Source organism: Sabethes cyaneus, chromosome 3 (genome assembly GCF_943734655.1).
Source record: "Sabethes cyaneus chromosome 3, idSabCyanKW18_F2, whole genome shotgun sequence".
Classification (NCBI taxonomy): Eukaryota; Metazoa; Arthropoda; class Insecta; order Diptera; family Culicidae; genus Sabethes; species Sabethes cyaneus.
In genome coordinates this window covers 51351541-51453014 of record NC_071355.1, presented here as the reverse complement: position 1 = coordinate 51453014, position 101474 = coordinate 51351541, and the positions used below count along the sequence as shown (strand labels likewise).

The window sequence follows — 101474 nt, the reverse complement described above, 5'->3', positions numbered from 1 at the left end:
GACCGTACACAGCGTTTTGAAGGTGTCATTCAATATTCCGGATTTTTACCAGAAAACTCAGTGGAACTGCCGGTAGCTAAGGAGGCCTTAGTTTTTATGGTAACCGGAGTTACTGAAAACTGGAAAATACCTATCGGCTATTTTTTGACAGATTCACTAGATACTGATCAAAAAGCTTCCCTCATAGAGAATATATTGATCCATCTACACAGTATCAATGTGAATGTAATTGCTTTTACATTCGATGGCACGAGTACTAACTTTAGTACTGCGAACAAGTTGGGTGCGTACCTGAAGAACGGACCCAATTTGAAGACACATTTTCCGCATCCAACCAGTAACGAGCCTGTATTCATCATCCTAGATCCGTCGCACATGCTAAAGCTTGTTCGAAACACATTAGCAGCCAAAGCGGTGTTCAGAACCGCCACGGGGCATATCAAATGGGAATACATACGAAATTTGAATGAAACCCAAAATCTTTGTGGAATTCGATTCGCTGGCCGACTGTCTGATAGACACATTAATTTTTCGAACGAAAAAATGCGTGTGGATCTGGCTGCTCAGACACTCAGCAGAAGCGTCGCAGAGAGTATAAAAAAACTGAGTGAGACCAGTGACACTTGCAAACGTTTCGCAGGCTGTGAAGAAACGATTGATTTTATTACAACTGTTAACGACGTATTCGACGTGATGAACAGCAAGCACCACGACAGTGAGGGCTATAAGAAACCGATGTCAGTGCACAATATTCGCCAATATACTGCTTTATTCAATAAAGCTGAAGAACTATTCAAGAGCCTGGAAATCAAGTGTCAAAAGGGGGGAGCAGTAATCTGGTCTCCTCTAATCACGTCTATCAACAAAACTGGTTTTCTGGGTTTCGTCATTAATATGCGAAGTTTTTTGAAATTATTTGAAAAATACGTAGAGGATCTAAGAGAAATGGACATGTTTTATGGATACCGAATCAGTCAGGATCACCTTGAAACATTTTTTTCGGCTATTCGATCTAGAGGAGGGTTTAATAACAATCCAACTACTGTGCAGTTTAAGGCTGCATATAAGCGGTTATTGGTCAACAACGCTGTACGGTCATCTGCCGCTGCCAATTGCACTGATTTTGATGAAATTAAGATGGTCCACGTTAGCGACAAAGCACAGTATTATTTGGATGCGATAAACAGCCGAAAACAGGCCAAAATGTCTATTTCGATTGAAACGGATCTTCCCGATGTGATCAGCAAGCCAACAAATCTCGATAACGCTATATTTTCTTGCGCAATTGCCAATTCTGCGCACACTGTACATAAAAACTTGATAAAAAAAATCAAATGTGATGAATGCTCGTACGAATTGGCTAAGACCACAGAAACCGCGAATATGGACATTTTAACCATCTGTAAAATAGCTGAGAAGGCATTCAAATCTTTGGTCGGAGATTACAATAATTATAATGTTCCGAAATATTACGGAAACCTGGTTAATTACGTGCTTCGGGAAGTATTATACTTACCAAATGTTTTTTCAGACCTATCACGTCATATTCTAGAGCAAGACGTGATGAGAAACCATCGAAATCTGTTGATAAAACTTACAATTGAAATGTACTTAAAACTTCGTTTGGAAAACTACTCGAAAAGTTTTGCTGGCTTTCGAGAAACACTCCGTAAAAAACTCACAAAGTTGATTTTGTTCAAAGGAGATTGATTGTTGGATATTGAAAACCATGTTGAGCATACTGTAAAATCTTTTTAAAATATAACCGAACTAGAAAACTACCAACTATTGCGTTTATTTTGTTATTGTTGTATAAACTAACTCAATTATTGACGAACTAAATTTAAATTTCGCCTCATAATTAGGAACAGGTATATAACATGATTACTTTTGCTTCATTAGCTCCCAAACCGACATCGGTTACGTAATATTTGAATGATCGCTAATCGGTTTGCGCATAAACTTGAATTTTTTCTTGCATTCTGCCCGGATTGAAAATTGAAAAAATACACGCGACTTTGGATTCTACATACGTTATATACCGGAAACTCAATGTTGGACGTAGTTCATTGTATATCATATCATAAATGCTACCCTCTAATACATAGGTTTAAGTTCTAGATCTATTAAACAATTGGAAATTACAAAATAAATAATTATTTCATAAAAATAACTAACGCGATAAATTAGTGCGGTATCTCGTGCGGCACGTATGAACGTAGCTTAAAACTTGTTATCAGAACCAATACCACTACCATCAGGAGTAGCTTCAGCTGACAGCTAGCATAACAGGGATGTGATTTAGTTGCGTGTTATAAAAACTACGCAAAATAAAATTACAAATAATTGTCAAAATTTTCGCACGTATATCGCCTCCACTTTGGTACATATATGTTCTTATATGGCGTGAAATATAATTTTTTCGTTCAGATATGATTTCGTATATCTCAGTTGCAATCGAGATATACAAACCAAATGGTTTACTGGGCAGATAAAGAACAGATATATAACAATGAGCAATTTTGACAACGAAGTTCCCGATTCACAGACTTGATACAGATTGTTAGCATCATGTTTACCACAATGAGTCCTATAGAAAAACAGCGACACTGGCATTCTATATATATTGATTCAACTCGAACATCCCTACAGTTACATTTTTTACTTGCACCGCTTCGGGACGAATGTATGAAACGAATTGTCATTTGACATACGCTCTTATAAAATCAGCCGAAGTAACCAAAGTAAAAAGAAATGCACCACAGTCATTTCCGTCATTTTGTGTGAACTTGTGGTTTTTATTCGGATAGCTTTATTTTACTTTTTCCTCGAATTTTTCTAACTCACAATGATACGAACAACGAACCAAAACACAACACTGTTTACGTAAAAGCCTATAATGCAGCATAATATGCTTATGTTCAATTTGACGTTAGTAACATTCGATTGACGATTTTGACGCATATAACATAACGGTTTTCAATCTGACACAACATTTTGACGTAAGGTAACGCACCAGTTTATAGCGTGCGTTACGCCAAGTGGAGAGTAACACACTAGCTGTCATTATGTCTTATGATCGGGTGTATGTGTTTTTTACTGAACCGAAGCGTTGTATACTTTATTTTTGCTCAAAACACAGTTATTTTTAAAAATACTTAGAATCCTTACTACAATAATGCAAAACCATAGTAAAAAGTACCGTTAGGCAGTATCCACTAAAATAAAAATTGCCGGATTTTTAAATAGGATTTAAAATGGTGAGTAAATAGTTTCAATGTTGATTTTCTCAGTTCGATGCAAATGTTAGATAAGGCCATTTGAAAAATTTCCCGAGAATTGACGGCTTGCCGCTGGGATTTTGCTTGCAAAATGTCTGCAAGTTTCTTGCATTTCGCGTTTTTGATGCAATTTGCAATATTTGAAGCTTTATATTGCGACATTTGCCCCTATTTAGACTATCCCGATTTACACGATTATCACAGTCGAATCTCGCACACGATTTCGCTCAAAGAAAATGAAGTGAAAAAGAAGGGGAAGAAGGAAAAAAATTAACTGCAAAATGCGGTACGTTGCATTAAATGATTATCACAGTAGTTTAAATAGTCATAAAAGGGGCAATACTGCAGAGTTTACATTTTTACGGTTTTATACCCAACACTTAAGCGCTGCGAAGTAGTTTTTGTCTGGACGAAGGAATTAACGGTAGTGCCTCGTCTGTTGTTTGTGGTCGAAGGGTCGAATTCTAATCACAGACAAACAGAAGACACAGAGTCGAAGAAAGTAATAGCCATTTTGAGTGTAAAATCTGCCGGTGGCGCCTTTCAGAAATAGTTTGCCAAAAGGCATCAAGTCTTAGTTAGCAACTTATGGTTAGAGTAGTGATCTATCAAAGGATTACTCGTTGGTTACATAAATACCTTTTATACAAGACTTAAATACTTCTCAATAATTAGCTGTTAAGACACCCATTCACCTTTTCGCATGCGTAATGGCGGCTAGTGGGTTGCTTTTAGCAACTTTATTCTCGTCAAGTTAACATTTCCACACTTGATAATTGTTGTAGAACTATCATGCGCACGTGAGCGGAGTTGACAAAAGCAAATAAACATTTTTGAAAAGTGTACCCACTACTGAGCCGCCATTACGCACGCGAAAAATTGGATACACGCCCCAGGTAACCAATAAGCATTTCCAATGCAATTTAAAAGCAAGCCAAAAAGCATTTAAGTTGCCTTAAATGCTACTTATCCAGCTTTTTACGCGCTATAATGGCGGACGCTATAAATTGTGTTCGTAATATGTGAACAATCTTTTTGACAACTCTGCATACATCAAAACTGGGCACTCTTCTCCTGTACGGCAGTGTTGCTCTTTCTTTCGTTTACGCAAAAGAAGGAAGGCAATAGTTTTGTTTACATTTCGCACAGTTTTGCTTTCCTTCTTTGACGTAAACGAAAGAAAGAGAACGGTAGTGTTGCAAGAGAAGAGTGCCAGATTTGATGTATGCAGAGTTGTCAAAAAGATTGTTCGCATATTACGAACACAATTTATAGCGGCCACCATTATAGCGCGTAAAAAGCTGGATATGCTATTTTGGCAAAATATGCGGCTACTTTACTGCTAGCCCTCTTATAGTGCTGACAATGCTTAGTTGCAGCTAGTTACCAACAAGAAGAATTTAAATGGAATTGTGGATGCCAATTTACAACAGTTATGCAGTCAAAAAGCTGATAAACAACAACCTGCAGTATAAAACACCAGGGATGCTAATAAACGACTGATTTACTGCTTATTTTAATGCTTATTGGTTACCTGGGGCACGCATATGTTGGGTTGGAAATGAACAAAATGGTGGTGGGTCATTCAGATCGTGTGCCGAGCCCCAACGTCTTGTTTTGCCAGCTTGGTTCGTGGAACTTGCACAGAGCCGAGCGTGTTGGCCGAACATGAGTTCACCAACACCAACCAAGTCTGCGACAGTGCGATCACTTCAAGAGCAACATTTCAAATAGGCCGAAGTCAAAACTGACAGTTTCGAGAAAATCGATGATGAAACTTGCGCATCATTTTTTAACTCCTCATTTGATATAAATAGTTATGTTTAGAATTGAATGACGCATTTTGATGCAAAAACATAACAGTTTAATGTGTAATGCAACAACTAGCAGGAAACACATTGATTTACTTTGTAATTTGCAAAAATATGCGTTGGGCCGTTTTCGGAAATCTTTCGGCAATACGACTTTTTCATAAGGCTGATTTGATTATCCATTGTAGTTGAGGCCTTTGACATGAGGCTTTTATTTACTGTCAGTGGTGATATGATTTTGGTGTTGGGCCGATTTTCAGTCAGCGTTTTGCATTTGGCCCTTGTTTATCGAGTTGCTTTAAAGCACAGTGGCTATAAAAGGTTAAAAATTCTTGACCAGGACAGAGGACAGGACGCCGGCCAGCTTCATTATTTGTACTAGAGAAGTTGCGGTTTAATTTCATCATCAAATCTGCCACCTCCGTTGAGCAGGTTTTTGTGAAGCGAAACCTGTTACCCGTGAAATGCAGAAAAATTTGCCGATTTACGTTAAAGATGCGTTTAGACCGGACAATTTCTTGTCAACATGTGGAATGCAACATGCGGAATGCGACATGTTGCTAGTTGTTGCTAAGCGTTGCTTCTGTCGCCATCTAAATACTTGTGATATGTTGCTATAGTTGCATGGAAACATCAGGTAACAGTTTGGAAAAAGTTGCGTGCCACATGTTGCCAATCTAAATATACCTTTAGGATTTAAAACTTGCTGTCTCCAAAACCATTAAAGGCCAACGTGAAAGGTCAATTCTTGATAAGATTTATTTATCAGGATCAAGTTGGAATCGTTTCGCGTTCCAGTAACACCGTAAAAACATGTATGGTGGTTGCAAGCCATGTATTTTTACCCTATTTTTCGCGGAGGACTCAAATGTTGGTCTCGTTGCCATCGAAAAACTGGATTTTACAACTTTTAGTAAATATAATTTTCATGTTCTTCAAGAAAAAATGTTTATTTTGGCATTCTTATTGAGAAATTGACAATTTTCTAAATCATTGTTCTTTCATCAACGCCAATCAAAAGCTTTCGACACATATTTTTCATCGCCGTCATTCGATCGGATTTTCCAGAGCCTCAATATGCTGCAAAAGCGAATCATCTATCTGTACATTTTTAATCAGTTCACCGGGTCTATCAGGAACTTCAAATCCGACCCGGTCAGCGTATTATCATACAATAACAATTTCCTTTCCAGTTAGTTTACGACTATTAGCAGCAATCTTCTAGCTCAAATTAAGATTCCACGTCATGAACGACATCCACCGATGTTTGATGTGTCCTCTTTATAATCATCTCGAAAATTTTCTGGATCTTTAATTTCTAGCAAAGGTGATAGTGTGTGGATATTTTTCTGTATACGTGAAAACTATTTTGCAGAATAAGCCTTCAGTTACCGCTTCCGTTTCATACTCAGCGACAGTCGCTATGGTAGTTTAAAGCAATGCAGCGGTTCATTCATTTGCATTTCTAACTCACCGCGTTCAAGTGCATTCCGCCTTGGCAGTTCAGCGATAGTAAATGTTGGTCGCGCAACTAATGAACTTACTCCGGTCGGTCCCTCCACAGGTGATACATATATCAAGCGAAATAGCTTTTTTTTGTGTGAGCCGGAAAGGCCGGAAAGTAGCGTAAATGTTTGTTGCCGTGCAGGCTTAAGTACCAAAACGTGTCGTCTTTGTGAATGGCCGTGTTATTTATGCAGGTGAAAAGTATTTAAACAACGTATTGTTTTTATTGCCCGTTCGAATATGGGTCTTTCTCGCAATTGTACGGAAGGGATCATCTTCGTGGCAGCAACTGCAGAACTGGCTGTTTCTAAAATATTTAATTTGCATTGTAACATTTAATTACTATTGGAAACACAAACGTTTGTGTATTTAATACTTACGAAACGTACTAAACCGGAGATGGCCAGTGATTACTTGCCACTTGCCACTTGCGATGCGTAGAAATCTCACAACAAAAATAGGGCCGAAAGCAAAACAAAACACAAACTGCGTATCAAGAGCAACATTTCAATAGGACCCAAGTGCAAAATATAAAAAAACTGGTTTTTTGGTTATATTTAAAGCTTTTTTAAGTATCTATAGTAAATACAAAACATCATAGTGATTTAAAAACTATATAGGTCTTAAAAAGCAAATTTGAAAAAGCCTTATGTGAAAACTGGCAACAAAGTTTTCATTTTGTGCTTCGGCTTCGGCAAGTGGCAAGTGGCAAGTAATCACTGGCCATCTCCGGTTTAGTACGTTTCGTAAGTATTAAATACACAAACGTTTGTGTTTCCAATAGTAATTAAATGTTACAATGCAAATTAAATATTTTAGAAACAGCCAGTTCTGCAGTTGCTGCCACGAAGATGATCCCTTCCGTACAATTGCGAGAAAGACCCATATTCGAACGGGCAATAAAAACAATACGTTGTTTAAATACTTTTCACCTGCATAAATAACACGGCCATTCACAAAGACGACACGTTTTGGTACTTAAGCCTGCACGGCAACAAACATTTACGCTACTTTCCGGCCTTTCCGGCTCACACAAAAAAAAGCTATTTCGCTTGATATATGTATCACCTGTGGAGGGACCGACCGGAGTAAGTTCATTAGTTGCGCGACCAACATTTACTATCGCTGAACTGCCAAGGCGGAATGCACTTGAACGCGGTGAGTTAGAAATGCAAATGAATGAACCGCTGCATTGCTTTAAACTACCATAGCGACTGTCGCTGAGTATGAAACGGAAGCGGTAACTGAAGGCTTATTCTGCAAAATAGTTTTCACGTATACAGAAAAATATCCACACACTATCACCTTTGCTAGAAATTAAAGATCCAGAAAATTTTCGAGATGATTATAAAGAGGACACATCAAACATCGGTGGATGTCGTTCATGACGTGGAATCTTAATTTGAGCTAGAAGATTGCTGCTAATAGTCGTAAACTAACTGGAAAGGAAATTGTTATTGTATGATAATACGCTGACCGGGTCGGATTTTAAGTTCCTGATAGACCCGGTGAACTGATTAAAAATGTACGGATAGATGATTCGCTTTTGCAGCATATTGAGGCTCTGGAAAATCCGATCGAATGACGGCGATGAAAAATATGTGTCGAAAGCTTTTGATTGGCGTTGATGAAAGAACAATGATTTAGAAAATTGTCAATTTCTCAATAAGAATGCCAAAATAAACATTTTTTCTTGAAGAACATGAAAATTATATTTACTAAAAGTTGTAAAATCCAGTTTTTCGATGGCAACGAGACCAACATTTGAGTCCTCCGCGAAAAATAGGGTAAAAATACATGGCTTGCAACCACCATACATGTTTTTACGGTGTTACTGGAACGCGAAACGATTCCAACTTGATCCTGATAAATAAATCTTATCAAGAATTGACCTTTCACGTTGGCCTTTAATGGTTTTGGAGACAGCAAGTTTTAAATCCTAAAGGTATATTTAGATTGGCAACATGTGGCACGCAACTTTTTCCAAACTGTTACCTGATGTTTCCATGCAACTATAGCAACATATCACAAGTATTTAGATGGCGACAGAAGCAACGCTTAGCAACAACTAGCAACATGTCGCATTCCGCATGTTGCATTCCACATGTTGACAAGAAATTGTCCGGTCTAAACGCATCTTTAACGTAAATCGGCAAATTTTTCTGCATTTCACGGGTAACAGGTTTCGCTTCACAAAAACCTGCTCAACGGAGGTGGCAGATTTGATGATGAAATTAAACCGCAACTTCTCTAGTACAAATAATGAAGCTGGCCGGCGTCCTGTCCTCTGTCCTGGTCAAGAATTTTTAACCTTTTATAGCCACTGTGCTTTAAAGCAACTCGATAAACAAGGGCCAAATGCAAAACGCTGACTGAAAATCGGCCCAACACCAAAATCATATCACCACTGACAGTAAATAAAAGCCTCATGTCAAAGGCCTCAACTACAATGGATAATCAAATCAGCCTTATGAAAAAGTCGTATTGCCGAAAGATTTCCGAAAACGGCCCAACGCATATTTTTGCAAATTACAAAGTAAATCAATGTGTTTCCTGCTAGTTGTTGCATTACACATTAAACTGTTATGTTTTTGCATCAAAATGCGTCATTCAATTCTAAACATAACTATTTATATCAAATGAGGAGTTAAAAAATGATGCGCAAGTTTCATCATCGATTTTCTCGAAACTGTCAGTTTTGACTTCGGCCTATTTGAAATGTTGCTCTTGGTATAGGCTTTTTCATACAGAAGGGCCGAAGCACAAAATGAAAACTTTGTTGCCAGTTTTCACATAAGGCTTTTTCAAATTTGCTTTTTAAGACCTATATAGTTTTTAAATCACTATGATGTTTTGTATTTACTATAGATACTTAAAAAAGCTTTAAATATAACCAAAAAACCAGTTTTTTTATATTTTGCACTTGGGTCCTATTGAAATGTTGCTCTTGACTTGCACTTTGGTCAAGACTTTGGTTGATTGATTTTCAGGTTTTTGTTAAGTACTTTTCTGGTGGTGTGTAAACGATAAAACTTTCCAAACCCTTGAATATTGCTTCATTGGCCTTGCCAGCGTTGAAAGAGATTTCGTAGGCTGCTCGCACTTACAGGAAATCTCGTGCCGAACTGTCAACGCGTGAGTGTTGACAAAAGCAAAAATACTTCCCTTTCTTTTTTTCTCACGCAAAACCCTGAACAATATCAGCAACGCTGGCAAGGCCAATTGACGCATAATCAGAAAACTGTCAAAATCTTGCCGAACATGCAGTAAGGGTCGAAAAGTATAAACAACGGACGGCTGTGCTAAGCTCAGCTCAGTGCTGGAATGCCTTGCTAGGTGCGAAGTTTCGAAGAACAGCTTAAATGGGGCTTACTGTTTAAATTATTTAAGTAAAGTAATTTACCTATTTCAAATCAGAGAGGTACCTGATTGATGTTATATTTAAAACTTATTAATCATGTTAGTAATTTGCAGATTAACCTATCAAAATGGATAATTTCGTTCCAGTTCCAACGAAAGCATCGTTGTTGAAAAAATGCAGCGAAGAAAATGAATTTAAATTGGTTGTTTTTGAACCCGTTAAGGCAAAAAAGAATAAACTTGAAAAACCAAAATCTTTTCCGCTGCCATCTGAAGTTCAAGACAAAGAAAGTGGTACAGAAAGTGAACCAGATATTGCCGACATTTTCTCCGATGCATACAGACGAAAGCGCAAACCCCGGGAAGACCCTCGCACGTTCGACATTAGTCGAGCTCGCAAGGAGGTCATCAATTTCGGCATATCCGGTTTAGATAAGGAAACCAAGCACGAAGCCAGAGTAGCGCTGGCAATCAAACTCGGAGCGAAACCTCCGAAAAACGTGTACCGAAACTACAAGGAGATTCTCGCAGATCGCAAACGCGAAAAAGAGGACAGCGAACGCGCTAGTCGCCGCCGGAAAGGACAAAGTTTTGGAGCGGCCAAATCATTTCAGCAGCATCAACTGCGGGCCCGCCAGAAGGCAGCGCATCCCGGGTCGGTTACTAGGCACTACGGTGTTGTGGATCCGAAAATACGCGATAAGAAGAGGAGGAAAAAGTAACCACTGCAGATTTGAAGGATCGTTTTGTTAAACCCAATGAGATGTTTATATCAATAAAACAAAAAACCAATTGATGATTTATGTTCTATTTTATTTATTCGGATACTCCTAACACCATATCTTACTTTACGATACAGTTATAATTGATCGATTCTATAATAGTTATAGGTATATACAATGTTAAAAACCTCTGTGCTTATTTAGGTAAGTTATTATTTCCTCTGAAAGCATTATTCGAATTCGATTGCCAATCGACCTAACAAAATGCAGTAATAAAAACAGTTCAGGATATCACATGAAAATAATATAAAAAATAATATATTTCGTTATTTTGAAATAATACATTCACAAAGCAATAAATTTGCAGTAATGGTTATTTGAGTAAATTATATTTTATTGCCCAAAAATTTCATGGGCAAACGGAATATCAGATTTCAAATTTTCGTATATTTCTAATTTTACCTCAAACGTAATCTATTACTAAATTTTGACTTTTTTTTCATGCAGTCTTAAGGTTTTTCTTCTCTGTAGAATTGTGTGCTCGCAGATAGTTTTAACAATTGGAAAATTTTGACTGTGAGATTCAACTGATGGTTTGTTGCGATATCACTACTGTAACTTGTATTTATTATCATCGGTGAAATTATTACCAATCAACAACCAAGACATCCCAACTGCCCAATATTTTTCATTCTAATCTTAATGCTGTTTTTCGGGATGGCAGGATAGCATTTTTGAACGCGTCTTGGAATTGCGAATCATCACGGACAAAAAGTAAAATGCTAGATGTTCAGCAATTTACAATTTCAGTTGCTAAATTTTTGTGCTGCAATATAGCAGACATTTACTCCAATCTGCCATAAGAAATTGTACAGGCATTTGGTATTTAGACTTAAGCAAGCAGCGAATCATTCCCAAAATATAATTTCAATCTAATTTTGTTTACTGGTTGCTCTTGGTTACTAAATTTTAGTTCATAAACAAAATAGACTAAATCCGAATGCTGGCTATTCACGTATATTTCACGTGATTGCTAACTGTAATAAATGTGATGAAATACAATTGTAATACAAGTATTTTTATACTGCATCAAAGCCAATCAGTTTCTCACTGCATTATATGTTGGGCGGATAGAAGTGCGTACTTAATCGAAACGTATTTTACGCACTATTTCTGCAGCTTCCGGAAAACACTATTCCGACCATGAAAATTATATCAAAGCAGATCCTATCGTGCAAACGTATAGCATTTTTTAGGTCATCGAACCGTATCGGAGCGAACTTTCGCCCACTGCCGACGGTGACATGTCGTCTCCGTCTTCGCTAGCGTTACTAGAGCCCGACCGAAACCGGGGGAACCTCATAGACTCCCGCAAACTGTCGATCAGTCGCTGCTGGAATGTTTTATACTCCATGTCGTCATCCAGTGAACTAGTATCACCGAAGTTAAAATCGGCTACTTCAACGATAAATCTTTCCCGATTCTGAATGTAGTAGGCAACACCGAATACCACTAATATCACGGCAAGAAGGCAGAATCCAATCGGAACCACAATTACCGACAGCTGGGATTTTGGTTGATCTGTGGGTTATATTTTACATTAATTCGTTACCTCTACAAGAATTTCTATGACCCTTTCGTAGGTACTTACTTTCATAGAACTGCAATCCCACTTGAGTAATTCTTTCGGACACGTGATTTTTCAAAAAAACTACCAGTGAACGCTGTTCATCACTGAAAAAGTACCGCCCAAAGCTAAACTTGCAACGTTCCTGGTTGCTAACCCAAGTTCCGTGGCAAGTTTCATTCTTCGTAACGTTATGCTGACCTGTAAAAAGGTACACCGTATGGTTAACTACATTTCATTTCCGGTTTAGAATATTAGCTGTACCGCTATGGACATTGAAGCAAAACTGGAAGGGAGGTGATCCGGAACATTGGAACAGTAGGTCAACCATATCTCCCCTTTTAACCCACTGGGGTCCGGTCACGTTGAACTTCACAATTGGATCTATTGGAGATAAATATAAAATTGATTTGATCCGCTGAAAGTTGCTCGGTTCGTCACTTACTTTGTACAACTATCGTCCGAACGAAGTGTCCGTAGGTTTTTTTCGGATCAGGAGGAATTCTCGAACTGTTACCGCACACAAACGGCTGCCGGGAATCATCAATGTTGAACGTGGGATCTGCTTTTTTGATAATACGGCTTGGTGTGTCGTCGTCGCCTGACTCCAGCAAGTGGACGGGAATTTTTTCTCCATTCAATATGTCTGCAACGAGAAATAAAAGCAGGCTCGATCAAGTATTGAATTTATTTGAATGAGCCACCGTTTGTTTATATTTTAGAATTCAGTTTATCAGCAAATTTATATTATGCAAACTCAATTGACCCAGTAGGGAGCATATGTTGGAGATGTTAAAGAAAAACTGATCATCGATGAGAATACGGTCGATTTGGTCAAATAATCTCCTGGCTTTGTGGATATTTATGGAGGAGAAAAGTGCATTTGATCATTAGACCCAGGTCGGATGATCCCCAGGTGGCTTTGTAGAGGGAAAAAGTGCTTCAGATCACCAGGCCTCGAGAAGCTGCAAAGTTAACGCATCACTGGCAGTTATCGTTCGTGTCGATGTGCAGGCTATAGGGCCCGATCACCGGTCTAAACATCGCTTTCCTGCCAATCTGGGTGATCTCCTGCAGGGCTATAGTGCAGAACTGTTGGAGTTCTAGCTATTCCAGCAGCGCCTTGTTACCACCCTCGAAATTCTGCGATATGCAGTCCCAGGTACCATGGATGCTTGGCTAAGTGTCTTTATATATTTATTTTACCAGCCAAGAGCCGGGGTGGCTTTTGCCGTATCAAGAATTTCTCTCCATTGTTGTACTCCGTCCTGGAGTGAGCTACACGTCGCTAATTCGTTGCACGTCTCGACACACGCAAGTCGGCTTTAACTTAGTCGAACCATCTAGCACGTTGGGCACTCTATTTCTGGTGCCGGTGGGGTTCTTGAAAAGATCTGATGTCGCTGCACAGTCGTCCGGCATCCTTGCGACGCGGCCAGCCCACCGTAGACTCCCAACTTTCGTCAGATGTACGATGGAAATCTCTCCAAGCAGTGCCTGTAGTTAGTGATTTATACGCCACCGCCACTCTCTGCTTTCCGTTTGTACTCCGCCAAGAATAGTCAGTAACACCTTTCATTCAAATACGACAAGTGCACGTATGTCTTCCGTGAGAATTACTGTCTCAAGTCCGTAGAGGACCACTTGTCTGACCAGCGTTTTGTACAACAGCTTTGTGCGGCGTCGTGTGCTCATTGATCGAAGCGTCTTGCGGAGGGAAAAATGAGCCTTTCTAGCTTGAATGCGTCGTTGGATCTCCTTACTCGTATTATTGTCGGCGGCGACCAGAGATCCCAAATATTCGAACTCAACAACCACTTCCAGTTCATCGCCGTCAATAGTCACTGTTCGTGGGGGGCAAACGTTGCTTTCCTTGGAGGCTCTTCCTACTATGTATTTGGTTTCCGACGCATTGATTTATAACGTTATCCTCCTACCCTCCGTTTTTAGTTTGGCGTAGATTGCCTCCACCGTCCCATGGTTTCTAGTAATGATGTCGAGGTCGTCTGCGAAGGCTAGGAGTTGGCTACTCTTGCTGAAGATCATTCCTCTCGATTCGATGCCCGCTTGCCGGATCACACCTTTAATAGCGATATTTGAAATCCACGAAAATATGATGCGTGGGCGCGTTGTACTGTCGACATTTCTGAAGGATTTGTAGGAGAGTAAAAATTTGATCCGTGGTAGCACGAGCCCCCATAAAGCCCACTTGATACTGCCCTACGAATTCCCTTGCTATTGGGGATAGACGACGTAACAAAATCTGAGAGAGCACCTTGAGGCGGTGTGAGCGTATCTTTTTTTAGTCGCCTTTTTTCATGCCGAATTTCCGTAGTTAGAATAGTATAAGTAGGTTGCCTTACTAGGGCCAAGCAACCGAGTCTCGTGTTAGGGTTGCCAACTTAGATGTAGTGCCGAGATAACAAATTTCTTAATTCAACCGCCCGCTCCGGATTAAACGATATTGTGAGCCGCTCGTAACCTGGAATATAATCGTGCACTTGGCTGAAGAATCATTTAGCAGCCGCTTTTGACATGACCACAGACGCACAAAGCTGACAAAGTTTTTTTTTTTTTGCTATATTGATCATCCGCACGAGTGCCTCCTTTCCTGTCGGTATACGACTTTAGCTTCCACAGGGGTTGGTTGTCTGATTTCTGTTAAAGTTGCTCGTATTCTGGCTGGTATTACGAGGAGGTAGCAATAGGAGTTACTGGATAAGACGCTAAGGACCACTATGAGGTCTATTTTATACTATTATATTTTGGAATTTTTTTGCGGCCCTTATGCTCAACAACAAACGAACTCAGAGAGAAATGAGAATATGTATACGCTAGCTCTCTCTCTCCTCTTTTTGTTAGTATTTTTTGTTTTGTTCACGCTTACCCAGTTTTGCTAAAGCTTTCCAGCTTTGCAGCTTTACAAAAGTACTCTTTAGCAGCTCATGTCACTGATAACCGCCGAAGGTTCAGTCGTATCTTTCTTGTTGGTTTCGATTTAAATACATTGGAAAACCGAGCGCGAATTTTGCTTATTACGAGATAGTGGTCCGACTCAACGTTTGGTCCCGGAAGGACCACACGTCTGTGACATCCAGAAAGTGCCGACCATCAACCAGAACGTGATCGATCTGAAAGCAGGCCTCTTCATCAGGATGTCAAAATGGAATTCAGAACGAACTGCTCCGTATCGCAGATTGCACAGCTTTTTCTGCCCTTCATTGAAGATATTTGGAACTGAAGTTAGTGCAGAATAGTTCGGTTAGTCAAGAATGGCTTATTGGGTGCTGTTCGATGCACAGAGAGAAATGTTTGTAGTATTGAGTCCCCGCTTTCAGTGAATCAATAAATCGTTCAGCCCGCCTGTTGCGTGCACTAAAAGACTCAGCTTCCACAGCAGTAGCCGAACTTTAGCAGCTTCCTTAAACTGCCATTCATACTTCTTGAAAATATCTTCCTACCTTGCGGACTAGTCATTGATAAAGATTGCTGGAAATTTTTAAAATTATTGTACAGCCGAAGGTTCTCAAAATTTTAGGAAATTATGTACAAAGACACAGTTTACGGACTTATTAATGAAAATAACATTTGAAAAATGTTTTTCAATATGTAAAAAATCCCATTCAAGTCACCCACTTTCCCAGAAACATTAAAGCGAATGACGAAAGTTCATAGCTCTTGAACCAAACGTGGTGGAACAAACATTTTGACGTTGGACTACGTCTTTGATTTCTATATTGGGGAGCAGTTTAGAAAAACGAGAACGGAACATGTAACGAAAAGTGGTTATAGTTTGCACACTTATAACTCAGTAATCCCTACATAGGTTGTAGAGATATTGGTATCAATCGATTAGAAATTTTTCTACGAATCCATTGCAATACAGTAGATAACATGGTCCCTTAATAAACTTTTAAATAATAATTTTCAAAATATAATTCATTTGGTCGATTACCGTTACCGCAGAAACCATGGCTACTACGATTTGCGCAAGTTTATATTATGGCCGAATAACCCAAGTTTCTGTACATTGTACAGACGATCCGTTCTATTATAATTGTATTTAACATATAATCGGCTTGATGAGGACTTGCAAGCCATCAGAATTTCTCAGAGATGAATGTCTGAACCCTCTTAAGGCGAGCTTTGCGCAGCGAGCAACCTTCATAAACTAGGCGAAAGCATATTATATAGTATAATTTAAACGATAAGCTTGATAAGCAAATAAAATAGTTAAAACAAAATGCTTACTTCGCGTATCGGCCATTCCGAGTAATATGGGACTAACACTAGCAAGTGTTTCATTGACAGATGGGAGTACCTCTCGCCGACGCCGACTAGAATCAACTTTTGATGCCACTGTGGGTTTGACCGAGCTTACTGCTAGTCCGGAAGTAGTATATGACACTGTTGTAGAATCATTGGAAGGTGCTGAAAATATGAAACGCTAGACTAAATCATGAACGAGAATTGCATTTCGGCATACCATGTGTTGTAGTACTGGTAGTGCTGGTAGTAACAGGAGTGGTTGTTGTAGTAGTAGCAGGAGTAGTAGTTGTAGTTGTAGTGGTGGTTGTTGTTGTGGTAGTAGTAGTTGTCGTAGTAGTAGTAGTAGTAGTCGGTTCAGGCAACTTTAAGATAAACAATATTAATCAAATTAACTAAACTTCGATGGTTAGCAATACCTTTTCAAACGATGCTACCACTAACGCTTCGATAGTATATTCATCATTTTCTTTTGTAAAATTACTTAACCTGTTTAATTCATCCGATGTACCCAAATACTGACAATTAACGAACCAATATGTTCTAATGTAGGCTGCTTTTTCCAACACCCTTGAATCGCTCTCAGTGAAAATGATTGTCTGATTCAATGCCAAGGCACTAGATACGTAATCCGAATCAACGACAGATTGATTCTGAACTAACTGCATTTGTCCATTTAGTAGTCCTGAGAAATGAAAATATTAATACCTATACGATAATAAAAAATTATAAAACAACTGTGCATTACTCACCGGTCAAGTTAAATCCAACCGATTCACGTTTCACTTCCAAGTAAGTAACATAGTAGTATTTTCGAATAATAACCTGAGTACTGTAGGTTCCTGCTGGTACATTATTGCCGTAGCTGATAGTCCAGTTAAAATACGGTTGTTTGCTTTCACCCTGAAATGGATGTAATGCTTTCATATCTTTCTTGCAAATTGATAACATGAAAAATTCGCATTCATACAACGCATACATGTAGATAAAAATTATTAATCCCGAGACTACATCGCCCTACTAAACTTACTGACGCCGTATGGGGTGGATTCATATTATCTGACCAAAGGACCTCATACTGGTCTGCTAGTGGTTTTCCATCCGTTAGTAATGTGGCATGAAATTCAACTGTTCCTCCTAGTACTACGGAACCAGATGTTTTTAGATCGATTGTATATTGGTATGCTGAAACTGCTGACAAAGAAACATTAAATAAATCATTTTACTGAAATGCATCGCTTCTGACTCACCAGCACCGGTAAGTATTTGCAGCGATAGCAAACCGCTAACCAGCAGTTGGATGCAGCAGAAACTGCGTCTCTCCATTCTTCTGATTACGTGATTAGAATATTTTTATTTTTTGATTACACTAGATACTCCACCAAATTGGTTCTTGCAAAAATTTTAGATTATCATACCCGTATGGATTAGAACTCAAATAAAATTCATAGTTGCAATATAAACCAAGACTCAATTTCTAGTTCGCACAAAACTAAATCAAACGGGGTTTTTCTTATCACTCACTGCACAATTGTGCTCATTATTTAGTGGGCTGCTGTTGTCGCAGATTTTATGCAAATTTTCTAGCGATGATTACGGATTTTAACTTTTACGACGTTTATATTTAGAATACCAATAAGTACGTATAATGTATTCAATCCGACGTAATATCGCAGTTCACACCAACAAAAGCTGTCGCACTCTAAGCTGGACTTTTAAACTCATTTTAACAATAAGTAGCAAAATACATCAAAAATACACATCTTTTAGACTTTTTTCCTAAATCACAAATTGCACAGCACTGCGAAGCAAATGCAGGACACCCGAGACGAAACACCTACAAAATCGAAACACAGAAATTAATCGCACTTTGCTTTATTTAGCATTCGAACAACGCGCTCCTTACACTCTTGCCAAATCGGCTTTGTGTTTAATAACACGTTTATAATATCTGCTATATTAAAAAAAGGCTATTTTGTTTTCTTCACTCCTATATTTTTGCCCTTTCGAGATTAATAAAAGAAGATATGCTCGATATGCTCTGGCCCATTTTCACACTCACGTCGAACCTCGTAAAGAACTGTCAGTTGTTTAGCGCATCACAAGTGAAGTGCCCCAGGCAAAACGAGCAAAACGAGTAAAAGGGTAAAATGGGTAAAATGCAAAACGTACAAAACGAACTCTCCACCAAGCTCTCCACTCAAAATAATTTTCACGTCGAAATTAGGGGAAAAAGTTATGGGAATATTTTCCATCCAGCTTTTCCCGTACTATTGACGTGAATTCTACTTAGTTTGCATTAGTACCGTCATCCAGGGGCAAATTGATCACCGGGGTGAAATTGATCAAACGTACGACTCAAACAAACTTAACTTTTGGGTGTTATTATTAAATAAAATTTAAAACTTATCATTTATTAGGTTGAACAATCATTTAAAGGTCTCTTTTATTAAGAATTCTTATTGAATTACTCATTTAATCACTTTTCAATTAAAATTCATATTCGCGGCATTTTGTTTCGATTTTTTTGCGTTGTAAACAAACATATTTTTCATACATCAAAATGATATTAATGAACGGTAAACATATCAACACGGGGCGAATCACTTCAAATTTAATAAATATATTAAATATATTTATGCATATTTACATACTTTTACCCGGATGCTAAATATATTTACCGGTATTGATGAATATTTTACGAAAGTTTCCACCTTTTTCATACGATCTTGAGCTGTCAAGTCCCATTATGTGGCAAGAGTTGTTATGATGAGGTGGACACATATAAAATAGTAAATACAGTGGACCCCCGTTCGTTTGAACGATTCCTCATGCAAACTAACGGGGTTAGTTTTTAATTTGAACAACTGGTAACCCTAAATATGCTGGAACTTTTGTGAACTGGCTGCCCTGCTCTTTGTTATTGTTTTGGTGGTTTGATCAGAAGGCAGTTGCAAGCAGCGAATATTCATTCTCCGATCGAATTTCTACCATAATCGTTGGGAAAACGCAATGTGAAACAGATTAAGCACGCTAGATCAGCACAAACAAATCGTGTTTATGAGCATTGTCTGCATAAGCAAATGATGCCATAATGAGTATGACGTTTGAACCATTTTTAATTTGCACGTCGTGCAAACCAACGGGGTTCAAATTAAAAAGTGTTCAGATTAAAAACGGTCAAACGAACGGGGGTCCACGGTATATTTATCAATATCTATTTATCACATATTGAATATTTATGCAGGAATTGATTTACCCCGTGCACACCCCGTCGATAGACAAATTATTGTTAATCAAAATATCTATCCTACCAAGAAAAGAATTATCATTTAGTTCATTGTGCAATTACCAGCCAAAATTATATATTTTAGCCGAGGTTTGTTCCACGCTTGACAATCTCAAACTTGACTGAAGTTTTTGGAGCGTCTTAGTAGAATACGAAACCTGATATTAAAGAAAAGAAAAAACTTATTCCAAATAAATTCTATACTATTAAATAATATTTGTTCACAGTAGATACACATTTCGCATACACTGAAACAAGAATCATGGTAATTGTTACCATATTAGAGGATAAAATTAAGAGGACACACCAGTGAATTTTTGCAGAAAAGATTTCTGTTTAGCTTAAGCAGTGTTCTGGCCAAATTTGCTATGCGTTACTTTCGGCGCCACCCCGATACATAACAAAAATAACAGAATCGTAGTCAAAATTACTAGACATGACCATGAAAGGTGGTAAAATTATCTGAGAACATATTACTTGTACAAGAATCATGGTAAATTTGAATAGCTTTTTCATGGTACTTACAAAAAGTATGCGCACAGATAAACAGACGAGACACTCGCGATAATTCCATCGTCCAATCAAAAACCACTCATTTTTCAAAAAAGCATGTTCCGCAACATGGCCACACCGCGGCGCGCGAGTGTTGCTTTGAGTTTTCAGTATAAAACCATTCAAATGTACAAAACCCTACTGCATAAAACCCTGCAAATGCAAGCTACTCCGCAATATGCATAATAGAGGGTGCTAGTGTGCAAACAAAATGTGCAGGACGATGGTTTTTAAAGGATTTTCTTCTATGTGTCAAGTCAGTTCGTCAGTGGTATGCGTTTTCTGCAAAATTGTAGGATATACCATGGTTTTTGTTTCAGAGTACGACTTGCAGCCTTCAGTGTCTGTTTTTGAACTTCGAAAATAGACACTGATGAAGTCTGCAATAAGTAATAAGTATCTGTCGCGAATAAAAATATTAATAGTGGAATTTAATTGGACAACAAAATTTCTTTTCTTTAATTTCAAATCTCAAACTTGTAAATCTACATCGGCTAAAAACTCGGCGCCTATCATATTTCAGATTATCTCAGAGGCGTTCGTCGATGGCTTCCGACCGACAGGATGCAAATTCAAGTTCGGATGAATGAAAAGTATAATGGCAGGTTGATGAATTTTGACTCAACCGATAATTTTCTATACTAGATCCACAGACGTTCGTCAGTGCTAGATTTCTCATTAAATTTTAATAATACGAATACAATTATATCGAAAATAATGAAAGTTTATAAAATAAATATTTGCTTAAATTTTTTTTTCGCTTGTGTAAACGTCGAACCATCAGTTCAAGGACTTGCCAATGTATGTGGGTAGAATTACAATAGATCCAAATTTGATTATTCAATGAATTTCACACTAATGTTGTTACAGAAGGGCCAAAAGGGATTGGGCGGACCCACAAGCAGAGGCACTTGTGCGCATTCCGGGGTTATAAGAATCGCCTTCCAGCATTAGGATCCTTCCATATTTGCCATATGTGCCATATTTGCTTCAGACCTTAAGGATTCAGGTTGGTAATCCACTCCATCATCCAGCCTTCCACATTTATGATATCAATAATAATACTGTTAATAATATTATATTAAGATGAAATGCGGTATATATGGTAAAAATAGAACAATCTCACCAGCAGTCCTTCGTATGGAATAGAGTAGCGTCCTTTGAGGTTCCATAAGTGCTTCTAATAGTTAATTTAATTTTTCATTCTGGTATCCATGTGCAGTATTAAGACTCGTTTTGGCCAAAGTTGTTACTATATAGCAGGAGATGCTTCATAAGCTAAAACGAAAAAATAATTAAAATAACTTATTAGGCTTACCTATTAGCTAGGCCGTGTGGCTCCGTCGTCTGCCCAAAACCGCGGTTTTGAGACCAGGCAGCCGGGAACCACCCAGCATCGCACCGCTTGGCTACTCAAAAGAGCATTACCAGATATGACCACGTGGAGGCGCTAGGTAGGGGCTTGGGATGGCTAGAGCTCTATATTGGACGCTCTTCATTTGCCATACCCACAAAATCGCTACGCTATGCCTTAATTATTAAATTTAAAAGCAGATGAAAGTCTTTTTGTAGTCTCATCATTCTTCGGAAGCTACACCAACAATTCGTCTTAATAGAGGAGAAAATCCAAAATTTGCAATTTTGATTGTCATGTCGTATCGAACTACTCCAACAGTTGTTACGATTCCATTAGTTGCTGCTCCAACAGCATTTTTCTCGATTCTGACTACACTAACAGTCATACCAGAAGTCGAACCAACGGCTCTAGTAGCTGCTCCAACAGCATTTGCCTCGATTCTGATTGCTACAACAGTCACAGCGTGCCGTCGCATTTGGATTCTTCATAAAAAAGTAGTCGATATTGGTGATTTTGATTCCGAATTCATGTCTTCCTCATTTGTCGATTGCTTTGAAAAAAATGGTGAAAAAATGGCAGACCTTTTCTTGGTTTCCATACGCCCTGTTTAAAATGTATAAACGCTGATTTTCATTAGAAAATTTGTTAGCAATAATTGAATTACTGACGGTGACAAACAACCTATTTTTGAATCATTTTTTGGGTTCAAACTACTTTAAACCTGAATCTGCCAAGTAACGATTAGCATTCGCCTCGAATCTGCATTCCGACCGGACCGTTCCGATCAGAAACCATATTCTGAATTCCAATCGATGTGGCTTTATACTGTTTGATTCTGATCGGAGGGAAATTGCTGATCGAAACAGGTCCGATCTATGCAATGCAGAACAGACACGATTACATTTATTGCACAATGTTTCAATGAAGATAGCTGCTTTGAAATGACATCAACTTGCTTTTGGCCCTAATATTACCTAGTTGTTGAACCTAGGAGTTGCTTTATTTAACTTAACTGTCAATATAGTGCGAATTATAATCTAAATGAATCCATTGCTTTAACTAATACAATTCAATTTGTTCAATTTTCAGAGGTTTTTTCAAATCGCTAGCGCATGCCGTAACGTTTTTGTAGGTACCTACCCGAAATTATAGTTTGTTGATGATTTCTAATTTATTTTTAGGTCTACGAAACAAGTTTTAGTTTTTCAATTTGATTACATAAAGACGCGTATAAACCGAAATGTAAGCTAATCTCGCCAGGTTATTCAACAGCTGCTGCTGTGGGACGATATCATGGCAAACCTGCCTTAACCAGTTCGATGGCTTACCTACTGCGTCAACTGTAACACATCGTATGTACTGCATTAGGAAAATCATGCTAACTTTGTATTGGCTGCTTTACCGTTTACTAGCTGATAACACAACAACGAGACAGGGATTCTAAATAATCACATCGTGTAGTCGCTTGTTCGAAGTGACCGCGCATGAACGTACGAAAGTAAACGCGTTTACCGATCTGTTAGCATGTCTCAAAAGTTTTTTGTATCTACGCGTAAAATTATCGGCGCTGGTGTCAATTACAAGTATGTGTGTGGTTTAAACTTAGTGTCTGATTCGTGCTACTATGTGAATGACCAAATAACTAAATTGAAAACTCTTCACTTTTCTAGGGAAATACTACGGATAACGAATGCTTCTAGACCAGAGAATCCTGTTATATTTTTCAAACCTATATCAACTCTTATCTCAAGCGACGAAGGCATTATCAAGGTCAATAATCGAATATGATAGTAGATTTCTAGAAAGCGTTTATACCGCTTTCTCTCGCTTACACTCTCTACATAACAATGATCATCTATACTGGCTATATTTCAATTCTCCTATACAGGTTCCCAAAGTATTCGGTAAAGTGAATTATGAAGCTGAACTAGGAGTCATCATCGGAAAGTCCTGTAAGGATGTAAACCCGGATCAGGCGATGGGCTGCGTAGCCGGTTACTGCCTAGCGTTAGATATGACTGGTATGGATTTTATAGTTGACGCCCGACCGAAAGGATTACCCTGGTGTTTGGGTAAAGCGTTCGATACGTCTACACCGGTGAGTCGATTCATCACGCCGGAAGAGCTCGGTGACCCAAACGACATACGCGTCTGGTGTAAGGTTAACGAGCAGATGAAACAGGATGATTCAACTAGGAATCTGATTTTTACGGTGAGTTTGGTAAACCAGTTTATCGATCAAAAAATTATATCTTTACGATCACGAAGCTTAATCAAGTATCTAAGTTTGCAATAACTCTATAGCCATTTTGGGTCTATTACCACTTTAGGTTTGGAAATTCATAGCGCAACAATTGGTATGGCCATTTCTATTTGGGCATGGTTAAATTGTTCAGTAAATCCACAGAGAACAGACTACCAGGTAATCGACAAAAAGTGTGTAAAAGGTTTTTATGTAATCTACGAGTAATCCTTCAATAGAGCACCCCTCGAGCAGTAAGTGGCAAACTAAATCTTGATGTCGCTGCCATCGCTGCTATGTAACTCCAGCACAAAGTAATATTGATAAAGGTACATGGATACTTTTTGATGCGTTTGGCAAACTATTTCTGGAGGGCGCCACCGACAGCTTTTACACACAAAAATTCGATTACTTCCTTCGAGCCTGTTAATCTGTTCTCTGTGGTAAATCAGGATTTCTTTTTCAAATTAAAATTTCGCTGTAAAGTAGCGTACCAGAACAAGCCACGCGTATGCTTGGTACGCTACTTTACAGCGAAATTTTGCTTTTTTGATTACTGCACCTCATCCAAGCAGAATTTTAACAAAGTGGTGTATGGGGCATTTGTAGAATTTGTTATTGTCAATTGCAAGGAAAATTGTACCATCCAAAGTGCGATATCGCTCATAAAAGTGCTATTTTGCATTAAATCGCTTCGGTATCTTCGGCGCATTTATTGCTTGGAAGATAACGAAAAAGTGTGCCGAAGATACCGAAACGATTTAATGCAAAATAGCACTTTTATGAGCGATATCGCACTTTGGATGGTATTACCATTTTCCTTGCAATTGACAATATTATTGCGAAGATTCCACCTTTTTAGACTCCCACGCGAAAATTATTAGCGTAGTTATTTCCTGCGTGTTTCACACATGCTTGCAATCTAGCAATTTGAATCATCAGTTTTTTGTTATTGCCTCCTCACTGCACCACTCGTTGCTTGACAAGCATATTTTCAATGTATTTGATAAGTACAGGATAATTATCATTAAAATATGAATGTGCAAAGGACTCGTAAAATTGCTGCAACGCAAGGCACAATAATTGCAAAATTGTTCAAGGCGCTATAAGGCTGCTACCAGTTAGTAGCAAAAAGATTTTTTTGCTGCCAACGGCATTGCAGCCCTATAATGTACAAAAGATAAAACTTAATTTTCTTCAGTAGTATTGAAGATAATTACTAGCTCTACAACTCCCCCATTCACCACTTATCAAATTCTGCTTGGCTGAGGTGCAGTAATCTAAAGTGCAATATCGAAGCGAAAAGGAGCATGTCAAACCTGTGAGAAAACAAGACACTCACTGCCGGCGGTTAACCGCCCGAATGTCGCTGGCTAAGCTGAGTCACCAAGTCACCATGAACTTCTGGGTTCTGGGATAAGGCCCAAACACAATGCATACGGATTTTACTACGTTGCGGCAATTTGACAGTTTTTCTATGGGTTTTCTATCAAATTTCTAAACGTTGTAAAATCCGTATGCATTGTGTCTGGGTCTTAATACTGTTAGCGAACAGGAGGGAATCATCAATAATACGAAAACACTTGAGAAATCCGCGGAAACGTATTTATTACATCGGAGTAAAACAGATAACGTGTCTATTAATCAAGATATACATTTGCAATGTAGAGAAAAAAATTACTTTCATATTGTCCCTTACAAAAAGGGTGTATTCGCGCATCACGTAGCGTAAGTGCTGCCAACACTCCTCCTCGCGAATTCACACTTCAGCTCCAACGTCCACTAACCAGCAGCCAGTCCAATCTCGGCCGCAAACTTCTTCACCTTCGTCGTACCCAAAGGTTTAGTGAAGATATCCGCTATCATCTCGTCTGATGGGCAGTACCGTAGCTCCACTGTTCCTTTAGATACAAGCTCACGAGTGTAATGGTATCTTGTGTCAATGTGCTTGGATCTTTTCTTCTGCTGATCCAGTGCAACAAAGTCCAGACAGCTTTTGTTGTCTTCATACAGTATTGTAGTACCAATCTGCCTTTCGTCCAATTCTTCCAGCAAACTTCGTAACCATACCAACTCCTGTGCTGCCTCGGATAATGCGACATACTCGGCCTCCATTGTTGAAGTTGTAACACAAGTTTGTTTTCTACTGGCCCAGGTAACTGTAGCTCCTCCTATACGAAACACAAAACCACTGCATGACTTTCTGTCGCTGGTATCTCCTGCCCAATCCGCGTCGCAGTAACCAACAAGCTTGAAATCAGATTTCGCGTTTCCTAAACAGAGTCTGTATTCTGCCGTATACAATAAGTAGCGCACAATCCGTTTGGCTTCTATCCAATCGGCGTTCGACGGGCAACTGATTTTTCGACTTAGGATTCCCACGCAAGCTGCTATATCCGGTCGACTGTTTGATGCTAAGTAGAGCAGAGATCCAATTAGACTGTGATAATCGTTGTTATCCTTTAGCTGGTTGTCACATTTTAACTTGAAGTATCCAGGGTCCATTGGATATTTGGATTTCTTTGATTGCTCCAAACCAAAACGCTTAACAATCTTTCGTATAAAGCATTCTTGATTAAGACTGTAGAAACCATCTTTGTCCTTTTGAATACGAATTCCCAGAAAACAATTCACATATCCCAGTTTGGAAATCTTGAGCTTCGCTTGTAAAGCGTTTTCAACGTTCTTTATCGCCTCCTCCTGCTCGCATACAACAAGGATATCATCGACGTATAGTAGCAGATACATCCACAGTTTCCCGTCAACATGTTTTCTGTACAGACACGAATCAGCCTTGCATTGACTGAAGCCAAGCTCCAGTAGAATATCGGTAATCGTTTGATGCCAAACTCTAGCTGCTTGCTTCAAGCCGTAAAGACTTTTCTTTAATCTGCAAACCTGGTTTGACTTATCCTGCACAACGAATCCTGACGGCTGTCGCATGTAGATTTCCACGTTCAGTGTACCGTACAAGTAAGCTGTCTTGACATCCAGATGCTTCACTGCCATTTCCCGCTTTCCTGCGACCGTTAACAGTACACGCAAGGTTGACTGCATAGCGACTGGCGCGAAAATCTGATTATAGTCAGTGCCAAAGCGTTGACTGAATCCTTGAGCAACAAGCCTTGCTTTAAACCTTTCAACGTTGCCATCCGCGTTCAACTTCTTTCGATAGACCCACTTACAGCCGATGACATTTCGATTAACCGGTCGATCAACTAGCTCCCAAGTGTTGCTTGAGATCAATGACTCGTATTCATCCTTCATAGCCTTTAACCATTCATCCTTTTCGTCACTTTCGATAGCTTCTTTGAAAGTTGCTGGTTCTTCGTGCTCCATTGCTATTAATCCCATCACGTAATCGCTAAACCTTGCAGGCAAAACACCTCTTGTCACTCGCGGTTCGCCTTGCGGTTGTGCATCGCTACCACTATCACTTTCGTACTGTTCTGGCTCTTCTTCGCCGTAGTATAAATCTTCAGCGGTATCGTACCCCTGCATATCATCTTCTTGATCAAGTTCGTCACGGCACTTTCTTAGCGGTTCCAAATTAATTTCAGACTCTGCCTTTTCATTTTTATCGTTTAGCACTGTTTCATCACAAATTTTGTTCATTTGCAAGTCTTCTACAAATTTTACGTCACGACTGATTGTTATGCGATCACTGTTCTTGTCAAGAAAACGATATGCCTTTTGTTGGTTTGAGTAACCCACGAACACTAATTTACGAGCTTTCACTTCGAATTTCTTCCTTTTCTCTGCAGGAATCTGCACCCACGCTTCACATCCGAAAATTCTAAAATGTTTGTAGGAAGGTTTCTTGCCGTACCACTTTTCAAACGGGCTCATTCCAATTGACTTGGATGGCAAACGATTTTGAATGTAGGTCGCTGTCAACACTGCTTCACCCCAGTATCGTTGGTCAAGGCCTGCTTCCAATAACATACACATCGTCATCTCCTTCAAATAACGGTTCTTCCTCTCCGCTAAACCGTTCTGTTGAGGGGAATACGGGACAGTAAACTGGCTCAAAATTCCTTCGCTCCTGAGGTAATTTTGCAAATCCTTCCCTGTATATTCGCCTCCGTTATCTGACTGAATAATCCGTGGGGTCTTACCAAGCTGCGTTTTGCAAAACTGCACAAAACCTTTAATTTTCTCCGCCGCCTCTGACTTCGATTTCAGCAAGTAGAGGAACGTCATCCGAGTGTAATCGTCAATGAGAGTGAGAAAATATTTATTTCCGCTTGGTGTATCCGTCATCGGCCCACAAAGGTCGGTATGCACAAGATCGAGTTTTTCTTTTGATCCGCGATCAACCTGCTTTTGGAATGGAACACGAGACATTTTGCCTTCTAAGCAACAACGACAGACTGTTTTTATTCCGCAATCTACCAACTTCATTCCATCAGCGTACCCCTTTGCCGAAATTGCTCGAATCATATCCGCATCACGATGACCGAGTCTACGATGCCATGTGTGCTGGCAATTGGCTGAGTGAGATGACTGTACACTTATCATTGCTTGCTCCGGAGTGCACAATTCATACAAACTACCACGGCGTATCGCTACCGCCGAAACCGTTCCATGTTGATTACGAATTTCACAACGATCGCCGGAAAATACAACACTAAAACCTTTAGATGCAAGGGTACTCACCGAAATCAAACCACTTGTCAACTTTGGCACGAAAAGCACGTCGCGTAGTTCAATATCAACGGCATTACCATCACCGTTTACGCCAACAATCGATCCTTGACCAGATCCAACAGCTTGTGCCTTTTCACCATCGGCCAACAAAACATTTATTCCTTCTGTTGTATTAAACACTTCGAAAAATTTTCTGTCACCTGTCATGTGACGAGATGCACCGCTGTCGATAAACCAACACGAATGTTCTCCGCAATTTACCATCCACGCAAGTGGAGCATCATTAACACTGACTTGTTTTACTTTACATTCTTCTTCCTTTTTCGGTTTGTTCGACGCTTCGTTTTTCTTATAAGAATCCGAACCAAACTGATTTTTTCAACTACGACAATTACGCTTCAGATGACCGGGCTTCTTACAGTGGAAACAGTGACGAGTTTCTTTGTTGTTGCTGCCGGTACCAACATGATTTTTGCGAAAATCTGTTCGTAGCGCTTTTTCACCATTGTCGGTGACAATTCCATGCCTCTCTCTTCGTTTTTCTGCTTCGGCAAGCAACTTCGATTTTACCAGGTCCAAGGTCAATTCCTCTCGCGATCGTTGCTCCAGCGCAGTCGTTAACGGGTCGTATGATTCAGGAAGAGAACACAACAGCATAGCCACCTGCAGCTTCGCTGGAATTGCTTCACCGGCATCTGCAATACGCTGCAACAAATCTGTGAACGTTTGTAAATGTTGCTCCATATTACCGTTTTCTGCCAATTCCAGGCGAGTCAGCTTCTTCAGAAGGTACACTTCCGAGCATTTGTCGTGGTAGTCTTTTAATGCTTTCCAAGCATCTTTCGCGTTTGCACAATTTCGAATCAGGCTTGTCTGGCTGTCTTCAATGCACAAACCGATTGTCGCTCTAGCCTTCATATCCGCTTTTGTCCACGCTGTAGGGAACGAGCCGAGCTAGATGAATCAGCGTAAAACAAATCTAATGAAACTGAATTATTTACTTGAGTGTAACTGAAACCCCTTGCATAGGAAGAATACCGTCACACGAATGATAAGAGACAAGGAGAGAAATGAATCGTTCAATATGAGACTTACGCATACTGTGGCATGATATAGCATGCTCCAAGCAAGAGTTAGTTTTTGGACGAACGTAGACTTTGACGGACGTTGTTCCGTAAGGACTCGGTTGAAAAGGTTGAAAATAACCGACGGACACGACATTGGCGTAGTGCTCCCGAATAGTGAGTATAGTAAATTGATTATATATTGTGGCGTCTGGCAAGCGCCTATTCGAGAAAATTTAAAAGATGCTTGTGCGCATCTGGCTGTTTGCGTAACTGCCTCTGTGAGGGCTATTTTTTGTACATACTTGTGTGTATGATTTGCGTGCCTCTGGGAAGGCAGAATAGTTTACTAAAATACGCTGGTATGCGTTGTTTGTTCGCCTCTGGGAAGGCAGTGTAAATACGTTTGTATGCGATAGCTCCCCTGAGAGGGACTTTTAGCAGCTCGCTTGTGTGCGTCTAACTTTACTGGCGTCTGGCAAACGTCCATTTGAAAAAGTTGAAAAGATGCTTGTGCGCATCTGGTTTTTTTAGCTGCCTCTGTGAGGGCTACTTTCTGCATATGCTTTGTGTGTGATTCGCGTGCTGAAACACGCTGGTATGCGTTGTTTGATCGCCTCTGGGAAGGCAGTGCAAATTCGTTTGTATGCGATAGCTCCCCTGTGAGGGACTTTTAGCAGCTCGCTTGTGTGCGTCTAACTTTACTGGCGTCTGGCAAACGTTCATCTGAGAAAGTTGAAAAGATGCTTGTGCGCATCTGGTTATTTTTAGCTGCCTCTGTGAGGGCTACATTTTGCATATGCTTCGTGTGTGATTCGCGTGCTGAAACACGCTGGTATGCGTTGTTTGATCGCCTCTGGGAAGGCAGTGCAAATTCGTTTGTATGCGATAGCTCCCCTGTGAGGGACTTTTAGCAGCTCGCTTGTGTGCGTCTAACTTTACTGGCGTCTGGCAATCGTCCATTTGAAAGCGTTGAAAAAGATGCTTGTGCGCATCTGGTTATTTTTAGCTGCCTCTGTGAGGACTACATTTTGCATATGCTTTGTGTGTGATTCGCGTGCTGAAACACGCTGGTATGCGTTGTTTGATCGCCTCTGGGAAGGCAGTGCAAATTCGTTTGTATGCGATAGCTCCCCTGTGAGGGACTTTTAGCAGCTCGCTTGTGTGCGTCTAACTTTACTGGCGTCTGGCAAACGTCCATTTGAAAGCGTTGAAAAAGATGCTTGTGCGCATCTGGTTATTTTTAGCTGCCTCTGTGAGGACTACATTTTGCATATGCTTTGTGTGTGATTCGCGTGCTGAAACACGCTGGTATGCGTTGTTTGATCGCCTCTGGGAAGGCAGTGCAAATTCGTTTGTATGCGATAGCTCCCCTGTGAGGGACTTTTAGCAACTCGCTTGTGTGCGTCTGACTTTATTGTAATACGCTGGTGTGCGCGTATTACTGGCGTCTGGATAACGTCCATTTGAGAAAGTTGAAAAGATGCTTGTGCGCATCTGGTTTTTTTTAGCTGCCTCTGTGAGGGCTACATTTTGCATATGTTTTATGTGTGATTCGCGTGCTGAAACACACTGGTATGCGTTGTTTGTTCGCCTCTGGGAAGGCAGTGCAAATTCGTTTGTATGCGATAGCTCCCCTGTGAGGGACTTTTAGCAGCTCGCTTGTGTGCGTCTAACTTTACTGGCGTCTGGCAATCGTCCATTTGAAAGCGTTGAAAAAGATGCTTGTGCGCATCTGGTTATTTTTAGCTGCCTCTGTGAGGACTACATTTTGCATATGCTTTGTGTGTGATTCGCGTGCTGAAACACGCTGGTATGCGTTGTTTGATCGCCTCTGGGAAGGCAGTGCAAATTCGTTTGTATGCGATAGCTCCCCTGTGAGGGACTTTTAGCAGCTCGCTTGTGTGCGTCTAACTTTACTGGCGTCTGGCAAACGTTCATCTGAGAAAGTTGAAAAGATGCTTGTGCGCATCTGATGGTTATGTTTTAGCTGTCTCTGTGAGGGCCACTTTTTGCATATGCTTCGTGTGTGATTCGCGTGCCTCTGGGAAGGTAGAATAGTTTACTGAAACACGCTGATATGCGTAGTTTGATCTGGCCTGCAGAAAATCGCTTGTGTGCGAAGGTTCCCCTAAGAGGTGATGATGAAAATGATGATTATGATGATGGAAATAATTATGGTAATGACGAAACTGATTCTGGTGATATTGAAAGTAAGAATTGCAATGAGGAAAATAATTATAGTAATGACGAAAGTGATGATGAAAATGAGGAAAATGATTATGGTAATGACGAATCTGACGTATGTGATGGCTGTAATGACGAATATTAAGATAAAAATGAAGTAAATGATGGCAATGACGAATCTGATGAAAGTGATGATTGTAAAGACGAAACTAATTAAGGTGATGATGAAAGCGATGATGCTAATAACGAAAATGATGATGGTAATGCCAAAATAGCAATGGTAATGACGAAAATGATGAAGGTAATAACGAAAATGATTATGGTAATGACGATAATGATAGTATTGATGATAGAAAATGATGACGATAATGATAAAAATGATAGTGATAATGACGTAAATGATGATGTCAAAAAATATGCAGACGATATTGACGGTTATTTTAATGATGTTAGTTTTGTTGAAATGGATGATTATCATTTTGATGATGCTGATAGTTTTGATGTCGTGGATAATGTTGAGGAGTTAGATAATGATAACTATTTGATGACGATGTTAATTTTAATTATTTCGATGGCGTAAATGATGATGATTTTGAACGTTTTGATGATGTTGATGATTTTAATTATGTTAACGATTATAATTATGATGATGGAAATGGTAATTATAATGGTAATGACGAAATTGATAGTGGTTATGATGAAAAGGATGCTGATGTCAAAAATGATGATGGTCATGAGATTTTTTTGGTTAATTAATCAGAAGAGTAGAGGAGGGGGTGAATGTAGGGAACGAGCCGAGCTAGATGAATCAGCGTAAAACAAATCTAATGAAACTGAATTATTTACTTGAGTGTAACTGAAACCCCTTGCATAGGAAGAATACCGTCACACGAATGATAAGAGACAAGGAGAGAAATGAATCGTTCAATATGAGACTTACGCATACTGTGGCATGATATAGCATGCTCCAAGCAAGAGTTAGTTTTTGGACGAACGTAGACTTTGACGGACGTTGTTCCGTAAGGACTCGGTTGAAAAGGTTGAAAATAACCGACGGACACGACACACGCTTCTGTTATAGGCTCCGGAACCGGCTCCGAAATGACATGCCACAGCTCATCGCGAATGAGCAGCATTTCGATTTTGAACTTCCAGGACTGATAATTCTGGTTGTTCAACTTCGGGAGTGGAAATCGTGGTTGGTCGGCCATTTTAACAAAATCTTCACTCACGGGATACAGCACAGCAAATCAAAATAAAATCACTGTCCGGCGTCACAAATTTCTTCGCGGTCTTACACGCTGGGCCCATAACCTGTTAGCGAACAGGAGGGAATCATCAATAATACGAAAACACTTGAGAAATCCGCGGAAACGTATTTATTACATCGGAGTAAAACAGATAACGTGTCTATTAATCAAGATATACATTTGCAATGTAGAGAAAAAAATTACTTTCATATTGTCCCTTACAAAAAGGGTGTATTCGCGCATCACGTAGCGTAAGTGCTGCCAACAAATACTAGTGTTGTTGTCCGCGGTTACCAGCGATCCTAAATACACGTACTCATCTGCCACTTCTAATTCGTCGCCGTCAACAATTACCGTCCGTGGGAGGCACGGGTTTGCTTTGAGTCTCTTTCTTTCTCGTATTTGATCTTCGAAGCACTTATATTTGGCACAATCCTCCTAGACTCCGCTTTCGTCGGATCATCCCCTCAAGAGCGATGTTTAAAAGCATGCAAGATAAGCCGTCACCTTATCTCAAACCTTGCCGTGTCTCAAAGGGACTCGAAAGTATCCCCGAGATGCGCACGAAACAAGTTGCGTTAGTTTGTACGGAAAACCATGTTCGTGCAGTATCTGCCATTGGTCTCGATCGACTGTATCGTATGCTGCCTTGAAATCAATAAAGATGTGATGCGATGGCAAGTAGTACTCACGATATTTCTACAGATCTGTCGGATTTGTAAACATCTTGTCCGCAGTTGCGCGGGCCCCCATGAGACCCCCTGATAATCCCTTCTAAACCCTATGCTATCGGTGCCAACCTGTGTAATAGGATCATAATATATTTTTTTTAAAGTGCACCCCCTAGGCCCCCTCCAGAGAAATTTCCAGGCTACGCCAAAAGCGCTAAATTTTGAACCAAAACAGAGATAGGTACTGAACAGGGCAGCGTAATCACCTGCGTAAAATCTTCCGAGGGCCGTCAAGGGACGGATGTTAAGTTTGTCGCCAAAGTTTGTCAAGTATGGGCGCACGCCGCGACAGACAACTGAGCAATACTAAGGCACATCCTCCTCCCAAAGTACTGCTAGACGACAATTGCAGTGAGTTTCGGGTTGAAACCAAAGAGCATTTTAGTGGGTAAGAGACGTAAGTAAGGGTTTGACTTACGTATTGATAAGCATGCAGACTTACCAGCTTAATCTAGGAGCTGCCTAACCTACTGATTTAAGACAATTAAACTTTCGCCGGGACTTGCGAAGGCACGGCCAAGAAATATGTCTATTGAATAACTCGTTATTCAACCACTATATAGCCAATTACCGGGTAGCAGGAGCTTGATAAACTGTTATTCAACAAAAATTTTTGTTGGGCGGGACGCTTGATGGGAGCATGATCCTCGTTGGCTATGAGGCCGGTTAGGCACTTGCAGGTTATTCACAATCACGTGTTCCAATACACTTTCGCTGCATCTTCTTTTCATATTGGCTCACATTCGGGATTTTAACGGTTCTACGTGGTGGAATTTCACTGCACTGCACGACCTACCGATCCTAGCTCGATTTAATACAGTCACCCCTATTCTGCCCGGAATTGCATGGATAGGACACATTCGATAGCCTTAACCCGGCTTCGAAATCTTGGCGGGAACAGAAGAAGGTGATAGGTTGTGCCTTCCGATCGCACACAACGACCAATCGACGGTTCGTTTTGCTTCACAGGACTGGATGATCTCACAGGTATCGCTCGGAATGGAGGATCGAAGCCTGATTGTTTAGAACACATTCAACGGGCTTGATTTCTACACGAATCTTTGGCGAGAATAGAATAAATGTGGCGCAGTTTTTCGCTTGACCGCCCGCAACAGTTAACGGACGCACTGATAATTCGTTTCTAAACCTGACATCGCGGCCACATGGCTACCGCTTCGGAATTATTGACACAAGTTTAACCGATTTCGGCATGTCGTTCTAGCAACCCCTTTTCGCCGGCTTAGGAGGAACTCCTATGCGTTATACGTAACTTCTTTGCACTCGATCGGTCCGTGCAATGGAGCCATTGATAAACGCGGCGTCTCAAGTAGAGGATTTTATTTTAAACTTTAAAAATTTGCAAACTTCGATAAAACAAAAAATAATTTTTCGTAATAATATTATATTTACATTTAATATGGGACAAATTACTGGCCAGGCATTGAGCTTTTCCTCACACAAAAAGCACACGCACGTAATATTTGAGCTTAAAATGTTATTTGGGTAATTTGTTTTCATATGGTATATTTTAGAAAGTAACCAATATTTATGAACAAATTTAGTCACACAAGTTCTTTCATTTTCAGATACCAGAATTAATTTCCTTTACGTCCAAGTACATGTCACTGGAAAAGAATGATTTGATTCTGACGGGCACACCGGCCGGGGCAGGCCCTGTAACAGATGGTGATATCGTGGAATGTGGGCTTGGTGATATTGTACAGATGAAGTTCCATATCAAAAATGAATAAATCCCATTTTTTACCTGTTGTCTATATTGTAAAGTTTGTAAATTCGTTTTAAATAAATCAAAAGCTTGTGCTTATCAATCACAGTACTACCAGCAAATCAATGTTACATTTTAGGGCAACGTACCAACCTTTCAAGCATTCAAGTTAACTTATCACTCTTTTCTTCAGCATCCAGCAGCATTTTTTTCTCTGTATCCATTTCACCGGAACGAGATTCGACGTGGTTTGTGCAGGAGTTTGCACAAACTGCTTGGCAAGACTTTTGAGCTGGACGTTTACTGATGTATGCGAGAAAACCAAAACGGTCTTCCACGGGGGGATAATACTGACGGTAGCAAAGATACGCTTCAACGATTCCTATTAAGGAACCGATAGTAACATCCTGCCAGTGATGATGATAATCGCAAGTACGACTTATCGCAATCATCGTAGCAGCAAACAGTGGAGCTCCTGCCACCAACAGCCTCCACGATTGGCCGCGGCCTCTTTCGGTAAAAACATGCAGTTTGGCAGATAGATAACAAGAAAGAAAACCCAGGGCAGCAAAGGCAACTACAAGTAAATATTTTTATAAAGAGATTTTTTCTTACAACTTTCTATACTACTTACAAGAAGCATGACCGCTGGGAAAACTTTTGCGCCCATCCATTACAGCCCTGCTATCACCAGTACATTGCAGCTCATCATTAGCTATGCCATCTGGGAAGCAACGCCAGAAAAAATCTGGCCTAGGACGACCAACTGCTGCCTTAATGGAATGTGTCACCACTCCGTTCAGGACACAAGCCAGAGTTAGGCCTAACCAAGCCGCTTTCAGCTCTGCAAAGTCTCCGGTACGGAAGTAATATATAAAAAATACAACTGCCACTAAACCAAACGTCGACGGATAGAGGGTAGTTAGAGGAACGTAACTATCGGTGCGTGGATTTTTGTACAACCACATTTCATCCGGCTGAATCTGGCGAATATAGGGTTCCTTGAATTCGAAATATCTATCGGAAAAAAAGATCATCAAATACTTAATAGGTAACTAATACACTTCAAACAGCAAACAAGTGCTCAAGAACAAGCAATATGCGCTGTGTCATGATGATTGAAAATCGCAAATACTAAACTCGTTTTTGTTTGTTTCGCGATACACGTAGGTACCCATATTCTTGGGCAAATCAAAAAGTTCTGGCATGTATGCATCTATTTCACACGCAGACTGAGCGTTAAACCAACAACGTGTCTAATCTATAGCTTAATCTGTTGTAAGCAAAACGAATGAGCAACTGTTCACAGGCGCAAATCTTTAAATCATGTTTATGATTGATTACTTACATGTATATAGCAAATAATGCCAGCCGAATAACAATTTCCTGAAACAGATTCAAATCCGGACTAGACCTGGATGAGGCCATCAAGGGTCCGTTATTCTTCATCCTATTTCACCAACTTCACTTATAATATGAAAGACCACGTAAATTGATTGACTAACGAAATGAAACGAGCTTCAATGGATTGAAACCGCTATGAATAATTCAAGGTGAAAGTCAACTTTTTTGGCAGATAAACGAAACGGTAGATGATTTTTTGTCTGAAATCCACCTCACCTCACCTAAAGGGTGATGGTAGGGCTCTTCTGAAGCGTGAACTGCGCTCTCTGTTGCACTGGTATGATCCAACTGGCGGACATCGTGAACCATTCATACCTCAGACATCGTCAGTCGTATATATCACCTGAATTACCAACACTTATAAAAGCTTGACTTAGATTATTTCATCGAGTGTATAGATGCTGATGATGCTGTGAAAACTAAATAGAACTTGTTTTGCGAGGCTGATACTGAATGACAGTGTATACGAATGACTACCATGACTATACACCTATTACTTGTTCTGTCATCATTCATTGTTGTATGAATTTTCAATAGATTGAGTGCGAGACAAGATAAAATGATTTTTTAGATAAAATTTACATATTATTTTTCATTTTGTTAAGTTCTTCAAACTTTAATAGTATGCTTCTTAGCTCAATCTGTACATTCGCACATTCTACTACAAATTCCACCGATCGGGTAAACTTTTTGCGCGCATCCTGTAATGTAGGTGGAATCAAAACACCAAACCACCTAATAGGATCAATATATCCATTGTCCTTGTCCACTGGATGCTGTTCTAACTTTAGTTTTGTGATTCCTTCGTCATCCTTGCTTTCCGTCACCGTGTTCAGAGCGTTGAATTCTTTGTAATCTTCAGTGGGTAGTTGCACCGACGAGACCGAGTTTGGTCCTTTGTGGTACCGCGTTTGAGCTAGATTTAGCCGACCTTCGTTTGTTATCGCCTCGATGGTTGTTTTCAACTTTACCTCTTGCTCCACCAGCTCCAGCGAACGGATAAGTAACTCGTCCATTAACAAGCAAACTTCTTCACGAGTTTCCGGCATCGTGGAATTTGAAAACATTTTCACAAACTATTTTAGTGGCAATTTCTGTTGATTGAAAAGTACTAGAAGTATTCACATCACATGTAAACAGTAACCACTCGCACCATGTGACACAAACCATTACACGCAATACCCATACCAGGCGTATGAAACTGAAGGGTAAAGAAGTAGCTAACATCTTTTTACGCTTCCTACACGTCCGACACAAAAAGAAAAAAAGCAAAAAAGTAACTTTGTTCGGGAGCTTACCAATACTGATTCATCCGAGGCTGAAGTTAGAGCGGGCTACTCACAAATACATTTTGTCCGAAGCAAAGTTTGTTGTGGGCTAGATGAGATGTTGGCTACACGAAAAATGTATGGGAATGACATTTGTGACAGCGGGGTGACCCATACCAACAAGCATATCGCTATAAAAAAGTGTTACGATTTTGACAGCTCAGTAGTTTTATAGCATCTTTTTATGGCTGGTTGGCCAACCCATTTGCCAAGTTTGCCAGCATGTCATCGGTATGTCAATGTCAAAGAAAATTGTGAAAAGCTGTAAACGTTGAAATTGGAAGCTGCAGCAAATCATTCACGAGATTCGTGAAAAACCAAGTGTTTTTCTCCAATAACTATTAACATTGTTGCTTTCCCAACATGTCCAAGGCCGAAGGCAAAGAAGTGACTATAAGGCAGCTCTACACTGAGCTGAACAAGCAAGGTTCAAATGGGGAATATGAGAAGGCATTGAAATCAGCCAACAAAAGTAAGTCCTTTTTGTAGTTTTGGTATATACTTTACCATTTATAATGCTTACCGATGTATTAAGTGAGTGGAATAGGTCGTTGCTGAATAATTTGATTTTATGCGTACATAATCTATGCGTTCGTTTATCCAATAACCTACAGTTTAAAAGCAATTCCTGTTAATTGCATATTGAGGTTACTTTTGTTATTGTGGCTTGGGAAGAAAAAATGATTCCATTCTGGTTTAGTGAAGGGAATGGCTATACTCATATCATATCGCAGAGCCTTCGTTAAGGTTCAGACACAATGCATATAGATTTTAATATGTTGCGGAAATCTCAGTATCTGACAGTTTTTCATGAATTTTCGTAGTCGCGTAGGTTTCGTGGTAGACTACGCCTTTCACCTGCTGATAGCCCTTGATGATGAGTCGGCCTTTGTGTCTCTCCAACGATCCCTGTGCCTTCGTTTTGATCTTGTAGAACCATTTCGGCTTGAGCGATTTCCTTCCTGGGGGCAAGTCCGTGAGCTCCCTGCATGTCGATTCCTCCGAGCTCGTGGATCAGATACGATTGAATGTAACTTTTGGCGGCTTCGTTATCCACTATTATTCGCAATTCCGTTTCACAGAATGAACCATGGTTTTAATAATTGTTTTAGTTTGTGTTTACGATCTTTTAATTATTTTTGTACCGTGTTTAATTTTACGTGTTCAGTGTCACAATAAGAGGTTCAAATTAGTTTTAGAACTGTAATCTGACGATGCAGTCAAAAATGGTAAAATAAAATATGTTTCCTTACAAAGCTAAAAAATTGCTAACAGAAAAAGGGTGGTTCGACAATTCTTTAACAATTCCAAACACTTTTTCAGTCCTGTCGTTGGATCCGAACGAGCAGAAGGCACTTCAGTGTAAGCTGGTTTGCCTTATTCAGGTGTCCAAGTTCGAGGAAGTCCTCAAGTTTCTCGACCGTACCCAACCGACGTATGATTGTACTTTCGAAAGAGCTTATTGCCAGTATCGTTTAAATCAACCGGACGCTGCATACAAGACAATCCAGGACAGTGGTATCAAGCCGTTGCCACCCAATCTAAAGGAACTTATGGCACAGATTTTATATCGGTGAGTTCTTAGTACTATTATAACAAACACTTATTTACTATTTCACATTGTTATTTTAGTTTGGAACGTTTCGAAGAATGTTTTGAGTTGTACAAAGATATCATCAAAAACACGCACGACGATTACGATGATGAACGTACAACTAATTTGAGTGCCGTCGTAGCTAACCTTTGTGTAGAAGGTACCGAAAAGGATTTGCCCAATCTTCGTGAGGACACCTACGAGCTAACGTATAATGCTGGGTGTGCACTTGCTGGGAAACAGCAGTTTCCGGATGCGGAAAAGAAACTGCGCGCTAGTGAGAAACTCTGCCGTGAATTTCTGGAGGAAGATGGAGCAACCGAGGAGGATATAATGGACGAAGCCGCAATTATTAAGGTTCAACTGGCTTACTGTCTGCAAATGCAGGGTAAATCCAAGGAAGCTTCCGCTATTTATATAGATGCCCTGAAAAATAAGGTAAACGATCATGCGCTTACTGCGGTTGCCAGTAACAATTTGGTGGTTATCAATAAGGATCAAAACGTATTTGATTCGAAAAAGAAAATGAAATTAGCGACATCTGATCAAGCTGAACATAAACTAACTACCAAGCAAAAGAAAATAATTGCATTTAACAATTCTTTGTTGGCGTTTTTCACTAACCAAGCGGATTGCCATATGTTGGCCAGTCGATTAGGAAATTCCTATCCAGATATGGAATTCCAGTCCTTGTTGATTCGCGTTAGTCAATTGGCCAGGGATAAGAAATATAAAGATGGCATTGAATTGTTGGAAAATTATTTGAAAAAGCAACCCAAACAGGAATTGGAGCTAAAGTTTGCCATTATTCAACTACATTTATTGGCAGGTAATAAGAAAGCAGCGATAGATCTCCTTGGAGGGCTTGGTGAGGCTAAGTATTGCCCGGGTGTTGTTTCTGCTTTGGTTACCCTATACCTTGGATTAGACAACAAAACTGCAGCTTCTAGCATTTTAAAGAACGCCGTTGAATGGTATAAAAAGAACAAGTCATCTGCTGGCGGAGATCTTACCGATATGTGGCGCCAAGCAGCTAGCTTTCATTTACGCGGTGGGGAATCTGAAACGGCTGCGAAAAGTTTGGAGGAACTTCTTAAAACAAATCCGGCCGATATGAAAATTCTTGCCCAGCTTGTAATTGCCTACGCTCAATTTGACCCGAAAAAAGCTCAGGAAGCCAGCAAAAAATTACCGGCTTTGGACACTCTTACTACTGCATCCGAAATCGACGCACTGGAGGCAACCAATTGGATGATGATTGCCAAAGCTGTTAAGAAAAAAATACCAACATCCTCAGGCAAAACAGATCAATCACCAAGCACCCCCGGTAGCGAAGTGGCAAAGAAAAAGAAAACAATTCGTAAGCGTAAAGGAAAGCTGCCGAAGAACTACGATCCAAGTTCAGCTCCGGATCCAGAGCGTTGGTTGCCACGTTACGAACGTACTGGCTACCGTAAGAAGCGCGATCGCCGTGTCAAGGAAGTGATGAAGGGAAGTCAAGGAACTGCCTATGGACAGGCAGATCAATAGTAAGATAGTTCAATTTGTTTTTTAGCATCTATAACTAAATGCAAATTTTAATTTTAGTGATATGAGCAAGGCGTACAATCAGACTAAACAGTCGCCAGCTACAACGACATCGCATGAGAATGCACCTTCTGGTCCTGCTCCAAGACAGCTACCTCGGAAGAGCCAGCACAAAAAGAAGAAGGGTAAACACTAAGCTCGAGTTTGGAGACGTTCTATATACCCTGCATGTGTTATACAAAATTGTCTAAAATATGTGGTTTTTTTCATAAATTTCATTTAAAATCAATGACGTTTCGAACTGTACTTATTATTTTTTGAAGACTTTTGAATGCGGGGCTCCCGTAATAAGCATAGCTGTACTGTTCATCTTGAAATGTGGCCTTTCTAGATAGGACTGTCTGAAGCCAGTTTGTTGGTGGTTCGGGAGAAGACGGCCTGTGTGTTACTTCTATTTTGTATCCAGGTATTTCGGGCCTGCTGCACAGATCACGTTTTCGTGTTATAGAACCTATAACACCAACAATTTATACCAACAACAAGCGATCGACCAGTGTTCTGCCCATAAATGGAAGACAGTCACATCTGCAAAAACGTGCAACTGCGAAAAACGCTGTTGAAACCACGACAATTTTTCTTTAATATTGAATCGATTTTGGGAACAAATCGTCCAAATCGTCATAAAATCACTTGAATGTACATAACAGAATACTTTTACAAGCAATTTGTTCACAAGTGACCTAAAATTTGCTCCAAAACTTGGAAAAACTGCCGAAGTTACTGATATGCGTTTATTTGAGCTTGAATAAGCAAGAATAAACGCATAACAGTCACAGGCACAGCAAGCCTTGATCCTTGCATTGTCGGTGACTCGGCAGTATTTTCAAGACCACGTGTCGTTGTTGTTTTATTGTATTGTAATTTGTTATCTTGAGATCTCAGAAGCTGGTCGCTTTCCTGTATGTCCGGAACACTCCCAGAACGTGTTCGAGTATGACCAATGTGATCCTGGACACTATATGTGACAACAAATGAACTATTTCAAACTAGTTTTGCAATTTCGAGTAACGACTTAGAGATGTCACATGTTGTATTTTAGTTAAATTCAGAAACTGATCCCCGTAGAGGTATTTGGAACATTCACGGACATGTTTAGATGTGGCCAATGACGTCTTGAACACTTTATACGACTACCAATAGTCTAGATTTGCATATCCGTGTATTTATAGGTGTCACATGATGGGTTTGTTGTGATTCATGGTGCTTCTATGTTCAAGTCCCATATATTCCGGAACTTGTTCCTACTGTAACTTCGGAATCGTACATCCGATCCAAATTCTCCTCAATAGTGTTCTTCTAGGCCATAAAATCTTCCGTTTGGTAGTTGCTGCAGGCGAATCGGTCCAGGCAGTTCCCAAAAACAGATGCTTATTGATATATTTTTACTACTGTGACTGTTATGCGTTTATTTGTAATATGGGACTGACACAGTTTGATATTTTTTTCAACATCTTGGGAACAAACATAACTTTTTTGTTTGAAATATTGAAAGAACAGTTAATTTAAAGATGATTCCCAGGTTTATGTCAAAAGTGGTGAAAATTCAGATGGGACTGTTATGCATTTATGGGCAGTGTTGTCCTTGCAAGTGTGGATTTCTAAGTAGTGGAGTTCACCATATAGTCCTTTTAGATATCATTATCGAAAGTTCGACATCATAGCAGGTACGTATGTTCAGGGACGGTCCAAAACGCACGAGCTATGGGTGTAGTTTCTACAATGATAGCCGAGATGTGGAAACGAGTCCGGACCAGTCCAGTGTTATTAGGCCATCTTCGTTGAACGAAGATGCAGATTGTCCATAAAAGCTGTGAATAGTCTCATCGCACCCACTATTCGTCGACTTCAAAGCTGCATATGATGCCATCAACATTAAAGAGCTTTTATGAAATCACTCTTAAATGAGTTTACCCGTAAATTGGTTGAATTTAGCTAAAACTTGGCTAAAACCTGAGAGAGATTCGCGAAGAGGAAAAAATCTAACGTCAAATGCAGTCAGAACGATTTGTCAAATGCAGCCAGTTATTATCGTTAGTCATAAATAGAAAAGTAATGATGATTCACATAAGTTTTCTGCTGATATTTTTTTGAAAAACTCATTTGGGATTGAATTAATTATTTTTCTTTATTGTAAATTAAATTAATAATTAATTAAATTAATTTTTTGCAAAAACTGAAATACCCGGGGACTAATGAGCACTAAAATATGTCCTTATAAAACGCACATTTTACTCGTCCTATGAGAGCTGCACGCACAAGTTGGATTTATTTGCCCGAAATTGAAAGCAAACGTAATAGGAAGAAGCAAAAGCATGAGAAAAAGAAGACCGTCTTCGCGACTCTCTCTCAGGTTAAAACTACTCAAAATACCCTTAGAATGTACAAACTCAGAATTTGAGTAGTTTTTCATCCAAAAAATTAGTGGGGAACTTGAAAGTGCGTGACAAATAACAGAAAATAATTCAATTACAGTCCCCAGGTAACCGCTAAGCACTGAATTAAGCTTGAAAGCTGCTTTATATTTGCAAGTTACATGCTGCCAGATATAATTCAGCATTGTCAAAGCATAGCAGCTTTAAAATGGCATTCTCAATGCTGAATTAATATTTACTTGAAGCACTATGAAAAGCTGATTAGATGCTCTAAGCAAGCTTTATTGCCGTTACCGGCATCAAAAGAGATTTTGAACACTGCTCACACTTGCAGGAAATCTCCTTGCCAACGTACGCGTGATAACAGAAAAAATGCTTCCCTCTCTTTTTGTCTTACGCAAAATCCTGCACCGTCGATTGAATAAACATCAACACGAATCTATAGGGCATATGCATACGGATAATATGCAAGAAATATTTCTATACATGTATGCCATCACATAAAAAGAAAATAAAAGGTAGGTAATTCTCCCAAAGTGCAACTTATGTGAAAAACAAAATATCTTCCTCCATTCCGCCTCGATAAGCACATCAAACATCCGAGTTAAGAATTTCGGTAATTTAAGTAGAGCTATTGGCAGCTGACTCGCAACTACCGTTTACAGATCAACTGGTAAAGGCGTTGCCCTACTCCTCTATTCCTATTCCTATCGACAGATTGGCTGGCGGTTCAATTCTAACCGAAAAAGAAAATAACAAAAAGCAGTCTTTGAAACGTCAACAAAGTACGCCATATAAGCATAACAGAGAGGGAAGATAAAAAAGGATTGTAAAATATATTTTTCGCATTTTTTTTTATGTTTGACGTTTTACCGTTACGCAACAGGCGTTACGTTTTATGACTTTTGTAAAGCTCCAAGCACTAATGTAGCCGGATATTTCGCCAAAACCGGCTTTCTAGCAGCTTTTTATAGGCATATTGAACTATGCTGCACGATATGGTGTGCACCATAGGCTAATAAAAAGCTAGATTTCTGCTTCTTTAAGTGCTCACTGGTTACTTGGGTCAACTTTCGTTCGTTGGGCTATCTTTAAGTGGGCTACGTTTTAATCGGGCTCCCGTTAATTGGGCTATAGCCCATCTAAAACGAAGTCAAACGTCATTTCTGACAGCGTATTTGTTCTTCTGAGGGGCTCTTGAATATAGTTCATTCAAGTGTGGAAAATATTTTATATAGAAAATATTAAAATTAATTAAATGGAATACAATTGCATCACATCGTTTTCCGATCAATTATGAACTTGACTCTCCCATTTTTTGAATCACGGTGAAACAGTTAAAAATGCCAATATATATTAACATTATCGCTTGAAATTCTACTCTTTACTTGTTAAATAATCTAGAAATAAATTTCAACAACGAAAAGATTAGTTTCCACTTTGATTCCGTATTTAATATAAGTGCATATTTGTATAAACCTTTCTGCGACGATTTCGACAAAAACAATCGATACATCCCTCGGTTTTGACGTCTCAGCCCAATTAACGAAAGTCTTTCACTAAATGGGCTAAGAGCTTAGTGCAATTAGCGAAAGTTGACTGTAGTAGCAAGTAGCGAAAACTGGTTGAGTCAAAAAATGGTTACTCAAAATTTGAGTTTGTACACTCTAAGGGCATTTTTTTCAAGGAATTGGAGAGCCTTTTACGTAAACGACTGCTGTAAGCATAACGTAAATTCCGTTGAAAAGCAAGTTTAATCTTGATCTTCTGTTTTTATACGACAGACTTCGCAACCAGTGGGCACAGGTCAATTGCGATTTGCGGGGCTACGATCCTATTGACTCTAGCAGCCTCACCCATCAAAGATTCGAATATACGACGACTGACTGTTAGACCATTGTCGTCCCTACAGACGGTAGATAATCTACAGACGCGCAAAGAGAAAAATTACCAATTCGGCAACACTTTTTTTGTTTATTTTATTTAAACAGTTTTGGCAACCAGTAAGAATTGGATCAATCTTCCTATAATCAGCAGTAAGTTGCGTGAATCGTGAGATACGTTTCGTGGAACGTGCGAGTTACCACGCATATTTTGCAAATTGAACAAGCCAATTGAATTTTTTATAGCATTATATGATATATTAAGGGTGACTAATCCATATGTTGTTAGTAAATCAATAGTTTAAGTTTGAACATTTCAGGTAGATTACAAAACTTAGTCTTCCCTGCCTATACAAAACACAAGTTTGTTTACTTTGCTCATTTGGTGCCTCGATTTGACGGTTCGATTGGTGTTTTATGCCACGCTCTTTGCGCGTCTGTATAGATTATCTACCGTCTGTAGCAAGCCCATGGCAGACAACCATGTTCTCGCCGGCAACATCTCGTGTGTGCGAAAATGAGATTGCAATTCAGCAATGCGTTTTACTCAACTGCCAGCAGTCTGATTTGGGCCCGCTGTCAAATTTTGAGCCCCGGACATGTTGTCGCTGACGTTTACTGCAGCTCGATATAGAGATGTCGATGGGGTGGTCTGTAGTCGTCCCTGGAGGCAAAAACATCCCATCAAGAAGACTGGCCACTCTGCCAAAAGTAGAGCGACAGTAACAGCAACGCTATCAACCGAGTTAAAGTTAAACTTTCACATAGTAGTCTGTGTATATTAGAATGTGGATGTACACAAACACGTATGCAATGCATTGGCACACTCGCATACGTCTTTTCCCACCAATACATGTACACACCAGCTTCAACTTTTGTCGGGAGGGATGCGCTGTTGCTTCTGTTGCTCGTCATTTGTATGGGCGCGAGGAAGAGATGCCAGTCTTCTTGATGGAATGTTTTTGTTTTTACACAGAAACCAGGGTATTGAGTGATAATCACATAATTTAACATCCTTTTACTTCTCCGTGTATACGGCCAACTTTTGCTCGAATCAATGACCTGCCGCGATGGACAGCAAAATAGACTGGTCCTCTGAGTACGCGTAAAGATTTCGCTCCTTCGTCGTCGTTCGTCGATCGTGCAGTTCGTTGACGTCATTCGTACCGTGCGGTTGTTCATTCGGTTTTGTACGTGCCTTCTGCTAGCATTAATTTGCACTGTACGTACCACTAAACTGCACTGTTTTCTTTCGTGTACGCTATTACCAGTCAGTTATTAATATTATTGGTGTTTCGAAACTATAATTCTTGCTTTTCGTAAACGTTTCGATCAATCAAAGTGAAAATTTTCAATCTATTGAATTTTTTACACAAGAAATTTTTGAACTTTTGTACCGAGGAGCAGAAAGAAGAAGGAGTTCTACACCTTGTGAAATGCAATTTCGATCGGATTTCTCTGGGTGATAATGTATGCGTGGAATCGTTCACTTTGATGTGTTCAGCTTTACTGTCAAAAAAGTTGTCAAAGTTTTTCATCTGATGATGCTTTGCTAACGTTTTTAAAAGCAGTATTTTGTGATCAATTATAAAAAGATATATAAGAAAGAGTTCTGCATTGATCGATCTTTATAATACAATATTACTTCCGCGGTATCGAAATAATCTTAACCATATTTTGGTGCAAATGTGTGAGTGTCATTCAAACGAAATGAAATAAAGAAAAACGGTGCACTTCACGCTAGTATTGGTGTAATTCTCATGTCTGACAGCCAACCAAAAGTGAGGCATATTTCAAAAGTCATCGGCAGAAGAGCCTAATTTTTTCTAAATTTCCATCGCAGTTGTTTCCATTGTTAGGAATATCTTATCGTAGTTCAAGTGTCAGGTGAATTATCGGCCGTCACTTAGTGCATGTCCTTAGTGTCGATTGAAAAACGTGAATAGGCTGTCTCGAGACGAAAGTCACAATAAGCCAGCAAAATAGACGACAACAGCAGCAGTTGTAGCAGCAGCACAGAGATGATGAAAATGGAGACCGATAAAATAATGGACGAGTCTAACAACAGCAGCCCACAGGTAAGCGGTAATAAGTGTGCGCACTTCAGAAGAAACGATATTAGAATCCGGTTCTTCTGCTCTCCGTAGGAGGCCTACTTTTCTAGTTGAAGCTGTGCTACAGACTCCGAACAGGTTTCCTTCCTATGCGGGACGATACCTAGCTAGGGCCAGAGTTAGGTCTGCTCCGATGACGTCGGTTTGCTCTTGCAGTGATTAGTTGCTTTGAGAGTATTTTTTACCTAACCAACTGTACTCGTTTAGCATTCAAATTGCAAATCTTTTTTGTTACTTTCTGGAAACAAAATACGCACAGACTTTTGCGTTTATCAACGATTGTATTGCGAAAAACTTTTACCTACTATTGGAGTGTTCCGATTTAAAAATGATGATATACTAAATTGCCTGTCTAGTCAACAATTATGAATATCCAAAAGAAGAAATATGTTAGTATTTAGACACACGATGCAATGTGGTGCTTCTACTCACTTGGTTACAAAATTCTACACTACCCAGTTTCACAGAGCTTCAAATTGCATAAACGCAGATTATTTTTCTCTAAAAATATTTACATATTGTGCGCAGTTCTATTTTCGATGTTTCAAATATCAATCATAATTATGTTAGGAAAACGAACGTTTACAAAATTGCCTTTGTGAACAAAGTCTACGCCCATAATGCATCATTGTTGTGTGGGAGTAGAATATAGGAAAATTCATAATGATGCACCTAATTCAGTAAAAAATATTTTTATATTTTATAACCTGACCTGAGGTTACCTCAGGTTATAACCTGAGGTTACTTGCAAATAACTGCAATTTTGATATTCATATTTATATAGGCTGTTCTTAATAGTGTAAAAGAAAAAATACTCCTGTAAAAAGGCGAAGAGGTTAATGAAAGTGGTTGACAGTAGTAATTTTCCTGGCTTATTTTGCCTTAGAAAAACTATAAAGTTTGCATTATGATGACAAAATGTAATCAGATCTAGATTCTGGACAGATACCACCGTAGATTTGTCCCTTTTGTCTACGAATTCTCGGAAAGCCGCTATCCATCAATGTCGAAACTGGGCAAGCACCTAGAAACAGTAAGTTTTAGTGCACTCCGTGTCATAAGTAGTACATAAGTTTCCAGTCATTTTTTTCTGAAGTCTCCATCTTCTATCTCGACACCACCCCACAACATGAACACGTTGCTACTATATTTCCATACCACATGACTCCGCATGACTCACATAAGGAAAAAATATACTACAAACGTCTGCGAATTTACGACTCTGATGAACGACTACGTCTCCTAAGGGTTTCAATTAGATTTACACACAGATGTGAGTAATACATTGGACGCTCTTAAGACGGACGGCACAAGTAGTCGGTTGCAGATTTTGACATTCTCCAGTCCATTGTCTAGGATTTCCATCGACTTTGGTTGTATCGCAAATTCCTTCAGTGAACGGATCATAATTTCCGAAACACCGACAATGATGAGATTCAACGAGACTGTGCCAGCCGATTCCGGTCAACCCGACGCTACTCTGCCATCTTCAGACTGACATTAAAGAACGTGACAGTGGGATGCAATGTTGTTGGTATTAGGAATGCCACGACCTCCTACCATAGTCGCGCTATCGCCACCAACGTTTTTCAGTCGTCCAGGTTCTACGTGTGGGTCTAGGTAACTTCATATTGGTCCATGTATGTCAGTCCGGCAGAACAAAGAGATGAAATCAGAAATCTCTACTGCCGATGATTGCCAACATGGCTTTCATCTATCGCCACGACAGTTGCCAGTTGCCGTAGAATATCCAGTTGCCAGGCCACCATGCACGAACGATGTACCGCAGGCAGCGATTAATAAACACCTGCCATTTTTGCGCTGCGACGTACAGAAATACGGATTTAATGTTTGAGTTGATAATTCGGGTAGGCTTTGATATGTAGAGTGATCCGGTTTGAGCGCTAAATGTTTCGCAGACCTGCAAAGGCACCCCTGTCATTTCTGATCCGTGTGGCTATACCATCGGGCGTTGCCTGGCTAACGAGATATTGAAAGACTTCCGCCTGGTTGACCCGCTATCTACTTTTGGTTGGTGGGATTGTCTGTGTTCACTGCCAGAGTCTTAGCCTTTGCTACATTGACTGTGATAGCTGCTTTGGGAGCTCTCGGATAGGTCATCTCTAGCATATCTGGGTACGTCGTTGTGCGAGCAAGACCATGTCGTCGGCTAGGTCAACGTCATTTAGTTGTTCCGAATGTTTTTGTGGTTGAGTATGTCAAACGCTTTTCAACGAAGTCAATGGTCGCCAGCAGAAGAGAGTCCTGGAATTCGTTGATTTGCTCCAATATAATGCGGAGCATTGTGATACGGTCTACACATCAAGACATCCAACTTGCTGCCGCCGGAGAGTAGCGTCGGTCTTCTCCGGGATCGGGTTGAGTTACAGTTTTTTGTAAGCCATTTGTATTGACCTGGTTTTGTTTAACAGACTTCGCAACCAGCTGTTAGAGTACAGGACAGTTGCGGGGCTAGTGCTACGATCCTATTGCCTCGAACAGCCGCTCCCAGCTGAGATTCGAAAACGACGACTGGCTTGTTACACCAGCGTCGTACCTTGAGGTCATCTGGGGGGCCACGGTGTTGAAAAAGCTACTGTCACAGTCTTGAGGATTTTTTCTTGTTGGTATACACACAGTTTACGAATTGCTTATACTCATTGCAGAAATTGAGCTGGATGGTGGTAAGACTTTAGAGTCTTACAGTGTAATGTGATGCCACGCCAATTACCGCATTCAATTGGGTTTCCCGGTTGTGGGGAACGGAGCTTCTAAAATATTCTTCACGGCAAGTATACATCTGCTAATATTCCTCCACTGACTCGTACCGTGTTTATAGTACTACGGTACATGATGATCCATCATGAGTCTATTGAACGAAGCGAATCCGAACGGACTTCAGATTTACTACGAGAACGTTCGTGGACGTCGGATTAAAATTGATGACTTATTTCTGACGGCCACCGAATATGACAACGACGTTGTTGACATCAGCGCTTGAAAAGGAATCGCAAGTTGACTGTGACTGCTCGAATGCGTGCGAATTCTGCATTCAACTTGCACTTCAAACACGATCATTCAACCGCTTCTTTTATTTCAGTCAATCTGCCATTTATGAAGTCTGCAGCCTACAATCCATGTGGCCTCTAAAGAGAAGTCAACAGACGTTCACCCGCTTTGCGTTCATATTGACGAGTGTAAACTGTAAACTGACTGGACGCATAAGGCGACATATTTTTCCGTTGCTCTTTTTGTCTCCAAATCGGCTACTCATAATATAAGTTTGTCGTCCGGCGTCAGTCCGACGCAATCAAAATGTTCGTTTGTGTCGGATGGCGTGCGGCCTACTTCTTTAATGCACATGTAGTGGGTGTTTTGTTATAGTATTCAATCATACGACAATGCGATGACTGCCAGTCAGTTGCCTGTTTTGCAGTCATTCACTGTTCCAAACGGTAAAGGAAACTTGATCGAAACAAAAGTAGCATAGCATAGCATAGTTTGACCGCCCGTGTGTTGCCCGCGATTGATCTAGATCAGCTGAAATTGCACAAAGAACCATCAAAATGATGCTCGGGAATAGCAAGTCATTCTCAGTGTACAACTTCTGGTGATCCAAGTCTCTAGTGATCAATAGCAAAGCTGGCCACGTCCATGCAGGTCAATTAGGGAAGGGAAGGAATATTAGTCGGGCACTTGTTGCTACTAGAGACCGAGGAATCCTCTGCATCATCCTCAAGTGTCACAGGAAGGAGTTTGTGTTAGTGAAAAGGATTTGATCTGGATCCACCGAGGTAGGTGGTGCGATCATTATTTTTCAAACATGCGTACGGCACTTTCAATTCATTCGATTGATTCAAAATTGTGCACATGAAATTGCCTGATACTGAAACACCTTTGATATATACGAAGCATCCGGCTGGTCAAAGGGCAAACTTTGGTCAGTTCTTCGAAAACCACTATCCGTCGAACCAACGCGATATAACCTACAAAAGCCGTCGGGCCACCGGCACTCGATAACTATATTATAGAAATTAATTTCTATTCTACACCGCGTACCTAACGACAGACGTATCAGTTCATGAAAAATCCGAAAATCACGCGTAATAATTCAGCGATTTAGCTGTAAACTTAAGGTATCGGCAGTTCTTACTAATCTATTAAACCGATCAAACCATCAGGCACATTGCCATTCTATCCCGATACATGCCACGAATCCACGAAAACTCGCGCGGTTAAGGCACTTGTCTATTGTAACAAAAAAAAAATTGTGTCGTTTTCCACAGTTGAGTAAGGACTGGATATACTAATACGCGGTACTCAATGTCAATTAAAAGTAATTATTTTACCGATCCAGTTCAATTTTGGTACAGACGATGGCAACGAATAATATTTAATTAAAGTGCAAAAACTGACAGCAATTCCGCAGAAACTACAAAACGCGACCGAAACTACACAACTGCCATCCCTGGTTTGTCAAATTATATTCAACGATTGGACACGACACATACAAACAAGATCACATAGGAGAAGCGAGTTGAACGAGAACCCTCGTTGGCCACAGAGGGTGCACATACGCACAACTACTTCATCTGTAATAAGCGAATAATGAACTGTATGGCAATGGCGAAAACTATGTTTCTAAATATTCCCGATAGCATAACGAATTGTAAATTATATTTAAATGATTATGTACTGTAATTGTAAATGTATTATTTTGGTTCAATTGGCTAGATATCCATCCAAATAACACTGCATGTGTGCATGTAGCTTCATGCAAACGGTAAATTACAGCCATTGCTGTACAGTAATAGTTACACTATTGAGTACCCCCCGAATATAAAAAGAGTATACTTAGCGTTGGCGTTCGAAGCATTTAATATTTCTTCATATCCGGCCAGGGCAGTATTCGAAGCACAAACTTCTACCCCCTGGATTAAATGGCACTAGAATTAATATTTTACACACTTCTTGCACTATTAAAACGGTTAAAAACAACTATTTTTCAATAAATTTACACTACCGCTCAAATGTGCCGCCTAACGTACAAACAGTGATGCTAGAGCGGAAACTTGATCGCAACGAAAGTGCAAAAAAAAAAAGATCAGAACGCATTCGTTTTGCTGTACAATCGGAGGTATGACTGCACCAACCGCTAGTGGTATTATGCATAGCGTTCGTATTCCACCACTAAGCGGACGGAATGAATCTGAATGCGCGGTGGTGTGACTGCGGTAAAAAAGGATCAAGTCCTGATTGACGTATTGCCGAGACCTGGTTGGACATCCGCGCAAGCTACTGGTAATTAATTCACCGCCTACCATTGCGAACGAGATCATTTTCATAGCAGCAAGATAAGTGGATCCCAACATTGATTAACAGTGTTGATCCTATGTCGACTTGTGATACATTTAAGCAGCTTTAGATTAAGATTTCAGCACCAGCTGCGTTAACTTAGGCGTTGTTTACTGAAAATACGCCATAGTTTTTATCTGTCAACTAAGTCTACGTGCTTCATACGTGCAATTACTAGCCAAAAGTATCGCTATTTAGATTTCATTACGAAATAATTTCGTTACTAAATGTTGTTCGGTGGTCTGGGATTGATTTGATATAAAGCCAAATCATTGCAGATGTGTTGGCTTTTGTTTCATATTCCTTATGGTCCTCTTTTGATGGCAGTAAAGTATTATCCATTTACGTAACTTGTAAATCTATTATTGCACCGCGCACGGGAATAAGATGGCAAATCAATGACGCTTTGACACGGCCTTATAAATAATGGAGCCCTGATCGTAATAAACTATCATTTGCAAAGTCACGCTCCTCCTTCTGCCGGTGATGTTGCTGTGAAATCGAAAATAAAATATGGCGCTTTCACTTGACGGACAGAGAATCTATGAATGAAGCAAATACACGTGTTCGTCTCCAAACGCAGCGTGGCGGCTGGCCGCGGCTGAACCAGTGGCTCTGTGGCTGGTTTTACACTCCAATGCGCTGTTGTTGGCTGTAATAACCCCAGAGGAAGCGAACATGTAACAATGTGCCTACATGTAGCTTACCCAATAACAAACGGTTTCCACGGCACCACCGCCGGGGAGGCCTTCGGTTGGCAGCGATAGACTGTGACGTCTGATTGTTATTAGCGTTATTTTAGCTCTTTAGTCGAACTGGCTCCGTACACAGTGGCATGGGCATGGGCAGTGTGTTTTTGAGCATTTTGATTCACAATCAAATTAAGTTAATGGCGATGTTTTTTTAGGATGCATCATTCGCACACGTTGAGAAATAACATGTTTGTCTAGGATAGCAGTGCCAATCGTATGTTGGGTGAATTAAGTCGCTTGTATTATTGTAATTACTGCTTACGTAAGCCATTACTGACGATCCAACGAAACTGCTTTTCACAGAATCTATGGACTCTAAAGAATCGGTAAAAGTTTATTTCTGTGCTATCGAATGAAAATAAAACTATTGCCAGAAAAACGCTCATAATCAGGGATGGAAGATCAGTGATTTTTATAAAATCTGTGAGTTATCGCCACACGCACAGATCACGATCCGTACAGATCATGACAAACAGTGAATCTTTAGCGTTGATCACAAGATTTTGTTCTCCAAACAGTCTCAGCAGTCGATCACAGTGTTACATCTTACCTAGCTGCGCGAAAAAAGGTCACACATGTTGTTTGTATTGTTATTCATACGATGCACACAACCAATCGTCTGTATCTCTTATATTTCTCAACACAATCATATACAATGAACATGATCTGACATGAGGTTTGTCATAATCTGCACGGATCGCGACAAAGTGTTTGTCGCTTACAAGTACTGATGTCAATGAATCTGAATCTGATCGCTTCTATGATCTTGATCGCTAGAAGTGATTTTTTCCATCACTGCACATAATACAACACTCTACATTACGACATCCTATTCGTTATAGCCACTAATCTCAGATAAAAACTTCAAGTTCGTTTTGTTTGAAATTGCTCAAATTGCATCAAGCTACATCAGTTGTTACTTTAGTTGATGAGTCATCAATCATATGTCACTTTCCGACTAATCCTGCTAGTAACTTTCACGTTAGTCTAATGACGAGGCAGTTCTTCGCAATGCGCCACTTTATGGCAATCTAACTGAAAGAGACGGAACAGAAGTTAACCTAGGAGCGCCCACATACAACCGATAACAGCGTCCGGGCCAAGAGAACCGCCGAGAAATGGGTCAGCTGAAGAATAATAGAGCCGGGGGAAAGAACTGACTCCCGGAAGAACTCTACAAAAATGGTAAAGAACCACTAGCAAGGGCACTTTATTGGATAATTTCAGTGTCATATGCTGATCAACGCTACCTACAAGGTATTTTCCCGGATTTTGCTACGTCGTCTATCCCCAATAACAAGAGATTTCGTAGGTCAATATCAGACGGGTTTTATGGGGGCCCGTGCTACCATGAATCTAAATTTTACTCGACAACAAATCCGTCAGAAACGTCGGCAGTACGATGTGCCCAGGCTCACGCATCATATTTTCGAGCGAATTTCAGGGTAGCATAAGATACAGTTGAGCGCGAACAGCTAGGACAAATAATGCACGAGGACGGTTTTCTGGACAAATTGACGCGGCTATCAACACAGGAACCGAGCAGATATCAACACGTGGGACACGATCTTCAACCAATCTAGTCAATTCAATTGATTTGCTCAGTGCTTGGACGTTGTCGGCAGAACATCTTTAGCGGTGGCTGAGTAGTACAGGTATCTACCCGTGGACAATGTTTAGGAGGACCTGTCAGTCTTCAGATATTTTGAGAGACGCATGTTAAAAACAATCTTCGGTGTCGTAAAGAAGAACGGAGTAGCTTTTGTAATCAAAATTATTTATCGAATTCTCGCGTAACTTTTCGAAAGGACCTAAGTAACATTGAGACTCTCTTTGGTGTCCCTCTCTTCCGATTATTACGGCGACATAAACGCATTTCAACAAACGTTTTCTTGATGATTAGGTAGCTAGTGACACTAGCGACCGATTTATGCAAAGCTGATGTTTTAAAGTGCATTTGCATCGCCGTGGCAACCGAAAGAGAAGAGGCACAAAAAGAATTTCTCATTGTTACTTAGGTCCTTTTGAAAAACTACGCGTGAATTGTTTATATATGGAATATATCATCTATAAAGTGAAAGAAGAAGCAAGAAAAAGTTACTCATTTTCTTAAGCTAGAGTGACGTGATGATTCGTTTGACGGGTCTGTTCGCCGATAGGTGGACTTATCAAAGTTTATGCATAACTGTTGAATGGAATATTCGACTAAGGAATGTACAACGTTCGCCTAATGACGACTCGCAAACTAGTCACTGGATAATATTACCTTTCAAATGCAACCAGCAGCAGCACTGGAATCGGCTAAGTGCTTTGAACACACATACAAGTTGAAATTGCATAAAATTTTGCTCGATGTGATTTCGTTCCACGAGCCTCAATTAAACAGCTAATTATTAAACCCAAATTATGGCCTTTCCTCGTCAAGAAAGGCACATAAAAAGAATAGCACACCGACCGGTAAGCTTTCCTATGCATACATAAACCGCATGAGGAATGGCCACACTGATTGGCAGTTTGGGAATCAAACTCATAGAAAGGCTTGACACCCATTCGGTGGAAGTTGTTTTTAGGGAAGTGAAGATGAATGCCTTCCCGGTAATTGGCGATCGTAAATGCATGCAAAAGGAAGCAAAACAAATAGAGAAAGTTGTTACTAACATCTACATTACATAAATCGACGTATGTTGAAGCACTATCTCATTATTACTCCGCTTTTGTGACGCGGCCTCGTTTATTTTGTTTCGGTTTTGTTTATTTTATGATACCTACCTACTTTTGATGTCTTAAAACATAGTTGTTTTCGATTGTTGAAATAATTAGCGATCCGAGCGACGACAAACTCGTTGACCTGAAGCGAATCAGGTGAAAAGATTCCAATTATTTCAATATTTTAGCGCATTTCAATCACGGACCGACGGTAACCATAAACAGTGTCGAAACGCAAGCGAAACTGAAAATGAAAGTGATGATATGATTTCCAACAATAACACTCTTTACCTGGACTGCAAGTCAGTTACATCCAGCTGCTGTGTCCGGCTGCTGCTGCTGCTGCTGTAATTGAATCATTAATTCAAAAGAGGAAAAGTGGCGTTAAGCATTGTTTCGGTTATGGTTTTTACTGTGGGTCAATCCGTATTTTACAATTTGTACATGTACATTTGGCGGTGGTTTTGGCATTCGTTTTGCAATTTGGATGCGTATTTAAACGTCATGGCGAGTAAATAATCTTTAAAGATTATACATTCAGAACTATTGCTGATTCGCATTCCATTAAAACAATTACCTCCCATCATTGAGAAAATAGATACCGCTAACGTGACAACTCACTACTTCTTCAATACTTTTAATGGTGTACTTTTTCTCGAAACGCATCTTCATGATCCAAATACTCTGAAACGTATTCGATCGACAACGTCCAACCAGGCTGAGCATCACTTGCTTTTTACCAAGGGACAAAATTCATAGGATTCAATATGTTTTTTTGTTGTTGTAATACCGAACAATTTACATTTAATAATTAGCAATATGATGGTATGATTCGGTACGTAGACTACCTTCAAGGATAGTTTCTAGGTTAGATTTAGATTATTGTTTCCTTAAGTTATAAAATATTTATTTTTAAGCTAGAAGCTGTTAAGTTTGATAGCTTTTCTTTCTCATTCCGCTTCTCACACACTCAGCAAATGTGAATGATTTGTGACATTGCCTCTGTAGTGGTTTAGCTGGTATCATCATAATAAACCAATTATTGGCTATTTTTTATTTGTTTCGCGGTGCTCGAATAAGTTGCTACTCGCACTTTCATGCTTTACTAGCACCGAGAAGGTGCTTTTTTTCTTCAAACCCGTCAAGAATAGCACTTCTAAAATCAACCTGGCAAAAGCGAAAGAACAATTCTACTTTTTGCACGGTTCGCATCCGTAAATACATTTCTATGCGATGGAGCTTTCCAATTAAGTTCGCATCAGTCGAAATCGTTTTGTATTGTAGTACGAAGCAGACCAGAAGCAACAAATTGGAATCATTGGATTGGAAATATGTGTACACACCCTCTGTGTGCTTTAAGGAAGCTTCGTGCCCGTAGCCGATAAATTATTATCTTCCTGCCGCTCTGCGGCTACTTCCAAGAGCGCCCGTTCCATTTGGGAGGAGTTTAAAATGTTTTAGAAAGTCAAAGCAATTAACGTGTCTATGAACTTTCAATACACGTAATGGTAACTGTAGAACGTGCTGCTGCCGGGGGTGTCGACGGCGGTGAGCGCTCCGCTCAATCACAAGGTGCTTTTATTGCATACGATTTTTTCTAACACATTGCTGATTTACATTGATTACTGGCGCAGGAAAAGAGGAACTGCTAATTGCGCTAATTACCGGCGACATTATAGATGATGCATGGTTTCATATTACAGGGTGCAAGTCGAGATGATAACGGTTCGTTGGACAGATGATTATTACTTTAATTATTGTGAGTGAAACCCCTACGACGCATCTGTCATTCCGACAAAAAAAGTATGATTAATCGATTATTGATTTTTATTACAAAATTCATAGTTACTGATAAACATCCTATAGACCTTGCGGAGTTAAAGATTTTCGTCTCAAGAAGTCTATTTTTTCGAATAATAAGTTTTCTCTTATAAGGAAAAAAACGCACGCTAAAATTTATATGTTTGCTTTTGAATAATGAGTGATAAAACCTCAAAAAATTGCGCAGCAATAAAGCTCACGAACGACATGAAATATAATGACTTTTTCCTAGATGAATCTTATCCTGTTCAATTATACCGCCGTACCTAAAAAAAAGATAACATATTTAACAAAACCCTCTGTGAAAGCGGCAGGCACCATCATCAGTTTACATATCAATTATTTTTTTAACTTCCGATTTCCGTCCTCTTCAACGTGTCCTCATCATCGTCGTCTTTGCGAACCAGGAGGAGGATCATTGAGTCAGTGGCAGCGCTCAGTAAGCATCAAAGACTGTCGTCGTCGTCGTCGTCGTCGCACGAAAGCAATAATCAACGTTGGTTCGCGCGGTGTAGGCCCTAAGGTTATGTAAATAGCGACACACCACCACCACAAGCGCTTCGGCATAATAAACCTACGATGATCCGCCGTATTTTGCAACCAAATAGAAACACGGAAATGTCACACTGCACCGACACGGCGGCGGCCCGTCTTTGCGCCGCGTATCACATCGGCAGCTGCAGCTGGGATGGGATTCCGCTGGACGATAAGATGCTGCTGCATCAGCTTATGACATATTAAGTAACGTCACTAATTAAAAAAAACTATCATAACAATCGCAGACGACGCAATTAAGGCAAATTTTATGCGGTCATAGACAATCCGTCGTTAAAAATGGGTAACGAACTTTGCACGATATGAGAAGCGAGAATGAATTTAGAGGATGTAATTTTTTTTCGAATAATTTTTATAACGATAAGATGGAAAAACTGCTGATGAAAGTAGCGAAAAATTAAAGGTATTGATATGGTTCCAAGAGTAGAGCAAGACGAAATGAAGAAGTGGCGAGGATCATATGAGGCCCACTTACGATGAAAAACAAATATCCCGTATTCGAAACTAAAGATGATCTGTTCTTATTCAACATTTGATCCTATTAACTCTAACAGCTGAGATTCGAACACCGACGACTGGTCTAGTTCGACCAGTGTCGTGCCTCTGGACAACTGGGAAGTGGCACAGTTTTGTTACAAGTTTATTATGTTTGTCAAACTATTTTCTCTAAACCTACAGAATTCGCCTGCTTCTACGAAGTCCTTGAATCATGAGGACTGACAATAGCCAAGAACTAGAATCTGCTTGTTGTCTAGCTTATTTGTAATAAACTTGCCGCGTGCAAACCCAACTTTTTTCCTAGGTCTTCATAATTCGCCGTTATTATGTAATTCTTGAACTCTATATGAACTAGTAAAGTGGTAATAGGCAGGGATGGCACGATCACTTTGACTCAATTCACATTCATTTGATAGTACCGTCTCAGCCAAGCAAAATTTGATAAAGTTTTATATGGGACATTTGTAGAATTAGTTATTATCTACAATTTTAGACTATTCTCATGTTTTTAGTCTTGACCTTGAACTGCGGTCATACATGTACATTAATTTTTTTTTGAAACGGAGGTTCTACCATTGATGAAGGGACAGCAGGGGAAAGAAATGAAAATTGTTTTGGTGAAGGAGGGGAAAGAGCGGAAAGTGAGGGGGGGTTATTGGTAGCTACGTTTAACAAGTAGTCGTTATGACTCCTACCTTTTGTCCAATGCTGGAAGGTGTATGAGTCGAACCAAGCTACAATCTAGGATTATAACCGGATTTGAAGCCACAACACCCGCCAGGGCATGTGGCTCGCTGGTACCCGTATACCTTTGAATCGCAGAGGCACTGGACAAAAGGAGACTGCAAAACCCCCTTCTTAAAGTAGCGACTGGTTCGGTTATTTTTAGACACAAATTGTGCCTCTTCCCCCGTCTACTGTAGATAACGACCGACCGAGAAGTTTAAACCTAACTTGTTTTTACTGGCAGGACGACGACACTATGCAGGCCCTTACGACTTGCAAGGTACTGCGCGTGACGCTGTTCGTCTGTCAGCGTGTTAGCCGCGATTGTCAGGGTAGGTTTTCGGAGGAAACTATATTTAAAAAAAAATATTAATATTGATGCCTGGCCTGACCGCATTTCAAGGTCAAAGACTAAAAACACAAGTTTGGTCTATTTCATAGGAATGGAGCCTTTCTCCGAAAACCAGCGCTGAGAATCGCGCTCCCACTCCTCTGGCATTTGTTCTTCCACCCAGATCCTGACAATGATCCAGTGGATTGCTTCATGCAGCCGCTCGCTCCCCGCCTTTAGAAGTTCTGGCGGGATACCGTCCTTTTTCAGTTCACTGATTACCTTCTTAACCTCCTCCTGTGTTGGTGGCTCCACAGCTCGACCATCGCTCACAATTCTTATTCTGTTCCTGCTGATTTCCGTGTTCATCTCTTCATTAAACATCGTCTAGAGATGCTCCATCCACCTGGCTGCTACCGCCATTTTGTCAATTAGCAGGTTACCAGCACTATCATTGCACATCATATGCATGGGCAAATTCCTGTACCTCATCGTTTTGTAGAAACCCCGGGTGTCGTTGCTGACGAAGCTCTCCTCTGCGCCGGTGTTGGTGACTTTCTTTTTTCCGCAGCTCATGTCTCTCTATACCTTTCTCTGTTCTGACGTGTGGTCTCAGTGAGTATTCGACTCTTGGTCTGGTTCTTCTCTGTTCTCGTCTGTCTTCTCTCTGGTATTCGCCATCGAACCAGTTGTTACCACATTTCTCACATATGTTTAAATGGCACCATAAAGGTTCCTCCTCAGCCCAGAGGCCACAGGCAGAGGCACCAAGAACGCTTCTAGCATATTGAGTAAACACCATACTAAATTAATTATATTGCCGATATGTTGGCAGTTCTTGGAAAAAAAACATCAACGCATAAACCATCTGACTCCTTTTAAGTCTGCTGTTGAAGTACAGGAATCCTTCGAATAGGCCCTTGAGTGATGCTCTTTGCTCATCGCAATTTCTCAGGTTTCTTCAAATAGCTATAGCTGATTTTTGGTAAGCGATAAGCCTTCGATAAACCCCAACAATATGCCAAAAATCAGCTTCAGTGTTATTTCAACAACTAAGAAATAACGCTGGGCGCACGCGCAGCACCATTTATTGAGTTATTAGAGGGATTGCTTTATAACGGTTATGGTTTGTACTATACAGGCGTGTTCGGCCTGCTGGGAATTCAAACACACAGACACCACAATAGTGTCGCAGGTCCAAAATAACCGCAGCAACCGTATCATTTCCCGCAGCTATGAGGTACCCTGGGGCAAGTAGGAATACGGGGTAAGTGGGAGCGAAGCTTATAACCCGCTTCAACCTCATTTTTTCCAACTGAACCTTTCTAGAAATGGAAGATACGACTCCAACGCATATAATAAGTTATAGATTATTTGTAATTGGCACTACAAACATCAAAATGAAACTTTAATTTTGAGCGTCATTTTCAATTTGCGTTGTAAATTGGGCGCATCTGTCTATAAATGATATTTTGGTCGCAGGTGTTCGTATAAGTACATCTGACAGTAGTGAACATAATTAGTGTATTAACAAGTTACACACGAAAACTAGTTGTATAATTTAAAAAACGTCATTAAATATATGGATCGAAATGAAGGCAGGACTTCAGAATACTCGGGACAAGTGGGACCTATTAAAAATAGAATGTTTCAGCACAAAACTTCCTATCTTAATTCATTTTATTGATGTACTACCGAACATTTTCAGTTCAATAACATAATAGTTATATTGGTAAAGCTTTAACATAAAACCCGAAAAGGTTAAACCAAGTCGACTAAAAAGAAGTCCATTAACATGGGTTATGTGGGACCATGCAAGTTGATCACATACTAGCAACACATAAACGATGTTAATACAATTGTTGTTACGATGTTAATACAAAAGTTGATACAATTAAGCTAATCCGCAAATGGAAGTGAAACAATAAACAGCTATGGTGGTTATAGCGTAACTATTTCTTATGATAGTTTCACTCGTACTTGTATCGTATTGGGCATGGTAGAAAAAACCGGTCATAATCGTATTTTCGAGCTATTAAGGGGACACGAACGACCAAGAATTTTGAAAACATCATTATTTTTTTATTTCAGAATTTGATAATTAAAAAAAAAAAATTAAAAAAAAAATGATCCGACCCGGTAAATGAGGCAAGTGGGACCTATCGCCACAATTTTGAAAATTCTACTTAGATTCATTTCAGGTGAATCGTTGGTCCTGTTTTGTAATTTAACCTTCGAAGTGATACCACTGCAGAATTTCTGTGCTGCATGAATTTTAAAATAATCATAGGTGTAGATTACACAGTCGAATAAACCCTAACTATGCAATTTTTAGGTCCCACTTGCCCCGGGTACCTTAACTCAAATTTAAGAGCGTTTTATTAAGAGTCAAATGCATTTGTGTTCAGTAAATTTTATCCAACCAATTAGTATGAAAATCTTGTCTTGAATAAATATAGTTTCAATGTAATTCATGATTCTTGTTCACGCTACCTCTTAATAATCTGAAAATACACACCCGTAATCTATATATGACGCTCCTTCCAGGTAACTCTACCCATTTCATACTCAAGTCTCCCAAGTAATAATGAAGGTTTTATTTGACTCTTATGATGGTTTTTATTGACCGAATTAAAACTCGAAATGTTGCTTGGATCTGCAAGCATTTTACTTAATGTTAGATAGAAAAATACTGAATTTGTGGCGGATTAATGTCAGTTTTGGAAGCAAATTTGGAAACATGTACACGAATTTGGAAACAGAAAATTAGCAAATTTGGAAACAGAAAATTAGCAAATTGTGACAATGAATCTAGTTTTGAAACTAGACCCGGAATAAACTGCACAAATTTCAATAAATTTCATAGCCTTGGGCTTCTAATACACGCAATCAGAGATAAATTTGAAGTTTTCTTAGTCAAAACATTTGATAAACAAATAAACTTTTTTCTCTCAAGTTACTTTAGTTTCTCTTTTATGTTATGTCACGGTATTATGATTTGTTATCATTTCTATTTAAAATTTTCAAATAAACAGAGACCTAGACCCACAGATTACGTATAAACCCTCTATTTCGAAGCTATCCGTGTATATATCACAGTTATGTTGGCAATCGGCAACCGTAAACACTTTCACTGGCTCCACACGACGCATACCGGCGTAGGGGGCGGTAGGTCGTGGCCATTTCAAAGTCTTGATGTTCAAAATCGACTGACCTTATGCGCTAGATATTGAATCAGAAATTTAACATAGTAAACACGAGTAGTAGTAGTACACGTGCCAACAACGAAAACCTACCTTACGCAGCATTTCGTTGCTGGTTGGTTTTATTTTGTTGTGCCTCTTTTTTATTACTGTTTTTTTTTCGTGTGTTAAAGGTATGCTCATGCAACAACATGCTACCTACCAGTGTAGTGCGTTGTTTTTGTAGCCAATTGTATTTCACTTCTAGAGCGCGACCAGTTACGACCTGAAAAAAAGTCCATGCACTACGAGCTTGACTGATGTCGTTGTACTGGATGTAAGTTAATAAAAAAATCTAATGTTAACTGTGTTCAGTTCTACAAGAGATTTGCCAACCATTTTTGACAAACTTACTGCTTTGATATAATACTTGATTAATTAATGTGAAAGGTTTTCTTAAAGGATTTGAAACCTAATGCAAATGCATTAAAAATACTGTTTTATTTTAGATGAAATTTATGTATCGCACCGTCGAAAGCCGCGGCCAGATCTCGTTCAGTTAATGTGGGTTTAAGCGAAGAAGGTTTTATTTTTTCCTGTTCTCTCTCTTTCTGTCTACTCTATCCAGGCACCATATCCAGCTACGTAACTTAATTGGAGCACAGCTTTCGTTTGCGTTGTTCCCAAAATATCAATCAGATCAACTGTTACGGTAGAAACAGGTCGGAGAAAAATTAAGTTCAACACGAGCACGTGCATTTGAAGTTGATGGATTTGAAATATTTTCAATTTAGCCAATCAACTTCACTTTTGGCAAACAACTATATGAATGATGAACCTGCTAGACCGATAGTAAAATGGTAAAGTCAATATTTTTGCCTCAACGAAATCAGTTGCCGTAATGTTGCGTGCTTATGATTGAGGTGATTTGTTAGATTTGAGTTTAAACTAGTCTAACTAGTGAATTACTCTTCATGTCGTAGAAAAAACTGAAACACACGCAGCTTCATCGTTTAGCTGCAAAGTTATTCGAAAATCGAAAGGATGCACTGAAAGGGTAATTGAACGTTAGCGTGGTGGTCCTTTGTTATGTTCAGTGTGGTGTGATAATTGGCGAAATTGTACATATTTCAAGGTTCATGCTATGAAATAATATAACGAGAAAAAAAAACAATTTTTCATCATGCTGCTTTTGGCTTTATAACATAGTTGGTATACATACACCAAATCATAATGTTTTTTGTAACGCATGGATTTGACATTGCAAAGAATTTAACCGACCGCTGCTATTTCTCTACTCCTGGTAGCGTCACGGATGGCATTGGTTAATGTCATGACACGTAGTCTGGTGTCATTGGATTGTGTTGGCGATGATTTATGATCGCGAATAAAGCTATGTTGCAGTGGAAAGCAGTCCTATATCAAATTCCGGATTTTCGCCATATATAATTAGAATTACTCAACGATTTTTGTTTTGAAATTGTGTCATCTTGTTGAGTTCAATGCCATCTAAAACAAGTTTAAATCCAACAAAAAGGGCAATCAATGTAGATTTTTCCTGCTAAACATCATCCAGCGTTACAAGTGAAACATGTCGATGTATGTAGTGAGAGTTTTCTTTTGACATATTTTCCATTGCAAGTTCTGTAAACTTACGCAAACAATACGGCAGTCAATTGTTCACATATCAGACATTAGAATAAGTTCCCTGAGTTGTACACTTTCTTTTGTGGCGTCCCATTTGCATATAAATGCACAATCTTTCCCTGAGTCATGTCATACTTAACCACGGCGGCATGCATAAACCTGTGCAACTACCCCGACAACAATATGTTTGTTTTCCCATATTCATAGTGACACATTCTGGTATGGGGAAACACTTCCGACTGAGCTGGTGCTGGTGGTCGTGAGTTTAGAGCTGCTACCTTATTATTACAGGTTGTGGGCGACCAGCGCCTTGTGAGCTCGGCTTATCAACGTCGCCTGCCACTTGTATCTCACGCTTCAACACGCCTCACGTGTCGGTATGTCTAAACAGGCAAAGGGCAACGGAGTGTGGGGTATATATGTTTGCCGCACCATAATAGTATGATAGATTGGTGAGCTACCGTGCAAGAGCAAAATGCTTTACTCACTTTCTCGAATGCCGACAAATAGCAGTGAGCTTTATGCTGATGTTTGATTGATACGATGTCGCTCAGCTTGATATCTTACATTAGTAAAATTACTTGTTGTTATTGAGGAGTATTACATTGAGTTTTGACTACGACATTAGTACCTAAACATAATGAATTAACAAACGATCCCGGAAATGCTTACTCATTAAGGTAAGGAAACCAACCTTATCTATTAATCAAACGTCTTACATATGACATGTCATTAACTAAAGTGAGCTTGTTTCGTTACCGAACAACTTTCGGTCACCGTTAGGAACGAAATTTTGTTATTCTGCTCCAAGCGACAATGCTTTGCAATTGCCTTCAACTCTCGAGCAGTACTGAAACCGACTGCCACAGAATAATAAATCAACCGAAATGGTTGTTATTTCCGTTTAAAAAGAAAGAGTGTTTCTAACCGAACCAGCAGCAACCATCAACCGCGGCGGCGGCGGCGGTGGCGGCGTGTTCAGGTAATCCAGGTGCCGTATTATGGAGATTAGTCCGGATAGAGAAGCGATTGTATGCAGCGCTGAACGACTTGCTGTAGTAAAGCTCGTTCAATAATCGATTGGAAGGTCAACTGCTTTACGAGTGCTACATAGCTTTTTTACGACAACGACTCATTGCGGTATCACCTGGTTCAGCAAGCGGTTATATTACACCGTGTAGCTCTATCGGAAGGAACAGTTAATCATCAAGAAGCTAGTGGAAACTCATTGCGCTTGAATAGCGAGAAAACGATGATGATTGGTTGATTAGTGTAAGGCATAAAGAGTTCTATTCAATTTTTACGCCATTAGCGTGGGAAGTGTGTTAAAAATATCAGCAACTATTTTGAAGCTTAGAGTACTTACCACTCTATGGTAAAGTTTTCATGGTTATTCTTCATTCTTTTATAAATAAGCCGTATTTTGACATTGTCACATAAATACTATTCGCAAACGAACATGCAGCTTTTTAGCGTAGAGCATCTGTCCTTCCTCTATTGAAGCTTCCTTTGGAATGGTAACTGAGAAAATCAGATTGGTTGGACTCATTGTTATGCTCTTTGTTGCGCGCATGGCCAATAGTTTGTCTTACTATATGCGATAAAGAATTGTTTAGCTTTTGTTTTGCTCTATTCTGCACAAACTGTGTTCCGTAAAACGTGATTGGAGCACCAAGATCGGAATAACTCTACAAGATACCTGTGGTTAATCAAACCGTTTGTCTGTACCTTGGACCCAGACCACTTTGAGAAGCTTTTAGATTTTTCAACGAATTGCTCTACTTATTTTGTGACTAGATGTGTTCACCGAAGATTTGATGTTCCTGAAGTAAGTTGGTGAAAATATCCTGAAAACTAACTTTTTGTCAAACTTCTGTTGTCTGTACCTTGGAGCCGTATGAATATTTCGTATTTCCAAATATTTTTATGGATGGAAATAACTTTTTTTTCGAAACAAAAAAGCCGTGGTCTTAAACCGTTATTAGACAGTACCCTTCTTTATCGACAGACTTCGCAGTCGGCTGTTTAGAGTACAGGAAAATTACGGGGCCATGGTAACGATCCTACTGGCTCTATCTAGCAAGCACCGACTACCCGAGATACGAACATACGGCGACTGGCTTGTTAGCATCATATAACATCTCACTTTGGCGGATTTTTTCTTAATTTTGAAGTTAGACAAATTTTTCAAAAATATCCAAATTTTTTTTTACAAAACTCAAGCAAAATCAAATTCTACGCATAATTTCGAACAAATTTACACATGAACTTTTATCTTGAACCCCATTTTTCTCAGATTTTCGAAAAAACTCGATTACAACGGATATGATCACTTGAGAGGAGAGGAGAAACCTTTAAAATTGAATTTTGTATAAAAACTCAAGATAGAATATTTTAAGACCTTCATTAAATTAATTGTTTGGACCAATACTAACAACCTGTGAAGAGAAATCTGAGGTGCATGAAAATTATACACCCCCCCCCTCCGGCGGTACAGCGTTTAAGTTCACCAGACGTTATGAGCAACTGCTTACTCTTCTCCAGAAATGTGGTTTAATGGCGCCTGCCTAAATTGGATAAACTTGAACCTAACTAACCGTTGGAGTATGTTCGACTGCACAACACAAATTCTGGATTGCTTGCAACGAATTCAGGAGTACCTCACGGGCTAGGCGGTGCTTGCTAAATAGAGTCAGTAGAATCGTTGCACTGGCCCCGCAATTTTCCTGTACTCTAACAGCCGGCTGCGCAGTCTGTCGATAAAGAAGGGTAATGTCTAAAGACGGTTAAACCCAAGGCTTTTTTTTGTATAATTTGTATAATTTATTCGTATAATTCATCGGACAATTTGGGTCTAAATGAATACTTAAAAGTTGCTTAATTGTTAATATTTACATTGTCAAGTGCAAGAATTCGTTGGCGGTAAATGCGTGATGGTTCGTCAAAATTAAAAAGGTCAGCAAAGCAGTTGAATTGTCTGGTCATGGAAGCGATTGTCTGGTCATGGAAGCGATTTTTTCAGGGGAGTCATTTGGGGACGCCGTTGTTCATTGTCGTCACGAATGAACCACCATATATGCCTAATTGATATATTGGTGATAAGTTTTGTTGATGGCGTAATTTATGTAATTCGATATTCATATTCGATATTCGCGCCAGCACGTAATTCACCCGTGAATTACGCTGGTCAACGCCGCCTTCAAGGTGTAGTAGCAAGAGAATCCGTAGGGCAGTAGAACTTTATCGGGGCCCGTGGTACTATGGATCAAACTTTTACTTCGACTAATCCTCCGGAAATGCCGGGACTACATGGCCACGCATCATATTTTCGTAGATTTCAGGGCAGCATACGATGCAGTTGAACGCGAACAGCTATGGCAGATAATGCACGAGTATGGGTTTCCGGACAAAATGACGCAACTGATCCAAGCCACCCTGGAGCGAGTGATGAGCTACGTACGCTCTTCGGAGGCACTCTCGAGCAGCGCTGCCACAAGTACAGATATTTGTGCATACATAAATTGTGGACCCATCAATTATTTTAGTTCCTGTGAGTTCTGGTGCTACTAATGTTCCTGAATTCTAAAATGATCCATAAACTATTTATGTTTTATTGAAAGATTATACCGAGAAAATAAAATACTCCAAAGAAAACGGCAGGGACCCAAGTTTATGCATGCACAAAAATCTTTACTTGTGGCAACTCTGCTCTTGAGTCCTTTCGAATTGCGCAGAGAATTGCCGCAAGGGGATGGACTGTCTGTCCTGTATGTTTATTGTTATTCAATATCACTATTGAAGGTGTGATGCGGCGAGGGGGCATCGAAACAAGAGGAACGATCTTCAGTAAGGGTAGCCAACTCTTAGTCTTCGCAGAGGACCTTGGCATTATTAATTACTAGAAACCTTGGAACGGCGGAGGCTATCTACGCCAGACTAAAAACGGAGGCTAATAAGACTGGGTTACGAATCAATGCGTCGAAAACTAAATATATGGTAGGAAGAGACCCCAGAGAAAGCAACGTTTGCCTCCCACGGACAGCGACTATTGATGGCGATGAACTGGACGTGGTTGATGAGTTCGTATATCTGGGGGATCTCTTGTCACTGCCGACAATAATACTAGTAACGAAATTTATCGACGCATTCAAGCTGGAAGCGTTTCCCTCCACAAAACGCTTTGATGAAGGAGCATACACCGCCGCACAAAGCTGACGACTGACTTGAGATAGTAACTTTGCTTACAGAAGACATACATGCACTTGCCGTATTTAAACGCAAGGTGTTGCAGACTATTTTTGGCGGAGTACAAACGGATAGCGGAGAATGGCGTAGGCGTATGAATCACGAGTCACAGGCAGTGTTGCCACATGTACAGATTTATCTGCAAAAGTACATTTTTTCGAATTTTTTGGTACAGATTCTCTACGGTACAGATTACAGATTTTTGCCAAAAAGTACAGATAGGTACAGATTTTTCTGAGTGTCAAAAATTCTTACTTTTTTCTCAGTACTGTTTCTTGAAATCAAAAGAGAAGCAGTTCTTAATATGAATGAAAACAAAACAAAAAGTATGTATGCCTATGTTTAGCAGATAAATCTGCAAACATCATCAAAAAAAAATGATTTGAGACTTTGCCTATACAATAGATTACGGTGGGCCGGCTAAGTTGCCAGGATGCCGGAAGACTGTTCAGTAAAATCCGTTCTCTTCAAGAAGGAATAGGGGGGCCCAACGTGCTACATGGCTCGACCAGGTTGAAGCCGACTTATCATTCTACAAGGTATACATTGATCGTATTAAACGGATACAGAAAAAGTTTGTGGGATGTGTTTTCTAAAATCTCGCCTGAAGGGACGAAAAGCCTAATTACCGGTCGCTTTACTTTGAAGCCAAGCAATAAGAGACAATGTTTTTTTCAAAGACGTTGTTTTGCGAAAGTACAATTCTCGATACTTGTGTAGTCAAGTGACGAAATGTGGAACTGGAACGAATTAAAGAAAGGCTAGGCCCTTTCATCCCAAGTAAATCGCAGAATTAAGCTCGAAACGTAAAGCTGAACCGAGTGTTACGGTGAATAAACCCTAAGTTATTTTAAAGGACTGGCTGCTACTACTTTCTCAGCACAGTGGCAGCATTTTGGGCGGGAAATCATTTTACATTTAAGGGTAAATTTTATTAACAAACGAAACGGGAACCCATGGGAAACCTAACTCATCTTTTCTATGTGAGTTGTTTGATGCAAATACAAATTGAACGATAGCAATCGTCGTTGAATTTTTGACGTGGCTGTGATAATTTTTTTTTTTTTTGAAACTTCGAATTTTATTGGAAACCAACAAACTCATTATGTTTTTGTGTTGTCTTAATAATGGAGTCAGATATTTGAATAATTTTTCATAACAACAGCAGTTCAAATAGACGAAGTGTTCAAAATGACAGAACGTGGTCCAATTCGCAGATTTCCTAACTCGGTAAAAAGGGACGAACTACGAACCTATTAAGAGTTGCTTTGCTGACCCTCACGACCCCTTCACGGCTTTTCCCGTCCTGGAGATGTTATAAAACACCTACATTTAATTACTTTTTTCCACCATTGATTTAGATTATTTTTCATCTCTCTTTCATGTGTATTTACATCTCATCCCGAACGAATATATATCATTAAAATTAATAGTCAAAACACGATTCGTTATTTTAAGCACAAAGAACAAAGAAAACTACTGGGCTTGAAGTTTTTTTTTTTTTTTTCAAATATTCTTTTATCTAAATTTTGCAAATTCCTAAATTGATATCAAGAAGCAATTTATTTTGTCATTCGTGTTTTTTTTTGCGTTGAAAGACAATAAAAAGTTTGTAAGCAATAGCGCATTCATGTCGTGATCATGATCGTACCAACGACAGCGCGTAGGAACCAGGGTCGGTACATTACCACCCAGCCGCCGCCCAGTCAAGGTTTTGTGCAGCCAGCGAGGAAAAAGTGCCGTTGCTCCCACGACGCAGCAGTATGTATATGTACTGTACGGTACACACAGCACAGCATGATGCACTGTGGAGCGCGCGGGTTGAAGGCACTTCTGTTTATTTACATTTCAAACAATAATATTTACTCCACGTCGGGCCTGCAGCGGCGGAGACGAGAGGGTTGGCGTTAACTACTGTGCTGGTAATTTTATTTGAATGACGTGAGCAGAATGCACAATCATAATTCTTCGCGTATACTTCTTGCCGGCGCTGATGAAGAGCTCTGTGACAAAGAAACCAGACCAGATTTGAAAGATGGGTTGTAAAATTCCAGGATCACAATCTTATCAGTCCTCTAAGTCGTCAGTCACAATGGTTGCTCGACATTTCTGGATGTTTATTTGCGCCGGATCCGGTTATTTGTGATTAGATTTCTTATATATTCTTACCAGGTTGAAATTGTGAATTTAAATGATATATATGGAGATGTTGTAATTCAATTGATTGTGAACTATCTTTGTTGTGATTAATAATTATTATTTAAAAATTCCTAATCCTGGTTTGCTGAGAAAGTTTGTTTACATTTTCATTAAATTTTTTTCGTCTACGAGGCTCGGTTCCAGAGTTGTGAATTTTTAACATAAGCGATATCATAGCAAATTCGAAATTTTTTCCTAAAGTTCCTAAAGTAAACAGGAAACTTCAAATGTTTAAATAATTATGTTTTCATTCTAGGTCGATTGAATTACACTTACAGAAGATTTCGATATCAATATATAACCATATGCCACATGGACAATGTATTTGTTTTTTGAGTAAACAGCAATTACTTTTGGATAAAGTAGAAAGTATTTATATCGATCTCTATGCAGTCATAATACTTTTTACACTTACTTCAAAATTGCAAATCATGTTAATGTGTTATTATAAATTGGATAATTCAAGTTCGACTAGCTTACAAATTATCATGATTCATGTAGGCACAAAATTAAACCTAAAACCGTAAGAAAAATGTCTACAGAATACCGTCAGCATTCACCATTAGTGAAAGGCCACGCTACGACTATCGTCTTAAATAGACCAGCTGGTGCGGACATAATGTAGGTATGCATCGATAGGGCACGACTGCACCTGAATCTACGACCCAGCCGGCGGGTAATTGGCTGACATAAATCTAAACAAGTTTTATTACTGGACACGTTTCCGCAGATTCTTGGTTTCGCTTGTAGGGAGAGCAGTGAATATCGCAGTCGTTCGTTGCAGACAGTATGACCTCTTTCACGGATAGTTAACCTTCAATGAACGGCAAGTAGGTCGTTGCTGTGGCATAGACTCTCGCCACAGTCCAAGTCCAGTCCAGTCCGGATGTTCTTAGGCTGTGCGAATCGAAAACTTCCTCTCTGCGCCTAGGATCTGCAGATGAGAGCTCGAGCGAGCACAAATGAACTATCGTGTGCATCGTTTCAGTGGCATTGGCCCTACTTTCCTCCGTTTTTACAGTTGCCCATGCTTTCGCATTGTTTGCGATTCCAAAATTATTCCGTCTTTTTGCTGTCTGTTTTATTTACGTTGCCTCCGTTTGACTCACACGAGAGTCACTGAGTTCAGTAATATTTTCTGTATACAGATGCAATGTTTAACCTACTTTTGGTTTTGTCAATTTTTGTTGCGCTTTCAAAAGGCCTTGTGTGTGTCAAGACAAGAAGAGATGCGGAGAGGTCTTGAAGGTTCATTGTCAAATCAGAACAAAAGATTTAACCCAGAACAATGACGGTATGAATATGTTGATTGTATTGACTCTAAACTAAATAAAAAAGCACCTAACGACATGTTTAGTGCATCACATCGATTCGTAATGACGCTTGTAATTTTCCGTTGCGCTATGCAAATCATCTTTCAATCTTCCATTAATGAAAGAACGTTTTATGTGGTGCTACAACAAGAAAAAGAGCGCAAAACCCACAATTCAAATCTACTTCGTTCAACAGTGCCAACATAAATCAGCACCACCCACAACCGAGAATGGTGCATCGAAACATCAAATAAATGAATCATTCAGCTTTACACTGCAACGTCAGAAGCCAAGTATGGTTTTGAGTAATAATGGAATAATGGCACAGCACAAATGGATTGGGAAAATTGCATTCGGAAAATGGAAAGTTGAAAACATTTTTGAAGGCCATTGGGGCTATTTCTTTTTTTTTTTTGCTTGAATGCTCTGATGAATTGAGTTCTGATCTAACGTACGACTTATTGAGTAAAATATCTTTTCCACCATCGTCGGTTTGCTCGTTTGTCTATTTACAGTTTGCTTGAAATAGAAATTTACCGTAGCGAGTGTCTGACGGAGTTACCTTCAACCTATTTATATGTATGTTTAAGTGCTTTTTTGTAGATTTATACTGGAATTTTACATTAAAAAATGATTGTTACGTATTTTTATGGCTTAATTTGCCGTTATCCTACTGAAAAAATGAAATAAAACAAGACTTTTTGCAAGAGAACAAGAGAGTTATATATTTCAAATAAAATATTTGAACTTGTGAATTTCATTAGCTTTCTCCGACTGATCAAGCCTCACGTAATACAACAACACAATCACGTATTGGCTTTCAATCTTATGCACACATTACCGCTGTCGTACATGATGATGATGATGATGGAATCAAGAGCCATCGGATCTGAATGGGCCTATTTCATCCAAGCTCGTGCAATTCTCGTCCTCTGCTCATAGTGCCCGTAAATGGAGGCCCATGTCCGTGGGCTCGTGTCACAGTTCCGACTCGCAGCTGGTGGCGGCTCAATAATTTCTCTTGCGTTTCGTTTTCGCATGACCTACTTCGACGTATAAGGCACAACCGTGATGAAGTGTCTTCCTCTTCCGATGTCGGACAACTCTGGACTTCGCAACGTCTATCACTTCATGCTGAAATGTTTGAAGCACATCGACTGAAACTGGGCGGCACCGAGGTTCTACCGCAGGCTACAGAGACAGACAGGAATAAGGCTAGCGGCAACATAAAAAAGAGTATTCGTCAAAAGAAGGAAGCTGTAAAGATAATTTTACTTATCCTATTTGCATCATTGGAATGAAATGAATTTAAGGAAATGCTTGGCTTCCCTATTCAGGACATACAGCAAACACAGTTTTAAAGAACTCTCCAATGATGGAGATTTATACTTAGTTATTTATAATGTCAAATCGAGAGATATCGTTTTCTTCTTTGTGGAAATCCCCAATATTTCATCAAATATGAGTCATATGTTATACAAAAATTATAGTGCAGGGTGAGTAATAGTACCTGTCAGTAAAGTAAGTGGTCACAAAAATCAGACGCTTGCTTAAAATTTGAATTTTGGGTGCATTTCGTGTAAAGCATATACATAACATTTGTCTTAAATTAGTCCAATTCAAATCTTTCTCCCTTTGCTTTAATTACCAGTTGCAATCGTTGTTGAAAAGCGTTACAACCGGTACGCATGATATTCTGAGGCATTTCATCCCAAATCTTCTCCTAACGTTTCTTGAAAGTATCCACAGTCAATCTTTTGGTGCTCCCTAGTGTGCATAGCATGTAACCCCATGCATAGAAGTCGAGAGGATTTAAATCAGCACAGAGGAATCCACTCTTTCTAAAAAATAAGCTGTGAAAAATTGTTCTCACAACAAGGCTGTATACGTTTCGCTTGGCGAGATGGTGAAGAATCTTTTTGCAAGCAGTACGATATATTCTTGTAGTATTTTTTGACGATGGGATGCAAATCGTTCTTCAAAACATTATCGATGGAATATATAGTGTTGATTTTAACACCAGGTTCAATGAAAAGTAATGGAAATTTCAAATTTTTGGAGAAACATCACCATACTATCACCCTGGAAACAATCTGGAACCTTTGAACAGCCAGTGTATCCCGAGCAATATCAGAAAGATGTGCTGCCTATATCTGATCATTTTGTTGGTAATGGTAGCCCTGTAGCAGGAACATTTTTTTGTGTATGGAATCAATCGAAGATCATCTTTCAAACTATTCTTCATGGTTGACTGCGAAACTCCCAGTTCGTTGTCCATCTTATTTTCTTATTTACTTATTTATTTAACACATCCATCTGACAATGTCTAAATAAATTTAGAGCACATAAAAGTTCCACAAATAAAAAATCATATCAGCTCAGTCCTCTATAATCGGTGCGTGAGTTTCCCAATTGGCTCTCCAAATTCGAAAAGTTCTTCAACCCGAGTGAATATCCGGAAACATGCAGCTATTGGTTCGTGATATTTAAATATAGTCCGATGAAACTCGATATGGCACAACGCTGTAGTTTTCTTAAGTAACGTCGGTGAATCGATGTCGTTGCTGAACTATGTTGTGCCGTTTCAGAGTGTCCTAGCCCAGTAAACAGCAACGTACTCCATACGATGAGGGATTGTGAGAGTTTCACCAAGGCAAATCCCTAAGAGCCATACGTGGATGAACCTTCTCTGGATGCGTTCGTTTCTTAAGATCCAGGAGAGCTGCTGGGGTAGCCAAATCACACATGAATTTTCAAGTGCAGGACGTACTAATTTGTAATACACAGATTTTAAGCAAGGGGTCCTAGATTTTAAAGGGGTCCCAGAAATCTCGTCCAATTTTAGCAATGAATCCAAGCTGCTGGGATGTTTTGAAAATAACATTAGAACGGTGAGCGTTGAACGTAAGTTTGGAGTCGAGTAAAACACCGAGATCGTTAACCTGATTAACTCTCCGAAGAGTATATCCGCCTGTCTAGTAAATCTTGGAACTGATTACAATCGTCGACAGAGTGCTCGTTAAGATACAGTTGGAAATCACCAGTGTAAGCCATTATACGTCCGGTTTCAAGTAGTATGGCTACGTCTTTGAAAAATAGAGAAAAAAGTAAAGGTTTCATATTGCTTCCTTGGAGAACACGGAATTTATCAGTAAACACAGACGAAACGGCAGATTCCTGCTTGACTTGCAAGACTCTGTCGCATAATGGATGGATGGATGGATGTTCTTTCTTCGAGCTCTGCGATGTAAGACGAAGTGCGATTGAGTAAATTAGTTGCGACCGATCGTCCAGATATAAATCCGTGCCTGTAGAAGGATATATATAGTTCTTAGTACGGTTGAGGGTTGCGTTGCTGCTTGCTGGTGATAATTTCCGAAAGCTTAGAGGCAGCTGATAGGCTCTATAACTTTTAACCTTCCGGCGATCACCATTCTTATGAACGGGAAACGTGTAGGATTGTTTCCAGGTATGTATCAGCAAATTTACCTTGAGTAAAGGACTTGTTAAAAATACGACAAAAGGGCAAGGGTTCTTCACTTGCCTCATTCAATCCTATAAGTTTGTGAACTTAAGGAAAAATGAAGCTTAAATATGCAAAAACTCCGGGAAGGTCCAAAAGATTTGCGACATTTTGCAAAAGCGCTGAATGCTTTGATAACCTTCGATATTCTGAAAAGCAACAAACAAAAGTTAAGTATCTGAAGTAACAATACTAGTTTTATCACGCACTTAAGACGGTTCTGGTGCCCAAAATTGGTCATAAAAACCGCAATAAGAGCGCAATAAAACTAAATTGTTAGTTGGGATGAAAAAAAAATTTTTTTTTTCGTTTTATTATGAAAGTGTTTAAAAAAACTATTTTAACTACTTAATGTTTCTTTTATGTCAAACCATTCCCGAGATAGTGCTAATTATGGCGTCTAGATATTAACTGAATCGAGTTTTATACATAAGTGGAATAATGTAAATTATATTGTCATTTGTTATGCACGAAGCAGTTCGCTTGATTGCTTAAGCTGATTTTACGAAAAAATACCGTTCATTTATTTGAACGAGTCTAGTTGCAAACTTTCACCTTTATTTACGAGTTAACAAGTTATTCTTGAACTTGTAGCTGAATAAGATCGTGTACTTTTTTGTATAATATAAAATATATACAATAAACATTAATGGTTAAATTACAAGACATTGATTTCTGTATTGAGAAAAAATCGGTTGTTGGGAGCATAGTTCATTCCAGTTCACCTATTTTACAATTTGCAGTTCTAGTACACATAGAATTCTTGATAAAGTCATGCGAAATGAAGAAGAGAATGAACCGCAGCGTAATTCTGTCATGACTAACAGTTGTTTATTTTTTCTTTCCATTACACAGTTCACTACATCCATACTGTATGACCCGGCGCGGAAGAAAGAACCGTCTCAGTCCTTCCAGACTGAACGGGATGCTTGTCTTTCCTACTTCACCAAGTGGAATGAAGCCGACCAAGTGGATTTTGTAGAACAGCTCCTGTCCCGCATGTGCCATTACCAACACGGACACATCAATGCCTACCTGAAACCAATGCTGCAGCGGGATTTCATCACTTTATTACCGAGTAAGTACAATCAATACTTATATAGTCAGTCAATCAACCAACCAACCAGCCAGTGCGCGGGTCTCCTCATCAACTATCGGCACTCTCGTCTTTGTTTTTATACGACTTTTCGGTCAATTACAACCTTGGTGGCGTTGCCATTATTCCGTCTGCGAAAGAAGGGTACGCTTTTAGTCGACAATGAACGTAATCGATTTCGAATTATTGCCAATTTGCTGCGGTTTTTTTCAGAAAAGCATTGCAATCATCGCACCGTGAAATATGGTGTAAGATTGCCGAGAAGTAGTGCTTTTATTATAATATGTGCTGTTTAATTTTCTTTTATTTTTACTGAGAATGTCAGTATCACATTTAAAAAGTAAATTCTTAGTTACACGTCTCCTAATAATACTATCCAACGTTTTACAACATGTCTGAGCTAATCAGTTTCTCGAAAAATATTTAATAGATGAAATAAAAATAAGATGTATCAAGTATCTCAGTCAAATTCCATTTTAAATTTTCCGACAGTTTCGGTACGGAGTGATCCCCAGCTGCGTTCAAATAAATACATTACACTCTCTGTCGAACCGCCCTTAGTAACACAGTTATATAACAGCGTTTTTACTGGTCTTTAGTAGCACATCATCGTAAAAGATGTTTTTTTGTGCTATCAACATGGCCGGTTCACATATTTTACATGTACCATGTTCAATGGCCCGCTTGCACGCGCTATTACTGAACAAGCGTTGCAAATGTTCAGTATATACAAGTGTAACTAGATATTAATGCTGATCGTTACATGTGATAACTGTGATTGATTAAAGTTGCATAATGAAACTCTAGTTTTGAACATTTATTTCGTCGCAAAATATACAGTATTTACTTGTTTACTACTGACCTATGTTCGTCGTTTTATTGGGTCCTAAGAGTAAACTCTGTTTTTCTGAACGGAACCAGGCTCCCTTCATGTTCTTTGTTTTTCTGGGTCGAATTTTTCACTTTTGAATCAAGTGAACCATTAATTTTGGGCTGAAATTGATGAAGCATGCTCTCCATAGGTATCACACAGTATTTGATGCCTCAATGAAAACAAAATGGAACTGAACTTGAAAATGAAATAAATGAAACTCTGTTGGTAAAAGTGGTTAGGTTCGCAACAAAAAAGAACCGTTTTTTGAGCTAAGATTGAATAGCTAACAAATACAAATCTCGCTTGTTCTCGTCATGAAGAAAAAAAATTTGAAAAATGTTTTTCAAAAAATGATAATGATAATTCAAATGATTCAAATGATAAAAAACTCTTTATAGAAGTTAGAAAAAACTATACTTTAAATCATGATTTTTTTTGTTATTAGCCGGTTTTTAATCTTTCAATGACAGCAGACCCATGAAATAAAGGGGCTGGTACCGAATGGCAGAAACACAAATGGCCGAATTCCAACAACAGTCACAGAAGGCCGAACTTTCCCGGAATGCCTAAATAACTATTCAAAAAAAAAAACATGAAATAGCAAATAGTTAACAAATAACTTTAATCAAACAAAAAATAAAATAAGCAACACAATACTGTAAAACAAAAAACCACACTTCGAGAACACTTTTGTTTAGCACTAGATACTAGTGCAACTACGTCAACAAAATTTGTATTGCTTATTTTGTGAGACCTTACACATTTTGAATAATTTTTTTCATCTATTTCTCTCCGCGAATTTGAAACATACCCCTGAAAAACCTTTTTCCCCTCTATGACCTTTTGTTCCACTCGCAGCTTTGTGATGATCTGCGTCATTGATAGGAGTGTAGGAAAGTGTAGGAAAAAAGCATTTCGTAAAATTCTGTACCTTAGTTTCAGAAAAACAAGACATACTCTGCACCTTATTTTTTTATTTTGGACGATATAGAGTATAGATGATTGATAGTTGTTTCTTCTCCTAAGCGTAAATGATTTACGTTTATTATAGGGTGCGAGACCTATTGATCGTGTCAGTAGCAAATGTTTCCTAGATGATTCAGGGCGAGAGGGCCGCAGGCCGCGAGTGTGCGCTGGCCAGTGCGGTGGGCAGCCCTCCCGCAGTAACCACTACTCTTTAGGGGCATGCATTTTCCTAGGTTTACTGACTAGTAGGGATTATCCCTTAGTTAAGTCCGAACGAGCGGCAGCAAGTAAGTACAGCATATACCCAACATTTGTGCAGACTGAAGGCCGTGATTATTTTCGGCCGAATATGTTGTTCGGCCATTCGTGTTTCAGCCTTTTGTGATTCGGCTATTCGTGACTCGGCCATTTGTGATTCGGTCGTTCGTGATTCGGCCAATAGATATATTATGTCATTTGTTGTTTCGGTCATTTGTGTTTCGGCCATTCGTGATTCAGCCATTTGTTTTTCGGCCATTCGTAGGTAATCCAATATTGTCGCCAAAAATTCATTTTGGGTCGAATTTTCTTCAATTTTTTGGGAATAACCTACGACATACGACTTCACCTTTGTTATCTCTGTACCAGTCTAACACCGGCCGCGCGTAATGTCAGGATGCCTAATCCAGCCAAAATAGGATTTCGCTGCTGTGAGACCGCAGGAAAGACAGCAGGTGCTTTTGTATGTAATACTCGTCATTCATCACGACGCATCTCGGTTTCGTCAGCCATTCTCGTTGCTGCTTCCTGGCAAGGGTTTTGGCCACCGTGTTCTGTTTGTCGTCACGTTTCATCGTTTTCTGGATCAACGAGGGGCCCTATTCTCACAGTCACCTCACCTAAATTTTTGAGATAGGAGCACAATTTGCGATTCTGAGAGTCATCTAGGTGACTCAGCTCACCTGGGTGACTGTACAAATCAGATGAGATCTGTAAGGCGAGGTTAGGGTAACTGTGAGAATAGGGCGCGTGTGAGAAGTGAGGTGAGGTGAGGTGACTATGAGAATAAGAGCCCGAGATGGAAACATCCGCCTTCTGCCTGATCGCAAATGGAAAATTATAACCGAACGCTTGAACAGACTCAACACCGTCCTGGCTGTCACCAGGCCAGCTGTCTGTGTGTGTGGTTCACTGCTGAGTCGTCTGGGTCTCCTTGATATCCATCCATCTGTAGGAGGCACTCAAACTTTTCAAGACGGAGCAGATGATTTTTTGGCGAATCTGCACTTGCTCCGATGCCATCTCAAAAGTCACTTAACAGATTGTGCTGAAATTCTCCCAACGTAAACAATACAGTCTTAGCTAGAGTCAACTCCGTTAAATTTCATCATTTCATGTGTTTCATACGTTTTGAGTACAGTCTTTATTTACTAGGGATGTTTAATCGGTTTTGCTGGTATTGCCGTACAATTTTTCATTCCCGAATTACTGGTTTTTCCATGGTCACTATTTTTGCACAACTTAAGATCGCTGTTCAAACTTTTATCGTTTAGGGCGAATTCAATTTCATGATTTATGGTTCTCAAAACAACAGCAATGCTGTATCATTTTTCCAAGCTGCGGTTCATACGACTTTGTTTGATCTAAAAAGCAAACATACGCGAACGTGAGCGATGCGGAATTCACGAAGAATGAAGAAAACATCTCTATGTCACAACCAGGTATGGTGCTTTTGAATTCAATTGCTCTGCTGGAAGAATTGCACATTCTACGAAGATAAATCTACGATTATGGAGCTACTCTCGAACATATTTCAGATATCGCTCAACTACTGTTCGATTCATTGCATCGGTAGAGTTTCAGAGAAAGTTTGTATTCGTGGTATGATAAGTAATTTTTGGAATATTCTTCAAGATGTCAAGGATTGCTTTGATAAACTAATCTATCTAAATTCATCATAATTGGACTTTCAGTATTAATTAATCGTAAATGTTTTTACCTAAGCGGCTTATTTAAATTCCGTAGTAACAAGTAAATTAATGAAACGAAGAGAAATGATAAAATTATATTGAACGAGATTAAATCTATACCTATAAAGAAGGATTTCTGTCTGTCTGTCTGTCTGTCTGTCTGTCTGTCCTCGTCCTGTGTTCCTTATAGAATCAAAAACTACTGAACCAATCGGCGTGAAAATATGCATGTAGAGGTTTTTGGGGCCAGGAAAGGTTTTAGTGATGGTTAGAGACTCCTCCCCCCACTAAGAGGGGGGGCTCCCATACAAATGAAACACAAATTTCTGCATAACTCGAGAATTAATCAAGCAAATAGAACCAAATTTGGCATGTGGGTGTTTTCGGTGACAAGAATTTATTCTAGGGTAATTTGAGACCCCTCCCCTCTTTATAAGGGGAATTATAACTCCTCTCCCCTTTAAGAGGGGGGGTTTCCATACAAATTTCCTCATAACTCGAGAACTAATCAAGCAAATGGAACCAAATTTGGCATGTGAAAGTTTTCGAGGGCAAGAAAATTTTCTATGTTGAATTAGGACCCCTCCTCACTTTAAGAGGGGGGGCTCCTGTACAAATGAAATACCAATTTCCTCATAACTCGAGAACTAATCAAGCAAATGGAACCAAATTTGGCATGTGTGTGTTTTTGGAGACAAAATTTTTTTCTATGATGAATTGGGACCCCTCCCCACTTTAAGTGGGGGGGGGGCTCCTATACAAACGAAATACAAATTTCCTTATAACTCGAGAGCTAATCCAGCAAATGGAACCAAATTTGGCATGTAGGTGTTTTTGGAGGCAAGAATTTTTTCTATGATGAATAAGAACCTCTCCCCACTTTAGGAGGGGGGGCTCCTATACAAATGAAATACAAATTTCCTCATAACTCGAGAACTAATCAAGCAAATAGAACCAAATTTAGCATGTGGGTGTTTTCGGTGACAAGAATTTATTCTATGGTAAATTGAGACCCCTCCCTCTTTATAAGGGGAATTGTAACTCCTCTCCCCTATAAGAGGGGGGGCTTCCATACAAATTTCCTCATAACTCGAGAACTAATCAAGCAAATGGAACCCAATTTGGCATGTGAAGGTTTTCGAGGGCAGGAAAATTTTCTACGGTGAATTAGGACCCCTCCCCACTCTAAGAGGGGGGGCTCCTGTACAAATGAAATACAAATTTCCTCCTAACTCGAGAACTAATCAAGCAAATAGAACAACATTTGGCATGTGGGTGTTTTTTTTGGTGACAAGAATTTATTCTATGGTGAATTGAGACCCCTCCCCTCTTTATAAGAGGAATTATAACTCCTCTCCCCTTTAAGAGGGGGGGGGGGGGCTTCCATACAAATTTCCTCATAACTCGAGAACTAATCAAGCAAATGCAACAAAATTTGGCATGTGAAGGTTTTCGAGAGCAAGAAAATTTTCTATGGTGAATTAGGACCCCTCCTCACTTTAGGAGGGGGGGGGGGGTCCTATACAAACGAAATACAAATTTCCTCATAACTCGAGAACTAATCCAGCAAATGGAACCAAATTTGGCGTGTAGGTGTTTTTGGAGGCAAGAATTTTTTCTGTGATGAATTAGGACCTCTTCCCACATTAGGAGAGGGGGCTCCAATACAAATGAAATACAAATTTCCCCATAACTCGAGAACTAATCAAGCAAATAGAACCAAATTCGGCATGTGGAGGTTTTTGGAGGCAAAAATATTTTCTACGGTGAATTAGGATCCTTCCACACTTCAAGAGGGGGGGCTTCTACACAAATGAAATACAAATTTCCTCATAATTCGAGAACTAATCAAGCAAATGGAACCATATTTGGCATGTGGGTATTTTTGGAGGCAACCATTTTTCCCATGATGAATTAGGACTTCTTACCTTTTTAGGAGGGGGGGGGGCTCCCATTCAAACGAAATACAAATTTGCTCATAGCTTTAGAACTAATCAAGCAAATGGAACCAAATTTGGCATGTGAGAGTTTTAGATGGCAGAATTTTTTTTCTGTGGTGTATTACGACCCCTTTCCCTTTTAAGAGGGTGGGCTCCCATACAAATGAAATACAAATTTCCTTATAATTTGAGTACTAATCAAGCAAATGGAACCAAATTTAGCATGTAGGAGATTTTTGAGTCTTGAATTTATTTTATGATAGTTAGAGACCTCTCACCCCTGTGGTAGGGGGATATGGACTCTCATACAAATAAGACAGAAATTTTTGCGAAACTCAAAAACTAATCCAACTCGAGAAATTCGAGACTCTTCCATAAAACATTAATCAATAACAAGACCACAAAAACTATCTATAGTAACACTAGATCATTCAGGACGAGCCGGTCGCGAGTGTTGCCGGTGACCCGCCGTCGGAAGCGCCGCCCACTGGGGGGCTTACAAAACTCGAGAAGTGACAAAGATCATCCGAGATTCATGATTTATGTACAACACAGGTTAATTTGTGGCAATACGAAGTTTGTCGGGTCAGCTAGTAAAATATAAAAATGCGATCGCCATAAAAGGTGACAACAAATTTCTTCGGAAGAATAAATTCATTATTACCAGTCGCAGCATACAACGAAAGTGTTAAAGAAAAAATAGGAATATAGCTTTAAAATCGCGTAAAAACTTTCTAAATTGAGATGCGTGTGATTGCAACTGAGTGCTATAATTGAACTCATGTGGATGTCGAATTCAACGAAACAATTTTCGCGAAATCGCACCAATCGAAATTTAATAATTGATGAACCACGCATCATAATTAACAGAAATGATAGTGGAACACAAACCTACATCATCAATTCTGTACAAACAGTTTGGTTGTACACACCTTGAATGTTTTTATTCAGTCTTCGATCTACGACCATTCCTAATTCGAATAATGATGACTGCTCTTAAATTCACAAGATCAACGAAATACGAAAGCTTAGAAATCTATTTCATTCAACTGCATACATTATCGATAAATAGTAGTTGAGTCTTCACTAAAATCAGTGGATGATCATTTAATATTTTTTATAATTTAATAACTGTTAAGTAATTAATTATAGCATAGCAGTCGTACTAAATTTTTCTCTTCAAACTCCTTTCCTCCGTAGCAAAAGGATTGGACCATGTGGCGGAAAATATCTTATCCTACCTGGATGCCAAATCGCTATGCCGGGCGGAGCGCGTTTGCAAAGAATGGTCCCGCGTCATTTCCGAGGGCATGCTCTGGAAAAAACTGATAGAGCGAAACGTTCGTACAGATTCTCTCTGGCGGGGGCTGGCCGAACGAAAAGGATGGTAAGTAGTATTGAACACACACACCAGACGTAAAGTCCCAACGCTAAGTCATTCGTTCTTTCATTTTAGGATAAAGTATCTTTTCATACCCCGACCGGGCGTTACACACAGACCGCACAAATTCTACCGCGAACTATTTCCGAAGATTATGAAAGATATAGAGGCAATCGAAAATAATTGGCGCACTGGAAATCACAATCTGCAGAGGATAAACTGTCGATCGGAAAACTCGAAAGGCGTTTATTGCCTCCAGTACGACGATGACAAAATCGTGTCTGGTCTGAGGGACAACACTATTAAGATTTGGGACCGAAATTCCCTGCAGTGCTGCAAGGTATGCTACGGATTGTCGTTGATGTTTAGTTTATAGCTGCTGATGATGATCGATTTTTTTGCAGATTCTAACTGGTCACACTGGCTCGGTGCTCTGTCTGCAGTATGACGACAAGGTAATCATTAGTGGTTCCAGCGATTCCACGGTTCGAGTTTGGGATGTCAACACTGGTGACATGGCGAACACCCTGATACATCACTGTGAAGCGGTGCTGCATTTACGCTTCAATAATGGCATGATGGTGACCTGTTCGAAGGTAAGAAGGGTAACAATTGTCGGAATTGGCAAATTGATTTTTTGAATCGTTTGAAGGATCGCTCTATTGCCGTATGGGACATGACATCACCGACGGAGATTGCTTTACGGCGGGTGCTGGTCGGCCACCGGGCGGCAGTTAACGTTGTAGACTTCGATGAGAAATATATAGTTTCAGCATCCGGGGACCGCACGATCAAGGTGTGGAACACCTCAACGTGTGAATTCGTCCGAACGTTGAATGGCCACAAACGTGGCATTGCCTGTTTGCAGTATCGCGACCGTTTGGTCGTCAGCGGAAGCTCAGACAATTCTATAAGGTAGAAGGAAACTTTCGTTATAGAAATTAAATTATTTATATGGTTGATTTTTTTTAGACTTTGGGATATTGAATGCGGTACCTGTTTGCGGATTCTTGAGGGACATGAAGAACTCGTCCGCTGCATCCGATTTGACTCGAAGCGCATCGTAAGCGGTGCTTACGATGGCAAGATCAAGGTGTGGGATCTCCAAGCTGCCTTAGACATTCGAGCGCAGACCAACACACTGTGCTTAAAGACTTTAATGGTAAGTGCAATAAGTGTTGTCAATGTTTGGGTATGTTTTAATGGGTTTACAGCATAAGAAAAGATCACATTCATCATACGGATCATGCCATCAACATAGGTGAAAGGAGAGACACCCGATCTTTCAGAAGAATGTTTTGCCTTTCTCGTTTTTCGTCTTTGTCTGTTTTGTTTATTCCCTTTTATATGCCCTGGTTTTCTTTTCTATCACGTTTATTCTGTTTTTGGCTTCCTTTGTTCCCTTTGCTCTTCGGTTTTCCGTTTTTATCTCCTGTTTTACCTTTTTCTTTGGTATTTAAGAAAATTGCTGTTTTGTTCTTTTTCTGTTTCATTTTCGAATTTGTTGTCCCGCCCTTCTCCTTTTATATCCCGTTTGCCCTCTTTTTTCCGTTTTCCTCGTTTCCTCTATCGGGTTTCCTTTTTCTCTCTCACTGTTCTTTTCGCTTTTGGTTTTTACTTGTTTTCTGTTTCATTTTCCCGTTCTTGTCTTCTCCTCCCCCCAAATTTTCTCTCGTTTTTCCTATTTTTTGTTCACCGTTCTCTATTTCTTTCTCTATTTCTTTTTTTATCATCCCAATTTTCCCCTTGGTTTTCCTCTTTCTTTTCGTTTTTTGTCATTTTGAATTTTGTTTCGTTTTTTTCCTTTTTAACACCTTTTCTTCTGTCGTTGTCGTCAGTAGGCTAGAGACCGGTAACTCGTGCTGCTTCAAGCAACCGTTCAACTCGGTCTTGGGCCACTCGACGGCAATTTCCCAGCCGTCTCATAAGTCGCAAATCACTTTCGGCCTGGTCGAGCCATCTTGTGCGTTGAGCTCCCTGTTTCTGGTGCCGGAGTGGGTTGTTGAAGAGAACTGTTTTCGTCGCACTGTCTACCGATATTCTCATGACGTGTCTGGCCCACCGTAGCCTACAGCTCCTGTACAACTTTTTAAAATGTTTGATGCTGTTACAAAGACACAAACTTAAATTTTCTTATCCACTAAAACTTAAGTTATCTTATCTTAGTTGACTATTTTTGAATCAGAAATTATCGAGAAGTGGCAACGATTCATTAATTTTAGTTTTGTTTGTCGCGCAGCAGCAGCGCCATTCAACAGCTTGGATTGCACGTCGATTACTAACTATCGTTATTTTTTTTCTAGGAACATACGGGCCGCGTATTCCGGCTGCAGTTCGATGAGTTCCAAATAGTGAGTAGCTCCCATGACGACACCATTCTGATATGGGATTTCCTGAACTGCTCACAGAAGGACGAGTCGACAACAACGCAAGCTTTGGGCCAGGTGGGCCGAAGTCCATCACGTGAGTATTCCGCCTCCGGCGCTGCTGGTGGCCGTGCGCAGCCCCAGCAAGAGACTGATGATGATGATGCATACTAAACGAAACAAACGATAACCAGCAAAAAGAGCAAATGATCCTAAACTAGATTGAAATAAACGCGGCAGTAAACAAACAATCCCCTATTTGAACATTATTGTATGCACGCAAACACATTCAAGCTAACTACAACCTATTGCTTATTATTGTTTTTCTCTTCTCTCCTTCACGACAACGTTCGGTTACGGGTGAGATATGCCATGTGTGCGGGATCGTTAAAAATTAACAGCCGAAATCACGTAAGGATTTTCCGCGGGAGCATATGCTTGTGTAACTGCGATCATTATAAATGATATTGAAACCAGTCAAGCATGTCGCGTTTGACAAACAATAGCAAGATCTTTGAGAGCAGGCAGCACATATTAACATTCTTTAGACGAGTTGCTGAACGTGTCACGCATACTATGTGCTTGTGGGGGTGCGTGAGGCAAAGCGTGTGTGTAGGGTGAACAGAGTTAGGATTGTATTTGTAATAATATGTTTAGATATAAACATTCGTGAAATTCAGTTATTCAATGAAAATTTCTCATGGCAGCAGATTAATTAGTAAGAACGACGCATAAACAGCGCCAGAACAAAACTGCTGAGCTATAATATGATGAACGAAAAATATTGCGAAAATTTGCATGCTTGGGTTCTATGCTTGTTTATTACTTTACTGCACTGTTAATGTTGGCTGTAGCAGCAACAGGAAAATAAACAAACCAAAACCGGCAATTTTTTGATCAGTACGTATACTTTTAAAAACATGATGTAGTGAAATGTAACAGATTTAAAACACATATGTAAATGGGTGTAACTGTAGCTCTTTTGTTCTTACTTCTGCTACCATAACACGCACTGAAAAAATTAAAAACTGCAGGTTATTTTTTTAATTTTAATTTTTTTAATCTTATTTAAAAATTTTCTGAAATTTTGTTCAGTGGTCTCCTTACTTTCGTTTAAATTCGACCGGCCCAAGTTCAATTTCACTTTCAGTTATCGTGTTTCATTTCTAGCGTTTCCAGAGTCAGGCGCTTGTCAAGAGTTTTTCGATTGGCTAAGTTAACCACGAAATGTTTTTTGATTGAAAACCTGATACCACTCGTGCCAATCCCGGTTTTCTAGTGGATCGATTTTTTTTGTTTGTCGCTTTTGAAGTTTTGTTCGTAAATACCTATTGCTATTTAGATAAACCTTAGCCTTAGTTGTGCAGTTAAACTGGAAAGAGATGCGCGTGTGCATGTTGTGTTGTCAGACCATCGTGTGTGAGAAGGAACGAAACAGCGGCCTGCCAGGTTAGATAAATTTTAAACCTTTTTAAGTAATAGCTATTTGATTGTGAGTAGATACTGTATGTGGGGCTAATGTCCCGGAAGAAGCGCTGTTGTTTATTAGTAATACCAATATAATTTATGGAAGCTCTAAAGCGACTAGAAGTAATGATTGATTCGCTAATAGTATAGTAATGATAAAAATAAAGACCGTCGACCCGTGTAGAATTTGCCCTTTCAAAAACACCTTCAAACAAAGTACAGTGGAAAAGAAAAAAAACAATAACAGAACAGTTGTTATCTATTAATCGTTTCACGTTTCGGATTACGGTAAACCATGAGCAAAATTTAAGAAGATGTATCATAAATCATGAAATTTATTCTCAGAACTAGATAACGTTATATTTGAAAGCATTCGAATCTGTAGACAAGCGAACGCAACTTGTGCACATCAACGAATATTGGTCCGCTTAGCTATAGGGAGCACCGGCTTCGGAAAGATCTGAATTCAAGGGAATCTAATGCGTAGATAAAACGATGCAAATAAGCTGAGAAAAGGGTGTGCTGAAAGGACGCAAGGATTAGAAATTCTACTTGTTGGGGAAATGCAGACAGGAAAAAAATATATTCATCTGGAAGTATGTAAATTAGACTTATTGCGGTCTCTCATTCATTCATCTATCCAAGTATCCGAAAACAACCTTTTTGACAGTAGTGCTATGGGGCAGAGTTGTTCAACGGACAGTTTATTACGGAATTGTTGGGTTTATCAACTTATCTTTTGATTCCAGATATATCTTACTTTTTGGCGTAGATTCTATGTTTGCTATACTGGGTAGCACTTTATAAAAACGAAAACGGAACTGTAACATTTGAATGAAAGATTTCAAACATCAATAAATCCTTTTTACCACTGGATGGAATTTCATCGTCAATATGTCGTTGGATAGAAAAAATATCTAGCAAATTTGTTTATTGTTTATTGTTTATTAATTAAAAGTTTAAAATTTAATTAATTAAAAGGGGGGGCCCTGTAGCCGCAAGGTTACCGAGTCTGCCTTGACAAGCGAGTGGTCGTGGGTTCGAATCTTAGTAGAATCAGGCCATTCGCTGTTAAGTGACTTTAGTATGGGTTTATTCTCAGGCCCCTCCACATCCTTCCTACTGCATTCTGCGTTAACTAACAATGAAAGCCTCCTGCCAGGGCAAGTTATAAGAGTGGTACTTGCTTGAGGTGCGAATGAAGCCTCTTGTTCAAGGGCAAATTATAGCTTGTTCCACTTCCTGGTTCTAGGAACGAGATTGGTAATGCATAATAAGTAGTAGTAGTAAGGAACACATACATACACACAAAACACACCCTCACTCTGTGCTGAACTCTGCTTTACCGACCATGAAGCCTTTAGCCGGGGCTGGTTATAAGAATGATACTTGCTCGAGGTGCGAATGAAGCCTCTTGTCCAAGGACAAATTATAACTAGTCTCCGCACTTCCCGGCTCTAGAGCTAGATTGGTTGAAAAGTAGTAAGAAGCGTAGAGGGAAAAAGGGGTGAAAAACACACCGAAAAGCACGGATAATAAGCAGTTCGCTCACTCTATAGCGATACTGCAATAACAACGAAGTGCGGAACAACACCTGGATAAAATCACAATAGATCAAAATGCTGGTCGTAGTGATAATATCCAATTTAATAAAAAAAAATTAAAAGTCAACAGATTTTTCTATCCTACTGACTACTTAAAAACTAATAGCAAGAGCTCTAAATCGGGTTTTCAGCACGTTGCGGCTGACGCTAAAGTCGAAGTAGGACATAAAACGGTTGAAGTTCCGTTGTAAGCCGGTTATAGTACCGAAAGTACTGTAGTTAGTTCTCCGATGTGGTATATGCAAGAAGGAATTGTTCCGCGTTAAGTGAGACCGAGTTAAGATGTCTAGTCTTCCTAGAATCCAAGGACAGTCAATCCGGGATGTCAGAACATCTGATACGAAGACGGCTCTAGTTACGTCCCGACGTGTTTGCAGGGTATCCAAGTTGATTAATCTGCAGTGCTGTTCGTAGCTTGGGAGCCGGAACGGATCATTCCATGGTAACCTACGAAGGGCAAACCGGATGAACCTCCGTTGTACCGACTCTATTCGAATAATACGGGCTCCATACGGGTGCGTAATACTCGAGGTTGGAGCGAACCAACGCACAGAAGAGTGATTTCAAACAATAAATATCGGTGAAGTTTTTGGCGATGCGCATGATGAATCCCAGGTTTCTGCAGGCCTTGTCGACAACGAATGAAACATGCTGTTTGAAAGTCAATTTAGAGTCCAGCAGTACCCCAAGATCCTTGACGCAATCTACACGGCGTAAGGGTACGCTTGATAATCGGTAATCGAATTTTATAGGGTTCAGCTTTCTCGAGAACGTTATCACTTCACATTTGTTGGGATTTAGTACCAAGCGATTGTGTTCGCACCATCCAGCGAATATCAACAGTTACTCCTGGAGTGCGAGAGTGTCCGTTGAATCGTTAACTTTCGAAAACAGTTTCGGGTCGTCGGCGAACACAAGCCGAGGACCTTTGAGTATTAAGTTGACGTCGTTGAAATAAATAAGAAAGACCAACGGTCCGAGATGGCTACCTTGTGGGACTCCAGAAAAAGCGTTGAAAGCCGGTGAGGTGAAGCCATTGATAGACACGTTGATGGGACGGTTCGTCAGATACGATTTAAACCACTGAAGCAGCGGCCCTCCAATACCCAGTTTGTCCAGTTTTGCAACGGCGATTTGATCATTTAGTGTAGATCAGTGTAGGTAACGTCCGTCTGGGATCGGTCGTCAAAGCAGTCCGTTACGTACGTAGTGAGAGTTAGTAGATTGGCAGACGTTGAGCGCTTCGGCATGAATCCGTGTTGCTCATCAGCGATGTATTGCTGGACGAACGAGGAAATTGGCACGATCACAACGAGCTCGAAGAGTTTCGATAATGCACATAAGGCAGAGATACTTCTGTAGTTGTCTATGTTCCTTTTGTTCCCCTTCTTATGAACTGGAAACATGTAAGCGGATTTCCAAGCAGAAGGAAATATGCCTGAGCTAATCGAGGATTTAAATAGACGTCGGATTGGAGCAGCCAAGGCATCGATGCAGTTCTTTAAAAATTTTGAAGGTACGCCATCCGGTCCACTGGAAGTTGAGCTTTTCAACTTCAAAGCGGCCTGCTTGATCATAGAATCATCAATAGACAGGTTAGTGAGAGAGTCGCTGAGATTTGGAACGAAAAATGAGTAATTGGATGAACTTGATATTTCGATATATAGACCAAAAATATATAGCATTCTATGGCACAACTCTCGATAGCCGTTCAAGTGTGAGACCATCACACAATACGCACTGCTGTTGATTGATAGCGTTCAGTACAATTTATTAATAGTTATAAAATAATAATACCATAACAGCTGTAAGCGTTTGAGTTCTCACAGTTTTTGTTTTTTTTGTATTTACGTTTCATTCACACTCTTCACGTCTTGTCGTACTCTGTTTGGATACTATAAACACCTTTGTTTCATTACTTTCTTCTACCGTTCCTTCCGTCGATTCTGAAAACTACCGTTATAAAAAATAATTAATTGCCTGATCTCATTATAATGATCAACACAAAAACACGAAGTTCGTCTATGCAATGATTCTGTCTGTTTATGAGTGATTCCATGATTGAATCATGATTTGATAAGAAATGATATTTTAAACTTACTGTTCTTCTTCATGTCTTGTTTTCAGCTCACTTTAAACGATGAAGTTTCGAAGAAATTGAACCAAACTATCGACGCTATGCCAGGATATACGAAAAATCTGCTGTCACAAGGACGAACAACGTTGAAGTAGAGAAAATTCAACAAAAATCTCATTTTGCATAGCCCTAATTACAGCCAACATCTCTATTACGATAAGCAACAATGCAGGTAAGCGAAACAAACTTTTTTTTACAAGTTTAAAAACGTTTGATTTTCTTTTTTTCTTATATTTTTTTGATTCGATTTTCGACCGATATTTTCAAGATTCTGACCACTGATTGAACTCGATACAACAAGACAGATCTTTGTGACGACACTTAGAGTTGTATCTAGGAGACTGACTAGAGCTTGTTCATGGTTTTGGACTTAGACGTGGACATATGCTTAGCCATGCGATGACTGGTTGGCAGTAACGTAGACCTTACCAAAATGCCAAATTTATGTGATATTTGGCAGCACGGCAACAATTACCCCTTCTTTCTTCTAAATAGATTGCGCCATATAATTGATATCAAATTGCAAGAAATTATAACGAAAACCGTCTTTCGCCAAATAATAGCAAAATATATCATTGTATGAAGTGCGCAACTTGTTATCTACGAAGAAGCTATAATATCAAAAAGAGGTAGTTTCCAATCTACTGTTAAACAAATGTTCGTTGTGTTCAAACACTGTCAATCTTAGGGATTGTATGCCGCACTTCAATTACTTGATCATCGCTGTGCCTTACCTCCATGGGTCTAGAATTAATGCGATTTATACCGACCGAAAGGCAGCCTTCAAGAGGGCCAGCATATTCTGCTCGCCATACTCGATCGCCTGGATGTGTCATTAAGCTTGATTAAGTCGTGCCTGACTTAGCTTCGATTGCGCAGCAAATCGGTATTAACCGAATCAGAAGAACTCAAACGTTCAGGTGTCCCGCAAAGTAGTAATTTCGGTTCGTTGTTGTTTCCCGTACTCAATGATGTTTGCCAATACTTACCGAAAAGTTGCAAACCTCAGCAGAGCAGAGCAGTGCAAGCGTAACCCTATGCGTGGCGAGATGCACAGTAATCATGTCTACAAGAAAAAATCTCTGATTTCAATAGACACATCGTATTGAAAATGAAAACGTAGAAATAACAAACGTTGTATGGAACATTCCATCAGTTCAAAAAAAAATGTATGGCACATTCCGCCGTGACTTGATGTTTTGACTTTTTTTCTCAGTATTTCTCACCTGAGTAATCTAGGTGACTTACAGGATCGGAAATTGTGCTCTTACCTAAAAAAATGAGGTGAGGTGATGGTGAAAATGGGACCCTGAGCTCTCCACTGTACTTGGTCCGTGCACTTGTCGGTAATTCGTTGAGCGTCTCGACACACGCAAATCGGTTGCAACTTGGCGAGGTGCAATGATCCTATTGACAGCACTGTTTAGACCAGATTTGAACATACAGCGATTGGCTTGTTAGACCAGAATCGCAATTGCGTAATTTTCGTGCTTGACATACAGCGTTCTTTCAGTTAGATTGTAGAAAGCCACGACACTGCTCGAATTCGCAACAATTTACGAAGTAATACTTTATGCAGATGCAGGTGCATATAGATGATATAAAAATGGGGCTCTGCCTTCCATAGCCGTCGAATAAGTGGTAATGAATTGAAACAAGTTCGTAGTTACGGATCTGCCTGAAACGAAACCATGCTTGTCAGAGGAGATATAAGGCTTCATGGCTTATAGGATTCGGTCGCTGATGGTAATCTCGAACAGTTTCGAATTGGCGGAACAAAAAATAATAATAGCATGGATCCCATCTGTTCTAGGAACGTAAAAGCTATTCAACTTTTTTGAGGCAGAGACAATCATGGTGAGCGAAATTTCAAACATATCCAAGTCAAACTCGTGTTTTTGCCTTTCTACTATATAAATATATAGTATAAAGGTATAGAAATCACTTGGAAAACCGGAAATGGAAAGAAGGTCCTGCGGGCCGAATGTTATATACCATTCGACTCAGTTTCGAAAACTGAGCATTTTCTGTGTGTGTGTATGTATGTGTGTGTGTGTGTGTGTGTGTGTGTGTGTATGTGTGTGTGTGTGTATGTGACGCTTTTAATCTCACTCACTTTTCTCGGAGATGGCTGGACCGATTTTAATGTTCTTAGTGTCAAATGAAAGGTCTAGGTGTCCCATTGGTCGCTATTGAATTTCATACTGATCGGACTTTTAGTTCAAAAGTTATGTACGAAAAATATGGGACTTCATTATCTCATAGGTCTCTTAACCGATTTGAACAAAATTGATTGCATATGAAAGAGGAGCCTTGCGAACCCTTAACTTCCAAATTTCATGATGATTGGACTTGTAGTTTGAAAGTTACATAAAAAAATGTGAAAAAATAGTATTTAAAACATATTTATGTAACATATAAGCATTAATTTAATGAAAAACATCACACATTTTATGATTATTTGAAAATTACTGCTGAGATCTATCAAACGAAACCAAGTTATTTAAAATCGGACGGTTCATTCAAAAGTTATTCAAACTTTAACACTTAAGCACCGTATATTAAACCGTTAAAACGTGTGAAATCAAAACATATCAATCAAATGTTGATTGTATTCAATGTATGAGATGTGTGTGATGTATGTATGTATATATGTATGTATGTATGTATGTATGTATGCATGTATGTATGTATGTATGTGTGTGTGTATGTATGTATGTATGTGATGACAATTTGCAATTTTAAAATTTGCAATGAAATTCAAGAAAAGTGAGAAACATGTCAATTGTCTGAAGTTTTTGAAGCCTCTTAGTGGAATACGAACTCTGAAATTAAAGAAAAGAAAAAACTTTTACCGACTAAATTCCACTATTTAATATTTATTCGCGACAGATACGTATACGCTTTGAAATAAGACACTGATGAAGCCTGCACGTCGTAGGTGAACTACGTATCTGTTGCAAATAAATATTAAATAGTGGGATTCAATCGAAAAGTTTTTTCTTTTCTTTGATTTCAGATTTCAATTGTCATTTTCTTCACTTGCTGTTACTCACAATTGTACAAGAAAAGCAGTTTATTTAAGCATGTAGGTATAGTGGTGTATAGAATCAAAAATACTGGTGAGTTGATTTTTCCAAATAAATTTGTACAAATTTCAAACAAATTCTGCGCATCAATAGATGCTCTTTTCAATCAATAGATACTAGAGCTTAGAAATGTTATATAAAAAATAGGAAGTAAACGTTGCACGGTAGAAATTTTGTAAGATTTGTTTTCGTTAGTGATATTTTAAAGGACAGATGTCATGTTTTAATAAATAAATCAAAAAAAGACAAGCACTAGGAATCATATCGATCGTATTTCCCATTCTCAAGCATGTTTATGGCGCAGCTTTGGCACTATTTTTCGACCTCATCTAGTTTTCCTAACCCTCTAACATTGTAAAAACGATGCGATCAAACTAATGACTATCTTTTCATGAAAGTACATTAAAAAGAAGCTTAAGTTTTGATTTTCATGCAAAAATAATTATCTGAAGGAGCGCTAGCTAAGAAATAGTTCCATTTCTCGTTTTCATATCTAATGCTCTATTCAGTAATTTTTTTTTAGTTCAGATATATTGCAAAATTGAAGCCAAGCAAACCAATAGTAAAATTTTGAGATCAATCATTTTGTTGTAGATATCCTTTTTCTTCAAAAGCGAAATATAATAATAATTTTACTGAACTCTTGTTTTTCAAAGATGCTAACTTTTGAATGCATGGTATCAATATCAAAATATCAAAAAATCTGCTATGAACAAATACTTCATATTGTCAATTCAAAACAAGTTTCGTATGTGGCTCTGAAGCCCGATAGTTAAGGCCGTCTGTAGACCCTTTAGAGGGTTAATTTCTAATTTTCTATACATATTCATTCAAGTCTGTAAAAATTATCTTTCATGTTTACATTATTTTTCTATAAATATTATAAAACTAAATAAGGTGTTCATCAAGTAACATAAATGACGCTTACATGTATTTACGCACCCAAGGAAAGAAAATATAATTCTACACAATACGTTGTGAATTTTACTGGCAAATAAGGATTTTGAGGAATACGAAACGGATATTTAAAAATATAGTCTAATATAACATCTATACATCTACAATTAAGTTCCTGAGAAATTAAATAATGATTATTGTGGCAGTAGAAAGGCTAGGTCACGCCGCTAGGTGGATTAATTCGGGTTTTTAGTCATTAATATTAATATTTTTTGAAACGGGTGTTCTACAATTGATGGAGAGACTGTAGGGGAAAGTAATGAAATTTTTTTTGGAGGGGAAAGAGCGGGAAGGTGTGGTGGCACTCAAAAAAAACTTCATTACTTTCCTCTACCGTCCCTCCATCATTTGTAGAACCACCGTTTCAAAAAATATTAATATCCAGGTCGACAGAATTCAGCGAGAATTTCAATATTTGAAGTTCGGTGAAAACTCCTTTGCCCAGTATCTATTTACATATTTTAATGACAACGTGCCGTTACCGACCCAGCGCGGAATTATAGCTGTGCACTATTGTCGATTTTGGGTAGTCGTTTCACATACCTTCCGATTGACGAATCAGTTTGAATGAGAGATGCTAGATTTTGGTTCATAGAAATCCGACGTTTTAGTTCAAAATGATCTTGAAAGATGACTAACAAGTTTTCTGTAGAAGCCTGTTTTGGAATAATTGCTCTGTCCCGAAAAATTATCTTTCATTTTTCTTGTTGGCTTGGGTATTTGGGTATTTTCAGAGAAAAAAAGCATGATTTAAAAAACTTGAATTTTAATTCTCTGAAGAATATTTTTGTTTTTATTAAGTTTAATGGATTGTTTATAACATTTTTTAGATGTTTTCCACTAAACTAAACAGTTTTTAACTTATATTTTTAGATTACATATATAATAACTCATGTACACTTTCTAATTAACATCGAAAAGCGTCAAAGTCAATTCAGCTGGAATCACTCATAATAAACATTCATCTGCCTTTCTTTTCCCGCTCACGCTTTTCTACAATTGCACTGTACGTCTGCGAAATGAACTGAAAATTCAGATCTATTATTTTATCTTCGTCAAGTTGTTCAAACAGTTTTTCCAATTGCAACCAGATATATTTATGTTTTAGCTCCTGGGTTTTATCTTCGCGTTTCTCGATGAACGAATCAATAGATCGGCTAACGAGAAGAGCGGCTTCCATCGATGAATCGTCACGTTCACGCTTCGATTTATTCGGCATACAAGAGGGATTACTGCTAGTGGATGCGTGATTGGACGCTATATCGCAATTGGATTCCTGAAACTCGAATGGAGCTGGTGAAACCGAACGAGAAGTTGCAGTATCGTGATCGTCACCACCCAGTGACGCAGTCTGAAGATGCCTATAAGCTGTATTGTCATCCAAAAACGCCATTTCCTCACGCAATTCTTGCACATATTGTTCTTCCTCTTCTTCTTCTTCGTCGTCTTCCTCTGGAGCTGCCTGGCCACTTTTTGCTTTTGGAAAATTTCTTGCTTTTCGTGTGAGGTAACGATGTGCATCTCGAGCTTTTTTCCACAAAGCTCTAGCTTCTGCCACTAAAAATTAACATTATTAGAACATAGATTAGGAACATTAGGGTTTCAAACTAGTTAGCGAAAGCTCTGTCTAAAATTTGACGGTTCGATAGTTATGGTCAAATTCAGTTTTAAGTGCGATTCATTTCCCTCTTTGACAGATCGACAGGTGGCAGGAGTTTTTTTTAAATATATGGTATATAAGCTGAACAAATATGAAACTCAAATTTGCTAACAGACGTTTCTAACTATCAAATGCCTTATTGACAACAATGCCTTGTTTTGGCATTTAACAAAAGATTTTAAGCTGAAATCAAACAAATTTTACTTTACTTGAGCTAAACGAAAGACAGCAGGAAAACCAAAAAATCTTCTGTGAAATACTGCTCGCCAGGTACAAAAAAAGTCATTTTTCTATCGGACTGTAATTGGCGATGAAAAGTAGATTTATTTCGAGAATCCTAAGCGACAATATTTTTGGGTGAGTCCTGGCGAACCGTGAACATCAGTTACACGGTCAAATCGCTATGGATTAAAGAAACTGCTTTGTGAAGGTCTAGCGAAACCGTTAATACTGAACACTACCGACAATGAAAATGATTAGTTTAAATTGAACGTGAAAAACATCCAAGAATACCAAAAAGAGCAACACAAAGTAATTTTGCTGCATGATATTGCTCCATCACACACTGCAATATCAGCCAAGGAAACGTTCTTTTAGATGCGGTTTATCAATGTACTAGACTTGGCTCCTCCCGACTACCACATTTTTGCATCGATAGGAAACGCATTTGCTGAGCAACGCCTCAATTCTTTCGAAAATGTGGGAAAATGGCTACATGAATGGTTTGGTTCGAAAGAGATTCCTTTGACATAGCTACAGACTGTCAGAGATGAAGAAAATGTAAACCCCTATTTGAGAACCGCTAGAATACATAACCATCGAACTGTCAACAATGCACTACGCTCCACATCAAAGTTATTTTAAACAAGCAGAGTGAAAATACATAACTGATCTGTGAAACCTTAAATAAAAGTTAGCAAAAAATCGCCCAATGATTCATAGCCTAAATTATAGTTGGTACAGTTCCAAGCGAAGTGTAAATTGAAGCAAATAAAAAAGCATATTTTTCACTAGCAAACCGGTTGCGAAATAAAGATTGTGGGTCACTACATAATTTCACCCAGCATTCAGTTTACAGTTCACGCGAAGTGAATTCACTGCTCGAACGAAGTGAAAACAAATCTTGAAACCATGGGTTTCTAGTAGCTAAGGTGTTGGTTTTTATTTATTGCCAGTTGAATTCAAAATTCGGCTTATTTGCCTTTTCTTTCGCCAATAAATATACTTTGCCGACATACAATTTTAATATGTTATAACTATTTTCTCAAGACTGTAAATAATCTACTATTTTTTATTCAAAGAACGTCTAAGCCACCTGTTCTTCCACTAGAACAAGCCACCTGTTCTCCCACTAGAACTAGGTCATAGGCCGAGAAAGTAGATGCTATCGCTTAATGGGCTGAAAATACCCTCCCGTACCCTACTCATTGGCTTAAAACGTCAATATTTCGCAGTTTTTTTTTCACGAATGAAAAAAGTGAGAATCAAGTGAAAATCACACAGTTCACAAACTTCGATTTCGCTGGATCCTTTTCACGGTTCCAACCGAAATGAAATGCATATTTCACGCTGGTGAAAAGTTAAACATTTTGTGTGGAATACCCACTTAGCTTGAAACTCTAAACAAAACTTTTACTGAGGAAACTTACCAGAGATGTTCATTGTTTGTGCTACACTATCCCAAGCTGCATTACGCTTTAATACATTTCGATAATGTTTGTGTCTATGGTTCCACAGGCAGGGGAAGTTCCTGATGTGTTTTACCACTTCCCGTTTTTGTCCTTTGAACGTATTTTTTCGTTTACGCTTGGCCGGCCGTGTTGCACAATGCGAGTCGATAATCTCTACTTTCACTTCCTCGAATATATTTTCGTACGAAGGTTCCATTATACGTGAAAAATTCGCAACAATTCACGGTCAAAATGTTTCTCGAATGCCTGCGGTGGAATTCGTTCGAACGCGAACATTTGCGGGGAACTATTTGACATGTATATTCAACACAGTTCGCCGTTCACGTTCACTGACATGTTCACCGTTCGCCGTGAACTATAAGGTGAATTCACCAATGTCTAACTTCCATGATACAGTACCGCCCCGCTAATCCGACAAATTTATAGCCGGATTAGCGAATTTTGACTTGATAATCCGACAGTCAAACTGACGTCAATGTGAGTTTGAAATGTGGTTTTGTTTACATCCATACGTAAACAACTCCGGAAATTTTTGAAAATATTTGTCGTAAGTACGCAATAACTATGTTTTATACTCGGTAATACTCAATTTCGTCAACAAAATACTTTGAAATTCTTATAGCGAATTCATAAATTAACCTGGGTTCGTGCTAACTCGAACCCGAAATTTATGAACGATACTGGCAGTTTGACAGATCGACCCGTAAACCGTAATGCTAGACAGTTTTAACCTGCGCTTCAAACTGAATGCTGTCAGTTTAACCGAAATGCAATCTCGGTTAATTTATGAACGCTTTGACAGCACTTCGATTAAAACTGAGTGCCAATCGACCTGAGGCAGGTTAATTTATGAATTCGCTATTAGTTAGTGTCGAAATAAGCGCAAGCATATCAGCCTATTGAGAATAGCAATGAAAATATTATAGCCATGGCAAAAGTGAACGTAGTTAGAAGCAGCACCGTGTACCATTTCCATTTAGTTAGAAAGAGTGCCATTCTGACTTTAACGGAGAAGCCAAACGAAGGTAGTGTTCGATTGAAAGAAGTTAAGTACAATACGTTTTAATTCGAAATTTTCCGGATTAGCGAGATCCGGACTATTGAGTCGTCGGATTATTGGGTGTCGGATTAGCGGGGGGATACTGTAGTATTTTTGGATAACATTTGAAAAGGACTTGGTCAACCAAACGTAAACTAATTGAATGATAGTTATTTTTCTGTGGAGTAGGGTCCCAAATCTCGATAAACAATTGAAAAGGGTGAATCAACCAAACATAAACAAACCGAGTAAGAGTTATTTTTTGCTGGTGGAGCATAAAACGAACTCTCACTCGGTTTGGTTGATTGACCATTTCCAATTTTGTATCGAAAAATGTTAACAATTAATTCGGCACCAACTTTTCAATCGGGCGTAACAGTAGGATGTAAAGGAACCAAGTAAGAACTTCTTTTTCTATGCTGGTTGCTATGCACGTTGCAGTTAGGCCCTTTCGAAAATTTAATATTGAATTGATTAATATTTTTATTGCTGCGAGATGTAT

The 101474-nt window shown here is 39.4% G+C and overlaps 8 protein-coding genes and 2 long non-coding RNA genes across 13 annotated transcripts; 5 read left to right on the top strand and 5 right to left on the bottom strand.

Moving 5' to 3' along the window:
• Window positions 1-6023: 6023 nt before the first annotated feature.
• LOC128742962 (uncharacterized) lies at window positions 6024-7879 on the bottom strand. Its single transcript, XR_008412277.1, has 2 exons — window positions 6979-7879; window positions 6024-6905 (listed from the first exon to the last, which is right to left on the bottom strand). It is a non-coding gene; the product is annotated as an uncharacterized LOC128742962 (long non-coding RNA).
• On the top strand, window positions 6444-8299 carry LOC128742963 (uncharacterized). The gene is made up of 2 exons (XR_008412278.1): window positions 6444-7344; window positions 7418-8299. It is a non-coding gene; the product is annotated as an uncharacterized LOC128742963 (long non-coding RNA).
• Window positions 8300-9898: 1599 nt separating this feature from the next.
• On the top strand, window positions 9899-10754 carry LOC128740559 (uncharacterized protein C1orf131 homolog). Of its 2 annotated transcripts, none has more exons than XM_053836107.1 (2): window positions 9899-10019; window positions 10073-10754. In XM_053836107.1, the coding sequence occupies exon 2, from the start codon at window positions 10087-10089 to the stop codon at window positions 10678-10680; it is 594 nt and encodes a 197-aa protein (XP_053692082.1). In that variant the 5' UTR covers window positions 9899-10019; window positions 10073-10086; the 3' UTR covers window positions 10681-10754. The 2 variants fall into 2 exon arrangements, with proteins under 2 accessions (XP_053692082.1, XP_053692083.1); XM_053836108.1 differs by having other exon boundaries at window positions 10063-10754.
• A 3-nt stretch (window positions 10755-10757) lies between these two features.
• LOC128740557 (uncharacterized) lies at window positions 10758-18535 on the bottom strand. Of its 2 annotated transcripts, none has more exons than XM_053836105.1 (11): window positions 18480-18535; window positions 17824-18410; window positions 17604-17767; window positions 17326-17476; window positions 16993-17258; window positions 16794-16938; window positions 16559-16738; window positions 12753-12953; window positions 12572-12691; window positions 12332-12508; window positions 10758-12261 (listed from the first exon to the last, which is right to left on the bottom strand). In XM_053836105.1, the coding sequence occupies exons 2-11, from the start codon at window positions 17897-17899 to the stop codon at window positions 11933-11935; spliced, it is 1809 nt and encodes a 602-aa protein (XP_053692080.1). In that variant the 5' UTR covers window positions 17900-18410; window positions 18480-18535; the 3' UTR covers window positions 10758-11932. The 2 variants fall into 2 exon arrangements, with proteins under 2 accessions (XP_053692080.1, XP_053692081.1); XM_053836106.1 differs by having other exon boundaries at window positions 17604-17764; window positions 18480-18533.
• Window positions 18536-23267: 4732 nt separating this feature from the next.
• Window positions 23268-35734, top strand: LOC128741953 (acylpyruvase FAHD1, mitochondrial). Its single transcript, XM_053838088.1, has 4 exons — window positions 23268-23354; window positions 23442-23541; window positions 23660-23983; window positions 35482-35734. Exons 1-4 carry the CDS (start codon window positions 23296-23298, stop codon window positions 35644-35646), a joined length of 648 nt encoding a protein of 215 aa, XP_053694063.1. The 5' UTR covers window positions 23268-23295; the 3' UTR covers window positions 35647-35734.
• On the bottom strand, window positions 35654-37304 carry LOC128741952 (phospholipid phosphatase 5). Its single transcript, XM_053838087.1, has 3 exons — window positions 36970-37304; window positions 36256-36638; window positions 35654-36198 (listed from the first exon to the last, which is right to left on the bottom strand). The coding sequence occupies exons 1-3, from the start codon at window positions 37068-37070 to the stop codon at window positions 35786-35788; spliced, it is 897 nt and encodes a 298-aa protein (XP_053694062.1). The 5' UTR covers window positions 37071-37304; the 3' UTR covers window positions 35654-35785.
• Window positions 37305-37603: 299 nt separating this feature from the next.
• On the bottom strand, window positions 37604-38396 carry LOC128743515 (coiled-coil domain-containing protein 115). Its single transcript, XM_053840112.1, has 2 exons — window positions 38324-38396; window positions 37604-38101 (listed from the first exon to the last, which is right to left on the bottom strand). The coding sequence occupies exon 2, from the start codon at window positions 38090-38092 to the stop codon at window positions 37604-37606; it is 489 nt and encodes a 162-aa protein (XP_053696087.1). The 5' UTR covers window positions 38093-38101; window positions 38324-38396.
• Window positions 38397-38608: 212 nt separating this feature from the next.
• On the top strand, window positions 38609-41758 carry LOC128742076 (signal recognition particle subunit SRP72). The gene is made up of 4 exons (XM_053838286.1): window positions 38609-38825; window positions 39677-39926; window positions 39986-41476; window positions 41535-41758. Exons 1-4 carry the CDS (start codon window positions 38717-38719, stop codon window positions 41668-41670), a joined length of 1986 nt encoding a protein of 661 aa, XP_053694261.1. The 5' UTR covers window positions 38609-38716; the 3' UTR covers window positions 41671-41758.
• Window positions 41759-46950: 5192 nt separating this feature from the next.
• Window positions 46951-89386, top strand: LOC128744776 (F-box/WD repeat-containing protein 11). Of its 2 annotated transcripts, none has more exons than XM_053842012.1 (9): window positions 46951-47867; window positions 77612-77834; window positions 84782-84968; window positions 85038-85302; window positions 85367-85558; window positions 85615-85877; window positions 85935-86124; window positions 87266-87425; window positions 87730-89386. In XM_053842012.1, exons 1-9 carry the CDS (start codon window positions 47811-47813, stop codon window positions 87741-87743), a joined length of 1551 nt encoding a protein of 516 aa, XP_053697987.1. In that variant the 5' UTR covers window positions 46951-47810; the 3' UTR covers window positions 87744-89386. The 2 variants fall into 2 exon arrangements, with proteins under 2 accessions (XP_053697987.1, XP_053697986.1); XM_053842011.1 differs by having other exon boundaries at window positions 46970-47011; window positions 47633-47867; window positions 87266-89386.
• Window positions 89387-97426: 8040 nt separating this feature from the next.
• On the bottom strand, window positions 97427-100171 carry LOC128743825 (uncharacterized). Its single transcript, XM_053840503.1, has 2 exons — window positions 99892-100171; window positions 97427-98139 (listed from the first exon to the last, which is right to left on the bottom strand). Exons 1-2 carry the CDS (start codon window positions 100127-100129, stop codon window positions 97544-97546), a joined length of 834 nt encoding a protein of 277 aa, XP_053696478.1. The 5' UTR covers window positions 100130-100171; the 3' UTR covers window positions 97427-97543.
• Window positions 100172-101474: the final 1303 nt, after the last annotated feature.

What these genes read in the sequence shown, in the direction of transcription:
- LOC128740559 (XM_053836107.1), top strand. Translation starts at nt 10,087, where the DNA reads ATGGATAATTTCGTTCCAGTTCCAACGAAAGCATCGTTGTTGAAAAAA.
- LOC128740557 (XM_053836105.1), bottom strand. Translation starts at nt 17,899, where the DNA reads ATGGAGAGACGCAGTTTCTGCTGCATCCAACTGCTGGTTAGCGGTTTG. An exon ending in TGGTAGCATCGTTTGAAAAG is followed by an intron (nt 16,939 to 16,992) that starts GTATTGCTAACC and finishes TTTATCTTAAAG; the next exon opens with TTGCCTGAACCGACTACTAC. An exon ending in TACCAGTACTACAACACATG is followed by an intron (nt 16,739 to 16,793) that starts GTATGCCGAAAT and finishes TCATATTTTCAG; the next exon opens with CACCTTCCAATGATTCTACA.
- LOC128741953 (XM_053838088.1), top strand. Translation starts at nt 23,296, where the DNA reads ATGTCTCAAAAGTTTTTTGTATCTACGCGTAAAATTATCGGCGCTGGT. An exon ending in GGCGCTGGTGTCAATTACAA is followed by an intron (nt 23,355 to 23,441) that starts GTATGTGTGTGG and finishes TCACTTTTCTAG; the next exon opens with GGAAATACTACGGATAACGA. An exon ending in CTAGGAATCTGATTTTTACG is followed by an intron (nt 23,984 to 35,481) that starts GTGAGTTTGGTA and finishes TTTCATTTTCAG; the next exon opens with ATACCAGAATTAATTTCCTT.
- LOC128741952 (XM_053838087.1), bottom strand. Translation starts at nt 37,070, where the DNA reads ATGAAGAATAACGGACCCTTGATGGCCTCATCCAGGTCTAGTCCGGAT. An exon ending in GCATTATTTGCTATATACAT is followed by an intron (nt 36,639 to 36,969) that starts GTAAGTAATCAA and finishes TTTTTCCGATAG; the next exon opens with ATATTTCGAATTCAAGGAAC. An exon ending in TCCCAGCGGTCATGCTTCTT is followed by an intron (nt 36,199 to 36,255) that starts GTAAGTAGTATA and finishes ATTTACTTGTAG; the next exon opens with TTGCCTTTGCTGCCCTGGGT.
- LOC128743515 (XM_053840112.1), bottom strand. Translation starts at nt 38,092, where the DNA reads ATGTTTTCAAATTCCACGATGCCGGAAACTCGTGAAGAAGTTTGCTTG.
- LOC128742076 (XM_053838286.1), top strand. Translation starts at nt 38,717, where the DNA reads ATGTCCAAGGCCGAAGGCAAAGAAGTGACTATAAGGCAGCTCTACACT. An exon ending in ATTGAAATCAGCCAACAAAA is followed by an intron (nt 38,826 to 39,676) that starts GTAAGTCCTTTT and finishes ACACTTTTTCAG; the next exon opens with TCCTGTCGTTGGATCCGAAC. An exon ending in TATGGACAGGCAGATCAATA is followed by an intron (nt 41,477 to 41,534) that starts GTAAGATAGTTC and finishes TTTTAATTTTAG; the next exon opens with TGATATGAGCAAGGCGTACA.
- LOC128744776 (XM_053842011.1), top strand. Translation starts at nt 47,811, where the DNA reads ATGATGAAAATGGAGACCGATAAAATAATGGACGAGTCTAACAACAGC. An exon ending in ATTCCCTGCAGTGCTGCAAG is followed by an intron (nt 85,303 to 85,366) that starts GTATGCTACGGA and finishes ATTTTTTTGCAG; the next exon opens with ATTCTAACTGGTCACACTGG. An exon ending in TGTGCTTAAAGACTTTAATG is followed by an intron (nt 86,125 to 87,265) that starts GTAAGTGCAATA and finishes TTTTTTTTCTAG; the next exon opens with GAACATACGGGCCGCGTATT.
- LOC128743825 (XM_053840503.1), bottom strand. Translation starts at nt 100,129, where the DNA reads ATGGAACCTTCGTACGAAAATATATTCGAGGAAGTGAAAGTAGAGATT. An exon ending in ACAAACAATGAACATCTCTG is followed by an intron (nt 98,140 to 99,891) that starts GTAAGTTTCCTC and finishes GTTAATTTTTAG; the next exon opens with TGGCAGAAGCTAGAGCTTTG.